This window comes from Telmatherina bonti (assembly GCF_933228915.1).
Source record: "Telmatherina bonti genome assembly, chromosome: 4".
Classification (NCBI taxonomy): Eukaryota; Metazoa; Chordata; class Actinopteri; order Atheriniformes; family Telmatherinidae; genus Telmatherina; species Telmatherina bonti.
In genome coordinates, this window is record NC_136622.1 from 7147589 (window position 1) to 7291767 (window position 144179).

The window sequence follows — 144179 nt, forward strand, 5'->3', positions numbered from 1 at the left end:
TATTTCTTGAAAGAGCTGAAAATAAAGATATAAAACATCCATGAAGTGATGATGCTTTTATCAAACTTTTCCTTATGGCGAGAAGCAGGAAGTCTTTACATACATAGCAAATCTCTGGATTGTTTATTTGCATGTGTTGACAACACTTTAAAGAAGTGGAACTAAAAAAATTCTCCCTGCATGAGAAATCAGGGCATCAAAAACTGGCTGTTATGAAAAAAGTGCTGCATATGAAAACAAGCCACTTTCTACACATTGGAGCAGGACAGTCAGCACACAGCAGACAGGAAAAACAACTTTAATGTTAAGCCATGATTTCCAATACACCACAGAGCTCCTGTGTGTCTGGTCAGATACACACACATTCCATCTGATGTCATCCGTTATGTCGTAGCAAGGAATGTTTCACCTTAAGTGGAGAATTAATCAGCAATAATTATGAAATTAAATGAAAAATACTTTATTAATCCCCAAAGGGAAATTCAATATTGTACTATATAATAATAATAACTACAGGAGGTCTTGTTCCGGAGGCTGATGGCTGCTGGCAGGAATGATCTTCTGTATCTTTCAGTCTTCCATCGGACCTGAAGATGATGCGGGAAACCCAGTTTTACTGTGTCTGTATCTCAGCACAAGCAGGGTGGGGGTCTCTCCATGTCCTGTCTGAGTCTGGCTCTGGTCAATGTTAGGACACCAGCAGCAAATAAGACCTTTAATCTCAACATCTCCTGCAGGGTTTGTGATTTTCTGTTCTTGACTGAAATACCGCTGAGTTAAACCCACTCTGAACTAATCTCTCCTGACTGTGTGTTTACAAGTTTCCATGTGGGAGGCACAAGCACACAGTTGATAAAAGATTTAAGTACATGTGCATGTAATTTCATGTTCATGTGAATTTTCAGACATATTTCACACATCTAGACTCCTCACAGTTCCAAAATTACACGGTGCGTTTAAGTGCTGTCATTTACTTCTGAGGTTCAGAGGGGCGGCACGGTGGAGTAGTGGTTCACACTTTGGCCTCACAGCAAGAAGGTTGCTGGTTCAAGGGGGAGGTTAGGAGTGGGTTTGAGCGGTGGCTTTTCTGTGTGGAGTTTATATGTTCTCCAGTACTCCGTCTTCTTCCCACCATCCAAAGACATGCATGTCTGTTTGTGTTGCCACTGTGATGTACTAGCAACCTGTCCAGGAGTGTCCCGCCTCTCACCAGCAACCACTGATTGGAACTAGCAGTTAAGAAAGTAGAAAGTGCTTTAAATCTCCTTTCTTTCTTCTGCAAGTCGTCTTCTTCACATCTTCCTTACTAAATATGTTGCTGCCATGTGATTGGCTGGTTAGACTATGTGTTAACAAGCAGCTGAGGACCTGAAAGTGACCAGTGAGTGTGTGTTTGTGACCAGTTTGGTAAATTGTAGCTGGTTTCTCATCAGGATAATGCACATGTTCTGTGTAAGAAATAAGGTTCATAAATACACAAACTACTTTGCATTTTTCGTAGGGGTGGGTAAATCTGTGTGTGTGTGTGTGTGTGTGTGTGTGTGTGTGTTGGGGGGGGTGAAGATTATTCTTACTTCACAGACTGGAGTCCTTTTATGCAAATTTGTTATTTGTTTTCCTGGTATGTAAATAAATCTCGTTTGAATTGTTTTGACTTCGCGGCACAAATCAGGCTGAACATGTTGAAGTACTTTGCATGTTTGTTTTGCATGTGCACAGTCTAAGTAAGATAAATTACTTCAGCAGGTTTATTTATGTGCAGTCAGACGTGGACGAAGGAACACAGAGAAGGATGGAGAAGTTTCTACTGTTCATCATCGCTGCATCAGGTGGGTGGTTTAATATGTCGTGTATCTTTTAACATATCAATTTTATTTGTGTATCTAGATGCATAAATATTCCATGTTCAGTCTAGTACAGGGTTTCAGCATGTGTAGATGTACTTTTTACCATTTTCCAGTTTAAAGACTTCCACAGAGGATGGATCATTGTGACCCTCTGATGCAGGAATTATTTTATAAAATGAATGACAGTGTTAGTTTTTTTAATATACATGTACAATCATGCTTTGTTTCTAATATTCTCTTTTGACTTTTTAGTATTTTATTTATTTTATAAAACACATACACTACTGGTCAAATGTTTGGACACACATTCCCATTAAATCCAGTATGTGTCTAAACTTTGGACTGGTAGTGTAAAAAAGTTGACTGATACTGTAAATAAATAACAAATATTTTAAATACAGTATGTTGATGTATACGTATAAACTTTAACAGTTTTACATAAATCTCATTTATAGCATCACATTAACTTTATTATATATATTAAATAAATTTTATTAGCAGTGTTACAATAATTCTATGTGTTCTTCCTTCTCAGTTATATTTGATTAAGTTACATAAATTTTATTTTTTGGTTAAGGTTATAGAAACATATTTCAATTGGTTGAAAATTGTCATCTGATGTAAGTAGATAAACTTTTGTCGTTGGACCAGATTAATTTTTCAGTGAGTTTTCCTCCAAGTGGCTGAATAACTAAATAAATACATAAAATAAAACCCAGAATAGGTGAAGATAAATCTTATATGACTAAATGTCATGTCTGCAGAAAGTTTAATCTAAAGAAATTCTCTTCAGAATAATGAAATGTTATACTAAAAAAAAAAAAAAAAAAATTTAAACGACAATATGTTCACATCATCTATGTAATTTCAGTTATATACATACATATATATATATATATATATATATATATGTGTGTGTGTGTGTGTGTGTGTGTGTGTGTGTGTGTACAGTTTTTTTTAACAAACTTATTTATATTGTATATCACATCTTTAATGTGCATTGTATATAGTATTTTGCTCGTTTTGCTTGTTCTTTAGATATTTTTATTTTTATTCTTATTATTTACTACCTATTTGCACTATCTACTTTGTTTGCACCTTTCATTACTATTTGCACCCTCCTTGTTGTTTCTGAGAGCCTATGTAACAGTGAATTTCTCCACTGTGAGATAAATAAAGTCTTATCTTATCTTATCTTATCTTATTTAGAAGGCCTGATAAACATATTGCTGCAATTGCACCTAAAACAAATTCATATTTTTTGACGTAAAAGACTTATGAGGTAAAAGGCGGATTAAAAAAAAAAAAAAGACCTTGGATTAGGTTCACAGTAAACATGACAAGGCAATCATTTGTTATTTGTTAGAGATACTTTTCTGGATGTGTAATAAAGCCCCTGTAGCGGAATGGCCTCTACAAATTATGAATTTATTAATTACCTCGGAGCACCACCTTTAATTAACTTAAAATTCAGGCGGATGAGACACCTGAAATAAACCCAATTCAATAAACACAGTCTCACTTCAAAGGAGTAAATCCTAATAACGAATGAACCAGAAATCGTGCATTCAGAAATTATGACAAGAACGGATGAATTGATTATACATATTTATTTACAATGATGGTAAACATACAGCAGTGAAAATGAGCAATGATGGAGAGATGTTATTGGTGAGATGGTATGATGAATTTGTCAACATGGAATTTCATTTATAACATTAATAAAGAACGCTGAGATTAATTAAATGAGATGGAGGCAGGAAGAAACTGGTTGGAATTAAGCAAATAAATCGGGATGATTATCTTACTTAAATCTTTGACAAGAACGTGTTCAATAATTCTAAATTTGGATAAGAATTCGAATTTAATTATTTAATTAGAATTTGATGTACTGGTTTGGGACATCACAAATGTCAGAGCGCTATCAGATCCTACTTTGACCGCTGAATCCGGAGTGTGGGTCGAAGCGGGTGGTTGGTCCCCTATTCGGCGCGTTTCCGGGGGAATTGGATCCCTGGAGCGTCAGAAGATGTAGGTCTACGCAGCTACTCTGGCCTTCTGGATCCGTTCAGCGGAGTTCCAGAGCGGTGTGATGATGATCCAGATTGTCCCAAAAATAGATAGTTCCAGATTTTACGTGTAAAGACGTAATGGAAAAAGTTGGAGCTACGGTTCTAGTTAATTACTGATCTCGGGAAAAATACTGGTTACAAATAAACACTTGTTGTACTTTCTCCCGTTCGGAAGAACGGAGAGGTAAAAACTTATAATGAAATAACAAAAAGAAAAGAAGACGAAAGGCTAAAGAAACTAAACAGAAGACAAAAGCTTAGACGAAGACAAAAAGCTCAGGAGGAGACAAAAAGCTGAGGAAGTTGATCTGCCAGTCTAATTTAAACAGACCCGCCTTTCGAACTTCCAGCCAATCATGAGTTGCTTCTGTCAGAGGCTGACCGACCTTATCCAATCAGGTCAGCTCTAGTTCCTTCTCTCTGCATCTCATTAATGTGAACAGGATACTTTCAACTCCTTGCTTTGTCTGCCGCAATACGCATCAAATCACATTCTTTCAGAGTTATGCAGATTCCTCGTTTGCTGGCGAAGGAAAGCATTTTATAGTATTACTTTCACACATGAAAAGATTGGCTACATGTATTTTTATTAAAGGTGGATTAAATAATTGTCATGACTCGTCCTCATCGGGTAATCCTAAAAAGAAAACTCACATTTTATCCATTCACATTAGTAGCTTAAGAGAAGTCTGAAGCTTGGAAAACATAATCAACAATTATTTAATGCAATGTTAATGATTAATGTGTGTGTGTGATCAGTTCAAAGAATTAAATCACATATCAAGATAAAATAATGGAAAAGAAGAAATTCAGCCAAAACAATTAACCACAGTCCTTTAGATTAAGTTAAATCGGTTCCTTCCATTGGGGAAAGAAGTTTGGATTCCTTTCCAGTCTCCTTTTCCATCAAGTTATTGGTCTGGCTGGCGCCATGGAGTCTCTTCTTTGGCTTAAAGGTGTCATTTCTGACAAGAACCAGGGTTTGGTCAGATGTGACTATCGGCATTTCCCCGACCTGCAACCATAAATTGTTAGATGTGCTTTAATCCTTCGTGTTGACACAGCCGCATTCTGTAGGGAGTAAAGGTGTAAATCTCTGAGTGTCACCCCGCCTCTTGGGTCAAATGGTCACCCCTCTTTGTCCTGTGTGGACCAGTCTTACTGTAGAGAAAGAAATAACAATTATTGTTTAATCCAGTTGAATGTTTTTAATCCTGGGAGGCCAAGATCACTACACCCCGGTGTGTGAGAATTACTCCCGCCTAGCGGTGCGCTCGACGCCTCACCATTTAATTACCACTACTGAAGGAGGAGGGAGTCATAAATGTAAAAGTATCAACATCATGCACAAGTTGAAATGTGTTCGGTAAGGTGATGAAGTACAGAACAATACAAAATTCTGTTTTTTTTTCATGGTTTTAAGTTACAAGATTGCCCTCTGTATTTGGTACCAAGCTACTGCTAACAGCTAATAGCCGCTAAAAGCCCCTTGACAAATCAGCTGAAATAAATGATGAAACATGACCAAAAACACTCTTGGAAAAGGTTGTTGAAACAAGTGACAGAAGTGCTGGCATGACCTCTGTGAAGAGCAACTGTTGCAACAGAGCTTTTCCTCTGCAGGCTAACAAGTTAGCGTCTCTTCTGTTTTATACAGTGAGTAACAGTAAATGATCTTACTCTAAGTGGAGGACAAAGTAGCTGCTGGACTACCTTTCTGGTTTCTAACATAACACCAAAATAAACTTCACTGTTAGATTAAAGGCACAATCACATCAGCCTTTTTGATGCGAACTGGAAAGTCTGCCTTGTTTGGGGAAATGTGAACGCACCATTCAGATTCTGATTCCGCCTACAAATGCATGTCTCGGTGCGTGTCAAGCAGCTCAAATACAGGAAGAGGAGTACAATAAAACTCACTTCCTGCATGTGGCATAGCGTTGCATTGTGGGTAAATCCATAGCGATGGCGTTAAGGGTCCTCTGCCTCATCTGGTGTTCATACTGCATCCATTGTTGCAGTGGATTTCTGCAGTATACTTGTATAAGACACAATAAAAAAATCCAATAAAGTATTCAGCATATTCCATACTATGAGTCGCAAAGCCAAGTTAAATAGGATACGTGTTGATGTTACAATATCACGTGTGTGTGCACCGAGACGTTTTTTGTTTGTTTTTTTATCATGTACAAATAAACGGAGTGAGTTCTTAGACGAGATGGAGACATGGAGGTCTGACCTTTTCTCCCATGAATACAAACTGTTGCAGAAATGTCTAACGTTACAGATAGATTCGTCTCCATGTTTTACTCACAAGTGGAGGAAACAGTTTTCTTCTTCATGCGGGTCTTCTCTCTTTTGCTAAATACTAGTGGTTTGGTGGGAATGGGGATGTAATGGTTTGGCAAAAGTACTGCTTGAACACGATCTCGGTCCACATGGATACACCCCCCTACAACTGAGCCGAGTCCCCAGCCGGACTGTCCTGATGTGAAAGCACCCTAAATGAACTAACCTGTCCAGCAGAAAGCTGCAACCTCCACCTCACTTCTAAAGTTCCTCATTAACTGTCTCTATCTGGTAAACGCTACACCCATGTCTATTGCTACCAAGGCTTTATAGAAGATTATAGATGAAAACAGCAAGTTGAATGATCTATGGTCATCTTTGTTTGAATTTTATAAATATTTTCAGAGTTTAAAGGAAAAAGAAGGTAAATTGTAACAGAATCGGCCCCGAACAGCACAGTAATAAAAAAGTCTCTCAGCAGTTTTTCTTTCCCCTTCAATTCTGCTGACAGCTGAGTAGAAAAACAGTGTTTGAACATTTTTATGTTTTTTACGTGTCATAAAAAAAAATTGACGAGACCACCCTTGTTAACCAAAATGTCATGTTTAATTAATGCCTGCTACAACTAAAGGTGCATTTGTTTGAAAAACAAGGGTGGTCTAGTCAAATTTTCCTGTTTGTTTACAGGAAGAATCATGGTTATAGATAAATGTCAATAAAACATCACCTGAATTAAAATTTTCACTTAGTTTTAATCCTGAAACTCTCATGTGTCTCTGCAGCGCTGCTCGGCATCTTTCCTCCTGCTGAATGTAACTTTCATTTTGTTTATGAGCCGAAGACCTGGAGCGAAGCTCAGCAATACTGCACAGAAAACTTCAATGGCATGGTCGCTGTCAACAACATGGAGGACGTGGAGATCCTGAACAACATGGCAGATTTAAGCAAAATGCTCACAGTGGACGGCAAATACGTAAATCCTCTTTTATCTAAAACCACTTTCATTATTATATAAGTCATCCATCCATCCATTTTCTACACCTGCCGCAGGCTGAACAATGCACCACTATGCAGCTCATATACAGTTGCAAGAGAGTATGTGAACTCTCTATATATGTGAAATTTCTGCACCTTCATTTGAGTTGGTGTTTCTCAATTCCAGTCCACATGACCCCCTGCCCTGCATGTTTTATAGGCAACCCTGTACACCTGAATGGAATACAGGGCTCATTATCAGGCTGCATCTCAGTTGCAACAACAGACAAACACACTATTCTAAAACTAATTCCGTGAAATTTCATGTTTCCGTGTTTTATTGAGTCCATGAAAATATTCACTGTCCCAGTTGGGAAAGTATGTGAACCCATGGATTCATCAACTGGCTAACCTTCCTTTGGCAGAAACAACGCCAACCTAACGTTTTCCAGTAGATGCAGATCAGACTTGAACAAGTCAGGAGAACTTTTGGAATCATTTCTCTATACAAAGCTGTTTGAGTTCAGAGAAACTGTTGCGTTGTCTGAAATGATTCGCTCTCGCGAGGTCATGTCCCAACATCTCCATCATGTAGAGATCAGGGTTCGTATTCATCAAGTGTCTCAGAGTGCCATTTCAGTCCTGAGTGCTGAGAATTTGTGCCTATTATCAAACTTATGTATGAAAGCTATTTATTAACATGCTCGAGTGTAAGAATCACGACTCCTCCTCTAAATACTTAAGAGACCTCCAGAAGTGTCCTCAGTAGAGAGGCGTTGCCTGTAGAGGACGGCACTGAGGCCAGAGAGACGTGCGTGGACTCGAATGATCTTTCAGGAAGTTTGTTCCACTTTAATAAAGCCAAATGCAGCAAACCAAAGCAGAAGAGGGTGAGAAATTTCTCAGAATTCCCAGCCTAACTGAGGCAAGTCTCCTGGACTATCCTGGTCTGATGTGTTGTAAAGCTTGTTACATCCTCCATGAAAAGCAAGAACTTTGTTTTTCTTGTTCTTGCAGGTCCACAAAAACCTTAATCTGCAGCGAGGAGGGATCCCTGTGGGTGCTAATGTCTGCTTTTATATGCAATTAACCCCCTTGTTTCATATTCAACGAGCAGCTTTGTCCACGGCAGGGCAGATTGTGCTACATGTTGTAAAAATGTTGGTACTTTCTCACCACCTTGATCAGCTGATTTATTAAAACAATCCGTTTTACCTGCAACAGTAAAAACGCGGAAGCAGCAACTCCGCTTCATGCTTTCTCCATGTTAACCACGCCCACCTCAAATGTCCGACCAATCACACGATACTTCTCTGAGCCCCACAAGAGAAAACTTCTGCCAGCCCGATGTGTCGAGAACTGTCTTCAAACACGTCCACAAGAACAAAATGACGTCATTTTTTCTCTGGGCCTCGAGAACAAGAAAAAAGTTGTCGCTCCTTGTGGAGGATGTAACAAGCTTAAGAAACTCCTGTATCGCCAGCGAATGGGCTTGTTTACGTCAGACATGGTGGACTTGTCTCACCTAAAGCTGTATATGTCAGTAAAAGGGTGATGAGTGTGGTTCTGTCATAGATAATCAGTGTTAAAGAATAGTGAAGGAAAAAGCCTCCAAGAAGTCAAACACACAAATGCTTCTCAACGGGTCGGGCAGTGATGGACTGGCAGAAAATGGAAGGCAGGAGGCAGGCTGGAAACTGGGAGGCAGGCTGGAAACTGGGAGGCACGCTGGCAAGCAGACAAACTGGCAATGGCTGGAGAGCAGTCCTCAGTTTTATCAGCCAGGCTGGAACGAGGAACAGCTGCAGCCAAATCAGTCAGGATTCACCTGAGGAAACATCACATCCCGCCAGGCCCAACAATCAGAAATAACGCATACTTCAGGAGTAATGAAAAAAGCAGGGAATTTAAAGAAAATGGTTTCAGTGTTTTTGAACTACGACTGGGGAATAAGCACCCTTCACTAGAAAAATTACCTGGATTCCCTCTGAGATGCTGAGGGGTCTGCATGTTTAGAAGCTCTTTGGATGTCAACCATAGACTGTATATAAAGAGATGGACGGAGTCTCCGTGATGTCACCCGTAGGTTTCTGAAGAGCTGAATTGAAGCTCGGTGGGCGGTTCCTACCGTCGCCATGTTGGCAGCGTCATGTGCGTCGTCTAACCCAGAAAATACAAACATGGGCAAATAGGTGGAGCTGAGAGGGCAGCCCTGAGCGTCATGGCGGATGATTGACATCGAGCAAACTCTGAGCTTTCTGTAGCTAAGAGCTAACCGAGCTACCCCCGAGATAATGGGAGCTACCCAGCTAACGGAGGTAAGCGGGCTAAAGCTAAGTCACGTTGTTCACCGACTAAAAACCGCGGTTGTTCTACGTTCTTCTGAGTTGAAGCGGGAGATTGGTACCTGTCAATTAAAAGGACACGCCCCTAAATTTGCCGAACTTCGAGATTAAATTACTTTAAAACGGGCAAGTTAGAAAAAAATTCACTCCCCCCACAGTTGTTATGAAGGTAAACCTGACCTATAAACCAAAAATGGATTTTTGAACCAGACTGTAAACATGTTTATTTCTGCTGTAAACATGTTTATTTCTGCCGTGAAGTTGGCCTTTTTAACATGGGAGTCTATGGGGATTTGCTCTGTTTTGGAGCCCCTAGCGGATGAAGGGGGAACTGCAGTTTTATGCACTTCCACATAGGCTTCACCTTTAACCGCCGGAGGTTGCCGCTTGATGTCAACATTATAATGTTGAATTCATCAGTGTGGTGGCCAATATTTTCCTGAAGGGGGGCCATAGAGAGTCTTCCACCTACTGGAGGATTAAACTACGTGGCATTCCAGAGAAAGTTTACTGCAGGATGTTGGTTCCAGACCTCATATTCAAGAGGACCAGTGTGGGTTCCATCAGGTCATGGAACAGTGAACCAGATCTTTACCATTGCAGACTTGCTGAGGGGGTCACGAGTGTTCAACTTCCCAGTTGATATGTATTATACGGGCTTCAGGAAGGGTTTATGAACGTGTCCATGTGGGATCCTGTGGGGGTGCTGAAGTCACTGTTTTGGACTATTATGTCCCTGTATGGCCGAATTTATGTGTCCATATTATCGGCACAAAGTTGCACTTTTTAGATCCACTTAGACTTAAAACCCTGCTGTTTGCAGATGATGTGGTTCTGTTGGTGTCCTCAAACAAAGCTCCTCAGCGTGTTGTGGGAAGGATCGCAGCTGAGTGTGAACCAGTTGAGATGAACGTCGGCCCCACTTGGTCTTAACTGGAAAAGGGTGGAGTGTTTTGTCTGGATTAAGGGCACAATTTTTACCTCAAACAGAGGAGTTTGATTGTCTCAGGATTGTAGGATTGATAGCTTGTGTGTGATGGTAGGCTGGAGCAAGGGATGAACACATGGACCTCAGTAATAGGACGATGCACAGATCTGTTATGGTGGAGCAAAAACTGATCTGAAAGGCAGAATTTTCAGTTTACTGTCTATCTGTGTTGATACTGTATCTGAGATCACCAGATTTAGGTCATGGCTGAAAAAAGTGGATTGTGGTACAAGCAGCGGTTATGAGCTTCAGAGGTACGGCTGTCTAGGTCACCCTGAGAAATCAGGTGAGCTCACACCTCCACAGGGAGCTTGGTGTGTATCAGCGCAGCTTAGTTAAAGGGTGTCGGTTGTCTGATTAGGATGCTTCCTGCTTGTCTTCCTTGGGAAATTTTCCAGACACATTTTATTGGAAGGAGACCCCGGGACAGTCCCAGGACTCACTGGAGGGGTTATATATAGACCTCTGGCATGGTAACATCTCAGCGCCATCCATGAGGAGCTGGAGAAATTGATAACTGGGTCTCCGCACTTTTCTATACCCGACCTCTGGTAAGAGGAAGCAAATGGATTGATGAATGGATGGATGGATGGAAGGATGGATGAGTGGATGGATGGATGGAGAGATGGATGATGGATGGATGGAAGGATGGATGGACATGGTCTGATAAACTTTTCCATCTTTCCTGTTAACATAAAGAATTTAGATGAAACAGAATGTAAATATTTTTACATCTAACTTGAGAATAACGTCACACAATTGTTGATTTCAGCTGGCCTGGATTGGGTTGCACAAAAAAGTGACGGACTTCAGCTGGTCCGACAGGGATTTCTATGAAGATGTTCAGACTAGGTTCAGAAACTGGGGGGATGGAGAACCAAATGACCACAATGGTAAAGAACACTGTATAGTAATACGTGATGATGGACGCTGGAATGATTTTCATTGTGACGCTTCAATGAAATCAGTCTGCTATGAGAGAGGTGAGCATTACTGAGGTAGAGGAGCATCACTACATTTACACAAAAACTAAATGAATAATTACTGTAATGAGTCACTGTGGTTTAGTTTCAGGGTCTCCTGTGAGATTTGTTTTCATCAACCAATTTCTGAACTATACGGAGGCTCAGACCCACTGCAGAGAACAATACACAGACCTGGCCAGCATCCCAAATTGGTCTGAAAACGAGGAGATAAAGAAACTGTTACCTGGAGGTACCTGGGCCTGGATTGGACTTTTCAGAGGCTCCTGGGAGCTGCTGAACGGATCCAAGTCAACATTCATGTACTGGTCAGAGTGGGGACCTAACCGTGAGGAAGAGTGTGCAGCAGCCAACTTTAATAACTCTGGAAAATGGGAACACTCGAGCTGTGACAGCAGAATGCCTTTCATTTGCCACTACAGTAAGTCATGACTCTGTTGAGTCTCAACACGAACCAGATTAATCAGAATTCAGTGTTTTTCTAAGCTAAATGCTGATATGAGTTGGGGTTTTTTTTTTACACGATTGGGAATTTTTTTCACAAAATGTCACTTTTATGAATCTTTCAATTATCTGTAAACTACAGTCCAGGGATCTCTGGTTCTGGTCCTCAAGGACTGCTGTCCTGCAGGTTTTAGATGTTTCCTGCTTCAACACATAACTTTAAGCTTTATTTCAAGACCAGTGAGGGTTCTAGGAGGTGCAACACCTCTGACTCCTGAAAAGGAAACAAAGCTCCTCTTCAGTTTTTTACTTTTTCCTTCAGATATTTTTGCGAAAGAGAAAACTTACTGGGAGTCCTGAATTATCAGCAAGTGGCATTTCTAAAAAATATTACATCTGCAGTCATGGAACTAATAAGTCATGATGCTGTTGCTTTCATAGAGGCGCCTTTGTTTAAGCAAGTGGTGCGAGTGAAGTTGGCGAGAAGCTCCTCCCTGGATCTCAATGACCCTGCTGTGCTGGAAGACTTGCTGAAGAAGGTAAATCATGTCACAGAACATCTTAATGACACCGAGTTTCCAGTTGATGAAGAAGGATGAAAATAACAGCAGTGTTTAGTGAGGAGAAGCCTTCAGGACGATACATTTTATTCTCTCAGCTCAAACAGAAGCTGAAGGACCAGGGAGCGAATGACGACTTCAGACTGAGCTGGAGGGAGCAGCCACATGGGAAGGTTTTCTACAAGGAGGAGGAGGTGGAGGAGGATATGAAGAGGAAGACCAATGCAGAGCAAGAAGAGCTTTAAATGTAACGTTTCCAGTAAAGAATTTCTTCTCATAGAAACTAGATATATGCTTTAATTGTCGGGTTCTCTGAGTTTTAATTCTGTTTATTTTATTTTTTGTTCAGCTTAAGTCTCTAGACTTGTTTTATCTACTCAGTGTGTTTCGTTGTTTTCAGTTCGACTTTCTGTAGCTCAGACTGTGTTTTTTATGAACTCTGAGTAAAGATTGTGTTCTGGTCTAGTTAACATTGCTTAGTCTTGTGTTTGTCTTCCTCCGTGTACATTTAGAGTGGTAATCCATGGAGCAAGATCAACGGAAAGTTTTGCTTAATTTAATGTCTGGATCATCAAAGTCAGAGTTCCCTTTGAGTTACCATGGTAACCAACAATCTTATCTGAACCAGTTTTGTGTCATCTCAATTTTCAATGGTTTTAAAAAGGACTCCCAAAACAGCGCTCCTCCAGACAAATTCCCACTCACGCTGCTCATTTTATTTAATTTCATTTCATTTATTAAGATCCTCCTTACCAATTTTGGTATTTACATAATTTTGCACACCAAGCACACACACACACACACACACACATTGACACATACTGACACACAAAGAACACAGAAAACAACAGGTCAGTGTAAGAAAAATAAACACAACAAAATAAAAACACTATTTAGAATTATTTGCAAAACAATAGTTCCTTTAAACTTATTTCTAGACATACTTCAATATTATCTCTTTTCATTAATATATTTTTTGTGTAAACAAAAATAAGTTTAAGTTTCTTTTGAAAACATTTTCGATTATTTTCCAGTAACAGAATTTTTGGCCATCCACTCCATGCAATCATGGACGATAAAACACTGCTTGCTGGAACTGATTTATCTTATTATTCCCATACTGTGACTGTGTGTGATTATTATTTATCTGGCTGTTTTAACACATTTTACAGTCTACAATTACACCCAATAAATTCTTTAAATTATTTAAAGATTTTCTCTTATTGTTAGGCACAATGTTGGTAAGATAATATTTTGACCCAACCATCATACATTATGTTGTACCTCCACTAATAACTAATTTATTCCAAATTACATTATTTGCTGATAAACATAATGTGTCATCTGCATGCATTGCCATTGTTGCATGTTTCAATACAAGTTTAAATTTATTTGTGAAGACAACAAATAAAAGTGGACCTAAACAACTAGCCTGGGGCACCCCGCAACTAAGTTTTTCATCTCAAAATAGCTACCATTAAAACAGACTCTACTCATGATTACTAAAATAGCTTTCAATCCATTTAACAGCAGATAGTTCCAATCCCTAACATGCTAACATCAAAGGGTACACTTCAGTCCATAATGCTGCTCCTACCGGAGTCTTCTTACTAATCTCCTGTTGACAATGATCAGTTATCTGAGTAATCAGGTAAAATACATCTTATAAGCATGTTGATATATTGTATTTAACCCATTTATCTCAAAATAATCTGGTATTTGATCATGTACAATTTTTTCTGTAATTTTGCTCACTCCGTGTAACGAGCTTATTGGTCTGCTATTGCTACCTGAAAACTGCTCATGTTACATAATAAAATAATGTGAACATATATTAAAATCAGGTAACAGCCTTTTCATTTTTTTAAAATAAAAATAAAAACCCTGTTATTGCATATGAGGAAGCTACATCAATACTGGTCAGGAAGACAAGACTTATTCCTGAAAAGATGGAAAGCCTTTCAGGATTTCAGCCAATCTTCACAATTATTCTATTTAGTATGTCACGTACACATCAAATGTGCTCCAAATGTACATCAATTACACCTTTTGGAGGCATAATATTGTGACACCTGTTTTTAGTAAGCTGAAGAAGGCAATAAATGGGTTGGTTGGAGTCGGAGGTCATAGCTATTGAGACCCAAGAAGTCCTGGTCAGATCCTCCCCCACCATCTGACCCACCTTACCACCAGGTGGTGATCAGTTAGCAGCTCAGCCCCCCTCTTGACACGAGTGTTCAAAACATGCGGCCACAAGTTTGACGATATGACTACAATGTTCGATCATCGGACTGCGGCCCAGAGTCCTGATACCAAGTGCACATATGAACACTTATGTTTAAACACAATGTTTGTTATGGACAATCTGTGACGAGCACAGAGGCCCAATAACAAAACACCACTTGGATTCAGATTGAGGGGGCCATTCCTCCTAATCACACTCCTTCAGGTCTCATTGTCATTGCCAACATGACCATTGAAGTCTCCCAGCAGAACAAGGGAGTCCCCAGATAATGCACCTTCCAACACTCCCTCCAAGGACTCCAGAACAGGTAGGGTACTCTGAGCTGCTGTTTGGTGCATAAGCACAAAAAACTGTCAGCACCCTTTCCTCTACCTGAAGGTGGAGGGAGGCTACCTTCCGGTCCATTGGGGTAAACCCCAATGTACATGCACCAATGGGGCAATGAGTATGTCCACACCTGCTCAATGCATCTCACAAGAAACAACTAAGAGTGGAAAAAGTCCAGCTCCTTCTCAAGGGTACTGGTTCTAAAACCCAAGCCATGTGATGAAGTGATTCCAACTATCTAGCTGGATCCGCTCAACTTTTAACACCAGATGAGCTCCATCCCCGCCAGAGACGTGATGTTATACGTCTCTTGAGCTTGTTTCTGCAGATGAAGATTGGACCGCCAGAGTCCCAGTCTTCGGCCATTGCCCAGCTCACACTGCACCTGACCCCTACAGCCCCACCCACAGGTGGTAAGACCACAGGTGGGGGTCTCAAGTAACCCTTTTGGGTTGAGCCTGACTGGGCCACATGGGCAAAGGTCCAGACACTGTGGTGGAAATACTCTGGTCTTGAGAAGTTGTAATACATCTAAGAGTCAACTGTCTTCTTACAATGAGTATTTTATTATAAACTAATACAAGCACGGGCTGCACGGTGGCGCAGTGGTTAGCACTGTGGCCTCACAGCAAGAAGGTCACTGGTTCGATCCTTGGCTGGTTTGGTCAGTGGCCTTTCTGTGTGGAGTTTGCATGTTCTCCCCGTGTATGCGTGGGTTCTCTCTGGGTACTCCGGCTTCCTCCCACCTTCCAAAACACACACGATAGGTTAATTGGTCACTCTAAATTGCCCCTAGGATTGAGTGTGAGCATGAGTGGTTGTTCGTCTCTCTGTGTGTGGCCCTGCGATGGACTGGCGAGCTGTCCAGGGTGTACCCTGCCTGTCACCCAAAGCCAGCTGGGATAGGCTCCAGCTTCCCCTCGACCCTGAATTGGAATAAGCGGTTCGGAAAATGAATGAATGAATGAATAATACAAGCACGCACTGGAGCTTGGAGAGAGATCTCTCTGCAGATGCTGAAGTAACACCCGATTATAATGCTTAACTCCTCCTAGTTGCTGGGCAGATCACAGAAAACAATCATTATCTCTTATTCAAAGCTAAACTGAGCTCACTAAGCATCAATCACTGACTACATTACTTTATTACCTTTAACCTTTAAACAACTGGTCAACAAGCAGCTGACAGAAAGAGATGTGCTGCAGGGAACGCTCCCTGTCTCAGACATCATCAGCACATTCCAGTGAAAGATCATATATGAGTTAAATTAAGCTTTGTGCATAGATACAAAACACAGCAGGATCACAGCAAATCAATGCATATATGTCTAATACTTAATACAATACATAACAATTTTCCCACACAACACTCACCTTCATGGGGCACCCCAGGACTACCTCCAGGTGGGGAGCCCCAGTGACCTGCATCCAGGCAAGAAAACATTCATACCAATGTTCGTCCTCATCACAGGGGTCTTTAAGCGGTATTTGGTCTGGCCCCTCCCATAGACACCTGTTTGCCATTGGTGACCCTAGGACTTAAAGCCCCCAACAACATACTAGGATCTTCAGGATGGAACCTCCATCAAAAAGGTGGCAGCTCAGGAAAGGTTTTTTAAGAATATAAGAAGAAATATAAAACCCAAAAGACAGGCAGTAAATGGCATAAAAGAAAAAAAATTAACCATAATTAAAATATTGTTTACAACCACAATTTACAGTCATACACCGTTGAGTAAAAAATTACTTTATAAATTTAATGAATTCAGGAAAGTTTGGAGGTAATTTATTTTATAACTTGGTAAGAAGTTCATCTTTATTGATTAAATCAGATATCGCTCTTAAACTACACTTGCAGTGCACACACACTTTTCACAGCTCACAAATGAGTGATCAGCTTGCTCTCGCCCGGTGACTTGCAACAGGTGCATTCACCAACGGTAAAGTAATACCCTACCCTCTAAGAGACCAGCTACCAAAGGGCCTCCACCTCTGAATGGAACAAACAATGAGTCTAGAGTTCTGCCACCGTCACATGCCCCTCATCAACTTTTTTAAACCATCTGGATGTTCGCCAACCAACCTACCATTCGGACTCCATGGCCCACTTCTCCATTGTTGCCTTCCAGCCCTTGTCCACGCCGCCGGCCTCCCAGTCCTGGACCCGTCCGGTGCTGCAGACTCCCACGCCAGCGCCTCCCACGCCAGCGCCTCCCACGCCATTGCCCTGATCTTGTTTGGCGCTGCAGGCTCCCACACCAGCACCTCTCACCCCTGCACCTCCCACACCAGCACCTCCCACACCAGAGCCCAGGTCTACTCCGGCGCTGCAGGTTCCCATGCCAGTGCCTCCCCCGCCAGTACCTCCCACACCAGCACCTCACATGCCTGTGCCCAGATCCCATCTGGTGCTACAGGCTCCCACGCCAATGCCCAGATCCCATCAGATGCTACTGATCCTTGTCTCAAAGGTGGACATTCCTCCTCTGATCCCTGTGCCCGAGGAGGTCGCTCCTTTTCCACCAGCCCCTGCTCCTCCATTGCCTGAGGAGGTCGCTCATCCTCCACCTCCAGTGGTCAGTCTGCTCAGAGAGGTAAGTCCTCTTTTTTCACTACTCCTGCCTTCTCTTCGTTGGTTTTGTGGATGCCCTACCTTGAGGATGCGTCTTTGTTGGCCCATCTGAGGAATCCTGCCTCGCTGGCCCTCACTGTCTTGGCCTTCCGACCATCCTTCGGAGCCATCCCTGCCCCCGTCCTCCCGGCCATACTCCAGATCCGAGTCTGCCTCCCGGACGTCCTCCTGAGCCATGCCTGGCCCTGTCTTCTCGGGCTCCCAGCCATCTCCAACCAAGCCTGGTGTCTTTACGGCCTTTTGGCCATCATCCAGTGCCAAGGCTTCCCTGTTCGTCTCTGCCACCAGGCTGTCCTCCAGAGCCAGGCCTGCCCTTTTTGTCTCTGCCTCGGGCCGGTCGTCCAGACCTGCCCCGGTCGTCTCGGCCTTCGGGACATCCCTCAGTGCCTGGTCTGCCTCTGTGGTTTCTGCCTTTGGACCGTCCCCCTGAGCTGGTCCTTTTGGACTTTCCACCATGCCCAGTATCCCTGGTCCCTCCTCCATGACCCCTCTTCCCACCCGTTTCTTCCCACACTTGGGGGGGGGGGGTTACTGTCATGACGTGTGTTTTCACCTTTACGGACCCTCAGAAGGAATTACAGGGTCTAGCTCAAACTGTTGCTGCAATGCTGACTCTAATAGCTAAAAGTTGTCCAAAAGTAGAAAAACAATGTTTCAGCAGATCAGTGTTTATGATAAAACTACAGGGCAAAACCTGATAATGGTGGAGTCATTTAATTTCATTCAGGTGTGTTGAAGCAGGAATACATGGAAACCTGCTGGATTGAGGGCCCCCATAGGACTAAATGGAAAACCACTATTACACATTAATAGAAAAAAACTAAAAAATTAAATCCTTTTCTTTTTGTTTACCATGTTGATTATGTGTAATAACTGCACATAGACAAGGAATGTTCTCATGAACGTTTTGTAGAATAAAATGAAACCTTCCAGTTTAAACCCTTACAGAGAAGAAAAGACTAAATCTCATAACAAGTGAATATTTTAACAAAGAACCAAACATCTGAGCAGATGACAGTAAAACAGTAAGACTTTCACATATCACAAGGTAACAACATCTTCAAACACAAAATAATCCTAAACTAAGACGACAGTGATCAAAAAGAAGAAAATAAGGAGTTCCGGTGAGGCACGAGGCAAGATGGCAGCAAAGCGCTGAGCTCTGAACAAACCCCCGCATTCTTTTGAGTATTTTGCAAAACCCAGCAACTTTTGAACTGAACAAAGGCACGCTTGTCGTTATCTTTTACAATGACGTCAAGAAGAGACCAAGGTTCGGGGAAAAAACAAGATGCAAGTAGCAGCAAACAACCTCGAGCCACCGAGTTAACAGAAGAATTAGCTGCGCTAATCAAGCAAACACTGGCTGGCGACATGACAACCTTCAACGAAAACGTCACCATACTGATAAAAGATTCAATCAAGGAGTATCTTGCACCCATTGAGAAGACGTTGACCGAAAACAGTGGTATTTTGAGGTCACTAAAGGAACAGATGGACACTCATGCTAAGAAGTTCACTGCGGTTTTTAGCAAGGTGGATAGCATTCAACTTAGCCTAAAGAAGAACGAGACCGAGACGGCACATTGCATAAAAGAAATTGCTAAGCTACGTGTGGACTTGATTCAACAAGAAGACCGAAGCAGGAGAAACAATCTGCGGTTGATTAATTTACCAACGGGAGCAGAGGGTGACAATCCCCGAGGATATATTCAGAGGATGCTTCCAACCTGGATCCCATCGCTTGGTAACCCCCGTGGTCCTCCGGTTGAAATTGACAGAGCACATCGGGTCTACTCCAACAACACCTCGAGGCCCCAGACCATGATCTTCCGTCTCCTGCGCTATACTGACCGGCAAGCTATCCTGGAGGAAGCGAGAAAGGCTAAACCGATCCTTACTGATGGCACTCCGCTGTGGTTTTACCCAGACTACAGCACTGCAACAAGCAGCAAACGGCGCGGATACAACGACATTCGGGCCAAACTTCGGAATGGAGGAGTGGAGGCGTTCTTGATCTACCCAGCCATCCTGAAGGTGAAATACAATGGCAAGAAGATGTCCTTCGAAACACCCAAACAAGCGGAGGATGCCTTGGCTACCGTGCTGCGAGTGGGCGAGGCAGAAGATGAGAGCGAGGAACCGCACCATGTTGACTCTGACTCTGGGTGAATTGAGGTAACACGTAGAGCATCTATTTTTCAGACTCTATAAACTGCCTTTTGGGTCTCAGACAGATGGCCTGGTTTTAATTTTGAAGCGTGTAACTCTTTACTTTTATTTATATGGTTATTTTCCTACTATGTTCCAATGTCGTTATTTACAAAAGAATGACGTTTTTACAATTATACGTTACCATTAGGTTAAGATACTAGTTGACTGGGGGTTTAATTTTATACAATTAAGGAGAGGGAGTCGGAGTTTGGCGTTCGCATTACCAAATGACACTCACGGATGCAACAGGAGGGACGTAACAGCGGCGGGGAAGGGGGGAGACAGGGGGGAGGCGCAAGTAGTGGGATTGGGGTAGGGGGGGGGCACCACCAGAAATGTGAATAATGCTCAAAATCGCACTGATGCTGTTAGATCGGAAAGTCTCATCATAATGTCTCTTAATGTTCAAGGTTTAAATTCTCCTTATAAAAGATCCAAGATTTTAGATTTCCTTAGCAGGAAAAAAGTAGATATAGCAATGCTTCAGGAAACTCATTTGAGACCAAATGATGTAATGAGGATGCAGAATCGATTATTTAAACCAGTTTCATGGGCAGCTGATGGTACACGCACAAAAGGGGCTATGATTGTTATGAGTTGAAATTTGAATTTTTTCAATTGAAAAAACGGGTTCTGACGATGCAGGAAGAATGATATATTGTTGCCTATCTGCTCAGGGGAAGAAAATTGCTCTTGTTAGTTTGTATGCACCAAATACTTTTGAAAGTGACTTTTTTCCCTCTATTACAAAAAGACTTTTTCATGACAGATTTGACCATAAAGGATATATGGCGAATACACAATCCTTCGGGAAAAGACTACACCTTCTACTCAGCTAGACATAAACATTTTCGCGAATTGATTAGATTTTAGTATCCACTAGTCTTCTGCCTACAGTTAGCTCAATAGATATTTTGCCTAGATATATATCTGACCATAATCCAATATTATCAACATTTAACTACAGTATGATTAAGAACAAGAATAGTAGATGGAGGTTTAACACTACACTTTTAAAGTGTGATGAATTTTTGAAGCAATTACGGATACAGTTATCAGAGTTTATAGCTCTGAATAGGGGTACCATTGCAGATAAGACATTAATATGGGCATCAGTTAAGGGATGTATTCGTAACCTGGCAGTACAATTTAGCTCAAAGCTTCACAGACAACGATTACAAAAAATTTCAGATTTGGAAGATGAATGCAAAAATCTGGACCGGGAAATTAAAAAAGATGATAATATAGCCAAAGCAAACATTCTTAAATCCAGACAAGCAGAGCTGAATGATTTACTTAGAAATAGGGTGGAATATATGATGCAGGTGACAAAATCTAAATATTACTCTGAGGCCAATAAACCAAGTCATCTTCTTTAAACTTTATCATTGGGCTTATGTGCTGAAGAGTCTGACTTTTTGGTTGAATGATAACAAAAAATCAGCATGGAAGCCCATTGAAAGTAACCTAATTGAACCACTGAGGTTGAAGGACTTCCTGTTTCTAGGACTGCCAACAAAGAAATGCAGTTTACAGTATGGTCAAATTTTGTCTTATATGCTGGTAGTGTTCAGAGCAGTAGAAAGGTACCTAAAGTGTAAACCAAACTGGTATAAATCCTCACCATTGTGGAACAACAGTCATTTCCTCTCGGGAGGAAAACCTTTTATAAATAAAGGGTGGAATAACAAAGGCATTCAGGTATTACAAGACATTAATGGAGTAGACTCAATTCTTAACTTTCAGGATTTGGTATCTAAATACAGTATCGATAAACACTCATTGTTCTTTTATTTTAGGATAAGATCTTCATGTACAGCTTATGGAGTTCCCTGGGGATCAGAGCTGAAGGATCACCCCATCTCTAAATGGTTAAAGGAAGCTCCCAAAAAGATAGTGTCTTATATTTATGGTCAATTATTGAATCAAAATGCAATGAGCTCAGTAGGAATGAAAGCATGGGAGGAAGAAATTTCAACAGATACGTTTAAACCTGACTGGGAGTTAATTTGGCGCAATATTGAGAGAGCCTCAAAAAATTCTAACCACCGCTATATACATATGAAGTATTGCCATAGAGCATATCTAACACCAGTGGTGAGGCATAGAATGGGGGCAACACCTGATCCTTACTGCTCATTTTGTCCCCCGGGAACCATAGGCTCCTTCATTCATGTTGTGTGGGAATGCCCTGCAGTCCAGGAGCTTTGGGGAAAAGTGGTTGACTGCCTAAGCATGTTGACAGGAATCATTTTGCCACTGGACCCCACTGTACACCTTTTGAATGATGACTCACAAATATCACTGCAGGGAGAATCCCGCAAAATCTGGCTGGCAGGACTCACTGCAATCAAAAAGATTATAGCTCAAAGATGGAAAAGTAATGATGTGTCCTTTAATCATTGGCTTCATAGTTTTCTGGACATTGCATATATGGAACTATCTTCAGCAAGGATCCACAACGCAGCAAGTAATACTACTTGACTATGGACACAACTGATAGAGGACATTAAAAAAAGTACTTTCTAAGTGAACTGTTATGACGGCACACAGTGTGAGCATTACGTTGATGACAAGGGTGGTGGGGGTGGGAGGGTGAGAGTCTATGGGATGGGGTGGGGATGGGGTGGTATGGGGTGGGGTGGGGTGGGGAGGGAGGAGGAGGGGGGTATAAACAAAAAAGAACAAGGAGAACTGTTTGTTATTTGTTATTGTAAATGTAAAACGATAACCACTGTACACCGTGCCTCTTAATAAAAAAACCTTCATGATAAAAAAAAAAGAATAAACTCTCTTTAAGTTCAACGGTTTTACATATCAGGACATAACTTATCTGGTTTTTACCAGAAGTTAAACACAACCTGCGATGGACTGGCGAGCTGTCCAGGGTGTACCCTGCATTTCGCCCAAAGCCAGCTGGGATGGGCTCCAGCTCCCCCGTGACCCTGAATTGGATTAAGCAGTTAGGAAAATGACTGAATGAATGAATAAACACAACCTCAGATTAAACACAACATATTACACCATTTTATTCCTGATTTAATGAAAACTGAACTAAAGTACAGAAACATGGTGTGAAGTCGATCCTGATTACTTTTATGGGAAATAAGAGGGTCAGTAAAATCTGATTGATTGATCTTCATCAGTGTGATTTATACACCTCTATATTTTGTCTGTTTGCTGCTGTGCAGCATTCAGGTGCGTCAACACAATGCCAAGGAGGAAAGACATTAGCACTGATCATAGAGAAGCAACGGTTGCTGCACATCAATCCTATAAGATCCTTTCCAATCTATCTGAAGTCCATCATTCTGCAGAGAGAAAGATTATTGAGACATGGAAAACATTCCAAACACCAGTCAGTCTTCCCAGGCGTGGACGTCCCAGCAAGTTCAGTCCAAGATCAGACGTGTAACGTTCAGAGAAGCTGTAACAAACCCAGCAGCTACATCTCAGACTCTCAGGCCTCACTTAGCATGTAAACCTGTCAAAAGACTGAACCAGAGCTTGTTTGGAAGGGTTGCAGGAGAGATCGTCTCCTCTCTAAAAGAACATGGTAGCACGGTTTATGCTGGCAAAGCTGCATCTGAACAAACCACAAAACCTCTGCAACAATGTTCTTTAGACAGACCTGAACAAAGTACAGATGTTTGGTCAGAATGCAGGAACAACCCAAATACGGCATATCAGCACAAACACCTCATAAAAGCTGTCAGCACGGAGGTGGAGGCATGATGATCTGGGCTTGTTCTGCAGCTACATGCCTCCTCACCTTTCTATTCTATTCTACAGTCATTTAACAGACACTTTTATCCAAAGCGACTTACATATACGCTCATACCATGATAGGCACATCGGGGGGCAACTTAGGGTTCAGTGTCTTGCCCAAGGACACTTCGGCACCTTGCAATTTTTGACGAAAAAACAGTTTATTGTCATGTGTTGTTGTTGATCTGAGGTTGTGTTTTGTCATTTTGAGAGCAAATGAGTTTAATTATGTCTTGAAGTCCTTTTCACAAAACTTTTTTATGTTCTTAATGTTCTATTACTGAAACTGTTAAATAATTACAAAAATCAACAAAAATAATCAGAAATGGTTCACAAACATTTCAAAGCAACCATGTCAGAAAAAATAAACCTTTAAGGTAGAATTTGTTGCTCCAGGTTTTCATATTTGTAGCAGTTGTGACATTTTCAGGCTTTTTCGTCAAACTTACTGACGTTGTTTCCATTTTATACCGCCGTCATTAAACATTTTAAACACGTTGGAGTCAAAGTTTTCCTTCCTAAAGTACAAACATGCTGAAAGTTTGTGACATTTCCATGAATGAGGAAACTATCTTCTCCTGTACAAGATTCCCGAGGAAAAATCATGATTCTGACCTTTTCATTCTCTGTTTCTATCATTCTATCACAAGCCCTTACAGTCCATCATCTGGAGATCTATTTCTTTATTAAATCTTCTCTTTTCCTTCTCATTAATTTATCTTGCTTCCTGATTATCTTCATACATGAAACATTGGACACAAACAGAGAAAAAGGACATTCAGATCTTTCCTGGAAACATGTGACTCTTGTCATTTTTGCTCTTCCTTCTCCTTCCTGTGGAAGATCTTTCCATCCGCCTGCTTCCTCCAGCTCAGCTTGACGTCTCCATCCACCCCCTTCTCCTTCAGCTTCTGTTAGAGCTGAAACAAAACGGATTTAATCTCCTGAAGATCAACAGACAGAAACTCTACACTTTTAGCTTCAAACCATCAACAATGTTTCCAGTGAGTAAAGAACTCATCTCCAGTGGGATTTAACTGAGTTAACGGATCATTTGAATTATTTTAGAAGAAAATCTTCCTCAACGGTGGTTCATCATGAACGTTACCATCACATCACCCGAAGGCTTCTCTGCTGTTTTAATGCTTCATTAAAATCAGCATTTTCATTCATGTTAAAATGAAGTTTACCATCTTCATCAAGTCCTCCAGCACATCAGGATCATTCAGATCCACAGAGGAACTACTCAGCACCCTCAGTTTCACCACTTGCATTGAGCCAATGTCTGAAAACAAACCAATGAAATTTCATCAGTTTCAGACACAAACGACTGCTTCAGTGTTGATGGTATTATCTTAAATCTGATCACACACACATCTATGTTCAGTCAGACTGTTCACACATTTGTGAACAAAGTCAAGTACAGTGAAGCAAAAAGACTCGTAGCCTACCATCGTAGCAAACAAATGGCAGCCCGTCACTGCAGACAATGTCACCCCATTTTCCATCGTCTCCAAAGCTTATTCCTGCACAAGCTTCATTCCCACCATCAGGTTGATTCTCCAACCAGTAACTAAATGTAGAATTGTGTCCATCTGACCACTTCCAGGAGTCTCTGAAAAGACCGATCCAGACCGTTTCAGGCATCATCTCCTTTATCTTCTGGTTGTCCTCCATGTTCCTCACAGTGACCAGGTCTGTGTGATGCTCTCTGCAGTAGCTCTGAGCCTCGGTCCATGTCATAGTAGTGTTGATGTGGACAAATGTCTCATTCTGTCCTGAAATTACATCACATTGAAGAAATGTCCAGAAACTCTGAAACTTAGTGTTCACACTTCTGACAGTATTCAAAAACCACTTCACAATAAAAGCTGCAGGTAAAGTGAAGAAGGATGTAGCTTTGTTTTGTAACTGCTCATTTTCATGGCATCCTTCCATACCATACCATATTTATTTATAAAGCACTTTAAAAACAAGATACAGATGACCAAAGTGCTGTCCAAAAACAGCAAGTGAACAAAAACAACTTAAGAAACTAAAATAACAATAAAATGGTAAAATAAGAGATACATGAAAAAGAACAGTAAAAAATAAAATACAAGGACACAGATGACAACTCAGTCTTGCTAAAATGCCAAAGAATAAAAATGTGTTTTTAAACGGCTTTTAAAAACAGCGAGGGAGTTGGCCTGTCTAACCTGCAGAGGGAGGCTGTTCCAGATTTTTGGAGCTATAACTGAAAAGGCTCTGTCTCCTCTGGATTTAGGGACAGTAAAAAGCAACTGGTCCGCTGATCTAAGAGCACGCTGTGGCGTGTAGCGATGCAGCAGATCAGCCAGATAAGGAGGGGCAAAGCCGTTAATACACTTAAAAACAAATAAGAGAATCTTAAAATTGATCCTGAACTGAACAGGAAGCAAGTGAAGGGACACTAAAACCGGAGATATGTGCTCATGTTTTCTTGTGCCATTTAAAAATCTTGCAGCTGCATTCTGTACCAGCTGCAGGAAAGAAAGCGCGTTTTGACTGATTCCAATAAAAATTGAGTTACAGTAATCCAGTCTTGAGGTAATAAAAGCATGGATCACTGTCTCCAGATAGTGTCTCGACAAAAGGGGCCTCAGTCTAGACAGTCGTCTCAACTGGAAAAAGCAGGACTTCACCACAGTATTGACGTGTAAGTCCAACTTTAAACAGGAGTCCATTTTCACACTTAGATCTGTAATGCTAGCTTTTTCACATGATGCCTGAAATGACAGGTCCAAAGAGGCGGTACAACCAGGAGCAGTGGGATTAAAAAGCATGACCTCTGTCTTTTTTCATTAAAGTTGTTCAGGGCCAGAAGTTCAGGGCCATCCAACTTCTGATGTCACTGAGACAATCTAGGAGAGGCTTTTGTTTTAAGGGGAAGTAGACCTGACAGTCATCAGTGTACAAGTGAAATGGTACTCCATGCTTTCTAAAAATGGCACCAAGTAGCAGCAAATACAGGGAAAAGAGGAGAGGGCCAAGAGTTGGGCCCTGTGGTTCCCCCCAAGGAAGAGCAGTTGAGGCAGATGTGAAGTCATCTATCATGACACTAAAACTCTTTTCAGATAAATATGATCTGAAGCACTGCAAGGCGGGGCCAGTGATGCCAACACACTCTGGAACCAGTACCCTCGAGAAGGGCTGGACTTTCTTCCACTCTGGAGTTGCTCATGGTGGGAGGCGCCGAGCAGGTGTGGGCATTCTCATCAGCCCCCAGCTTGGTGCCTGACCGTTGGGGTTTACCCCGGTGGATGAAAGGGTAGTTTCCCTCCGCCTCCGGGTGGGGGGACGGGTCCTGACTGTTGTCTGTGTTTATGCGCCGAACAGCAGTTCAGAGTACCTAGCCTTTCTGGAGTCCTTGGAGGGAGTGCTGGAGGGTGCTCCTTCTGGGGACTCCATAGTTCTGCTGGGGGACTTCTGCTCACGTGGGCAATGACAGTGAGACCTGGAGGGGAGTGATTGGGAGGCATGGTCCCCCCCTCTGAACCCAAATGGTGTTTTGTTATTGGACTTCTGTGCTCATCATGGATTGTCCATAACGAACACCATGTTCCAACATAAGAGTGTCCATATTAACACCTGGCATCAGGATTCCCTGGGCCGCAGTTCAATGATCGATTTTGTAGTCGTATCGTTGGACCTGCGGCCACATGTCTTGGACACTCGGGTGAAGAGGGGGGCGGAGCTGTCAACTGATCACCACCTGGTGGTGAGTTGGCTCAGATGGTGGGGGAGGAAGCCGGTCAGATCTGGCAGGCCCAAATGTGTTGTGAGGGTCTGCTGGGAACGTCTGGCTGAGTTCCCTGTCAGAGCGAGCTTCAACTCCCACCTTCAGCAGAGCTTCAAACATGTCCCGAGTGAGGCGGGGGACATTGAGTCTGAATGGGCTGTGTTCCATGCCTCTATTGCTGAGGCGGCCAGCCGGAGCTGTGGCTGTAAGGTGCCTGTCGTGGCGGTAATCCCAGGACTCGTTGGTGGACACCAGCAGTGAGGGATGCCGTCAAGCTGAAGAAAGAGTCCTATCAGGCCTTCTTGGCCTGTGGGACTCTGGAGGCAGCTGATGGGTACCGACAGGCTAAGCGGAATGCGGCTTCGGCTGTCGCCAAGGCAAAAACCCGGGCATGGGAGGAGTTCGGCGAGGCCATGGAGAAAGACTTCCAGACAGCTTCGAGGAGATTCTGGTCCACTATCTGGCGGCTTAGGAGGGGTAAGCAGTGCTCCATCAACACTGTGTACAGTGGAGGTGGGGAGCTGCTGACCTCAACTCGGGATGTTGTGGGTCGGTAGAAGGAATACTTCAAAGACCTCCTCAATCCTACCAACACGTCTTCCGATAAGGAAGCAGAGCTGGGGTACTCAGGGGTGGACTCTCCTATCTCTGGGGCTGAAGTTGCTGAGGTGGTCAAAAAACTCCTTGGCGGCAAGGCCCCGGAGGTGGATGAGATCCGCCCGGAGTTCCTTAAGGCTCTGGATGCTGTGAGGCTGTCCTGGCTGACACGCCTCTGCAGCATCGCGTGGACATCGGGGGCAGTGCCGCTGGATTGGCAGGCTGGGGGGGTTGTCCCCCTTTTTAAGAAGGGGGACCGGAGGGTGTGTTCCAATTACAGGGGAATCACACTCCTCAGCCTCCCTGGGAAGGTCTATTCAGGGGTCCTGGAGAGGAGGGTCCGCCGGATAGTCGAATCTCGGATCAAGGAGGAGCAGTGTGGTTTTCATCCTGGTCGCGGAACAGTGGACCAGCTCTATACCCTCTTTGGGGTCCTGGAGGGGGCATGGGAGTTTGCCCAACCAGTCTACATGTGCTTTGTGGACCTGGAAAAGGCATTCGACCGTGTCCCCCCGGGGCTCCTGTGGGGGGTACTCCGGGAGTATGGGGTACCGGACCCCCTTGTGCGAGCTGTCCAGTCCCTGTACGACAGGTGTCAGACCTTGGTCCACATTGCCGGTAGTAAGTCGGATTCGTTTCCGGTGAGGGTTGAACTCCGCCAAGGCTGCCCTTTATCACCGATTCTGTTCATAACTTATATGGACAAAATTTCTAGGCGCAGCCGAGGTGTTGAGGGGATACGACTTGGTGGCGTCAGGATTAGGTCCCTGCTTTTTGCAGATGACGTGGTCCTGTTGGCTTCATCTGGTCGTGATCTCCAGCTCTCGCTTGAGCGATTCGCGGCCGAGTGTGAAGCAGCTGGGGTGAGAATCAGCACCTCCAAATCTGAGACCATGGTCCTCAGCCGGAATAGGGTGGATTGCCCTCTCTGGGTTGGGGGTGAAGTCCTGCCTTAAGTGGAGGAGTTTAAATATCTCGGGGTCTTGTTAACGAGTGAGGGAAGGATGGAGCGTAAGATCGACCGACGGATCGGTGCGGTGTCTGCAGTAATGCGGACTCTGCGCCAGTCTGTCGTGGTGAAGAAGGAGCTGAGCCAGAAGGCGAAGCTCTCGATTTACCAGTCGATCTACGTTCCTACCCTCACCTATGGTCATGAGCTGTGGGTCGTGACCGAAAGAACGACATCTTGTATACAGGCGGCTGAAATGGGTTTCCTCCGCAGGGCGGCCGGGCTCTCCCTTAGAGATAGGGTGAGAAGCTCAGTCATCCGGGAGGGGCTCAGAGTAGAGCCGCTGCTCCTCCGGTTTAAGAGGAACCAGTTGAGGTGGCTCGGGCATCTGGTCAGGATGCCTCCTGGACACCTCCCTGGTGAGGTGTTCCTGGCACGTCCCTCTGGGGGGAGACCCCGGGGAAGACCCAGGACACGCTGGAGGGATTGTATCTCTCGGCTGGCCTGGGAACGCCTCGGGATCCCCCCCGCAGAGTTGGCAAATGTGGCTGGGGAGAGGGAAGTCTGGGCTTCCCTGGTTAGGCTGCTGCCCCCGTGGCCCGACCCCGGATAAACGGCATGAAGATGAAGATGAAGATGAAGATGTTAAATTAGTCTGGTAAGAAGCTAAATAAGTCTAAATGTAGAAATTTTTATGTTTTTAACCCTTTCATGCATAGTGGCCCTGTAGTGAGCACCTATTTACAAGCTCTTTTCTTGCATATTCATGTATGAGGAGGGTATTTTTGTAAATAAACCACTTCAGTGTTTTTTTTGTTTGTTCTTTTTTTTTCCAAAAATGTGAAAAATATTGCATTGTTTTATTATCAATTCATGCATGAAAGAGTTACTGAACTTTAAGTTTATGTATTTACTTTTCAGTGTTATTTTTAATGTCCAGCAATGAGACTTGAAGTTCATAAAAGTGTCTCCATGGTACTTTGAATTTGGCAAATGTGGATTTGATTTAGAACCTGCTGTGTTTATTTTTTGTAATTTCTGTGCTATAACACTATTAATTTACAGATCAACTTATAGATCTACATATAAGTATCAGCCATGTTTTTGTCCCATATTTGCATGACAAACTGGCAGCAAGTCATTAAGGGAGGACCACCACTTATTTTGTTCCACTTAAAGCACTAGTTAACAACCATATCCAGGAAAAATTAAGAAACTTATCACATAATTCCATGGAAGCTTCCAGAGGGGCAGGCTTGTGAGCACTGAGCGTAGTATGTATTGTGTGATATAGAACACGGGGATTGTGTGGGTTTGTAGCTACTAAATTAGAGAAATATTTTGCACTTGCACATTTCACACTTCTTTGATAGCAGTACCAGCTCTCTCTCAGTATCATGAAAGAAACCACCAGTTTGTCCTTTTTCCACTTTCGTTCGTATCTCCTGCACTCCTGTCTAATGGCACGGGTATGATTACTTAACCAGGGGTCCCGTCTGGGCTTTAATCGCCTCATTTTTACCGGTGCCACTGAATTTAGTGCAGTAAGGAAAAACTGATTAAAACTGGCAAGAAGACCCTCAGTGCTCAAAGATACAGAAGTCTTCAAATCTGTGTCATTGAAAAAGGCGGAGAAAAGAGCAGCAGTAGACAAGTTAAAAACACGGCCGTGCCGCGGGCACGGGCGGGATCTTTTAAAAGCAGAAAAAGGAGTTTGTGGGGGTCAGTGGAGTGAAGACACACATGCAGGTTTACAGGCTGAACAACAAAAGTAAATAAAACTTTACCAGTAAACTTAATGGAAACTTAAAGGAAATGAAACAATAATAAAGTGAAACTATGAAAGACAACCAAATCAACCATCAGTCTGTGATCCAGCTGATGCAACATGGAGGTAAACTTTCGGTAATTCATTACTTCCTCACCTTGAACATCAGAGCAGGTTGGTGTACGTAGAAGAAAACATTCCATATCATTCCAGTTTCCACTTGGTTCCATCTGTACACAGTCCTGTCTGCCCATTTGGTTGTTTGGTTGTCCATTCTTCCAGTTTCTGAAGACGGCCTCTTCTGGTTTGTAGGAATCTGTGTCCGACATCGACCACCTCCAGCTGTTCACATCATTGTACAGACCGATCCAGGTCTGTTGATCGGAAAGATTGTTTAGATTGTATTTATAGGATTTGAGATGTGAATTTATAGACAATATTTCTACATATAATTATTTATTGTGTTGGCTCTGGCACAGTTTGATCCTCTCCTGTGAAGAAGTGTTCATAAAAACCTCACTGTCAACCATTTTGGGGGTTGTTGATTCCTTAGGCTGTTTTAGTTTGAGTTGATTAACTTGTCTGCACTAGCAGTTAAATAGCCAAGGAGTGTTCATCAGAGCAATCTCTAACTCTTTGGTTCCACTGAATGCTTCTAAGCTGATTCCAGTAACTCTACTCAGTAGGAGTGGTTCTACCAGTATTGCTGCGGTGCATTTCTGAGGCATCCCAGACATAGACTGTATATGAAAGACGGACAGAGCCTCCAGCGGTTAAAAGTGAAGCCTATGTGGAAGTGCATAAAATTGCAGTTCCCCCTTCATACACTAGGGGCTGGCCCCAAAAACAGAGCAAATCCCCATAGACCAGTGGTTCCCTAATGGTGTGGTGCCGTGAGTCAAGTGCAAATGTGCCCTGTGATATTGTAACAATTCATTGCAATTATTTTTTAATAACAGAAATATGATGTTTTTTAATATACTATATCACTGCCTAGCTTGCATTTAATTAATAATACAGGGGCAAACTACAAAAAAAAAAAAATAGCAGAAAAAAAATTATATCTTGAAGAGAACTACCTATTTGGCTGATCACGTATATGTGCAGGTGGGAATTATATGACTGTGACACATTCATCCTGAGCGCAAAAGGTGCGCTTTCTCGTACGGAGCAAACCATCAACCATCTGTGCCGACTCAGAGACGGGTGACAACCCTCCAAAATAAAAGAGAAAGAAGACTGTCTGCAGACAATACCATGACAGTTATCTGTCTTATGGGTTCAGTTGGACTGGGGATGTTAACGCCCCTCAGCCCGAGTGTGTCCTCTGTCGGGAGAAGTTAGCTAATGCTAACATGGTTCCCAGCAAGCTGAAAAGGCATATGGAAACCAAACATCCCTCCCATGTTGGGAGAAACCTGGCCTACTTCAAAAGAGCACGGGATCTGAAGCAAAGGCAGCAAGACTGTTTGTTGGATTGTGTGAAAGTGTCTGAAAAGGCTATGGAGGCTAGTTACATGTTAGCGGAGCTTATTGCAAAGCAAAAGAAACCTCACACAATAGCAGAGACACTCATTCTCCCCGCCTGCAAAATAATCACAGGTGTCATGTTAAGTCCAGATGTGGCAAACAAGCTATCCAAAGTGCTGTCGTCTGACAACACAATTAAAAGAAGAATAGACGACATGTCAGAAGACATTGAGCAACAGTTGGAGGAGAAACTGCGGATGTGCGGCAGATTTGCCCTCCAAATAGACGAGTCTACTGACATTAGTGGGGCTCCCAACTCCTGGCTAATGTCAGATATGTTGATGGGGACTCTATCAAATAGACTTTTTTCTTCTGCAAAGAAATGGAAAGGCATACAACGGGAGAAGAAATATTCAGGGTAACTAATGACTATTTAAAGGAGAACAATCTGACCTGGAATGTCTGCGTCAGTCTTTGCACAGATGGCGCAGCATGCATGACGGGGAGAGTCAAAGGATTTATCGCTAAGGTGACAGCACAGAACCCACATATTGTGACAAACCACTGCATTTTGCATCGAGAAGCATTAGTTGCCAAAACTATGCCCCCAGAGTTGACAGAGGTGCTGGATCAGGCCGTGGAAATGGTGAATTACATCAAATCAAGGCCCCTGAAATCTCGCCTCTTCTCCCAGCTGTGCACCGAGATGGAAGCTGACCGCACAAGCCTGATCCTCCACACAGAGGTATGTTGGTTGTCATGGGGGAAAGTTCTGTCTCGTCTTTATGAGCTTCGGGAAGAGCTTTTGGAATTTTCCCGTGAGCACGCTGTTCCACATAAGGACAAGCTTGCGGATGAGAGGTGGTGCGCCAGGCTGGCTTACCTTACAGACATATTTGGGCATCTCAACGAGCTAAATGCCAAGCTTCAGGGCAGGAATGAGAACATTTAATCATATACGGACAAGATTCGGGGATTTATGGGCAAACTTCACCTGTGGCACAAGACTTTGGAACAGGGCTCCATGGAGATGTTCCCGCTGGCATCAGCTGCGCCGCAGGCAGCCAGGGAACGCGCTTTATATGCCGAACAACTTCAGCGCTTAAAAGAGCGGTTTGTGCGCTATTTTCCTCGTGTGTCTGACATCGAGGAGTATGACTGGATCCGAGACCCATTCAACCAAGAATCCTCAACAGAAAAGCTCACCATGAAAGAGAGAGAAGAGTGCGCAGAGCTCTGTATGGACCGCACACTAAAACTCAAATTTAGTGAGCTCCCACTGGATCACTTTTGGTTGGCCGCTGCATCAGAGTACCCAAACATCACTCACCACACGACTGAGCAACTTCTTTATTTCCCCACTACTTACCTGTGTGAGTTGGCGTTCTCTTCTCTGGTTTACATGAAGAACAACAGGAGGTCACGGCTCTCTGCTGAACAGGACCTACGCCTGGCCCTGTCCTCAGTGCCACCGAGGATTAAAAAAATCTGTTCTCCCCGACAACCACACATGTCTCACTGATTTGTAAGCAGGCAAAATATTTACAATAGCACAAGTTTCAATGCTGATAGAAAGTACAAGAGGTGTAGTTAAGGACAATGGACAGTTCAGCCTCCCTGCATTGACAGTTCTTTCTGCTATATCTGCTCAGCTTTCCTCCCTTAATTTTGTGACCTCTCTGGTTCAAATGAGTTTTTTGCTGTTTTTATTAAGCATTTTTTGATGTATAAGTTTTAAAAAAATATGAAGTTTTGAATTATTTTTTTAAATATTGTGTTAATAAATATTTAATGAAAAATATAGTTGTGACATTTTATTTGGCATTAATAAATAATGATTACAGATATTTCACATGATACAAGTGATTATATGTGTTCTTAAGGGACTTTTTGACACAAAAGGTGTGCCTTGAGATTTTTATTTGTCACCTGGTGTGCCTTGAGTACAAAAAGTTTGGGAACCACTGCCATAGACTCCCTTGTTAAAAATCCATTTTCAGTTTAATAGGTCAGGTTTACCTTCATGACAACTGTGTGTGTGTGTGGGGGGGGGGGGGGGGAATTTTTTTCTAACTCGCCTGTTTAAAAGTAATTTAATCTCGAAATTCGGCATATTTAGGGGTGTGTCCTTTTGATTGACAGGTACCCGATCTCCCGCTTCAAGTCAGAAGAACATAGAACAACCGCAGTTTTTAGCCGGTTAACAACGTGACTTAGCTTTAGCCCGCTTACCTCCATTAGCTGGTTAGCTCCTGTTATCTCCAGGTTAGCTCGATTAGCTCTTAGCGACATGCAGCTCGGAGTTTGCATGATGTCAATCATCCACCATGACGCTCACAGCCCCCCTCTCAGCTCCACCTCTTTGCCCATATTTGTATTTTCCGAGCGAGACGACGCGCATGCCTCTGCCAAGATGCCAATTCCCTTCTGATAAGATTCCGACTAGATTTCTAAAGAGGACTTATCTTTTCCTTGAATCTATTATAGAGCTCAATAAGTATACTGTCTGGTCCTGGCCTTTTGCCACCATTAACAACTTGTATAGACAGAGTTGTTCTAGGTTTTGTCTATCTTTCTCTGTTCAATTTTGAAAAGTAAGAAGGTCAAGTAAATTTTACTGTTGTTGAGATTGCTGATTGCACTGTGACTGACGCAGGCATTCATAGTATTCCTGGAAACAACTAAAATGTCTTCTGTATGGTCTTTTATTTTGTTTATTGGTTTTTCTGATTATATTTTAGGCAGGCTAGACTCTGGAGGATGGCCCAGAGGCCGAGACGACAGGAGGCACGCGTGGTAACACCTGAGACATGGACCGTGGAGTTGGTGGCTTCATAGCAAGTCTGATTCCCAGGAAAGGTGACAGGACCATCCTCTCCACCAGCTCAAGTTCTGGATTCAACCCAAGTAGCATTCCCACCAGTTTGCTGGATTTAATGCTTACATGGTGCATATGCTTACAGTGCTTGGACGGTTCCCCTTTTCCTGGTACGTGAAGGGGAACACCTGGAGTCAGTCTCTTTAATGGTTGGGAGGTTCTTTGTAGCCTTGCTACTCAAGAACTCGAAGAGAGTTATCATCTTTCCTGCTAGTTCCGAGTGTGGATGGTTCATTCTGTGACGGATTGTGGAGGTGTGGACCCAAATGCAGCATTGAGAGGCAGGAAGGCCAAGGAAGTGCTGACAATATAGTTTTAGTAAATTGAAAAACTGAACGGCAAACACAATGAACCAGCAAAGGAAAACAGAAACCAAGGGGTATAAATACAGGGAAAACAACAAGAAACAGGTTTAATTGGTAAGATAAATGAATTCAGGTGAGAAAAAATGAGAATGAGAAAAAAGGCTAGCCAAAAATCACAACTACAAAATAAAACAGGAAACAGGAACAAAAGACACATAAAAGTCCAAACCATGACAGGTTTTGGAGTACAGTTATCGATGCAGAGTTCAAAGCCATCTTTTTCAACAGCATAATTGAACCCATCAAGCCATAGTGGACCCAGAATCTCCCAAAGCAACAAGTATATTTCAGCTGTAGTCCATTCATTCCTGGCGAGTGACCTCTATTGGTAAGTTTGATGGAGTTCTTGCAGCATGATGGCAGACTCAAAATATCCAATGTCAGTTGAGAAGAGATGGGAGATTTAATATTTGAAAAAAAAAACTGTCCAATTGAACTTAAGATAGGGAGGACTTTGTGATATTCAGTTTAGCAAACAATGACTTGAAAGCATCTGAAATCGCAGAAGGCGCTGTTACTACACTTCCCTTGTTTTGGGCTGCAAATCGCTGGGATGTTTCACTTGTTCTCCTGTTGTTTGAGTGTCAGTGCCAGAAGTCTGCCTAGTTTACTACTCTCCGAGTAGCACTTGTGTTTGGTAGTGTGCATAAAAAAGAGAGATTGGTGGCAGTAGCTCAGTGTGGAAAGACTATTATACAGCGTGCCTCACCAAAAGTCCTCCACTTCAAATTTTCCCAAATTAAACAGCAGCAAAACAGAAATTTTACTAATAGACACTAAATCCACCCATTCCAAATCTGACGGTCCCTGCATTCCTCGACAGTCTTTTACATCACACATCTATAGCATAACCTGGTCAACATATCACCTCTGCAACATCATATCGCCTGGCAAAAATCATTGAAGGAAATGGACAACCATGTAACCCTTTGATGCATCATGTCCACTGCAAGGGACACTTATATAAAGGCTTTTTTCTGGTATATTCATGTGAGGATGGTATATTTGCAATTTTTACCACTTCAGTGGACATCCAACACACGGCCACTCACTGAAGAATAAACAAATATAGTATGAAATTTCATATATACACATGAATTTAATAACCAACTTTCCCTCAGTGATAAACAGGACTTTGGGAATATGATTTTTGTTTGATTCCTTGGAATGATCAATATTAATTCTAGTTCTGTAAGAGTAATATAATCTTTAAACAGTGAAAGCCGAAATTAAATTAAAATAGAAATGGCAAAATATTTGAAGAAACTGTTTCTGCAAACAATTGTCACATGTAATTTGCATGATGATTTTAAAGAAAAGATAAATAGCAAAATGTATTTACATATTGAGATGCTGCAGGAGGAATTTTGTCCAAGTCTGCCATGCTGTTCAGGATGTCCACGTACTCTATGCTGCGTACAGAGGCCAGGTCTACGTAGTTTTCTCTGCAGTAACTCTGAGCTTCAGTCCAGTTCTTCAGCTCATAAATAAAATGGCAGCGACGTTCAGCGAGTGAGGAGACAGCACACAGAGCTGCAGAGACACACAGACATGATGACTGTTGTTGTAATAATGTTATAAATTGTAGAGAATTAAAATCCGCTTACCTGAAGCAGCGATGATGAACAGAACCTTCTCCATCCTCGGTTCTTCTCTGTTCTGATCCTTCAGTCTTTGAAGATATTATTCTTCCTACTCTCAACAACATGCAAATTATTTAAACTATTTACATTTTAGTCAAATGGTTTTTCTCCTAACATTTAGTCCATTAGTACAATTCAATCATGTTTTTATAAACAAATGACTGATTTGCCTCGGGGCCTCTGCACCGGTTAAGCTGATATCTTCCTCAGAGCTCAGGATCATCTGACTGACCTCCACCTTCATGTCTAAGAGTCTGTGTTCTCCCACCATGAAGACCACCACAGAACACCAACTGACCCACTGCAGTCACTGAGGAGGAAAATGTTGCTTGCTGATCTCTTTCTACCTGTAGGAAGCAGACACTGCTTCCAAGTTTCTGTCCCCTGCAGACACTTGCTGCTTTGCTGCCCCCTCTGCTTGCATTTTTCTTACCTTTTCTCTCCAAGAAATTTATAGACAGTAGCACCTGAATAGTTACTCATCACTTGGACTATTTTTTTTTATGGTAGATCTAGCTGGATACTATTAAATTTAAAGACTTTTACAGTCTTGTCAGTGTCATGTCAGCGTGGCCTACAAATAGCAGAGGCCCAATGTGCAGCTACACAGGAGCTAAAGCTAACTACCGCTAACTAGCCACAAGAGGCCTCCGCTATCTACAGATGACTAATAAAAACTTCTTAAGGAGATAACCATGCTGGAAACAAAGATTCAATGGCTAGAGGTGAATGTAAAAGGGAATGGTTTATGTGGAAATGACACAACTCTCCCTACTGACAGAAAACGGTGGAAAAGATCTTGCTAACATGCAGCTAATTAGCACAAACATGACTGGGATTAAACAGGAAAACATTAAAAAGAAAATTAATTGATAGTCAGCTCACAGGGAAGAGGTGGAGCCCAGTTTGCTGAGATTGATGACACAACCAGCTTGCCTGCTCTTCCATTTAGACCCAGTGTCTGCTTAACACCTGGCCTTAGCACGGCATGGACACTTGAAATGCTCTTAGCACACTGAAACTAGGTCTTCTGAATGTCATATCCTTGGCAGGAAAAACAGTCTTAATCAATTATTTTATTACAAAGTGGCAATTTTTATTGCAATTTTGTCACAAATTGCAATGGACACAGCTATGATCATTTATATGTGTAGGCAGATACTGAGTGCCTGCTCAATCTAACTAAATTAAGATTGTAAGACACCATTGTATAACTTGCAAAGCTTGCTAAATAATTAGCAGTCCCCAGACCATTCCAATTAATTTTATATGTCATAACAACCAGTAGTGTAACTATGTGTTTTTCCTCAAAAGAGAAAAGATGTTTCTTGTGAGGTCGTCCTGTCAGTGAGCCTTTCAGCTAGCTTCAGAGTGAAGCATCAATTCGCTAATTCTTTTGAACTTATGTAGACCATTGGTATAGTACAGTAACATCAAACTTAATGAGCAATGGGGGGGAGTGGCTGGACAGATTGGCAGTGGGAGCAGAGGAAAGAAATAGGAGACGGGGATGAGCGTTGGGAGGCTGGACAACCGTGTGGCTGTCTGTAGGCGTGTGACAAGCGATTGTCTGAGCTTAGCTGCTGCATGTGGTGGCACTCTGGTGGGTGGGTGCTGTTCGCCGCTTACAGTGCTGCCGGCAGAAACGACAGGTGAGGAGGGGAGCCGCATTAGATTAGGTAGGAAAGCTGGATGTCTCCTTTAGGTAGTCAGGGACCGGGAGTTAGCAAGTGCCTGGCCGGTGCATCTCCGAGCTCCTCTGTCTGTCTCGACAGCTGAATCCATGCAAGACATCCAACATATGGAGCGGATCAGCCCTGCCAGCACGTCCCTCGTGGCAGGAGCTGCAACACCCCTGGGTCCGGCAGACTTTAATCTTTCCGCACCACGGGAGGGTCTTGCCGTCAGACCGGGGCAGGATAAGTCCCCATTTTCTATTTTTATAACTTTTTGTATTTGTTTATCTTAGTGTATAACTTTTATGAACTGTTTTTGTTTATATAACTTTTATAAGTCTGGGAGCAGTTATTTAAGGCGGTCAGTCAGACAGGCAGCGCTTCACCTTTATGACGTCGGATGTGGGCGTGACCTACTTGTTGGTGCTGTGGTGCCTGAAGGGATGGTGTTTGGTGAATGCCCCTCGTGTGCTGTGTGGTGTTGCTGTGCAGTTGCTTTCGTGTGCCTTTTTGGATGTTTAATACCTCCTTTTTGTTTGCAGTGTTGGCACGCAGAACGTGGTGTAGCGCCCTGCCAACTGACGCCTCTTTTTCAGCTGCAGATTCCAGATATTTTTAGAGAATCAACATTTTTGAATAAAGTTTTTTTTTTATTTTATGTAACCTGTGGTGGTGGGTGCTCTCTTGCCTCTGACACCGAACCAGACCAGATAAACAAAGGTGGTGGCAGCGTGATAGAGAAAAAATATTACAATATCATCTTGAGCTTTATATTATATTATATTATATTATATTATATTATATTATATTATATTATATTATATTATATTATATTATATTATATTATATATTTATTCTCATAAATGCTCCATCAAATGACACCTCAGGAAAAAATAAGTGCATGTGTTGTATATTTTAGTGGCTTTGTATCTCAAATAAAATCAATTGATTAAAATGTGTTGTGGTTTCGGAGTGACTCCCAGGATCCAAGCGCACACACGGATCACGATTCAATAAAGCGTTTATTGATTTCCTGGGCAAGTGTAGCAGGTTGACAAGCAGGCAGGCAGGCAGACAGACATCGAAGCTGGCAGGCAGGCAAACAAAGAAGTCGGCAGGTAGGTTCCTCTGGTCAGAAACAGACAAACCGAGTTAGAGTCGCTGCTTCTCCACATTGAGAGGAGCCAGTTGAGGTGGCACGGGCATCTGGTCAGGATGCCTCCTGGACGCCTCCCTGGTGAGGTGTTCCAGGCACGTCCCTCTGGGAGGAGACCCTGGGGAAGACCCAGGACACGCTGGAGGGATTGTGTGTCTCGGCTGGCCTGGGAACGCCTTGGGTTCCCCCCAACAGAGTTGGCAAATGTGGCTGGGGAGAGGGAAGTCTGGGCTTCCCTGCTTGGGCTTCTGCCCCCGCAACCCTGCCCCGGATAAGCGGTAGAAGATGGATGGTAGGAAACAGCAGTTATATGTGGTAATTGGGGAAATTCCTGTTTAGCAGAGGGGCTCTGTGTTTATGAGACGCTCATTCAGAGCTGAATGAAGGAGAGAGTGAGGAGTTGCAAAGAGTAATGCAGTGTAAGAATTGTTTGGAGAAGTGTTTTCAGAGCTGGCAACAGTTAGGAATCCTTTGGATAAACCCTTTGTAAATATTGTACATACCTGTATCTTGTGGATCACTGTACATATCACTGCACCATGGAGGACTGGACTTGGGTTCACAATAAACACCCCTTAAAAGGAGCCACAAATTAGCCATGTTTCTGTACAGCACAAAACTCCGTCACAGTTAGCCAGTGGTGGACAGAGGATGGTTGGTCCTCCCCAAAGAGCAGGACTGGACCAGGCAGCCGCTGCAGCAGTATGAGAGGATGAGGAATGGAGGACCGAGGTGTCATCAGGAGGAGGAGGTCACGGATCAGTCAGTTCAGCCGGGGACAACAAGAGTGGATACTGACCTCGTTGCCGTAGTGAAGACCTTCCTGGAAGCCCAGCAGATAAGTGAGGAGGGCCTACTACTGGAACCATGTGATCTCCGGATGTCACTCCAACCATCTCCCCAGAAACAAGCGACTACTCCAGCAGCTCACACTGGACCGGTAGCAGCAACTCCCAGCACAGAAACAGCTAGTAGTCCGTAGCTGGTGCTGCCAACTCCTGCACCACGGCGGCATACTGCTATTACATCCACACCACCCAGTGAAACCAGTGAGCCAGATGATGCAGCAGACTGGCAATGAATGAACATGATCTATCACGCCCAGCCAAAAATTCCCCCATACCAGAGAGCACATTGAGAACTACTTATTATGGTTTGAGAGAATTGCGAGAACCTGGAGTGGCAAGAGACTGAGTGGGCCTGCAGACTCGTTCCACTCCTATCTGGGAAAGCTTTAGAGGTGTATACTGCGATGGATGAGGACAAAGCACATTCCTACAAAGAACTGAAAACAGGTTTATTGGCAAAGTTTCATATATATATAGGTATCACCAACACCGTGACTGATCAACCAGCAACCAGTAAGTGGCTGATTTGCTACTAGTGCCAGCAGGCAAATCACAAAGCTTCTGTGTGCCCACTGAAAAACACAAAAATCACCAGGGCATCTTACGTGCCTAGAAATGAGGTTGACCTGGCTGAAAATGAGGAATTTAGAAGAAAAGGATATAAAACTGTGACAGTGAATAATGACTCTGTGACTGCACTAATAGACAGTGGGAACTTCACATCACTAATTCATAGGAAACTGGTGCCAATCAGGAGTGTGGATTATAGCATGACCACAGACATTGTGTGCATACATGGCAATGATCATGCCTACCCTCAAACTGAAGTGACTGTGCACATTGATAAGCAGCCTTACCTGTTAACTGTTGGGGTGGTAGATAACCTGCCCGTGAACCTTTTGTTGGGCAGAGATCTCCCTGCGTTAACAGACTTATTACAAGGTGGGGACTCCAATAGCATCACTGGGACTGATGAGAACAATGTTGATGCTGGTGCAAATGCCAATGTCTGTGCCAATGTTAATGATCATGTTTGCATGCCTAGCTGTTACCCATGCCCAGACCAAGGCTGTCGTGATGCCTCTCTCTGAGTTAGACAGTAGTCTGTGTGAAGGCAGCATCAAGGTGTAGAGGTCACACCATGTTGAGGGGTTCTTGTGACAAAAAGTCCTCAAGAAACAGCTGATTTCCTGGATCTTACGCTCTGACTGGCCATTAGATTCAGGATGATAATCAGAGGTTAGGCTTACAGCGACCCTCAACTAACAGAGGAAGGCGTGCAAGAACCGAGAAACAAACTGGTGACCATTGTCAGAAGCCACACTGTCTGGTAACCCAAAGTTTCTGAAGACATTCTCAAAAATGCCACGGGCGGTGGCTGCAGCAGTGGGGATACCAGGGAAAGGGATCAGTTTACAAGCCTTTGAGAACCTATCCACCATCACCAATATGCAAGTGTTACCTTGCGACGAAGGTGTATCCATGAGAAAGTCGACCCCGAGATGTGACTAAGGCCTGTGCAGAATAAGCAGTGGTATCAATTTCCCCTCTGGAAGATGACGAGAGGTCTTTGCCTGTGCACATGCAGCACATTCAGAAAAAAATGTCTTTAACCCCTGACCACCAATATCGGGGTTGAAACAAGGATAAAGTAGCCTGTATTTCTGGATGACCCGTTCCTGGACTTTCGTGGACAGTTTGGATCAAAGGAAAGGTACGCCCGATCAAGGCGTCTCTTATCTTGTCATCCACATCCCATTGAATGGCCCAAACAACCACTTGGGACGGCAAGCTGACTCCAGCCAATGACACCATCCCTCTAGGGCAAGTTTGATGGCAAAGAGCTCCTAATTTCCCACATCATAGTTCTGTTCAACAGGGTTAAGTTTCCTGGAGAAGAAGGGACAAGGCGCAATCGTGACGGCCAGATCTTTGTGATAGCCCCTACACCGGCTGCAGAGGCTTTCACTTCCACACTAAAGGGCAAATTTGGATCGGGATGTTGGGAGAACAGGCGCTGACAGAAATTCACTCTTCAACTATTTGAAAGCTGCTTTAGATTCAAGAGTCCAGATCAGTGAACGAGGTTTATGTTGAAGCATAGAAGTCAGGGGAACCGCAAGAGTGCTATGGTTCTGGCGATAGAAGTTGGCAAACCCCAGAAAACGTTGAAGAGCTTTTAAGGTATCAGGCCTTAGCCAATCCAATACGGCTTGTACTTTCCTCTTATCCATTCTAACCCCTTTGGAACTCCCCACATACCCCAGGAAATCCATAGTTTGCTGAGGAAAGGAGCGTTTTTCTGGCTTGAGAAATAAATGATGCTCCTGAAGCCATTCCAGAACTTGGGTGACGTGCTGGACATGAGAGGAGAGGTCAGATGAATATATCAGGAGATCATCAATGTAAAGAATTAGGAATTGATGGAGCATATCACGGAAGACTTCATTCATGAAATTCTGGAACACAGAGGGAGCATTGAGCAACCCATAAGACATCACTCAGTATTTATAGTGAATCATAACCCGGTGATGGTGAATTGTTGGAGGGCAGACAGGCTGCACATTGTTGCTTGTTTCCAGATCCAGAGGGCTGCCAGTATTAGAAGATACCAAGTTGGTTGTTATGGTAGAAATGATCTCTCTGGAGATGATCACTGCTGGAAAAACACAGGGAGCTCAGAAGAATCCAGTTGGTAGATTTCTGGGAAAATACAGAGACTCTGTAAATTGGCACAATGATACAAGGTATTCTAAGAAAACATTGGAGAGCTTGGGTTTACCACTGGGCTCAATGCTCAAGCAAAAAAGTACTGGCAGCCACCTCCAGATATTGTACACTAATCCTCCACAGGGGTACAGGACAACACACCTGTGGAAATCACCCTCCAGAAAAAGATCCACTAGCGCCATCTGGTGGAACCTGAAAAACACCACTCCCACATAGATAACCCAGATTGCTGACAGTAGTAGCATGCAATAACAGCACATGGTTTAAAAAAGAAAATCCGCCGGTGGTGAAGACCGCTGCGGTGAAATTTGCTGTCACAACCCCACGACAAAGCAGCTTAGGGTCGGCAATTCATTACGAGGAGACTGGGTGTTGGAATATAGATGGAAGGTGTGAAGTTGAGAAGACCGTTGCATCGTGCATCTTAACCCCACGACGAGGTGGCTTCGGGTCGGGAGACTGGGTGTCCGAATATCTGTTGAATATCAAACATCAGACTAACTTTACCTCGGTTGCTGTTTATGTCACAATACAGCTTAGCAAACTGACTGTATTGATACCATTTACAAAGAAAAGCTTGAAGTTATATAGAGGTAAATTTAAATATATTATTCTTGTTCTTATTATTCTTATTATTCTTATTCTTACTCTTATTCTTCTTTTTCTTCTTCTTCTTCTTCTTCTTCTTCTTCTTATTATTAAGTTTATGTATCCTGTGAGTTTGGTGTCACTATAATATACCATACTTTCTGCTAATTTCACTATAATACTCACTGTCTGTATTAATAAAGTGGACCCATTTTGAGTATTGAATTTTTATTGATCGATTTGTTGATTTTTTTGTTTGTACAAATTAAATCCTACTTGCTGCAGACACGACAACTCTCCGTGTCTGCAACTTAATTCTCCCATTCCCAGCAGTAAACCAAGCTTTTATCATTTTAATTGTAGTTTTCGTAAGACAACAATACCATAGGCTTGATATTTGTAACGATAAGTAACACAGGCACCCAGACAGCACGCACTATCTCAGCGCTACTGGAGGGCTTTACTAACTGTCCCACATTCCTGTATGTGCAAAGTAACTCAGAACAATTAATCATTAATCGCAAGAGCTGTTTCCACTTGCGGTATTTCTTTGCATAAAATCTATTTTGCTCCAGTATTCTGTTTCGCAACATCTGCACAAAATGTTGTGTTTCATTCTGTCACAATTTCACGCCTTTACTATAAAACCATCCTGTTATAAGATGATCAGGTAACTTTATATATATATATATATATATATATATATATATATATATATATATATATATATATATATATATATATATATATATATATATATATATATATATATATATATAAAATGGACATATACATACGCTAGTTACACACATAGGTTACACATCAGTAGCTACAGCTCTTAAATGCAACATATACTCTGAGATCTTTCCATTTTTGTGCAGTTTTAAAAAATTAATTGAAAAATGTCCGAGGGTACGTGAAGGCGCCTTCACGGTTGTTACCACGGAAGCAGTTGTTACCATGGAAACGTGTTCAGTTATTGTGGGCGTTCGTAACCATTGGCTAGCGCTAGCGCTAGCTTCACAGAAAAGCGCAGAACATCCCACGAAAAGTCCCTTATTTTAATTACTCTGGGTGAGTGAAGTGTTGTGGTTTTCAGAGGAGAATTTAACACATTTATTAAGGACAATAACTAGTTTAATTATTTTAAGTTGAAGTTGTTTATAAGTTTAAAAACTGTTTTTAATTTAGCAAACATAGCATTTAGGCTTCTGCCTGGCGAACATCCATACCTGTAGCTACATGTTTTTGTAAAATTCACTCAACCAGAGAAACAAAAAATACTTCCAAACTTTACTGAATGCAGTCAGTTTTATAAAGTAATATCAACTAATTTTTTTTTTTGTTTGTTTGTTTTGTGTTCTACTATTTTCTGTCTTTTGTGTCTTAATCTTTTTTTCTTCTGTCAGCTTTAATGCTTCCTGATTCATTATTTTTAATCCAAGAAAAAGAAAAATCAAATTAACTGATCTGGAAAAAACTTATATAAAATGGTAAAAAAAAAAAAAAAAAAAAAAAGCAATGAATATACAGTTGTGCTCATATGTATTCATCCCTTTTCATTAAATAAAAGGCTGAATTTACAACAGTCACTCAAATAACTGGAGACTTAAAAAAAAGGAACAATAACTAAAAATGTGCAAAAATATCATTTAGTAATATAAGACACTGTTTTTTCATTTAATTGAGTTGAAGAAAGAAAAAACCAAACAAATGTGTCCTGGACAAATTAGAGACTTTTCTGTTGAACAGTGGGACAAAATACCTGTCAACAGGTGCAGAAGTCTGACTGAGAGGAACAGAAAACACCTGACTGGAGCAGAAACATTAAAGGATTGTTCAACTAAATATTAGTTTTGAGTTATGTAATATGTAATAAATTATCTTATTTGTTTGCTTTTTTAAAAAAAAATATTTCTATTGAACCAGGATTAGAAAATAATGTAATGATTTTCATAAAAGTTTTATTTATTATTACTGTAGTCAATTTCAGCTTATTTTACAGGCAGCTGTTTTTTTTTCCTTCTTTAATGAAAGGGTCTGAATAAATATGAGCACAACTGTATTGCTTTTAATCCACATACAGCCCATTAAAACAAATCCACTGAGTCATGTCAGACTAAGTTTCAGAATTTCAGATTTATGAGACTTTTTCTTTTTTTCTTTTTTGATAAAACTATGTTGAAACACAATTTTTGTGGCTGAATTAACAATAAATTTTACCTTAAATAACTAAAAATAGATTAGTTAGATTGAAGCAACTGAAGGCAAATGATGACAAATGTGAAGAGACAATGAGCTACCATCTGATGCTGCAACATTTCAGGAAAATTTTAAAAATAAAATTTTAATTGTTTTAATATAATTTATGATTTTATTGTGATTTTGCTTTTAATGTTTCATGTAAAGCACTTTGAACTGTCTTGTGCATGAAAGGTGCTGCACAAATAAACTTGTCTTGCTTAAAAGCAAATAAATATGTAAATTCACCCGTGAGACAGAAGCTACATTTCATCAGGATGAAGAATAACAGTCTCAGAAAGATAACTCGCCCATCCCAATGTTACATTATTATTTTATCTGAAAGCCTTTACACACCTGAAACTGTGTACACATTTTATTTAACAAGTGAAGATTTTGTCCTTTTTCTTCTTATTCATGTCTTCTTTCCTTGTGCTGACAAACTGGGACCAGCGGGCCGTTTATTTATATTCTGTATGAACTAAATTATTAAACCATTTTGACTGGTAAAAACAAATGTTTTTCTGTCTGTGTGTTTAATCTACAGACACCTGCAGACAGATTCAGTCCTTTGGTGAAGATGGAGATTAAGGTGGAGCGAGCTTCTTCTGAGCAAATGAGAAGTAAAGAAGAGGAGGAGGAGGAGGAGGAGGAGGAGGATGTCACAGAGCAGACAGAGCTGGAACAGTTTCTTAATAATATCAATATTTCAGAAGCTCAGGAGCTTTGGTAAGCGTCCACGAGTCACACAAACCACACACACTCACACTGAAGGTGAATAAAGGTTTAAACATGTTTCAGTGTGAAAACGTTTCTTATTAAGTAGATCCCCGATTCGATGAACTGATTGAGTTGTTTCACCTGAAGCTCTGCGATGGACCGACGGCTTGTAGCCAGACTGGGATAGACTCCTGATTTAATATGAAGCAGCTTAATCATAAACATCAGAAAGCTGATTTAACAGCGATAGTAAAGGTTACTCTCAGAGCTCAGACTCGGTTTTAAAGTGATCCAGATGGATGATCTCGTTGTGCTGCACCTTGTCATGAACTTTCATGGCTAAAAGCTGAAACGATTAAGTGCAGCTGTGTTAGATGTAGAAACTCTGACGGGTGTGCACCAAGTCTAAATAGATATTCAGGTTTTCAAGGTGACTTTTCTACCACCCAACATCATGCTCGTGTGATCTACGACCTCTCTTCAACCTCTTTACTAGATTTCCCACAAAGACAACAGGGTTTTTCTTTTTTCTGTTTATGGTTGCAAAATACTAATAAAAAAAAAAAAAAAAGAAAAACAATGTTGATATTTTGTCTGTGTTTTATCTTGTGATTTTATTTCATGTGCTAGACTTTGTGTTTCATCGTGATGTTTCTGTATGAGAGATGATGAAACTTTAGTAGTTTTAACTCTGAACAGAAACTGTTTCCTATCAGTCACATGATTCAGATGGGGTTGATTCATGAAACTTAACCTGATGAGCCACAAAATCAGCTTTTCTTCCTCTGTGCAAATAAAGAAAGACTTACTGGTTTATTATCTAACTTTTTATTTCGGTTCAGGAAACAAAAATTGCAATAAAACAAGTCATTTCTGGGTTTTTTTTGTTTGTTTATTTGTTGAAAATAAAACTGAAAGTATACAGAGACACTTTCAACCATCTTATTAACCTTGTAAGTTCTGTAGCAGCTGCCATCCAGTTGCTACTTACACAGTTGGGATTAGCTGAGGGAGCATGAGGGCATGAATGATTAGTGGAGACATAACGGATAAAAATAACTTGACTCAGACTTTCCTGTTGTTCCTCAGAGTAGAGATATGTGAAAAGTGACTCGTTTAAAATGAAAGATGTCATAAGAACACGACAGAAGGTGAGTGATGATGTAAAGCTGCGGTGTCTTTCCCGCAGCATCTCTGAGTCCTACAGGATGAACTCTCCCCATGAGACCCAGCTGTTGGCCATCGCAGACAGCTTCCAGCGTCAGTATTCGATCCTGTATCCGGACCGCAAGCCGCTGCTGCTCTCCCCTCTGAATGAATATGGAGTCAGGGTAACACTCTGCGAAGCTTTTCTATCATTTGTCTTCTGATGAGGAGAAAACCAGCAGCGCATGTTTATCCTTCTGATGTTTGTGTTTTATTTCTAATAATCAGAAGTTTGTATCGACAAGTCTTCGTCCCACCGCAACGAGCCACTGCGACCTTCTCACCTGGCAGGGCTGCGCCTCATTTGTGGCAGACTTCCTGTCCCTGGAACCTTTGGAGCCGCCTGGTGACCTGGTTAGACAAGTCTTTATAGTCCTTGTATGACACCTGATGTATTCACAAAAACAGTTTAAAAAGTACAACAGAGGCGAGAGTAGATTAACATGAATAAATAAGTGATTATAGTGATTTAGTTGTTGCACAGACTGAGTTGCCTACATGTTTTATTTGGTGAGTGATTGTGTTTAGAGCAGTGATGGCTGGAGGAGAAAGCTGCCTCTGAGTCCGTTTGGCCTGCAGAGGTATCGGGATTTTGCAATGTCAGCAAGAAGAGAGCAGCAGGCGGTCTTCTGGTTGGAGCTTATCACCTCAGATCTGTCCTGTCTGCTTCTGTGCACCCTGTGGACGCCACTGGGATGCACTACACATGACACAGTCGCTTCATCCACTGTTCCCAGTAACTGTCTCAAAGCATTTTCATTTCTGACCGTCTAAACGGAGGAAGATCACTGGATGAATGAAACTATCCTAAAGAAGCTGTTAGATGTCAGTAATATCTGAAAAACATCCCCAGACAGTTCCTGATGAGTGTTTGATGCACATCAGCTGCCTCTGAAAGACAGGCAGATGTATAATACCCGACTTATGTTCACGTTCTCGTCATTCTGCACAAACACACTGCTTATCTTCGCTGTGTGTGTGTGTGTGTGTGTCCTGTTGCAGCCCACGCAGCTGTTCTCGTCCACCCTGGTGCTGCAGAGACAGAGAGCTACCTGCTTTGAGTTCGCCAGCCTGCTGTGCAGCCTGCTCCTCGGCGTGAACTACGACGCGTACTGCGTCAGCGGCTACGCTGTCAGAGAGATGTGTCTGCTGGACCAGAGCCTGCAGCAGTGCCCTCTGCTGGAGGTTCAGGTAGGTGCTGCTCTGCTCAGCGGGAAACACACAAACTCACAGATTTACTCTTATTTGTGTTGAATCTGCAGAGTGAGACACCGGATCAGGAGGAGCTGGAAAATCAATCAACGAAGCCTCTGAGGGAGATGAAGAGTCGTTTTTTAACCCAGCAGGAGAAGAAGAAGCAGGAGGCTGAAGCTGCGTTGCTTCTGGAACAGAAACTAAAAGAAGTAACGTGACATTGACATATAGAAATATAGAAAATCTGCAGCTGGAGGTTTTATTGAAAGTAGAAGTAACTGGAGCTGTTTGTTGGACACAACTGTGTCTAATCAATGTGACTCGGATCAGGATGATTCTAATTAAACCCTGTTCTTACTGGATTCCCATTAGAAGCTCAAACCATAAAGCCTGAAATCAATATTCACCAGTTTATTAAAGCCAAAGTAGAAATTATGCCATTTTCCAACCCATCTACCTATTTCCATCCTTTTCTCCATCTGCAGGACCTTCCTGGAACTGGAGACTAAGACTGAACTCTTCTTGTTTATCTTCATTTGCAGGAGCGCGAGCAGCAGCCTGCCGACCCCCTGAGAGGGCTCCGGGTCCACTGCTGGGTGCTGGTGTTGTCAGGGAGACGCAGCGTCCAGGAGAACTTCTTCATCGACCCGCTGACCGGGAACAGCTACCCCACAGACAGCGAACACTTCCTGGGCATCGAGAGCGTCTGGAACAACTTCAACTATTACGCTAACTTGCAGGACTGCAGGAACAGCTGCACGGTGAGTCCACAACACCTCCACACACACAGAGGCAGCAAAAACAGCAAGAAGAGTCTGTCAGGACACACAGTCCTCTAAAAGCACGCCTGGATGTAATATGTGTGTTATCTTGTGTGTGTAGGGTTTGCTGTTTGACCTGGAAGATTTAAAGATGTGGGAGCCAGTGCTGCATGGTGCGATCTACAAAAAGCATCTGGTTCGTGATGTCCTGGAGAGAAAAGGCAGCAAGATGCTGAGCAAACTCATCCCCGAGGTGGTTCATATGTCTGTTCCTCTGTTTGTTTTCATGTCACAGTTCTGGTGATGGATGCTGAGACTCAGAAATAAGCTTCATCTTAATGTCTAAATATTGACAAGTGAAAAACTCTGAAACTGGTAATCTGAATACACACAAGTGTTGTGTGAGTGTGTAACCGAATCGTAAGACACAAACAAGGCGGGTTTATTCACACAGCAGCAATCTAATCTAATATAAATCTGTGTGTCGTCTGCGTAGCCATGGTAACTGAAATGGCCATTAAAGGTCATGAGACTGAATCTTCTTGAATGAATAAAATAAATGAGAAAGAAGGGAAATGATCATATCTGGACAGGATCTGTGATATCTTACTATTTATTTAGAAATCACCATAAAAAGCATTACTGGAATTTTATTATTGTTGTATTTTACACCACAAACGTATTTAACATTTTTAACGCCATAAAAGCTGACTTTAAATCGGATTCACCTACTCCTGGTTGGTGGATGATGTCTAATGTCTGCACTGCGAAGAAGGTGGTTCATTCTGAGCTCACCGTTTGTTTTGAAGGAGGAGCAGCCCAGAGTGTTTGAGATGCCGAGATCCTGGCTGACTTACGTCACCGTCTCAGAAAAAGGTAAAGTTAATGTCGTCATCAGCGGCAGAAAGTAAACATCTGGACGGAGAGACGGATGCTGGTTTGGATACGGAGCTCTGAAGTCAGCTGATGCTTCGCTGGCGGTGAGCCGGACCTGGTCCTGCTGGACGTTGGACCCGGCGGCTCTTTGAACTGGTGTGTTGTATGAAGAGAGAAGTGAGTCAGACATCTGTAGATTTTCTTCACCACTTGTCCAGTAAAGGGTGTTGGGAAAACTGGAGTCTATCCCAGTAATCACTGGGCAAGAGGCTGGTACACCTGGACAGGTCTCCAGTCCATCACAGGCCCAAGGATGTAGGTTTACCATCACCTCTGGTCCAGAGCTATGTGTGGTGACCAAGTTACAGGTCGTCCACATGAAAAGAGTCCAGTCTGCCCAGTAGAAGCCACACTGGGGAGGCATGTCAGAGCCATCTAACTCAGGGATCCCCAATCCTGGTCCACGACGACTGCTGTCCTGCAGGTTCTCCAAGTGTCCCCGCTGCAACGCACCTGATTCAAATCTATGTGTGTTTAGCAGACATGTGCAGAGCTGGTCTGAGTCTGGTGTGTTCCTGCAGGGACACCTGGAAAAACCTGCAGGACACCGGTCTTCCAGGACCAGGGTTGGGGATCCCTGGTCTAACTGGAACCAGGCAACGCAGCAGATCCCAGACCTGCAGGAGAAATGGTCTGTCAGGGTGGGAATGGAGGAGCTGGAGGATCGCCGGGGGGAGGAATGTGATGCCTCCACGGCCTGGACGTCAGCATAGATAGAATATTTCTGCCTGAACATGTTTAGATGATGCTTCTCTGAGACCTCGTCAGGAAAGAACAGTTTAAAAGTCGACTTCTCTGCAGCTCAGTTATCGAAGTACATGTTGAACACACACGATTACATAAAACCTCCAAGTTCTTCTGTCTGATTCAGACCTGGAGGCGCGCTGGCCGGGAAGAAAGAAGGTGATTGGCTACAGAAAAGCCAAGCTGGAGAGGTTTGCACCGTGTCTGAACCTAGACGGCCTCGTCACAAGACTGACCACATACAGAGACCTGGACTGTGAGTGCTTCTAATGCTTCTAATGGAACAGCTCAGCGTGGTCATCTGGACTAATGTCTGTGTGTCTGTGTGTGTGTGTTGAAGGTACTGAGGTTGCCGTGGTGACGGAGTGGTACAGATACAGAAGTGACAAACTGGAGGAACGACAGATCAACAAACTCCACAACTTCACTGCCGAACGCTTCAGCTACGGGAGAGATTTCCATCTTCTGTGTAAGTCTGCTCTCTGCTCACGTCCAGCTCATGTCCAGCTCACGTCCAGCTCACGTCCAGCTCATGTCCAGCTCATGTCCAGCTCACGTCCAGCTCACGTCCAGCTCATGTCCAGCTCACGTCCAGCTGATGTCCAGCTCATGTCCAGCTCACGTCCAGCTCACGTCCACCTGATGTCCAGCTGATGTCCAGCTCACGTCCAGCTCATGTCCAGCTGATGTCCAGCTCACGTCCAGCTGACGTCCAGCTCACGTCCAGCTGACGTCCAGCTCACGTCCAGCTCATGTCCAGCTGACGTCCAGCTCACGTCCAGCTCACGTCCAGCTCACGTCCAGCTGATGTCCAGCTCACGTCCAGCTCACGTCCAGCTCATGTCCAGCTCACGTCCAGCTCATGTCCAGCTGATGTCCAGCTCACGTCCAGCTCACGTCCAGCTCACGTCCAGCTGATGTCCAGCTCACGTCCAGCTGATGTCCAGCTCACGTCCAGCTCACGTCCAGCTGATGTCCAGCTCACGTCCAGCTCACGTCCAGCTCACGTCCAGCTGATGTCCAGCTCACGTCCAGCTCACGTCCAGCTCACGTCCAGCTGATGTCCAGCTCACGTCCAGCTCACGTCCAGCTCACGTCCAGCTGATGTCCAGCTCACGTCCAGCTGACGTCCAGCTCACGTCCAGCTCACGTCCAGCTCATGTCCAGCTGACGTCCAGCTCATGTCCAGATGATGTCCAGCTCACGTCCAGCTCATGTCCAGCTCACGTCCAGCTGATGTCCAGCTCACGTCCAGCTCATGTCCAGCTGACGTCCAGCTCACGTCCAGCTCATGTCCAGCTCACGTCCAGCTCATGTCCAGCTGACGTCCAGCTCATGTCCAGCCCACGTCCAGCTCATGTACAGCTCATGTCCAGCTGATGTCCAGCTCACGTGCAGCTGATGTCCAGCTCATGTCCAGCTGACGTCCAGCTCATGTCCAGCTGATGTCCAGCCCACGTCCAGCTCATGTACAGCTCATGTCCAGCTGATGTCCAGCTCACGTGCAGCTGATGTCCAGCTCATGTCCAGCTGACGTCCAGCTCATGTCCAGCCCACGTCCAGCTCACGTCCAGCTCATGTCCAGCTGACGTCCAGCTCATGTCCAGCCCACGTCCAGCTCATGTACAGCTCATGTCCAGCTGATGTCCAGCTCACGTGCAGCTGATGTCCAGCTCATGTCCAGCTGACGTCCAGCTCATGTCCAGCTGACGTCCAGCTCATGTCCAGCCCACGTCCAGCTCATGTACAGCTCATGTCCAGCTGATGTCCAGCTCACGTGCAGCTGACGTCCAGCTCACGTCCAGCTCATGTACAGCTCATGTCCAGCTGATGTCCAGCTCACGTGCAGCTCACGTCCAGCTCATGTCCAGCTCACGTCCAGCTGATGTCCAGCTCACGTCCAGCTCACGTCCAGCTGACGTCCAGCTCATGTCCAGCTGATGTCCAGCTCACGTCCAGCTCACGTCCAGCCCACGTCCAGCTCATGTACAGCTCATGTCCAGCTGATGTCCAGCTCACGTGCAGCTCACGTCCAGCTCATGTCCAGCTCACGTCCAGCTGATGTCCAGCTCACGTCCAGCTGACGTCCAGCTCATGTACAGCTCATGTCCAGCTGATGTCCAGCTGATGTCCAGCTCATGTACAGCTCATGTCCAGCTGATGTCCAGCTCATGTACAGCTCATGTCCAGCTGATGTCCAGCTCACGTCCAGCTCACGTCCAGCTGATGTCCAGCTCACGTCCAGCTCATGTCCAGCTCACGTCCAGCTGATGTCCAGCTCACGTCCAGCTCATGTCCAGCTGACGTCCAGCTGATGTCCAGCTCACGTCCAGCTCATGTCCAGCTGACGTCCAGCTGACGTCCAGCTGATGTCCAGCTCACGTCCAGCTCATGTCCAGCTGACGTCCAGCTGACGTCCAGCTGATGTCCAGCTCACGTCCAGCTCACGTCCAGCTCATGTCCAGCTGACGTCCAGCTGATGTCCAGCTCACGTCCAGCTCATGGCCAGCTCATGTCCAGCTCACGTCCAGCTCATGTCCAGCTCACGTCCAGCTGATGTCCAGCTCACGTCCAGCTCATGGCCAGCTCATGTCCAGCTCACGTCCAGCTGATGTCCAGCTCACGTCCAGCTCATGTCCAGCTGATGTCCAGCTCACGTCCAGCTCATGTCCAGCTCATGTCCAGCTCATGTCCAGCTGATGTCCAGCTCACGTCCAGCTCATGTCCAGCTCACGTCCAGCTGATGTCCAGCTCACGTCCAGCTCATGTCCAGCTGACGTCCAGCTCATGTCCAGCCCACGTCCAGCCCACGTCCAGCTGATGTCCAGCTCACGTCCAGCTCACGTCCAGCTCATGTCCAGCTCACGTCCAGCTGATGTCCAGCTCACGTCCAGCTCATGTCCAGCTGATGTCCAGCTCACGTCCAGCTCACGTCCAGCTCACGTCCAGCTGATGTCCAGCTCACGTCCAGCTCATGTCCAGCTGACGTCCAGCTCATGTCCAGCTCATGTCCAGCTGATGTCCAGCTCACGTCCAGCTCACGTCCAGCTGATGTCCAGCTCACGTCCAGCCCACGTCCAGCTCATGTACAGCTCATGTCCAGCTGATGTCCAGCTCACGTCCAGCTCACGTCCAGCTGATGTCCAGCTCACGTCCAGCTCATGTCCAGCTCACGTCCAGCTGATGTCCAGCTCACGTCCAGCTCATGTCCAGCTGACGTCCAGCTGATGTCCAGCTCACGTCCAGCTCATGTCCAGCTGACGTCCAGCTGACGTCCAGCTGATGTCCAGCTCACGTCCAGCTCATGTCCAGCTGACGTCCAGCTGATGTCCAGCTCACGTCCAGCTCATGTCCAGCTGACGTCCAGCTGACGTCCAGTTCATGTCCAGCTCACGTCCAGCTCATGTCCAGCTGATGTCCAGCTCACGTCCAGCTGATGTCCAGCTCACGTCCAGTTCATGTCCAGCTCATGTCCAGCTGATGTCCAGCTCACGTCCAGCTGATGTCCAGCTCATGTCCAGCTGATGTCCAGCCCACGTCCAGCTCATGTCCAGCTCATGTCCAGCTGATGTCCAGCTCACGTCCAGCTGATGTCCAGCTCACGTCCAGCTCATGTCCAGCTGACGTCCAGTTCATGTCCAGCTCATGTCCAGCTGACGTCCAGCTCACGTCCAGCTGATGTCCAGCTGACGTCCAGTTCATGTCCAGCTCACGTCCAGCTCACGTCCAGCTGATGTCCAGCTAACGTCCAGCTCACGTCCAGCTCATGTCCAGCTCACGTCCAGCTCATGTCCAGCTGACGTCCAGCTGACGTCCAGTTCATGTCCAGCTCATGTCCAGCTGATGTCCAGCTCATGTCCAGCTCACGTCCAGCTGACGTCCAGTTCATGTCCAGCTCACGTCCAGCTCACGTCCAGCTGATGTCCAGCTAACGTCCAGCTAACGTCCAGCTCACGTCCAGCTCATGTCCAGCTCACGTCCAGCTGATGTCCAGTTCATGTCCAGCTCACGTCCAGCTGATGTCCAGCTCACGTCCAGCTCATGTCCAGCTCACGTCCAGCTGATTTCCAGCTGACGTCCAGTTCATGTCCAGCTCACGTCCAGCTGATGTCCAGCTCACGTCCAGCTCATGTCCAGCTGACATCCAGCTGATGTCCAGCTCACGTCCAGCTCACGTCCAGCTGATGTCCAGCTCACGTCCAGCTCATGTCCAGCTGACATCCAGCTGATGTCCAGCTCACGTCCAGCTCATGTCCAGCTCACGTCCAGCTCATGTCCAGCTCATGTCCAGCTCACGTCCAGCTCATGTCCAGCTCACGTCCAGCTGATGTCCAGCTGACGTCCAGCTCACATCCAGCTGATGTCCAGCTCACGTCCAGCTCACGTCCAGCTGATGTCCAGCTCACGTCCAGCTCACGTCCAGCTCATGTCCAGCTCACGTCCAGCTCATGTCCAGCTGACGTCCAGCTGACGTCCAGTTCATGTCCAGCTCACGTCCAGCTCATGTCCAGCTCACGTCCAGCTGACGTCCAGCTGACGTCCAGCTCATGTCCAGCTGATGTCCAGCTGATGTCCAGCTCACGTCCAGCTCATGTCCAGCTCATGTCCAGCTCACGTCCAGTTCATGTCCAGCTCACGTCCAGCTCATGTCCAGCTCATGTCCAGCTCACGTCCAGCTGATGTCCAGCTCACGTCCAGCTCACGTCCAGCTCACGTCCAGCTCATGTCCAGCTCACGTCCAGCTGACATCCAGCTCATGTCCAGCTGATGTCCAGCTCATGTCCAGCTCACGTCCAGCTCATGTCCAGCTCACGTCCAGCTGATGTCCAGCTCACGTCCAGCTCACGTCCAGCTGACGTCCAGCTCACGTCCAGCTGATGTCCAGCTCACGTCCAGCTCATGTCCAGCTGATGTCCAGCTCACGTCCAGCTCATGTCCAGCTCACGTCCAGCTCATGTCCAGCTCACGTCCAGCTGATGTCCAGCTCACGTCCAGCTCACGTCCAGCTGACGTCCAGCTCACGTCCAGCTCACGTCCAGCTCATGTCCAGCTGACGTCCAGCTCATGTCCAGCTGACGTCCAGCTCATGTCCAGCCCACGTCCAGCTCATGTACAGCTCACGTCCAGCTGATGTCCAGCTCATGTCCAGCTGACGTCCAGCTCATGTCCAGCTGACGTCCAGCTCATGTCCAGCCCACGTCCAGCTCATGTACAGCCCACGTCCAGCTGATGTCCAGCTCACGTGCAGCTGACGTCCAGCTCATGTCCAGCTGACGTCCAGCTCATGTCCAGCCCACGTCCAGCTGATGTCCAGCTGATGTCCAGCTCACGTGCAGCTCACGTCCAGCTCATGTCCAGCTCACGTCCAGCTGATGTCCAGCTCACGTCCAGCTCACGTCCAGCTGACGTCCAGCTCATGTCCAGCTGATGTCCAGCTCACGTCCAGCTCACGTCCAGCTCACGTCCAGCTGATGTCCAGCCCACGTCCAGCTCATGTACAGCTCATGTCCAGCTGATGTCCAGCTCACGTGCAGCTCACGTCCAGCTCATGTCCAGCTCACGTCCAGCTGATGTCCAGCTCACGTCCAGCTGACGTCCAGCTCATGTACAGCTCATGTCCAGCTGATGTCCAGCTCATGTACAGCTCATGTCCAGCTGATGTCCAGCTCACGTCCAGCTCACGTCCAGCTGATGTCCAGCTCACGTCCAGCTCATGTCCAGCTCACGTCCAGCTGATGTCCAGCTCACGTCCAGCTCATGTCCAGCTGACGTCCAGCTGATGTCCAGCTCACGTCCAGCTCATGTCCAGCTGACGTCCAGCTGACGTCCAGCTCACGTCCAGCTGATGTCCAGCTGACGTCCAGTTCATGTCCAGCTCACGTCCAGCTCACGTCCAGCTGATGTCCAGCTAACGTCCAGCTCACGTCCAGCTCATGTCCAGCTCACGTCCAGCTCATGTCCAGCTGACGTCCAGCTGACGTCCAGTTCATGTCCAGCTCATGTCCAGCTGATGTCCAGTTCATGTCCAGCTCATGTCCAGCTCACGTCCAGCTGACGTCCAGTTCATGTCCAGCTCACGTCCAGCTCACGTCCAGCTGATGTCCAGCTAACGTCCAGCTAACGTCCAGCTCACGTCCAGCTCATGTCCAGCTCACGTCCAGCTGAGGTCCAGTTCATGTCCAGCTCACGTCCAGCTGATGTCCAGCTCACGTCCAGCTCATGTCCAGCTCACGTCCAGCTGATGTCCAGCTGACGTCCAGTTCATGTCCAGCTCACGTCCAGCTGATGTCCAGCTCACGTCCAGCTCATGTCCAGCTCACGTCCAGCTCATGTCCAGCTCACGTCCAGCTCACGTCCAGCTGATGTCCAGCTCACGTCCAGCTCATGTCCAGCTCACGTCCAGCTGACGTCCAGCTGACGTCCAGCTGACGTCCAGCTGATGTCCAGCTGACGTCCAGTTCATGTCCAGCTCACGTCCAGCTCACGTCCAGCTGATGTCCAGCTAACGTCCAGCTCACGTCCAGCTCATGTCCAGCTCACGTCCAGCTCATGTCCAGCTGACGTCCAGCTGACGTCCAGTTCATGTCCAGCTCATGTCCAGCTGATGTCCAGTTCATGTCCAGCTCATGTCCAGCTCACGTCCAGCTGACTTCCAGTTCATGTCCAGCTCACGTCCAGCTCACGTCCAGCTGATGTCCAGCTAACGTCCAGCTAACGTCCAGCTCACGTCCAGCTCATGTCCAGCTCACGTCCAGCTGATGTCCAGTTCATGTCCAGCTCACGTCCAGCTGATGTCCAGCTCACGTCCAGCTCATGTCCAGCTCACGTCCAGCTGATGTCCAGCTGACGTCCAGTTCATGTCCAGCTCACGTCCAGCTGATGTCCAGCTCACGTCCAGCTCATGTCCAGCTCACGTCCAGCTCATGTCCAGCTCATGTCCAGCTCACGTCCAGCTGATGTCCAGCTCACGTCCAGCTCATGTCCAGCTCACGTCCAGCTGATGTCCAGCTGACGTCCAGCTCACATCCAGCTGATGTCCAGCTCACGTCCAGCTCACGTCCAGCTGATGTCCAGCTCACGTCCAGCTCACGTCCAGCTCACGTCCAGCTCATGTCCAGCTCACGTCCAGCTCATGTCCAGCTGACGTCCAGCTGACGTCCAGTTCATGTCCAGCTCACGTCCAGCTCATGTCCAGCTCATGTCAAGCTGATGTCCAGTTCATGTCCAGCTCACGTCCAGCTGACGTCCAGCTGACATCCAGCTCATGTCCAGCTGATGTCCAGCTGATGTCCAGCTCACGTCCAGCTCATGTCCAGCTGACGTCCAGCTGACATCCAGCTCATGTCCAGCTCACGTCCAGCTCATGTCCAGCTCACGTCCAGCTCATGTCCAGCTCATGTCCAGCTCACGTCCAGCTGATGTCCAGCTCACGTCCAGCTCATGTCCAGCTGACATCCAGCTGATGTCCAGCTCACGTCCAGCTCACGTCCAGCTCATGTCCAGCTGACGTCCAGCTGACATCCAGCTCATGTCCAGCTGATGTCCAGCTCACGTCCAGCTCACGTCCAGCTGATGTCCAGCTCACGTCCAGCTCACGTCCAGCTCACGTCCAGCTGATGTCCAGCTCACGTCCAGCTGACGTCCAGCTCACGTCCAGCTGATGTCCAGCTCACGTCCAGCTCATGTCCAGCTGACGTCCAGCTCATGTCCAGCTGATGTCCAGCTCACGTCCAGCTCATGTCCAGCTGACGTCCAGCTCACGTCCAGCTCATGTCCAGCTCACGTCCAGCTCATGTCCAGCTCACGTCCAGCTCACGTCCAGCTCATGTCCAGCTGACGTCCAGCTCATGTCCAGCCCACGTCCAGCTCATGTACAGCTCATGTCCAGCTGATGTCCAGCTCACGTGCAGCTCATGTCCAGCTGACGTCCAGCTCATGTCCAGCTGATGTCCAGCTCACGTGCAGCTGATGTCCAGCTCATGTCCAGCTGACGTCCAGCTCATGTCCAGCTGACGTCCAGCTCATGTCCAGCCCACGTCCAGCTCATGTACAGCTCATGTCCAGCTGATGTCCAGCTCACGTGCAGCTGACGTCCAGCTCACGTCCAGCTCATGTACAGCTCATGTCCAGCTGATGTCCAGCTCACGTGCAGCTCATGTCCAGCTCATGTCCAGCTCACGTCCAGCTGATGTCCAGCTCACGTCCAGCTCACGTCCAGCTGACGTCCAGCTCATGTCCAGCTGATGTCCAGCTCACGTCCAGCTCACGTCCAGCTCACGTCCAGCTGATGTCCAGCCCACGTCCAGCTCATGTACAGCTCATGTCCAGCTGATGTCCAGCTCACGTGCAGCTCACGTCCAGCTCATGTCCAGCTCACGTCCAGCTGATGTCCAGCTCACGTCCAGCTGACGTCCAGCTCATGTACAGCTCATGTCCAGCTGATGTCCAGCTCATGTACAGCTCATGTCCAGCTGATGTCCAGCTCATGTACAGCTCATGTACAGCTCATGTCCAGCTTATGTCCAGCTCACGTCCAGCTCACGTCCAGCTGATGTCCAGCTCACGTCCAGCTCATGTCCAGCTGACGTCCAGCTGATGTCCAGCTCACGTCCAGCTCATGTCCAGCTGACGTCCAGCTCACGTCCAGCTGATGTCCAGCTCACGTCCAGCTCATGTCCAGCTGACGTCCAGCTGACGTCCAGCTGATGTCCAGCTCACGTCCAGCTCATGTCCAGCTGATGTCCAGCTCACATGCAGCTCACGTCCAGCTCATGTCCAGCTCACGTCCAGCTGATGTCCAGCTCACGTCCAGCTCATGGCCAGCTCATGTCCAGCTCACGTCCAGCTGATGTCCAGCTCACGTCCAGCTCATGTCCAGCTGATGTCCAGCTCACGTCCAGCTCATGTCCAGCTCATGTCCAGCTGATGTCCAGCTCACGTGCAGCTCACGTCCAGCTCATGTCCAGCTCATGTCCAGCTGATGTCCAGCTCACGTCCAGCTCATGTCCAGCTCACGTCCAGCTCACGTCCAGCTCATGTCCAGCTCACGTCCAGCTGATGTCCAGCTCACGTCCAGCTCATGTCCAGCTGATGTCCAGCTCACGTCCAGCTCACGTCCAGCTGATGTCCAGCTCACGTCCAGCTCACGTCCAGCTGACGTCCAGCTCATGTCCAGCTCATGTCCAGCTGATGTCCAGCTCACGTACAGCTCATGTCCAGCTGATGTCCAGCTCACGTCCAGCTGACGTCCAGCTGATGTCCAGCTCACGTCCAGCTCATGTCCAGCTCACGTCCAGCTGATGTCCAGCTCACGTCCAGCTCATGTCCAGCTGACGTCCAGCTCACGTCCAGCTCACGTCCAGCTCATGTCCAGCTGACGTCCAGCTGACGTCCAGCTGATGTCCAGCTCACGTCCAGCTCATGTCCAGCTGACGTCCAGCTGATGTCCAGCTCACGTCCAGCTCATGTCCAGCTGACGTCCAGCTGACGTCCAGTTCATGTCCAGCTCACGTCCAGCTCACGTCCAGCTCACGTCCAGCTCATGTCCAGCTCACGTCCAGCTGATGTCCAGCTCACGTCCAGTTCATGTCCAGCCCACGTCCAGCTCATGTCCAGCTCATGTCCAGCTGATGTCCAGCTCACGTCCAGCTCATGTCCAGCTGACGTCCAGTTCATGTCCAGCTCATGTCCAGCTGACGTCCAGCTCACGTTCAGCTGATGTCCAGCTGACGTCCAGTTCATGTCCAGCTCACGTCCAGCTCACGTCCAGCTGATGTCCAGCTAACGTCCAGCTCACGTCCAGCTCATGTCCAGCTCACGTCCAGCTCATGTCCAGCTGACGTCCAGCTGACGTCCAGTTCATGTCCAGCTCATGTCCAGCTGATGTCCAGTTCATGTCCAGCTCATGTCCAGCTCACGTCCAGCTCACGTCCAGCTGATGTCCAGCTAACGTCCAGCTAACGTCCAGCTCACGTCCAGCTCATGTCCAGCTCACGTCCAGCTCATGTCCAGTTCATGTCCAGCTCACGTCCAGCTGATGTCCAGCTCACGTCCAGCTGATGTCCAGCTCACGTCCAGCTCATGTCCAGCTCATGTCCAGCTCACGTCCAGCTGATGTCCAGCTCACGTCCAGCTCATGTCCAGCTCACGTCCAGCTGATGTCCAGCTGACGTCCAGCTCACATCCAGCTGATGTCCAGCTCACGTCCAGCTCACGTCCAGCTGATGTCCAGCTCACGTCCAGCTCACGTCCAGCTCACGTCCAGCTCATGTCCAGCTCACGTCCAGCTCATGTCCAGCTGACGTCCAGCTGACGTCCAGTTCATGTCCAGCTCACGTCCAGCTCATGTCCAGCTCATGTCCAGCTGATGTCCAGTTCATGTCCAGCTCACGTCCAGCTGACGTCCAGCTGACGTCCAGCTCATGTCCAGCTGATGTCCAGCTGATGTCCAGCTCATGTCCAGCTCATGTCCAGCTCACGTCCAGCTCACGTCCAGCTCATGTCCAGCTCACGTCCAGCTCACGTCCAGCTCATGTCCAGCTCACGTCCAGCTGATGTCCAGCTCACGTCCAGCTCATGTCCAGCTGACATCCAGCTGATGTCCAGCTCACGTCCAGCTCACGTCCAGCTCATGTCCAGCTGACGTCCAGCTGACATCCAGCTCATGTCCAGCTGATGTCCAGCTCATGTCCAGCTCACGTCCAGCTGATGTCCAGCTCACGTCCAGCTCACGTCCAGCTCATGTCCAGCTCACGTCCAGCTCACGTCCAGCTGATGTCCAGCTCACGCCCAGCTCATGTCCAGCTGACGTCCAGCTGATGTCCAGCTCACGTCCAGCTCACGTCCAGCTCATGTCCAGCTGACGTCCAGCTGACGTCCAGTTCATGTCCAGCTCATGTCCAGCTGATGTCCAGTTCATGTCCAGCTCATGTCCAGCTGACGTCCAGCTGATGTCCAGCTCACGTCCAGCTGACGTCCAGCTCATGTCCAGCTGACGTCCAGCTGACGTCCAGTTCATGTCCAGCTCATGTCCAGCTGACGTCCAGTTCATATCCAGCTCATGTCCAGCTGACGTCCAGCTGACGTCCAGCTCACGTCCAGCTCATGTCCAGCTGACGTCCAGCTGATGTCCAGTTCATGTCCAGCTCATGTCCAGCTGATGTCCAGTTCATGTCCAGCTCATGTCCAGCTGACGTCCAGCTGACGTCCAGTTCATGTCCAGCTCATGTCCAGCTGATGTCCAGCTCATGTCCAGCTCACGTCCAGCTCACGTCCAGCTCATGTCCAGCTGACGTCCAGCTGACGTCCAGCTCATGTCCAGCTCATGTCCAGCTGATGTCCAGCTCATGTCCAGCTCACGTCCAGCTCACGTCCAGCTCATGTCCAGCTGACGTCCAGCTGACGTCCAGTTCATGTCCAGCTCATGTCCAGCTGATGTCCAGTTGATGTCCAGCTGATGTCCAGCTCATGTCCAGCTCACGTCCAGCTGATGTCCAGCTGACGTCCAGCTGATGTCCAGCTGACGTCCAGCTCATGTCCAGCTGACGTCCAGCTCACGTCCAGCTCATGTCCAGCTGATGTCCAGTTCATGTCCAGCTGATGTCCAGTTCACGTCCAGCTGACGTCCAGTTCATGTCCAGCTCATGTCCAGCTGATGTCCAGCTGATGTCCAGCTCATGTCCAGCTCATGTCCAGCTGACGTCCAGCTCACGTCCAGCTGATGTCCAGTTGATGTCCAGTTGATGTCCAGCTGATGTCCAGCTCATGTCCAGCTCACGTCCAGCTGATGTCCAGCTGATGTCCAGCTGACGTCCAGCTGATGTCCAGCTCATGTCCAGCTCACGTCCAGCTGATGTCCAGCTGACGTCCAGCTGATGTCCAGCTCATGTCCAGCTCACGTCCAGCTCACGTCCAGCTCATGTCCAGCTCACGTCCAGCTGACGTCCAGCTGATGTCCAGCTCATGTCCAGCTGATGTCCAGCTGACGTCCAGCTCACGTCCAGCTGACGTCCAGCTGACGTCCAGGTCACGTCCAGCTCACGTCCAGCTGACGTCCAGCTCACGTCCAGCTGACGTCCAGCTGATGTCCAGCTGACGTCCAGCTGACGTCCAGCTCATGTCCAGCTGACGTCCAGATGATGTCCAGTTGATGTCCAGCTCATGTCCAGCTGATGTCCAGATGATGTCCAGTTGATGTCCAGCTCATGTCCAGCTGATGTCCAGCTGACGTCCAGCTCACGTCCAGCTGACGTCCAGCTGACGTCCAGCTCACGTCCAGCTGACGTCCAGCAGACGTCCAGCTCACGTCCAGCTGACGTCCAGCTGACGTCCAGCTGATGTCCAGCTCACGTCCAGCTCATGTCCAGCTGACGTCCAGCTGACCTGAAATCATCAGACACACCTGGAACACACCTTGACGTCTCATCCAGTAAGTCTTGCTGTTGTTTGGCTACAACTGGTGAGATCTGGAGGAGGGAAGAGATGACGGCACAGAGCCGATGGTTTATTTTGCTGTCTGAAGGACAGTAAACAAGATATTTATTCAGCAGACAGAAACAAACAGCAGCTGAGACACTGAAAGTCCCGTAAACACAATAAATCAACATGATTTATACAGAACCAACTTATAACGACGTTTTCTTGAAGCCGTTTTACAAATGTAGTTCAATTCATTCCAGTTTATTTTCATTATTCATTACATAATTCAGTCATTTTCTGAACTGCTTCGTCCAGTTCAGGGTCGCAGGGAAGCTGAGTCTAGAAGCAGGTACGCCTGGACAGTCGGTCGCAGGACCAAGTTATAAGTCAATGAAAACACAACCATTATATCAGCCACATCATAACAGTTGTGTTCATGTAAACCACTTCGTAAAACATAGCTACCGACCGCCTTTAGTTAAACAACAACTGCTGCACAAGTAAAATCCTGATCAGAACGAAAGCATCAGACATGAGAACAACTGAAAGCAACACAATAAAACAAATACATAAATAACAATAAAACATAAACGATCAATGAATTTCAACCAAGTGGAGTAATCTGCCCACTCAGGAAACTTTGTGTCTTCCATCCTGAGCTGCACAAAGAGACAGTGGAGAGAAAAGCTCCACCAGAACCAGAACCAGAACCAGAACTAGGAAGGAATCCGTCGGGGGGAAACTATGGTTTGTTTAAAGAGATGTCCATTTGGTTGAATAGTTGTTTTACATGGAGGAATATGTCCTGTAGCCTGGAGTATTCATTTTATTCACCACACTCCCACTTCTTACTCCACATTTCGGATCCAACCATCATTTCATGCCTTATTTATTTTCTGTATTCCCTCCGGTGTGCAGTGAAAGCTGGTCTCAGGATCTAACGTCGTCCAGCTGCTGCAGGACCTTCAAACAGGACCGGTTCAGTAAATGAATCACGTAAAATAGCATGTGTGTGTTTACGCTCCGCAGTTCACAGGTGGAGATCTCTGAGCGCTGGCACCGAGCGGGAGATGGAGTTCAGCAGCGGCCCGCATCTCCACGGTGTGGCGAGGAGGCTGCTGTCTCCAGACGAGATGAAGGAGCACTTCGAGGGGCGGAGCGACTTCCTCCAATACCGTCACGTCTTCTTCAGCCAGCATTGCACGCCTCAGAATCTGGTTAATATGAATCCTGATCTAAAGAGTCTACATGTGCTGGTAAGCAGAACTAATACACATGTGAAGTGTTTTACGTAAAGTGTACACATGTAAACATGTTCTAGCTGGGTTGGCAAACCGTACAAGTGCTGCTCTGTCGTTTTCTCTCCATCTCGTCCAGCCTGATGATGTCCTGTTGTGTTTCTTTACTCAAACAGACATGGCTGCGAGCACGTGACACGGTGCCTTTAAGCAAAACGTGGCTGTCATGTGATGCTCCAGGGCAGATTGTCAGTCTCAGGACGCTGCAGGGCAATGAGGGATGTACTTAATGAACTGTACTGTACCATAAAGACCAGTCAGAAACACAGATTGAAGGTCAGAAAGTTATGTAGTGTCATTTAGTTCTCACATACTCCGACTCCACAGAATAAACAGGCCTCATTTAAGGACAAAAAGCACGTTGCATGCAAACAAAACAAGACAGTAAAGCTGTCTCCAGTCTGTGCAGAATGACTTTCAGTTCCCCTGATGGGATTGAGTTGGTCAGCATCCAGAAGGAGCAGCTTCTTCTGAGCTCAGTACGAGCTGATGTAGCAGGTCGCAGGATTAATGTGCTCACAGCAGCCCAAGGATGGGTTGATAAGATATTCCAGTGCAGAAAGAGTGATGAGAGTGACAATGTGGAAAGGTGAGTTAAGGTTTATGCTCGGTTATGGATCTTAGTTCTCCGTGGAAAACATCTGTAGAGCGCTGGCAGAGGTGTCAGGGAGAAGACATCTCCATAGTTAACTGAGGTAAAAACGTCTTTCTGGCACTGAATGTAAACAGGATTTCATCACGAAAGTAGAATCATCGTTCTAATTTTAGTTTTCTTTTTCCAAAAGACAGAAACTCACCTATCAGGATGTACAGATGTTTAACAGATGTTCTGAATGGGAGCATACTGGTGTCTTTCAGCTTGTTTAACAGCAGAGACTGTCAAATGAAGACTGAGGACGTTTAAAGACCGGGAATGTTGTTTGCACGAGAATACTGTATCCTCAGCACAACGATGCCAGTGTGCATCAGTAACATTCTGACCCGCATCAGAACATAAAGAAGTGATGAAATATCATGAAAAAGCCTTTGGTTTGGGGACCAAGCCAAACATTCCCAGTAAAACCCCATTAAATGCTGGAGGAGCTGGTCCCACATCCTCCAGGCCACCTGATCCAGTTTCTACCGATGAAGGCTGGTAGTTCTTCATCCCTGCCAGCAGAAAGCTTCCTGACTTTGGACTCCTGAGCCGACCCAGACATACTTATATAAAAGTAGAGAGTCAGCTGATGGTTATTAGGACTGTAGAAGACTGATGACGTCTCATGAAGACGACTGATGTGGATCAAGTGTCTTCATACAAAATATTCCCCTTCATGTGTGTCAGAAAGTGGTGGAGCGTTTCAGAAGGAATAACTCCAAACCTGCCAACGAAGATGTGGCTGAGAGGGTGTTCCTGGTGCCTCAGAGGAGGTTTGAGGTGACCTATCACCTGATGGATCACCGGTTCATCCCGTCAAAGAGGAGCTTCATGAAGCCACAACCGGGCCACCAATTCACACAAGATATGGTCACCACCTTCCAGGCACAGACGCCAAAACACATCAAAACAAACGCAAATAGAGCGTCTTTCATGTGACCTTTCACCTCAATGACAATGTCTGTGTGTGTGTGTGTGTGTGTGTGTGTGTGTGTGTGTGTGTGTGCTCAGGTGGATCTGTCTGAGAAGCCTCTGTACACGCTTGCTCTCTATAGGATCCTGAAAAGCCTCATGAAGGACGAGGAAGAAGTGGCTTTCCAAGTCCAAGAGTCTCTGAAAGAGGTGAACATGACGTTTCCAGCTGTAACAGTTTTCCCGTTTACAAGCGTGTGCACGGCGATTTAAACCAGAACGGACTTAAAACCAGATCCTCATCAGTTTTACTGAAAGCACAAGTTTATAGACATTTGTTTAATCAGGTACACCTCCCAACACAGCAGGAGTTAAACTGGACTGACACCGGTTAGACATGACTTAGAGTCAGGAGTGTGATTGGTGCAGGAGCAGGTAGAGGAAGCAGTGCTGCACAGCGAGCCCTGACCGCAGCTGGCTGGACCGTAAGCCCACACAGCGAGGCCGACCGAGCTGTAGGGGCAAAAGAAAAAAATCAATTCACATAAAAATCTGGATTTTTTTCTTTAGCTATTTATAAATAATTTTAAAATATAAAATTATTTAAAATGTCTGTATGTTGGCCCTGCGATGGACTGGTGACCTGTCCAGGGTGTACACCGCCTCTTGCCCAAAGCCTGCTGGGATAGGCTCCAGCTTCCCACAACCCTCGAAGCGGTTTGGATGAATGGATGAATGAATGAACGTTTCCATGTTTTGATGCCATATGGAGAAGAAATTACAGCTTTTCTCCAACAGGGGGCGAAATGATTCTCCGACTTTCTGGTAACATGACGTTATATCAGTTTTTGAAAACACGTAAACAGAAGACGGAGAATGACGAACAACCTGTGGAAATGTGCAGAGATAAAACCTTTTTTTAATTTGGGAAATCTGCCTCGGGATTTAGTTTGTAAACTTGGTCATCATACAACTTTTTCACTGATCTGCTGTATAAAAAGCAAAATAAAACTGCAATACTTCAGCACTCCAAAGAAAAAAATTGTTAAAAATCTAAAAGAGAGAAAATTACATCATCCCTGCCAGTTGGTGTCACAGCACTCTGGCAGCCCCGGCGCTATGTCCTCACTGGTAATCAGGAATGCAGGTTTTCTGTTGTCATTAACGCAGCTCAGGAGCTGATAAATTCCCCCACTACTGCAGTTATTTTATGGGCAGCGTCAGCAGGTGTTTACCTCTGTAAACAGGCTTTAGTGTGTCTGCATGAGGGCCCACCTGCCTCTCAGCTACTAGTTCCTAGGCTGGACTCCAGCTCTCCCGTGACCCTGATGGTGAATCAGTGGGACAGAAAATGAATGAGAGAATATTTATTGGTCAGAAAGGTCAGTTCTGTTTTATTTCCATCTGTCAGAGGACGTCTCTGTGATACGGGTATGGGTACTTTGTTCATGTTATGTGGTAACAATTCAATGCGAGTCCAACAGGGATGAATTTAGACGCTGGAATTGAAGCGCAGACACCTGCTCCCTGTTCTGAACCTCTTTCTTCACTTCCACAGTAGAATTACAGCAGATGAGAAGCACCGCCTGTCCAGAAAGAAACTTTGAGCAGATTTCTTACAAGTAAACAGTAAGGTGTCCCTGCTGTAACCTGGAGACCTTTCTGTCATCAGGCCTCGTCCCAGCAGAGCAGGATGTTATTTAACATGTAGAGTTGACGAGACACTGGAAAAATAACAGGTACAGCAGAGACAGTAACCAAGCACATAAAGAGGCTGAAAGTCTGGTTCTGGCGTTGCCTTGCTGCCCTCTGGCGTCTTTTCTCTGTGTGTTTTATTCATTCCATTCTTCACAGTTTGTTTATTTATTTCTCCATTATGGCTGCAAGAATGGGACAAACTTTTATATTTGTCATGTTTTTAAATAAAGAAAACTGATGATCATAAAGTCCTAAAGTGAACAAAAACAGATGTGTTCCATTGTTTAAAAACATAAATTGCATTTGTGACATGAAGTCTGTTGTGTATCTGATCATATTCATGTAAGAACAGCAAACCGCTGTGTTTCATGTGATAAATCCCGACTTCCCGGTGTGACCAGGTCAGAGACATCGTGGTCTGCAGACAGGAGGAGGAGCAGGGGATTGAGCTTCAGACCAGAGTAGCAGCAGCTGCAAAGGTCTGGAGACAGAGGAAGAACAGGGTGAGACACATACTTGTGTATTTAAGCGTTAAACACCTGAGCCTGTCAGCAGCACCGGCGTTTACTGCGTCACAGTCAGTCCTGATGTCGCCACATCACTGCTCCTGCAGGAGACCATGGCTAAAGAGGAGGAGAAGACGCTGCAGCAGCAAGAGAAAGATGTCCTAGCTCCCTTCATGATCCGACTCGGCAACCCAAAGACTTTAAGTCGCGAGGAGGCCAAACAGCTGTACCAGAGCTGTTTGTCTGCGTTCAGAGACAAAGAGGCGGAGCACACCGGCTTCCTGCAGCAACGCTATGACAAGGTATAGCATGGCTTCACGTGCCACGTCACATTTCAGCTGTTTTTCAGGTTTAAGCAGCATGACTGTCGGATGTTTCACTAGTTACAGCACAATAACCAACAACAACAATAGCCACCAGTTTACCCCACAACAACAATAGCCACCAGTTTACCCCACAACAACAATAGCCACCAGTTTACCCCACAACAACGATAGCCACCAGTTTACCCCACAACAACGATAGCCACCAGTTTACCCCACAACAACAATAGCCACCAGTTTACCCCACAACAACAATAGCCACCAGTTTACCCCACAACAACAATAGCCACCAGTTTACCCCACAACAACGATAGCCACCAGTTTACCCCACAACAACAATAGCCACCAGTTTACCCCACAACAACGATAGCCACCAGTTTACCCCACAACAACGATAGCCACCAGTTTACCCCACAACAACGATAGCCACCAGTTTACCCCACAAAACGATAGCCACCAGTTTACCCCACAACGATAGCCACCAGTTTACCCCACAACAACGATAGCCACCAGTTTACCCCACAACAACGATAGCCACCAGTTTACCCCACAACAACGATAGCCACCAGTTTACCCCACAACAACAATAGCCACCAGTTTACCCCACAACAACAATAGCCACCAGTTTACCCCACAACAACGATAGCCACCAGTTTACCCGACAACGATAGCCACCAGTTTACCCCACAACAACGATAGCCACCAGTTTACCCCACAACAACGATAGCCACCAGTTTACCCCACAACAACAATAGCCACCAGTTTACCCGACAACGATAGCCACCAGTTTACCCCACAACAACGATAGCCACCAGTTTACCCCACAACAACGATAGCCACCAGTTTACCCCACAACAACAATAGCCACCAGTTTACCCCACAACAACGATAGCCACCAGTTTACCCCACAACAACGATAGCCACCAGTTTACCCCACAACAACGATAGCCACCCGTTTACCCCACAACAACGATAGCCACCAGTTTACCCCACAACAACGATAGCCACCAGTTTACCCCACAACAACGATAGCCACCAGTTTACCCCACAACAACGATAGCCACCAGTTTACCCCACAACAACGATAGCCACCAGTTTACCCCACAACGATAGCCACCAGTTTACCCCACAACAACGATAGCCACCAGTTTACCCCACAACAACGATAGCTACCAGTTTACCCCACAACAACGATAGCCACCAGTTTACCCCACAACAACGATAGCCACCAGTTTACCCCACAAAACGATAGCTACCAGTTTACCCCACAACAACGATAGCCACCAGTTTACCCCACAACAACGATAGCCACCAGTTTACCCCACAAAACGATAGCTACCAGTTTACCCCACAACAACGATAGCCACCAGTTTACCCCACAACAACGATAGCCACCAGTTTACCCCACAACAACGATAGCCACCAGTTTACCCCACAACAACGATAGCCACCAGTTTACCCCACAACAACGATAGCCACCAGTTTACCCCACAACAACGATAGCCACCAGTTTACCCCACAACAACGATAGCCACCAGTTTACCCCACAAAACGATAGCTACCAGTTTACCCCACAACAACGATAGCCACCAGTTTACCCCACAACAACGATAGCCACCAGTTTACCCCACAACAACGATAGCCACCAGTTTACCCCACAACAACGATAGCCACCAGTTTACCCCACAACAACGATAGCCACCAGTTTACCCCACAACAACGATAGCCACCAGTTTACCCCACAACAACGATAGCCACCAGTTTACCCCACAACAACGATAGCCACCAGTATACCCCACAACAACGATAGCCACCAGTTTACCCCACAACAACGATAGCCACCAGTTTACCCCACAACAACGATAGCTACCAGTTTACCCCACAACAACGATAGCCACCAGTTTACCCCACAACAACAATAGCCACCAGTTTACCCCACAACAACGATAGCTACCAGTTTACCCCACAACAACGATAGCCACCAGTTTACCCTAGCAGCTGGGGTGGAGAACAGACTGTAAACAGAGATAAATGCTGAAAGAGTCTCCTCCCAGAGTCAAGCCCTCCGCCAACTCCATGTGAGCTACTGTTAGCTAGCATAGACACACTGACAACTAGTTCAGTTTTTCTTGACGAGAGCCTGCTGTCCTGGAGCAGCATCAGATTCACTCCTGGAGATCTTTGCACGCACTATGAACAAGCTGATACGTATCATAGCAGCATGACAAGGAGGAACTCAGCTAAAAGACTCCACGAAGCCTCCACATCCAAACCAAACATAGTTAAAACACAAAGCAGTTCCATGGAAGTGTTACAAAAACATGAAAACAGCACAAACAAGTAGTCATATGAAAGCAAAGACTCTGCTGATGACAAAGACGTCTGTCTCATCAGAAACTCAGAAATTATGTCTCACTTCTCACTCTGCTAATGTGTCTCCTCCCACTGTGCCTTTGTTTGAAATGAATTATGCTAGTTTCCATGAAGATGAAGGTCCTGCTAGTTTCCATGGACATGAAGGTCCTGCTAGTTTCCATGGAGATGAAGGTCCTGCTAGTTTCCATGGAGATGATGGTCCTGCTAGTTTCCATGGAGATTAATGTCCTGCTAGTTTCCATGGAGATGATGGTCCTGCTAGTTTCCATGGAGATGATGGTCCTGCTAGTGTCATGGAGATGATGGTCCTGCTAGTTTCCATGGAGATGATGGTCCTGCTAGTTTCATGGAGATGATGGTCCTGCTAGTTTCCATGGAGATGATGGTCCTGCTAGTTTCATGGAGATGATGGTCCTGCTAGTTTCCATGGAGATGATGTTCCTGCTAGCAGAAAAAAAGTAATCCTCGTCAGTATGAGACCTGCAACCGCTTGTCCCCTATTATCAGTTCAGAGAAAACCAGCAGGACGCAAGCAGACACCTGACTTTGCAGCTGGTGGTCTAACGCGGTTCCATAACTGTGTGTTTAGGAGACGGAGGAGCTGCAGGTGAAGCAGAAATGGTACCAGCAGTCCCACCAGCAGCTGAGCCAGCAGCAGGTGGAGGATTACCAGAACTACTGCGCTCAGAAAACTCTGAAGATTTCTGCCATCCAGAAACGGCTCGACAGGTACGCAACACACACACACACACACGCGCACACACACACACACACACACACACACACACACACACAGCTTTAACAACTCAGTGACACTCTGTATGTCTGTTACAGGCAGAGGGAAATGTCTCAAAGTAAATACAATGCTCTGGATCAGAAGTTGCGGAAACACCATCAGCTTGCAGATCACCTAAGCCGCTGAGCCAGACCCACGCTTCCTTTCTACCTCTGAACTGCCTCCTTATCACTGGAGGATCATCCAGATCCCTGTTCGATGTTTACTCACCACCAAACATCAAATCCAGTAAAAGCAGGAATGTTTAAAAAATGTGATATGTGTTATGTCTTTTCTGTGTAAAACAGACATGATTGCACTGCAATGCCTTCTATCTGTAACAGGAACTGCTGAAATGGATCTAAATAAAAGTTTATGCAATTCTAAGTCAGTGGTGTGAGAGTGTGTGTGCGGGTGTACATACTGTACTTATGTTCAACATCTGAATATAACTCCAACTTAGATGAGACATCAGCTACACAGTGAAACATCTGTCTCTTATACCTGACCTAGGTGTTTACATTTGTTCTTACTAAACTTTGTCAATAGGATGTAAAACAGTATGTGCAGTTTGGAGCTACCAGGTAGTACAGTCATGTTTTGTTTTGTTTTTTTAATAATGCAGACAAATATTGTTAATCCATTAATTAATTTAAAATTAAATCAACAGTACTGCAAAAATATTAATAAAGTATATAAATATGTTGTAACTGAAAATGACAATCGAGCTTATTACAGCAACTTTAAAACTTCCATGCAGCGCATCTTCCTTGATTAGCAACTGATTAAAATATTATCAAATAAAGTATTGAGCCGCATAACCATTTTCAACAGATTAACCATTTTTCTTTTCATCTTAATAAAGTTTAAACGACTGTCCTCTGCAGTCTGCAGATGCTCCTCTACAGCAAATCTTCACTCAAAGACGGGACAGCTGAATTCATGGTTTCGCGCATGCGCACCGCAATCATCACAGTATGAGTGAAGCTCAGAAGTAGCTCCAGAGGTAAACAAGCTTTTACTTTACACATTTGCATTTATAACACTAATATGAACCTTTAAGTAGGGACGATAGCCCTATGAAGGATTCCCCTTCCAGAGTAGCTCCGTGGCCTTCATGAGGCGCGTGTTCGCCTGCAGCTGTCACTGACTTTTCAGACTGAGCTGAGGCTAACAGTTAGCTCTGCTAGCTTATCTATTCACAGTCAATGAAGATTCAACTCCATGCAGCTGCACAAGCTTAATGGGGACATTTCAAACACTTAGTTGTCTGCCTGTATGTGGAAATGGAGTAAACGGACCCGTGGCCGTGAAGTGTTTTGCGCTTTGTCTTGTGCTTCTGCTTGTTGCTTTTTTTCAAGCTAACACTATCAGACAGCATTAGCATGTTAGCTGCTGTCAAATATTTGAGCGGATCCCGAGGGGGTCGGGATATGCTTTTGATTGACAGCAGAGTCGTCCAATAAACAGGCGACTGGGTGTTTAGCGGACCAATCAGTTTCTGTCAAACAGGGGCCTGCCGCAAATGTCCAGAAATGTCAAACGTACGAGAGCAGTTTCTTTTATTTACTCGACAAGGTGTTTATTGGTTGTTGTTTTACAATCAATATGTGGAAATTTAGGAAAAATAAGCGAAAAAGTTTGACTGCAACAGTTAGTGGACACTTTCGGAGCGTAATTGTACAATATGGATGCTGTCATCACGTAACGGACGCAGCGACGTAACCGTGGACGTCATTACAACGACGACGTGGGGAAATGTTACGTTTTTTTATTTGTTGGGGTTTTTTTTTTTTTTAATGTTTTATTTAACTATTAAATATTGTACAATGTAGGGTACAAACATGCAACAACAAACAAAGTAACACTATTAGTGGAAGAGAGTGGCAGAGGTACAACGGTACTCATAAAAAAAAAAAAAAGAAGAGGCAAAAATAAAATTATGAAAAACAGGATAGCACAACTTACAGGGCATATTAAAACAGCAAGGACATACCAATACAAGTATACATTATATATATATATATATATATATATATATATATATATATATATATATATATATATATATATATATATATATATATATATATATAGCTTTTAGGTTCTTGTGGACCAGACATTGAAGTGATTTAAAGTAACAGGTGAAGCCATTCATAAACCCAGTGAATGATGGAATGCATTTTTTCTATTTACAGGTATGAATGTCATTGTTGTCAATGTTGTCAGTGTTATCTTTCATGGAGCAAGAGTTTAAGACTCCAAAAATCTTCTGTTTAATGACCAAACTTATCAATTTATTATGGAAATCTTACGTCTGGTTCGATAAGATTTCAATGGTGAAAAGAAAAATAAAACTGACGAGTTCTAAAGTGACTTTAAGGAAACTTATGGATGCCAACATTATTTATTGTGAACTTATTTTAAGTGAAAAAGAGCAGGTTTGTGTATGTTTCCATGGTGAAAAATAACTCTCAGTCAAGCTGTGTTGCCAGATCCTGCAACAGAAACAAGCAAACTGATCCCCAATCAAACAACTGGGTTTCAATGAAAATTCCACATCAAAACACAAGTGACCATATAGAGACAGGTCAACTGATCTGTGTGTTTAATATGAACATTTTAATAATTTCTGGACAACTTCTACAAATTTTAAACAAATATCTTATAAAAAATTCACCTAATTGTTTTTCAAAACAGCTGGAAGTTAACAAGGAATAAATATGCAGTTGTTAGAAAAGTATTAGTTTTCCGTCACTTTGTTGTGATGCACTGTTTAGTATACCTATTCGTGGCTGGAAATAACTGGTTGGTCAAATAAAGAGCAGAAATGTCACATATTTCTACAGTGTAAATGTTTTGTTGCATGTTCGTAAAGGAAATCTGTTATTCAGTCAAAGTAATGGAAAAAAAACAATATTTATCCCTTCATGGTAATTCAGTTTGACTATCTTCATGTAAAACCATTAAAACCAATAAATAAGCATAGAAAAATCAAAGTGTTGGTGCAGCAGCACGGTGCGACAGCTTGGACCTGCAAACCAGCAGCTTAAAATCTCAGGATCGGCTTTTCATTGCTGTTCTTTATTCTGCTTATGTGGTTAATTACTTATCTGTAAAATTTAAAAGACTTTCTCTTTTTTGGCAGATGAAGACTCCACCTGACCGGTCGGGGATTAAATTCGAGCTCGGAGCGTCACTAGAAGCCAGAGATCGACAAAAGAACTGGTCTGATTCAATTCAGATTAATTGTGTTTATTTTTTCAGATCTTGATATTCAACATCCTGGAAATCATTAATAATCTACTAGTTCACGTTTTTTTTAAATAGAAACTACAAGCTTGCCAGTGTGATAGTGAAGTGATTTGTTAGTCCGAAACACTTTCCATATACAGAAACTACAAAAGATGTCAAAAGCCCTCTTCAGTAGCCAATGAGTTTAATACTCTGATAGAACAGACTTGAATAGAATAGAATCTTTATTGTCCAGTGAAGTGGCTCACCATCACAATCTACACACCCCTCATGGTACTGCATAGGTACAACAAAAAATGCATCTAAAATATGAAGAATCCAGCAGATCAGGTCAAGCTCTGTGGGTTGGTCCCTTTGTTGAGCTGAGAACATGCTGTCTTGGTTTTATTATGTCTATGGCTAAATATGACCGTTTCCAGGAAGTTAGCAGTGAAACACGTAAAGTTCAGCAGAGCGGTGCTGTTGGATTACGTGTTTGTCTGAAGTTGTTTATTTAGATGGAAATGGTTGCGTCTCTAAAAGCAAAGCGCTTGTTGTCTCGTCAGGTACGCAGCCACCATCGAAAAGATCGACTACGACAAAGAGCGCATCCTCGTCCATTACCGTCAGTGGAGTCGTCGCCATGACGAGTGGTTTCACTGGAGCTCGCCGTACCTGCGGCCGCTGGAGCGTGTCAGCCTGAGGAGACGGGGCCGGACCCCGCCGCAGTCTGAGCCGGTACAGAAAGCACACGTACACAGCAGCACCGCAGCAGCGATGCTGTTCACTCTTTCAGTCAAGATAAAATATCTCAAACGTAATTCTTCTGTAGAGAATTTTTGTAAACAAAGCTTTGAAAGGTCATCAGGTTTTATACCTGGCCTTTTGTCTCAGTTACCTCAGGTTCAGCATCTGCATCGCCTTGTAAAATGTTCTCATCTTAACTGGGCTTCCCTCTGAAACAATAGTTTTACCTCAATATGCTAGGATGTCCTCACGGGGTTTCTTATGGGACCGTAGCGGATAAAACACTCAGCTTGTTTACCACCAACAGGAAGTTCTGGATTCCCAGGTTTTCCATGTTGTTGGCCGTGTGGAAGCCGGTCCGATGCAGCAGATAATTCCACATATATCGATGACTTCAAGCTTAAATCTGTGAACGATTTAATGTTTAAATCTTTCCTGGATCACCAACATGGGTCTGTGACATGACGTAGATCAGCTTTTATTCCTGCCGCTGAGCTCACATCCAAACAGTGGAAACACTCTGACTTCTTTGCCCAACTAGAATCTTATTGGTCGGTCTGTGAAGTCATGTGACTGAACGCTTTAATTTCCCTGATTTTTCCTCAAACTGCAGCAGAAACACAGAAGACAGTTTAGCTTCTGGGTGTTTTTGGTTTGTTGGCTGTAAACGATGCTCAAACATCCTCACAGCCTCCGTCTCTGTCTGCTGGACTGCATTTTCCCATCTTTTTGTTTCAGATGTTTGTTTCGGGTACGAAGGTTCTGGCTTGTTGGACTGACTGCCGCTTCTATCCAGCCAAAATCCTCCGGGTCAACAAAGACGGTGAGGCTCAGCTGTGTTTATCTTGCTGTACTACTGATCCGCAGCAAGTAAAATCTGTTTCATTCTCTTTAATGTCACCACAAGTGGAGTATTTTCCTGACTTTATTTATGTTTCATGAGGAGAAACCTCAAAGTTTGAAGCTCATCATGTGAAAGTTTTCCAGCAGTCACATTTAAACATGAAGCAACATGTTTTAAACTTCCCGCAGCCCTGAAGTGGACGAATATTAACCAATTAAATACAGATGACAAAACCACTGCCCAATAAAAGGAGTCTATAAAGGAACACAGAAAACTAGTAAATCACATTTTATCTTGATAAAGAAAACGGCTTGTAGTTATATTTAACTACTACTATATATATCTATATATATATATATATATATATATATATATATATATATATATATATATATATATATATGTGTATATATATATATATATATATATATATATATATATATGTGTATATATATATATATATATATATATATATATATATATATATATATATATGTGTATATATATATATATATATATATATATATATGTGTGTATATATATATATATATGTGTGTATATATATATATATATCTGTATATATATATATATAGATGCAGATAGATATATATAGATTTATATCTACATATATATATATATATATATATATATATATATATATATATATATATATATGTATATGTGTGTGTAGATATAAGTGTCTGTTCAGATTGGAGGATATTCATGTTCCTGACACCAGCTCACATGGACAGGCCTTCGTTTGGTCAGTGCGGATGCTGCAGTCAGTGCAGGATTGTAGAAAAAAACCTGGAAAATACTCCTTTAATAAAAAGGGTAGAAAATGACGTCATCATTTCAGACTAATTCTTTATACTCGTGTTTTACTGGGAATTTGAGTTGCGCTGTGTGAGAATCTTACCAGTCCGTCGCTCCCCTTCAGTGCTGATGTGACCATGTGTCCCGTTGTAAAGACTTCCTCATGTGTGTGTCTCAGGGTCCTACACGGTGCGTTTCTTTGATGGTGTGGTTCGAACTGTGAAGCCCACAAAGGTTAAACCCTTCCAGAAAGTAAGAAATGCTGCGAGCTGATTGGTCCTCATCTGCTTTGTCACATTACTGTGACTGCATTGCTAAGTGTGTGTGTGTGTGTGTGTGTGTGTGTCTGTGTGTGCGCGCGTGTGTGTGTCAGAAGTCCAAATCTGAGAAGAACGCTGTGGGAAGTGAAGGATGGGAGGAAGGGGAGAGCGAGGAAGAGGAGGAAGGAGGTGGACGAGTAAAAAAGGAGGAGGAAGAGAAAAGGGGAGACGAGAAGGTGGAAGAGAAGGTGTCATCAGAGGAGAAGGAAGGAGCTGAGGAGGAGGAGGAGGAGGAGAGGGAGATGAAGGCAGAGCCATCATCATCCCATTCACCAACGAAGAAGAAAGCAGAGGACAGTAAGTCAGGTGACCTCTGACCTCCACAGTTTAACAGAAGTTTTCTGTTTCATCTAAGTGCCGTCTTGTGTTTCAGGCAGAAGCAGTGGAGCCGAAAATCAGCCAATCACAGCTGACTCCGCCCCGTCAGCACTTCCTAACCCCACCCACATCGGCAAAGGTACGTTTTACACACCAGCGTCACCTGATCCACGATGGATAGATGGAGGATGGATGGATGGATGGATAGATGGATGGATGGATGATGGATGGATGATAGATGGATGATAGATGGATGGATGATAGATGGATGAATGATGGATGGATGATAGATGGATGGATGGATGATGGATGGATGTATGGTTGGATGATAGATGGATGGATGATGGATGGATGATAGATGGATGGATGATAGATGGATGAATGATGGATGGATGATAGATGGATGGATGGATGATGGATGGATGTATGGTTGGATGATAGATGGATGGATGGATGATGGATAGATGAATGAATAGATGGATAGATGGATGGATGGGTAGATGAAAGATGGATGGGTTAGACTTTCTTGCTAAATCTGGAGACTTCTTTTTGTTAAAAGCGACAAATCTAGCAGCTTTTACTGGAGTTATTAGAGACTTTTCTGGTGTTTTGGTGACTGACTTGAAGACACATATTGTTCTGCAGTTACTGTAAGGAAGGAGCAGCGGGAGCCTCTCCCGTCCTAAAGCACTCCCAGGCGGCCAGTCTCAGTCGGCTCCGGCTGCAGGTCAATGTAGAATAACTGCAGTAGGTTGTGGAAGTTCACCTAAACATAGTTTATACCATTGTCAGTGACAACTGGCGGCATTATTTTCCTATACATAGTTCGGCCAGTTAAACACTGTAATAGCCCTCCGTTACGGGGCGTTACCATAGCAACGCGTTAACCAGCTGGTTCAGATAAGCCGTCTTTTAACAGGTGAATGAGAGAAACGCGCTGCAGCCTGACAGCGGTTGTTTGGAATAAAACGTACATCCAGGCCGACGTAAAATAGTTCCTATATAAGCGGTAAAAGCAGATTAAACAACTCGGAACCGTCCATTAGACGGTTATAATGTACGACATGGAGTCTAGAACACCACGACGCGCAGCGTTGTTTATAAATACTGGATAATTCCGGTAAATAATTAAGGTCTCAATTTCAGTCAAAATAATCCTGATTATAATTTTTGTCATAATCGAGCAACCCTTGTCCAGGTCCAGGTCCAGGTCCAGGTCCAGGTCTAGGTCTAGGTCCAGGTCCAGGTCCAGGTCCAGGTCCAGGTCTAGGTCTAGGTCTAGGTCCAGGTCCAGGTCTAGGTCCAGGTCCAGGTCTAGGTATAGGTCCAGGTCCAGGTCTACGTTCAGATCCACGTTCAGGTCCAGGTCCAGGTCCAGGTCTAGGTCTAGGTCTAGGTCCAGGTCCAGGTCCAGGTCCAGGTCTAGGTCTAGGTCTAGGTCCAGGTCCAGGTCCAGGTCTAGGTATAGGTCCAGGTCCAGGTCTACGTTCAGGTCCAGGTCCAGGTCTAGGTCTAGGTCCAGGTCCAGGTCTAGGTATAGGTCCAGGTCCAGGTCCAGGTCTACGTTCAGGTCCAGGTCCAGGTCCAGGTCCAGGTCTAGGTATGGATGGTTACTGCAGTGTGCTCGGTCCAGGTCCAGGTCTAGGTATAGGTCCAGGTCCAGGTCCAGGTCCAGGTCTACGTTCAGGTCCAGGTCCAGGTCCAGGTCTAGGTATGGATGGTTACTGCAGTGTGCTCAGTCCAGGTCTAGGTCTAGGTCTACGTTCAGGTCCAGGTCCAGGATCTAGGTCTGGATGGTTACTGCAGTGTGCTCGGTCCAGGTCCAGGTCCAGGTCTAGGTCTAGGTCTAGGTCTAAGTCTAAGTCTAAGTCTAAGTCTAAGTCTAAGTCTAGGTCCAGGTCTAGGTCTGGATGGTTACTGCAGTGTGCTCGGTCCAGGTCCAGGTCTAGGTCTAGGTCTAGGTCTAGGTCTAGGTCTAAGTCTAGGTCCAGGTCCAGGTCCAGGTCTAGGTCTGGATGGTTGCTGCAGTGTGTTTGTAGCAGTTAAACTAACTGAGCCGCTCTGCGCTCCCCAGACGTCCTGCTGGAGCGTCAGGCCCACCTCCCCACCACACACCGCTTCAGCAGAGAGCCGCGTAAGCACCGCCACACGCCAACATTTACACACACGCAGCTTTCTCTACACTTGTTGACCCTTCCATGTTTTATTTCCTCTCAGTGTACCGGGTCATAAAGAACCAACCTCCCCCCATTCTCTCCATCGAGCTGGACCATAACCCCTTCAAGTGCCCGGCTCCTGGGTGCTCCAAGTCCTTCAGAAAGGCGAGTCTGCTGCACTACCACATCAAGTACTACCACTCCGACCAGCAGCTGGATGGCGGCGGCGAGCCGGAGGCGACGAGGTCTGTTCTGATCCCGCAGCAGGAGCGGCAGCTTCAGAGGACTCGCAACACTCACCGGTCTGCGTTGTCGTTGTAGGAGGAAGCGGTCTTCTTCCGAGGGGGCTGACTTCACGCCAGGCAAGAAGCCCGAGAACCAGCCCAGCGGCTGTCACCGTGACGACAGAGAGCAGAGCATCATGGGAGCAGGTGGGGCGGCGTTGGCGTGCACACGAGCTGATGTGAGCCTCTTCATTAGTAACACTGACTTCTGTCAGCAGAGGTGAAGAAGGACGGAGGGAAGGAGAAACGAGGAGGACACGACAGGAAGGACAGGAAGCACTTCCTGCGAGTCAAACTAAAGAAGAAGAAAAAGAAGAAGAAGAAGAAAAGTCAGACGGATAACAGTGAGTGTGAAAGCAAACCGTTCTGCTGTCTCTCTGCTTTCCGACGAGATCGACCTGATCAGATGTTCGCTGCTGAGCAAGACGAAGATGGTCTTCAGATCTCCTGCTTTACAGACGTTTACAGAGCGGTTTGAACCCCGCTGGTCGCCGTCCTTCCTGTCGTCACGCTGTCCGATTATCCGCTCGTCTTGTCGACGTGGAATCTCAGTCCAGCTTCGGGACAAACGGACTGAATCAGAAACTAACTACGGTGCTTCTTTCTTCCTGCAGGACTCTGCAGCAGCGATGATGAGAGTTCAGAGAGACCTCCCATCACTCTGAAGCTTTCACACCCACACGGTGAGGACACACACACACACACACACACACACACACACACACTGATATGAAACTACGTCAGAAAGAACCAGCGGGTCTCACGACAGACTTTAAGCTTTGGTACCACGGATGTGTCGAAGGATGCATTCACAGGATAGTCCGCTAGACTCGGTCCGCTTGGGGACTCGTTCCAGCTGTAGGGGGGTGTATCCATGCGAACCGAGATCATGCGAACTTTGGTCAAACCAGCCAAACCAGTAGAATAATACATCCCCATTCCCACCAGAGGTGGCGCTGCAGTAGTACAGTTGTGCTCAATTTTATTTCATTAAAGAAGGAAAAAAACAGCTGCCTGTAAAATAAGCTGACATTGACCAAAGTAATAATAGATAACAATTCTATGAAAATCATGACATTATTTTCTAATTCTGGTTCAATAGAAATATTTTTTTAAAAAGCAAACAAATAAGATAATTTATTCCATATTCCATCAGTCATAAAGTAATATTTAGTTGAAGAATCCTTTAATGTTTCCGCTCCAGTCAGGTGTTTTCTGTTCCTCTCAGTCAGACTTCTGCACCTGTTGACAGGTATTTTGTCCCACTGTTCAACAGAAAAGTCTCTCATTTGTCCAGGACACATTTGTTTCTTTGTTTTTTTTTTTTCTTTCTTCAACTCAATTAAATGAAAAAACAGTGTCTTATATTACTAAATTATATTCTTGCAAATTTTTGGTTCTTGTTCCTTTTTTAAGTCTCCAGTTATCTGAGTGACTGTTGTAAATTCAGCTTTTCTTTAATGAAAGGGAATGAAGACATATGAGCACAACTGTATTTAGCAAAGAGGACCCGCATGAAGAAGAAAACTCTGTTTCCTCCACCTGCCAGTTAAACATGGAGACCAAACTATGGCTGTTTGGGTTTTTATTGTGTCTTATGTAAGTATACTGCAGAACATGAACACCAGACGAGGCAGAGGACCCTTAACGCCATCACTATGGATTTACCCACAATGTAAATACATAACACAATGTTTAAATAACACAATAACAAATGACACAATGTAGTCCGCTTCCTGTATATGGTCCACTTGAAACGGACCGAGACCTGCGTTTGTAGGCGGACCGAGTCCACTTTGGTCCGTTTGGCGTGTTCACATTTCCCCAAACGAAGCGACTTTCCCAGCAAACGGACTTGGATAAAGAAGGCTGATGTGAACGTGTCCTAACTGTCTAATCTGGGTCCACCTGTTAAAACCCGAAGTGGACCCAGATGGAAACAGATTTTATTCATTTCATTTCCATCGCTACAGATTTACGTTGAGGGTTTTTTAAATTGAGTTGTTTAGAATATTTTCATTCATCTTTGAAAGGTGAAGGTTTCATTTAGTTTCTGAATGAAACTGAACCTCTGATGTGACTCATGGGGCTGTGCTGCTGCCTCCCGCTGCTGCATTTACACTCATCCATTTTTCCTCACAACGATCTATTTGGACGACCAGCTCCAGTTAGCAGATCTATTTTCCACATTTCTGGCTCCAGTTAGCAGATCTATTTTCCACATTTCTGGCCCCTGTTAGAAGATCTATTTTCCACATTTCTGGCCCCTGTTAGAAGATCTATTTTCCACATTTCTGGCCCCTGTTAGAAGATCTATTTTCCACATTTCTGGCCCCTGTTAGAAGATCTATTTTCCACATTTCTGGCCCCTGTTAGAAGATCTATTTTCCACATTTCTGGCTCCTGTTAGAAGATCTATTTTCCACATTTCTGGCCCCTGTTAGAAGATCTATTTTCCACATTTCTGGCCCCTGTTAGAAGATCTATTTTCCACATTTCTGGCCCCTGTTAGAAGATCTATTTTCCACATTTCTGGCCCCTGTTAGAAGATCTATTTTCCACATTTCTGGCCCCTGTTAGAAGATCTATTTTCCACATTTCTGGCCCCTGTTAGAAGATCTATTTTCCACATTTCTGGCTCCTGTTAGAAGATCTATTTTCCACATTTCTGGCCCCTGTTAGAAGATCTGTTTTCCACATTTCTGGCTCCTGTTAGAAGATCTATTTTCCACATTTCTGGCCCCTGTTAGAAGATCTATTTTCCACATTTCTGGCCCCTGTTAGAAGATCTATTTTCCACATTTCTGGCCCCTGTTAGAAGATCTATTTTCCACATTTCTGGCCCCTGTTAGAAGATCTATTTTCCACATTTCTGGCTCCTGTTAGAAGATCTATTTTCCACATTTCTGGCCCCTGTTAGAAGATCTATTTTCCACATTTCTGGCCCCTGTTAGAAGATCTATTTTCCACATTTCCGGCCCCTGTTAGAAGATCTATTTTCCACATTTCCGGCCCCTGTTAGAAGATCTATTTTCCACATTTCTGGCCCCTGTTAGAAGATCTATTTTCCACATTTCTGGCCCCTGTTAGAAGATCTGTTTTCCACATTTCTGGCCCCTGTTAGAAGATCTATTTTCCACATTTCTGGCTCCTGTTAGAAGATCTATTTTCCACATTTCTGGCCCCTGTTAGAAGATCTATTTTCCACATTTCTGGCCCCTGTTAGAAGATCTATTTTCCACATTTCTGGCTCCTGTTAGAAGATCTGTTTTCCACATTTCTGGCCCCTGTTAGAAGATCTGTTTTCCACATTTCTGGCCCCTGTTAGAAGATCTATTTTCCACATTTCTGGCCCCTGTTAGAAGATCTATTTTCCACATTTCTGGCCCCTGTTAGAAGATCTATTTTCCACATTTCTGGCCCCTGTTAGAAGATCTGTTTTCCACATTTCTGGCCCCTGTTAGAAGATCTGTTTTCCACATTTCTGGCCCCTGTTAGAAGATCTATTTTCCACATTTCTGGCCCCTGTTAGAAGATCTATTTTCCACATTTCTGGCTCCTGTTAGAAGATCTATTTTCCACATTTCTGGCCCCTGTTAGAAGATCTATTTTCCACATTTCTGGCCCCTGTTAGAAGATCTATTTTCCACATTTCTGGCTCCTGTTAGAAGATCTATTTTCCACATTTCTGGCCCCTGTTAGAAGATCTATTTTCCACATTTCTGGCCCCTGTTAGAAGATCTATTTTCCACATTTCTGGCTCCTGTTAGAAGATCTGTTTTCCACATTTCTGGCCCCTGTTAGAAGATCTGTTTTCCACATTTCTGGCCCCTGTTAGAAGATCTATTTTCCACATTTCTGGCTCCTGTTAGAAGATCTATTTTCCACATTTCTGGCCCCTGTTAGAAGATCTATTTTCCACATTTCTGGCCCCTGTTAGAAGATCTGTTTTCCACATTTCTGGCCCCTGTTAGAAGATCTGTTTTCCACATTTCTGGCCCCTGTTAGAAGATCTATTTTCCACATTTCTGGCCCCTGTTAGAAGATCTATTTTCCACATTTCTGGCTCCTGTTAGAAGATCTATTTTCCACATTTCTGGCCCCTGTTAGAAGATCTATTTTCCACATTTCTGGCCCCTGTTAGAAGATCTATTTTCCACATTTCTGGCTCCTGTTAGAAGATCTATTTTCCACATTTCTGGCCCCTGTTAGAAGATCTATTTTCCACATGTCTGGCTCCTGTTAGAAGATCTATTTTCCACATTTCTGGCCCCTGTTAGAAGATCTATTTTCCACATTTCTGGCCCCTGTTAGAAGATCTATTTTCCACATTTCTGGCTCCTGTTAGAAGATCTATTTTCCACATTTCTGGCCCCTGTTAGAAGATCTATTTTCCACATTTCTGGCCCCTGTTAGAAGATCTATTTTCCACATTTCTGGCCCCTGTTAGAAGATCTATTTTCCACATGTCTGGCCCCTGTTAGAAGATCTATTTTCCACATTTCTGGCCCCTGTTAGAAGATCTATTTTCCACATTTCTGGCCCCTGTTAGAAGATCTATTTTCCACATTTCTGGCCCCTGTTAGAAGATCTATTTTCCACATTTCTGGCCCCTGTTAGAAGATCTATTTTCCACATTTCTGGCCCCTGTTAGAAGATCTATTTTCCACATTTCTGGCTCCTGTTAGAAGATCTATTTTCCACATTTCTGGCCCCTGTTAGAAGATCTATTTTCCACATTTCTGGCCCCTGTTAGAAGATCTATTTTCCACATTTCTGGCCCCTGTTAGAAGATCTATTTTCCACATTTCTGGCCCCTGTTAGAAGATCTATTTTCCACATTTCTGGCTCCTGTTAGAAGATCTATTTTCCACATTTCTGGCAGCTGAACCTGGCTTTGTTAGTCGTTTTTAAGTCCACAACAGTTTCTCCTCGCGGAAGTTTTGTCTGATGGATATTTGGGGTGAATATAAAGGAGACTGCTCTTCTTTTCTGGCGATGCTCCTTCTTGATGATCATCCATCACTTGTCTGTCTGCTTGACCAGAAACAGATGCAGTTTTTTCATCTTTTCTGGAGCCGCGCAGCATCGGAGACCTGGAACGTCTCTATCAGCCTCTTATCCGTCTCTAAACCTCTGCTGGAGGTTTGAGCTCTCATTTCTGGTGATGTCACACCAGACATGTATAAAGTACTAGAAATCAAGACTCAAGTAAAAGTACAAGTACTCTGTGAATGAAGTTACTTGAATAGAAGCTGAAGTCTTCTTGAAGTGCCCTACTTAAGTACAAGTACTAAAGTATTCAACATTTTTTGTACTAAGTATTACAAGTAGTTTATTTTAAAACTTTTACTTAAGTACTGAAAGTAAAAGTATTTCATTGTGGTGTGTAGTTATTTAGGACAACATTAAACTTATTATATCATATTGTTTATGATTTCAAACTTTTATTCTGACATTCAGAAATCTTTCTGCTGGAGCAGTAGTACATGAACAGGAAGATACATGAAATAAACACATATCCAGTGTGTTCATTCCCCTCCATAGCTTTTTCTTCTTCTTAAACCAGTAAGTAGACTTTAAATGTTTTTATATAAAGACGTCTCTCTAGTTCTACTTCACTACTGTACATCTATGTGTCACACAGACATGGAGCTGTACAAAGTTCATCCACCTCTCATCTGGACTTTGTCTTCATTCGACTCAGGACGTTTGGAAAACTCTTAAACTGGTGGAGATAAAAGCTCATAACCTTGTTTCTTATCATTCAGCTGGATAATTAGCAGATTTTCATCCTCAGCGGCTCTGTCAGTTTTCTTTTAGACAGAGGAGTAAACAATGTTCATTTCGCAAACACATCGTTATGTTTAAATATATTTTTTACTGAAAATGTAAAAATTTCTGATCTATCTTCATCGTGCTGGAAGCCTGACGTTCGCCGTCACACTTCTAAGCCAGAACCAATCAGAGGAGAGGCACCTGTTTCTGGCTTTAACTGGCTTCTTCTCAGCATATCATGTCTGAGCTGCCAGGCCGGCATGCAGGGAGGGAAAAGTCCTCCATCTAGACCTGTGACATGTTACTGAGGAAAGTTCTGCCTCCACGTCGAGCCAAAGTCCAGAGTGGCGTTCCCGTGAAACGACACCCGACCTCTGATGCTGGGAAACTTTCGGATTAATTCGGGTTTAACTCTGCCTTCAGTTGACGACGGCAGCGACTGGTCGACGCTGACGGCCGAGAGCGGAGAGGACACGTCCTCCTGGCCGGTAGCCATGGAGACAGAGGAGTGCGAGGTGGTGAGGTGTGTGTGCGAGGTGGACGAGGAGAACGACTTCATGATCCAGGTGAGATCGGCAGCTGAGACAATGAAGCTCAGCAGGAGAAGCTTCAGTTTGATGCTTGTGGTTGACCAGGCGCTGCAGCAGAGTGTGTGTGAGGGTGTGTGTGAGTCTCATGATGACTGCAACCATGTGTGTTTGTTTCCCTGGGCTCTGTGTGACATCCAGCCTCTGTGTGTCTGCAGTGCGAGTCATGTCTCTGCTGGCAGCACGGCACCTGTATGGGTTTATACGAGGACAACGTCCCACACAACTACTCCTGCTACTACTGCAGACAGACTGCAGGTAGGACTCACGCCCCGTCTCCACCTCCAGGTCCGGGTTTCAGCATCTCAGCCACATGGACCACTGCTTCCTCCTGCAACCATTTTAATGCACAACTTTTAGTTTTATCGTCATTTCTTTAAAAAAAAAAACCCGAGGTTTTCATGACAAAACTGTACCTGTGGAAGCAGCTGCAGGGTTTGGCGTGGCGGTCCGGTCTGAAGATGCCTGACTCTCGCCGCGCCCGTCGCCTCTCTGACTCTCTTCTGTCTCCCTCAGGTTGGAGGCGGGCCCAGCGCTTCTTGTCTGATCCTGATTTGCTGATCTCCGGTCACATGTTTGGCCTGTCATGTGTGAAGGAAAACTACTCTGAGATTAACGCCTCGAAGATTTCACACACCAGCAGTCTGCTGGCACACACGCACGGCCTCAATCAGGTCCTCAGGGGTCTGCAGCTGAAAATCAGCCTGTTACAGTGAGTACGGTTCCGGCAGCAGCACGGCTCGTCTGTTCGTCTGCAGAGACGCGTCTTCAGTCTGTCTGTCCGTCCTTCTGCACAGCTCTCCATCCCACCCTGACCTACAGCTGTGGAGGTTGCCATGGAGACAGGAGGATGGACCGAGACTGACATCCAGTCCGAGAGGAGATCCTCCTGTTTGTTACGTGAGCAGCGAGCACTGCTACCAGAAGCCGGGGGGGTCGTGGGAAAAAACCGAGGAGACCCCGGTGGCTGCGGTGAAGCAGGAGGCGGACGCCGAGGAGAAGGTAGCGACTCGCCACTCAGACAGGAAGTGGATCGGCTGATGAGGTCTCTTCATGGGTCTGAATCCGTTATGAAGGATGTTCATCGTTCTGATGGTTTCACTGTTAAATGAATGAAGTTTCAGGTGTGATGTGAGGGCATTCAGATCCAAACGGCAGGTTGATTTTTACAGCTCAGCTCAGCGACAGGCATCCAGACGGCGCTGCAGACGCTCTGAGGAGCGTCGATTAAAACCAAAATTAGATTAAAAAGTACTGAAACATGATCCGGCTGTAGAGAAACAGGTCTGGACTTTTACATGAAAACTGATCTGAGGCTGTCTGGGAGTTTCTTCCAGACATGTGGAGCATAGAAGCTGCATGCAGCCTCTCCAGGTCTGGTCCTGATTCTGGGACTGATAAAAGACCTGATCCAGATGAGCTGAGGGGTCAGGTAGGTTCATACTGGGTCAAGAGGACTCTGATGTGTTCTGGTCCTGGACCAGAGCTTCGTAGACCAGCACCAGACGCTCCAGAACTTCTGCCATTTCCCTTCTGCCATCCCCCCCCCATCGACGGCTAACTCCGCCTCCTTCCTGCATCCTACCTGACCTGTCAGCTCTCTCCAGCCGCCAGAAGACCATCTCACCATGACTCTCGTTTTGTCTCTCTCTCTCTCTTCCTGCGTTTCTTTGCTGAATCAGCAACGTTGCGTGTTCTAAACAGCCAGTTCCTCATCATGCCGTGAAGCGAAACGCCGCGTCCCGTTCAGAACGTTGTGTGGTGTCGGTTTCTGAGCTGCGGGACGCCGCATGCCAGTGACGACTCCAGATCCACGCCTCCTGAATGTTGGTGCGGCATCAAAACGGGTCATAAATGCGTGTTTCAAAAGTGAAAAAGTTACGGCGTGTTTAAAGTCTCGGTCTAACAGGTAGCCAGTGTGAAGACCTCAGAACTGGACCGATGTGGTCCACCTTCCTGGTCTTGGTGAGAGGAGCGGTCTCATAGACGACTACTTTTATTTCTTGATTTTCAGCATTTGGAGGCTGTCGCTGTGACCTTACCACATGAAATCAGAGCGCGACTTAGTGCACGAGAAACGAGCCAGACAGAGGTCACTTCGTACACTTTAATGACCCCCCCCCCCCCTCCCACTGATGAGGTACTGAGGCTGCAGAATGGTTACATCACTTCCAGATGTTTCCTCCTGCAGTCATTCTCATAACAGACGGCTTGAAAACTGTCCGAATCGTCATGAATCAGGAGGGAAAAGTGGCTTTTTGTTCGGAGGTACCTTTATGTCTCAGATCTGCTTCTCTGGCTGAGACTAAACCAGGTTCAGCTTGACTTGTGGATGGAGAGGAGGTCCTGCAGAAATCTGGCTGAACCTCTGGGCTCTGGACCAGTTTTGGGGGGCAAAGTGAGTGGGGAACAAAACCAATCCGGATGAATTCAGCTTTATCTTCCCGGCCATGCAGAACGGGCCGTGTGACGAGCGTGCCCTGGGTGTCTGCAGGGCGTTCTGATGAGGACGCACGCCGGCCCTGCCGAGCTAACGATGAAGTAATCATGTCAGATTGATCTGAAAAGGATTTGGGGTTAAAGATCTGCACTACATGGACATGTTGTTGTAAACAGGTCTATCTTTTATCTGGAACAAACCTGCAGCGCGATGCTGCTGCTGTTGCTATGACAACGTTGGCAACCAGTTTGAGCTTCACTCTGCTGGATGTGGAGCTACTTTTGTTTCTGATGCTCCAAATGTGTGAGTTTTACTCTGAGAGCTGCATCATTAAACGCAGCTTTAAAAAGATAAATGACACCAGTCGGAAACATGTTAGAAATGTTGTAAAAACTGACTCATCGTGTCAGAAGGAGGAAAATATGTAGAACTGAGGAGTGACGTTCGCCTGTTGGAGCAAAGTTCATGTTCAGAAGGTTAAACTGTGCTTTTCCTCTTCAGGAGATCAAAGCTGAAAGTGATGACGGGCAGCCAGGCGATGCCACCGAGGACGCCAACGCTGCCACGCACGCAGACGCTCTCGGCGACCTGAGCGTGAAACGGGAGAACCACATACTCATGTACAGCAGCGAACACACACCGACACACACCGCATCTGTGGCTGTGTGTCAGCTGAACCTGCTGGACCACATCGAGTCTCTTCAGCACCAGATCTGCGCCAGGATGGACCTGATAGAGCGAGAGCTGGATGGTAACACACACACACACACACACACACACACACACACACACACACACACACACACACACACACACATACACACTCAGTTTCATTTTCATCCAAATATAAATAGAGGCAGTAAAAATAAAAACGTTGCTGATCCACAACAAGGTTTATAGGCTTGAGATGCTGTTTGTCTGTTTGGAGGAAGACTTAAAGCACATAATGAAGGGTAGAAACAAGCTGCTGAATCATGTCTGACTTGGTTAAAGATAAAAATGAACTAACATGAGCACATAGAAAGAGAAAATAACAGAAATAATTATCTATATTGATTCTAATAACAAAAAGTCATCAGCTGAACACATCTTAAATCATGTTGGGGAATAAATAAAACAAATACAAGGATAAAAAAATGTTTAAAAACAGTCTAAATAAATGAAAAGTTCGAATTAGATGGTAAAAATGTGGCACTAAATGGAAGGAAATGAGTATTTAGTGGATTTTTCCTCCTCTTGTACACCAGCTGGTGTTTTTTTATACATTGTTTGAAAGCCTGGTTAGTCGTTCTTACAGCGTGGTGCAAATTGTTAGGATGGAGATTCTGTGGAATGAGCAACATGGCTAAAAGGAGGGGAGCTGCTGGTCCCCAAAACTGGAGGGTCCCTCTATCCATCCATCCGTCCGTCCTGTAGGATGGACGGATGCATCCTGCTCCAACACACCTGATTAAAATGACGTGAATACAACTGCATGTGTTCCATCCATCCATCCATCCATCCATCCATCCATCCATCCATGTGTAAGGTTCCATCCATCCATCCATCCATCCATGTGTCAGGTTTCATCCATCCATCCTTCCATCCATCCATCCATGTGTAAGGTTCCATCCATCCATCCTTCCATCCATCCATCCATGTGTCAGGTTCCATCTATCTATCCATCCATCCATCCATGTGTCAGGTTCCATCCATCCATCCATCCATGTGTCAGGTTTCATCCATCCATCCTTCCATCCATCCATCCATGTGTAAGGTTCCATCCATCCATCCTTCCATCCATCCATCCATGTGTCAGGTTCCATCTATCTATCCATCCATCCATCCATGTGTCAGGTTTCATCCATCTATCCATCCATCCATCCATGTGTCAGGTTCCATCCATCCATCCTTCCATCCATCCATCCATCCATCCATGTGTAAGGTTCCATCCATCCATCCATCCATTCGTGTGTCAGGTTTCATCCATCCATCCATCCATTCGTGTGTCAGGTTTCATCCATCCATCCATCCATCCATCCATTCGTGTGTCAGGTTTCATCCATCCATCTATCCATCCATCTATCCATCCATCCATCCTTCCATCCATCTATCCTTCCATCTATCCATATGTCAGGTTTCATCCATCCATCTATCCATCCATCCATGTGTCAGGTTTCATCCATCCATCCTTCCATCCATCCATCCATGTGTCAGGTTCCATCCATCCATCCATCCATGTGTCAGGTTCCATCCATCCATCCATCCATGTGTCAGGTTCCATCCATCCATCCATGTGTCAGGTTTCATCCATCCATCCTTCCATCCATCCATCCATCCTTCCATCCATCCATCCATGTGTCAGGTTTCATCCATCCATCCATCCATCCATGTGTCAGGTTCCATCCATCCATCCATCCATGTGTCAGGTTCCATCCTTCCATCCATCCATCCATCCATGTGTCAGGTTCCATCCATCCATCCATCCATGTGTCAGGTTTCATCCATCCATCCTTCCATCCATGTGTCAGGTTCCATCCATCCATCCATCCATGTGTCAGGTTCCATCCTTCCATCCATCCTTCCATCCATGTGTCAGGTTCCATCCATCCATCCTTCCATCCATGTGTCAGGTTCCATCCATCCATCCTTCCATCCATCCATCCATGTGTCAGGTTCCATCCATCTATCCTTCCATCCATCCATCCATGTGTCAGGTTCCATCCATCCATCCATCCATGTGTCAGGTTTCATCCATCCATCCATCCATCCATGTGTCAGGTTCCATCCATCCATCCTTCCATCCATCCATCCATGTGTCAGGTTTCATCCATCCATCCATCCATCCATGTGTCAGGTTCCATCCATCCATCCATCCATGTGTCAGGTTCCATCCTTCCATCCATCCTTCCATCCATGTGTCAGGTTCCATCCATCCATCCTTCCATCCATCCATCCATGTGTCAGGTTCCATCCATCTATCCTTCCATCCATCCATCCATGTGTCAGGTTCCATCCATCCATCCATCCATGTGTCAGGTTTCATCCATCCATCCTTCCATCCATGTGTCAGGTTCCATCCATCCATCCTTCCATCCATCCATCCATGTGTCAGGTTCCATCCATCCATCCTTCCATCCATCCATCCATGTGTCAGGTTCCATCCATCCATGTGTCAGGTTCCATCCATCCATCCTTCCATCCATCCATCCATGTGTCAGGTTCCATCCATCCATGTGTCAGGTTCCATCCATCCATCCTTCCATCCATCCATCCATGTGTCAGGTTCCATCCATCTATCCATCCATGTGTCAGGTTCCATCCATCTATCCATCCATGTGTCAGGTTCCATCCATCCATCCATGTGTCAGGTTCCATCCATCCATCCATGTGTCAGGTTCCATCCATCCATCCTTCCATCCATCCATCCATGTGTCAGGTTCCATCCATCTATCCATCCATCTGGTTCTGAAACATGTAAACATGAGGTGTGATGGAGCAGGAAACATGTGAAACCTGCGGTACAGGAGGAGGCGTGTTCCTCTTTACTGTGTGGTGTTAAACGGCCTCTCCAACCGTGTTTAGTGCAACACATTTTGGTTTTGTCAAAGAAGAGAAATAACCCACCAAACACTGTTCTCTGAAAACAGTCTTTAGTTTGTTAAACTCAGTTTTATATTTCCTGAAAATCAAAATATTTTATTGTGTTCTTATTTATTTCTTCTCCAGAGTTGGAATCCTGGTTGGACCACTCAGGCGAGCTGGAGCCTCCGGACCCTTTGTCCCGCCTCCCGCAGCTCAAACAGCGAATCAGGAGGTTGCTAAGCGACCTGTGTATCGTGAGACACCTGTCGGTCTGCCGCTGACTCCTCCTGATCTGCGACGACTCACCAAAGTACTTGAGGAAGCAGCAAGTGTGGAGAGAAACTGGGTTGTTTCGGACAGCAGCGCCCTCTGCTGGGGAAACGTTGCCCTGCAACACTAAGAGGACAAGAACATTTTCACAAAACACACGACAAGCTTCCCAGACCTCCTCTGGGTGGTGACGACGGGGCTGATTATTGATCAGCTTTCTGTCCGGATGTGTGAATGCTGATTGACATGAGTACCTGAGCTTACAGAGGGGTCGTCTTACCGTTAGATTACAGCATCACATTGTAGCAAACGCACAAAAACAACTTGGATAGACTAAGTTAGTTTAGTTAAAACAGAAACAGAGTGATTGTTTTATATGGCAGAGATTTTGTAATTGCACTTATATTCGTTGTAAATGTAAATATGTCCCATTTTCTAAAGTTAAATCACAAAGACTGAATTTTAAGGTTTGTTCAGACCACAAAGTGTTTTGTAGAAACGGACAGCTGGAGCTAACCCTCATTAATCTTTTGGTTTCCAGCCTGATTTCATTCATCTAGGCTAGTGCGGACTGTGTGGAAAGATGAGCGCAGAGCTTATGTGCAGCACAGGATGGCATTCATCAGATCCAGCATGTTGTTGGTGGAGAACAGAAGAACGTAGATTCATTTCCACCAGCGGGGAAGTGTTTCCTGCTCTGTGGAAGCAATCGAGGCTGTGTTCGCATGTTCGTTTAGTTTACTTCCTCACATCCTCTGTAAACACCGTACACGGCGCCTGCAATGCGAACGTACCGCCGCCATGTGGCTGCTTGTGCCAAGGTGGTGCGTTCACTTACCGGAGGAAGCACAACATCTGAGAATCTGATTGATTATTTGTTTCTTTGCGGCTGTTCTGCAGCGGCAAGCCGTTCCTCATCCACAGAGTGATGAAGACTCAGATGATGTTTTTTAATGGAAGTCTGTTGAAGTCGGAGAGATTTTTGGTGAACGCGAGTTTATCAGTGTTACTGGAACCTAATGCGCTCCTGCAGCTGCTTTATGTCGGATGCAGGATGAATACTTCCTTCTTTTCCATCCAGTCTGGTGGAAATGGTAAAAAGTTTGAAGCAGAGTAGCAAGATCCTCATCTAGAAATGAAGCTGTTATCTTCATGTTGCTCTGAGAAGTTTGTTTCAGGTTTAAAAAGCTGAATTCTCCTCTATATTTATATATTCATCCTGGTATCCCTTCAGATTGATTTCAGTGCTCGCCACTGTTCGGGAGCAGTGATGGGACTAAATCTCCCGGTTTCAGCCTTTGTTCGCAGACAGAACCAGCCCCTGTATGTGTGTGCTTCTCTAGGTCAGCGTTGACACTGTTCAACCAGGCGGTCCTGGACATTTTCACTCTGCAGACTGCATGGCATTGTTAGCATTGTTAGCTTTAGCATGAGCCAAGCTCTGTCTGCTGTTACTCTAACAAACTTCCTGTGTACTTCTGTAACATAAGCGGCTTTAAAATGTACATATGTCTGAATATTTTATACACTTGTAACTGTCGTTACAAAGCTGTGGAGTTATTCTGATGGAGGTTAGTTTGGAGCTCTGAGAGTGGAAATAACGGACTTTTCTTGCCCTCCCAGTGGCCCCCTTTTTGCACGTTTAATGCTGACGTGTTCTCCAACATTACTGCTGTCATTTGGTTTCATTTTGCTGTTGTATCACCAGATCAGTCCAGACAGTCTTGACCAGCTCAGAATAGTATGTTACCGGATACGTAGCCCACAGCAGCATCTGCTTCACCTCCACCTGAGTCTGAACACGTGATCAGGTCAGGTTTTCGCTTTGCTTTCATGCTGTTTAAAGACTTTTTTTTTTTCCTCAGGAATTCCAGCTTTCAATAAAATTGGAAAAGTCCAGTTTGTGTTGGTGTCACACATTCAGCAGTCCAGATTTCTCTCCAGAAAACAGAGAAATTATAGACATAGGTTATAGAATGAGTTTGTGTGGACTACATGGTGGCGGAGTGGTGGGGAGGCTCAAACAGTTGTCTTTCTGTGTGGAGTTTGCATGTTCTCCCCATGGATGCACGAGTTCTCTCCTCCCACCGTCCAAAGACATGCATGTTAGGTTAATTTGAGTGAATGGTTGTTTGTCTCTTTGTGTTAACCCTGCAATGGACTGGCAACCTGTCCAGGGTGTACCCTGCCTCTCGTCTGAAGGCTGCTGAATTAAGTCGTTCAGATAATGAATGAGTGTGGGGTGGGGGGGGTTTGGGGGGGTTACCCTTGTCTACTCTAATGTAATCTAATCAGTGATGGACACTAGTGTTCGATGAGACTTTCATAAGTCTCAGTGACTAGTTCCTGGATCTGAAAACTGCAGCAGCTCTGTAGATGAAGATGATGACGCAGAACATTAAGCTGAAAATTTAAAAGCTGTGACTGGTGTTCTGCAGGTGGTTACCTTTACAAGCGGTTGATCACATTTTTGTTTAGCGAGCCACCTTTACATGCAGTTGGTCCACTTTACAAATGGTGGGTCACATGAAGTCATCCACCAATACAAGCAGTGAGTCACCTTTACAAGAAGTGGGTGAGTTATATGTGTGGTCGGTCACATGGAATCGGTCGTCTTTACAAGCAGTAGGTCTGCTTTACTTATGGTGGGTCACAAGCAGTGAGTCACCTTTACAAGTAGTAAATCGGCTATACAAGTAGTAGGTCAGCTTTACATGTGGTCGGTGAAATGAAGATTGTCACCTATGCAACCAGTAGGTCACCTTTACAAGCAACCGGTCACTTTTACATGCAGTAGGTCACCTTTATATCAGGTCGGTCACCTTTATAAGCAGTAGGTCAGCTTTACAAGCAGTAGGTCACCTTTATATCCAGTCGGTCAGCTTTATAAGCAGTAGGTCACCTTTATATCCAGTCGGTCAGCTTTACAAGCAGTAGGTCACCTTTATATCAGGTCGGTCACCTTTATATCCAGTCGGTCACCTTTATAAGCAGTAGGTCACCTTTATATCCAGTCGGTCACCTTTATAAGCAGTAGGTCAGCTTTACAAGCAGTAGGTCACCTTTATATCAGGTCGGTCACCTTTATATCCAGTCGGTCACCTTTATAAGCAGTAGGTCACCTTTATATCCAGTCGGTCACCTTTATAAGCAGTAGGTCAGCTTTACAAGCAGTAGGTCACCTTTATATCCAGTCGGTCACCTTTATAAGCAGTAGGTCAGCTTTACAAGCAGTAGGTCACCTTTATATCCAGTCGGTCAGCTTTACAAGCAGTAGGTCACCTTTATATCCAGTCGGTCAGCTTTATAAGCGGTAGGTCAGCTTTACAAGCAGTAGGTCACCTTTATATCCAGTCGGTCAGCTTTACAAGCAGTAGGTCACCTTTATATCCAGTCGGTCAGCTTTACAAGCAGTAGGTCACCTTTATATCCAGTCGGTCAGCTTTACAAGCAGTAGGTCACCTTTATATCCAGTCGGTCAGCTTTACAAGCAGTAGGTCACCTTTACATGTAGTAGGCCACCTTTATAAGCAGTAGGTCAGCTTTACAAGCAGTAGGTCACCTTTATATCCAGTCGGTCAGCTTTACAAGCAGTAGGTCACCTTTATATCCAGTCGGTCAGCTTTACAAGCAGTAGGTCACCTTTATATCCAGTCGGTCAGCTTTACAAGCAGTAGGTCACCTTTATATCCAGTCGGTCAGCTTTACAAGCAGTAGGTCACCTTTATATCCAGTCGGTCAGCTTTACAAGCAGTAGGTCACCTTTACATGTAGTAGGCCACCTTTATAAGCAGTCGGTCACCTTTACAAGTAGTAGGTCGCCATTACAAGCAGTAGGTCACCTTTATATCCGGTCAGTCGCCATTACAAGTAGTAGGTCACCTTTACATGTGGTTGGCCAAATGAAGAAGGTCACCTATGCAACCAGTAGGTGACCTTTACAAACAGCTGGTCACTTTTTTCAAGCAGTAGGTCACCTTTACATGTGGTCGGTAGACCAGGAAACATTTCGACTCTGCTATCTGGAATTGAAAGTTCTGTATTTAACATCGTAATCAGAGGAACTTGTCCATTTCTTGAAGTTATTTTATACGTAAATTTGTCTACATTTCCACATGTGAAGTGACCCTGACGTCCTGAACTGACTCGGCGCAGAATACAAACTGAAGTTGTGTTTATAAAGCAAGTTAGAAGGAACGAGTTAACCATCTTTGTTTACCTTCTCACTCCCCATTGTAGTGAGAAAGTAACTGCAAACAGAGAAACACCACCTTACAGTGCTGATAATGACTCAGGCAGGTGTAATATGTGTATGCGTGTGTGTTTGCCCTTTTTGACCATATCGATGCTGTAGACTAGGTCTGATATAATAAGACGGTGGTGTGGTTCAGAGGAGCAGATGGTCTTGCTGTGTGTTCACTGCTACGTTTCCTGCTGGCACAAAGTGTCAAACAGTCCGCTGAGCAACAACCTGACTGTTCCTGCAGTACGAAAGCCAAGTAGTGAGTTTAGGGGCCATCAGCAGCAAACGGACTGAAAGGTGGTTTATTTTTGTCAAATAAAACCAAGAATCTGCAGGTAAACAGTCTGATTGTGTTCTGCTACAGCGGGTTTCTTTATGAAAAAACATTTTAGTTTTTAACTGAGCAGACTGACACGTCTTTTTTTTTCTAACATCACAGCACAAAACAGAAACAGCACTATTTAGAAAACAGTGCAAACAGAGGGTGCAATAAGGAAAAGTTCAAACCTGAGCTGCTGATAAGCTGCAGCCTCTGTCAGAGTTCAGATACAGTTGAAGCCAGAAGTTAAGCAGAAACTGAAGCTTTTTTTCTGACAGTTAAGTTTCTTCAAAAAATATTTAATATTTATGCAAAACAAATGCATACAATTCACAGTGACATATATGGGACACCACATAAAAAGGGAATTAAAGCATTTTCATCCCCAAACATGAAGATATAATCAGACATTTCCTTTTAGCCAGATTTAACAGCTGCTCAAGTCACACTTGTGATAGTGATGCACACACACACATAGACAGGTTTCAGATGTAAACTTACTATCTTTTAATGTATCTGTCCAAAGTCAAACTCTGTGCTCAAGCGCCACTGTCCTGCAGGATTTCAAGGTATTCCTGCTCCAACACACCTGAGTCAAATAGCTCTAACAGCCTAACTTCTGCACAACGACTCATTCATTTGAGTCTGTTTTGAGCAGGGATACATCAAAAACCTGCAGGATTGTGGTCCTGGGGGACTGGAGCTGGACCCCCCCCCCTACCTAAAAGATCTAACAACTAAAATAACTATGTTTCTGTAGAGCAGGGGTCACAAGCTCCGGTCCTCAAGCGCTTCCTTCCTGCAGGTTTAGTGTTTTCAGCTGCAACACACTCAAACCAATGACTCTTTACCAGGCAGGTGCAGGAGATGAGAATGATGTTGGAGAACCTTTTTATCTGAAACAAGTGTGTTGTAGTAGGGAAACATTAAAACCTGCAGGATGGCAGCTCTCAGGACCGGAGTTGGAGACTTCAGCTGGAGATAAACACTGAATTTTTCAGTTTGATAAAATCCTTCTCTCAGCGACTAGAAAGGCTGATCCACCTGTCCTCCTCTCTAAGCTTGTTTGTCCTGAGACTAACGGACGGGCACGGAGCAACGCTGGCATTCAGGATCACTGAGATTAGTTTGTAGACTTTTGGGCAAAATAACATGACTTCTGGGCGGAGCCATAATGAATTATAAAAATTATCCACGAGTCACAAACAAAGGCGACGCACACAGGTCCCTTCTTTTTAAATCCCGACTTGGAGGGAGTGATGCATGTACTGTGATTCATGCTTTCTCACTCTGCAGAAGTAAATTCCTACAATCCACTTCCCATTGTGACTGTTTGGGTTTGGAGATAAATATAGAAACAACCTTTATAAACCCGAGACTGTTCCTCTGTTTGACAATAAAAGTCTTTTATATAAGTCTCATTAATAGGATCAAACTATTCTTTTGGAAATAACTGGCTTTAACTGAGAGTACTGTAACATCCATCGATCCATTTTCTTAATTGCTTGTTCCAATTCAGGGTTGCGGGAAGCTGGATCTATCCCAGCAACCACTGGGCGAGAGGCAGGTACACCTGGACAGGTCACCAGATCATCACAGAAAGACAAACAACCATTCTCACTCATGCTCACTCCTCGGAACAATTTAGTGTAATTATGCATGTCTTTCTATGTTTACCTAAAGAGAACCCACAAATACACGGGGAGAACATGCAAACTCCAAACAGAAAGGCCACTGTCCCGACCCCCAGCTGAGGATCGAACCAGTGACCTTACTGTAAGATGCTAACTACTACGCCATCATGCAGCCACTGTTTAGGACAGTAACACTGTATTGTAACAAATGTTTCATATTCACATGTCTTTCCTGAGTTCTTCAAAGGGCAGAATGTGTCCAGGGTTTGGGAAGTTTCTGTGATGTTGTTGTTTACTGTGCAGGCCAGTGGAGTCCCTGCAGCTGAAAAAGCATCGTCATTCCACTTCAGCGAGGAGCGAAGAGCTGAACTTACCAATGAAACATTAATAACATGACTGTCCATTTCTTCAGATGGAGCGGGGATGTGCCAGAGAGAAGACAGTGACATAGATCTGTTCGTTCCTCCAGCCAGTCCCGACCCCCTTGTCTCTGCTGTCATTTATAACCTCACAGTCTGAAGTTAGTTCAGGCTAAACTTCTCGTGTTTCATGTCTCTTAGAATGAACTGCTAGAATTATTTCTATTAGCTAAATTCCACAGAAACACCAGCGAGATTACTATGGAACAGTTTTTATTATTTTATTTTAACTCAGATGTTTACATACTATGTCTTTAAACCAGGTGGAAAAGCCCAGATGACGATGTCACGGCTTTGGAAGCTTCTGATTGGCTGACTGACAACATGTGAGACACGCCTGTGGGTGCATTTCAAGGTCACAGTAAATCCACTGTTTCCTTGTTTGACCTTATGGAAAACTTAAAGGAAAGCACATTTCAGGAAGAGAACCATGAAGCTCCACCAGTCTGGTCAATCCAGTTTCCACTATCATGCACTGGTATGTCTGTCTATCACACCACTCAGGAACGAGACGGGTTCTGTGTCCTGGACATGAACATATGTTGGTCCAAATGTGTGAGTCACCCTGAACAATACCTTTAGAAGCTGCTGGGTGAAGCTGGTACGAGTTTAACAAGTCCTGCACCAACATGGGCTGCAATGTTGTTCAGGAAGGAAGAAGCCATTGCTCCAAAAATAGGAGAGGAAACAGCCAGATTACAGTCTGCAAATGGACACCAGGACAAAGACCTTAACTTCTGCAGACATGTCCTGTAGTCTGGTGAAACTAAAGCAGAACTGTTTGCCATAATGAAGTATGGAGGTGGCTGCATCATGATGTGGGGATGTTACAGTGGAGGGAAATCTGGTGCGAGGAAATAAATTGCTGCATAACGTTTTATTTCTGTTACTGTTACAACTATTGTTATTACCATAAAAGTCCATAAAACCATTAACTCTGTAAAGAAGATGATGTAAATACTCAAGCAATCAAGACATTGGCCCAAATCAAGATCCCAAATCAAACCACCAAAGTTGTCACAAAGTGGCTTAAAAGACAACGAACACTGTTTTGAGTGGCCATAACCAAGACTGGATGTCAGTCCCAGAACATTTGGGAGCAGATCTGAAAAGGTGTGCGAGCAAGCTGGCCTACAAGCCCGACTGTTGTTTGTTGTGAATTGGTGCAAATAAAGCTGAGCTGAACTCATTTACACCAGTTCTATCTGGAAGAAAGAGAAAGTCCTACTAAATATGGTGAGAAGCTTGAGGAAGAAAATCAAAAATGTTCTACCCAAGTCATTCAGTTTAAAGGCAGTTTTGCCAAACACTAAAGGAAATGTATGGAAATTTCTCACTTTGAAGAGTCATAATAAAAAATCGCTGAAAGGCAAATAAAGTGATTTAATCCTGCCTGACTTAAAACCCGAGAAGTTCAGTCTGATTAAGTTTCAGGCAGTGAGAGAAAAAGCATGAAAACCTCTGGCTTCAAATGCCATTCCGACCTTCAGTCCAGCTTTCTGCATTCTGTCAGAGGGGGAAGGTCACACCCAGAGATCTGCAATGCAGAAAGCTTTGCTTTGTTCCACAGACATCCTACTACAGCAGTTAAACAACATCAGACCTGGCTGGACACACTCCATGTTTAATGATTAATCCTATCTAAATGTTTTTTGTCACATTCATGCATCAAATGCCAAATGCAGCTTTTCATGGACTTCATGTCTCCAGGTTCTCTGGCTTTCCCCTGTAGTGTAAAAACAAGCATGTAAGGTAATATGGGAATTTATATGAAATGCATGCGTGAGCATGTGAGCATGGGTGGTTGCTTGTCCTATTTATTGCTGTTTTGGCAGTAATGACCTGGCAACCTGTCCAGCACCTCATGGCTGACATCAGCTCTTGCAGACTGTGCTCTGTGTTCTGCCTCAAGACCACCAGATATTACTAAAAGCAGAAAATTCTTTGGTATGCTTGGGCATATTTCACCCATGTTAAGACTGCCCTATGATGTTTGAGCCTCATCTGACAATTAAATGCAAGCTATAATCCAAGGTACTGTATATACTAGTCATAGCCGTGGCCTTCATAACTCCTGCTAGTCCAAAAACACTCCCATAATTGATATATACAGGTCAACCCTGAAAAAGTCTGACATTATATTAACTTTTCTCACATTTTTAGACAAGACTCTGGAATACAAAATGACTTAATTTAATTTAATTTAATCTAATTTAATTTAATTTAACATATTAAACTGATTCACCTCTGCTTTGTAAACATGATAGAAGTGCACTGTGAAAGTGGTTAATTTTTCCTAACCACAAATAAACACAGAAAAAGAAATATAACAAATTTCTTTGAGAAATAAATATATGTAAAAAAAATAGCTGGAGAATGACCCTTCATTTTGTGTGACGAGGATCAGACTAAAAAATCTTCCAATTAATGAGCTGCTTTTACTAAATGAACCAAAACCATTTTTGCTACTTTAAACTGATAACTTTCTACAGCAGAAGCTGAATGACTAATTTTGATTTAAAAAAAAAAAAAAAAAAAAAATTAATTAGTTTCCTGTTCATTTGTTAAATAATTTGTTTTATAAATTTGTTGCAGACAATGTAGCATATACACATAATTATTTTGTTTCTAGCTGATTGTTTTCTCATAACTTTGACTAAAACACAAGTAAAATAAATAAAATGAAATAAAATAAAGTAAAATAAAACACAAATAAAATAAAGTAAAATAAAACACAAATAAAATAAAATAAAGTGAAATAAAAAATAAAGTAAAACAAAATCAAATAAAACAAAACCCAAATAAAATAAAGTAAAATAAAACACAAATAAAATAAAATAAAGTGACATAAAAAATAAAGTAAAACAAAATCAAATAAAACAAAACCAAAATAAAATAAAGTAAAATAAAACACAAATAAAATAAAATAAAATAAAATAAAATAGAATTTTAAAAAAGTAAAACAAAATCAAATCAAATCAAATAAAAAGGTCAGTTTGGTGGTTGACCTCGTGACCAGTTGTTTACGTTGACGTAGCTCCGCCCCGGACTGTCCGCGTGCTGCTGACAAATCTCAGTAGGAGGAGAAGAGCCTCGCGACCAGCTACACTCCGCGCCGCTCCGGTACTTTCACAACCTGCGCGTCAGTTTGGATTAAACGGATCATTTCATTCTGTTTGGAGCAGACGGCTGACAGTGAGTAGTACATAGCGGGCTGGATGTGGTTCCGTCCGGGTGAGCTGCGTAACGTAGCGCTACTAACCCGGTAATAGCTAGTTAGCTGGTTAAACCTCTGGTTAGCTAGCAGGCTAACTTGTCGCTTGACGCTAACTTAGATCAGAGAGCTTTGTCTCTTCATGGTCGCTGACATGGCGGTGGTGTATCTGCTGACAGGTGTGTGTGTGTGTGTGTGAGAGAGAGAGAGAGAGAGAGAGAGAGAGAGAGAGGGAGACGAGGTAATGCATCTCCCATAGCAACGGCTGGTTGCTAGGGCTGTCTGTCTGTCGGTCTGTCTGCGTGGAGGTTACGTCATCATTAAGCAGCGTTCAGCGTCACTTCTGCTTCTCTGTGAGCGCGCGCGCCCTGTAGCAGTGCGCGTGGGCGGACAGCTGGACCAGAAGCATCTGTACATCCAGTTTAACCAGTTTAAATCCGCTGCTGGGACTCTTACTGGACGTTTGATCCTGTTTTATGTACAAATAAAGCAGTTAAAAAGCTTTCCATGTTTACCTGCACAGGTACCAACACCTGTCCTAAATGCAGGGCAGGGTCAGGTGGAAAGAAAGATTAAAAATGTTTTAACTAGATTTGGTATCCCAACACTTGGTCAAAGACTATTTAATTTAATAAGTTAAATGCAGTCATACAAGTGAACATGAATTTAAAATAAAATAAAAAGTGTGTTTTGGCAATTTTTTTTCAGATCAAGTATAAATGCAACTTCTACACATGGAAAATGTTCATTTAACCTTTTTATTTTAAATAAAGTAGAGTAGTAGAACATACATATTGTTGTCATTTTTGCTATTTTTTTAGATTAGGCAGTGCAAAAACAAAAAGTTAATTTAACTTTTTTATTCAGTACAATAAAAAGGCTCAATAACTGAGCTAGTGGTAATTATTTAAAAAAATGAAAAGGGATGTTCAGGGAGAAAACTTTTCATTTGGATTTTTGAAACTTGCTCCTCAAATCCAGGTTTCCATGTCGGTGAGGTGAACTAGTTTTATGTCCTGAATCCTGGACTCTTAACGTGGTGTTCAGCGTGGCATCTTTAAGCACCTCGGAGCGCTATCACGCAGGAACGGTAATGTTTACTTTTGTGGGACAAATTTAGGTAATCTATAGACATTCTGTAGGCGTTTATATCCCATCCAGTAGGCTTACAATCCAGCAACATTATTCAGAGACTGCTGCAAATCCAGGATGAGAGATCTGTGATAAACACCATCATTCATCACATTTTTATCAGAAAAGATCCCTGCCATTTCCACGTTGCTGAAACTTCTAGTTTTACTCAATAAAGCCCCTTCCCGCCAAACCTTCCACCACTGAAGCTTGAGCTGATGGAAAAGTCCAATCAAGATCAGCCAAAGTTCTAAAAGTGGGCAGAAAGAAAGACTTGAGAGTTTGTCTACAGGAGAGAAAAATCTTGAGTATTTTGCTGTTTGTAGTAAATCCTGTTTTTCTTTCTGCTTGGTCTTTATGCTGCTGTTTCTATTGATATATTTATTTTACATAATTTTAGCCTCATAAACATGTCAGCTGCTGCTGTCCTGAAATAATAATACTGTGGATGGTGCTGGGTGGGATGAAAGCGCTGCGTTGTAGTTTTTACTTGTAAACTAACGCTGGTGTTTCGTCTCGTAGTCATTTAGTCATCCGTTAATAACCAGATCAGATCCGAGCCAGAATGCCACCAGGAAGCTCAACATCCATCCAAACCAGTCAGCTGAAATGGTGTTATCTAGCTCGCATGTCTGCCCACATACACACACACACACACACACACACACACACACACACACACACACACACACACACGTAACTGGATGGCATCCTGCCATTGAGAGATCAGTATTTCCATTAGACTGACACAGTTAGAAAACACAGTGTGAGCCACCCCACCCCCCCAAGTGAACGCAGGTTCAGTATTTTCATGTATAGAAAATATTTTCATCAGACTTGATGTGGAAGCAGCTAAAACTATTCCTAAAATGTATGTTACACTAATAAAAACCCCCATTTAACATTTCCTACCTGCAGGAGGCATGTTGTTAACTCCTTCACCAATGTGAGGGGAGGGATAGAAAAAAAGAAATAAAAAAATATAAAACTTGAGAGTAAAACACATTTCAGTAGGGGTGGGTAAATCGAATTAAAAAAATCGGATATCAGGAGTTTTTGCTTCACATTTTAAAACTGATTTTTTTTTTTAAATTAAAAAAATCGATTTTTTTGTTAAAAATTCTTTTTAAAAAAAATAATGAATTAAAAAAAATTAATAATAATAATAATAATAATAAATAATAAAAAAATAATCCATTATAGATTTTTAGTCATTTTCAGTGTTTTTATTGACGCTTTTACTTGTCTTCTTGGGCGTTATACCAGCAGAATGATGGTCTGGCTACTGGGTTGTTTTTTCTCATTGAAATCAAGAAAAATGACGAGAAAAAAAATATTTATACTGTTTTTTATCCACAAAAATCAGCAATATCGAAGAATTGTGAGAATTGCAATTTAAATCTAATCACCACCCAAAAAAGTTGGAAGCGAATGGCGACAAAAGCGTATGGTCACAGCTCCACATTTCAGTAAATCTTCCAAAAATAGAATCAGTGTTCTACTGTAGTAAAAATTGTCCGATAAACCCTCCTGTTTTCAGTCCAGCAGCCTGTGTTGAATCTGAACCTGTTGGATCTGCAGACTGAAGATGCTGCGCTGCTACCAGCTTTTAATCTGCCGTTAAAAACCATCAAAGTTTTACAATCAGGAACCGAGATGGGAGGAAGTTACGAGGAACGTGTTTACACCAGGAAGACCTGCGTCAGCCGATGTATTTAAGGTTTTCTGATCGTTTTGCCAGATGTGGCACCACCCAGTGAACATTCACAGGTGATTAATCTGGAAGCTCTGAGTTAATTTCTCATTTCCTGCATCATTTTATCCGTTATCCAGACCCAAACAGCTCTGTAAGTTAGACAGATATTGGTATGATAGAGGGCTGCAGCCACACTGAGCTCGTGCAGGATAAATCTGACAGGAGTGGATGGTTAAATGTTGCTGTGGGTGGAAGTGGGTGGTTTAGCAAAGAGAACCTGCACAGTGTGATGCTCACGCAGATATTTACAGGAGGTAGAAATGATGACATCAACGTTGAAGTTTAAAGGCAGATTAAAGTTTCATTTCTGGGTTTTATCCTTTCTTACAAACATGCCACCACATTCATTTGAAACTGGAAAAGATCATAAAATCTCTAGTTAATACTGACACACACCAGTAGACACATCTAATGAAGTAATTCTACTCTGTCTGATGGGATGGTGATGTCTTCACATTCCCACATTGCTTGGCTACGTCTGCAGGTGTCATGTCGAGCCGCGTCAGAGCGCAGAGATCGCTTTCCTTCCTACGCGCTGCAGGTCACAGAGCCGAGGTTGTGCTTTGTTACTACGGAGGAAGATGATGAATCATTCGGCTGAAAGACCAACAGCGTAGACTGACACGCTGAAATGTGAGCAAAGCTGCTCCATCAGGTCCACGCGGGCCTGAGCGTTGGGATGTAAAGTGCCGACACTGTCACAACATTTCACAGTGGGGGGCTTGTGGTCGTCAAACAAACATGGCGTAACCATAGACTGTATATAAAGAGAGACGGAGTCTCCGTGATGTCACCCGTAGGTTTCTGAAGAGCTGAATTGAAGCTCGGTGGGCGGTTCCTACCATCGCCATCTTGGCAGAAGCATGCGTGTCGTCTCACCCGGAAAATACAAATATGGGCAAAGAAGTGGAGCTGAGAGGGGGGCTGTGAGCGTCATGGTGGATGATTGACATCGAGCGAACTCTGAGCTGCCTGTAGCTAAAAGCTAACCGAGCTAACCCGGAGATAACAGGAGCTAACCAGCTAACGGAACGGGCTAAAGCTAAGTCACATTGTTAACCGGCTAAAAACCACGGTTGTTCTACGTTCTTCTTGAAGCGGGAGATCGGGTACCTGTCAATCAAAAGGACACGCCCCTAAATATGCCGAACTTCGAGATTAAATTACTTTTAAACGGGCGAGATAGAAAAAAATTCACTCCCCCCACAGTTGTCATGAAGGTAAACCTGACCTATTAAACTGAAAATGGATTTTTGAACCAGACTGTAAACATGTTTATTTCTGCTGTAAACATGTTTATTACTGCTGTAAACATGTTTATTTCTGCTGTAAACATGTTTATTTCTGCTGTGAAGTTGGTCTTTTTAACATGGGAGTCTATGGGGATTCGCTCTGTTTTGCAGTCCCTAGTGGATGAAGGTGGAACTGCAGTTTTATACACGTCCGCATTGGCTTTTACTTTTTACCGCTTTTATTTACGGTCTATGGTTGTAATTCAGGCTTTATCGGTGTTGCAGGAGGTATTGATCCTTTGCTCTGGATGTTCCACGTATAACTGATATATTGTTGGATAACTGTATTGATCTCAGAAAGAAAGCAGCGAAGAGCAACACAGTGTGAACAACTGACAGTACCAGAGACAAGAATGATAACTGAGCTGTGAAATATACTTCTTGTACATTCTCACATGAAGGAAAATATTGGTGAAAGAGGTTCTGGGTTTCCCGCCGAGCACTGATGCTGTACCCCCATTAGAACACAGCTGATCAGATCATAAGACATCCGTCCTAACACCTGTTTTTCACTTCGGCCTCGTCCCAGCTGTAAACTTCATGTCAACTGGTTTTTGATGTCAGTTCTGCTGTTATGCTGATGTTTGCATGAATCTTAGTGGATGTGTAGAAATGTAGTTTACTGTTGCTTTTATCTGCTTTGTATGAACTAAACCGTACTCTGTCCGTCATCAGGCTGATTGGCGCCAACACCGTCCCAGCATGGAGGAGCTTCATGACGTCCAGCTGACTGAGATCAAGCCCCTGCTGACGGGACAGGTGAGGGGGCGGGGGTCTCTACGGCCCATTTATGCTCGACGCAGAAGCTGGATGGACACTTTCATCCGTCTCCTGCGTCGTTTATGCACTTGATTTGATCAGTTTCCAGGGGCAGATCCAGCAACAAATGAAGCAATACCACTGGAAATCAAGGACACGGGACAAGCAAACAGACTAAACCAGAGCAAATGAAGATGACGACAGTAATGAAGACAACAACCGTACGGGAGCTTTAGGCGGCTGCAAACAACAGTAGAGGTTTATTAAAGTCCCAAACTGGAGTCTGAAGCTGACATCAGAACGTGGAAGTGAGTTCTGAGCTCAGCAGCGCCCACTAGTGGAGGCGTTGACGTAACAACCATGGCCGTAAAAAGGCTGCGTGGGAGTACGAAGGCAGCAGCATCTGAGAACATTAGAAACAGCACGTAAAGAAGCATGAATGGGTCTCTACACATGGTGCTGAGAACGTCCCGGCTCCACGACACGCAGTTTATTTCAGAGAGAACGATATGTTTTTTATCACTTGTTGATTATTTTATCTTCTGTGTCTGAACTCATGTCTCTGTGTTTGTCCAGAATGGCAGAAATCTCCAGGACTTTGACTGTCAGGTGAGTTCAGTACGTACACACAGCGGTCCTTTTCAGGTTGTACAGAAGAACTGGTGCAGTTGGCCGAGCCATGTCTTTAGCAGGCAGGCGCCCGTACAGACTAACAGCAGCACGGCAGGTCCGTCTGTTACTGAGATGCATCGTAACACCAGAAACCCTGCTTGATTACCGCTCAGGTTGAAGATGGAGTCAGAACAGTGACTTATCGCCGCGTATTGTTTATTCGCTTTGGTTCTGTCATTTTGTGATGTTTTATGGAAGGAGTTGCAGGAAGGAGGTGGAAGAGCAGGGGAAAGGAAAGAATCCAGGCTAAGAGAGACAATACAACACTGATTGGCTCTTCAGACGTTAAGACCTTCCACCTCACAGCCAATTAGGCTGCAGATTATTTCTCTTGATCCAGCCACGCCGCCTCCCATTCGCTCTTCTGTCTTTGTTCACTTGAGGAAGGCTAAAGGACAACAGACCTCTTTCTAGTTCTACTAAAGTCTTTTTCTCTCCAAAAGCTTGTTTCTCCTGCTGCCAGTAAAACCGTGAAGCTCTTACACTCCTCCTTGTTTTCTTGTCAGGATGAATGACTCTCTGGATTTGCACCAGATCTCCTGTTCTTTAGGAGTTGGGGTGGTGAGTTAGCCAGTTAGCTGTTCATTAAGCCCTCCTGAGTCATGCTTGCTTACAGGAGTCAACCTGGTAGTCACTGCTACGTAGACCGCTCGACTCTTTTCCCTTCACCTGCTGGAAGCCAGTCAGCTGTTTTTACACGCTGCTGCAGATGCTACAGGTTGTATCCCAAACTAGTTTTATGAATCACTTCACTTTTTACAAGTTATAGCGCTCTAAAACGGACAAATCTAATTAACCTTTTTGACAAATAATCATGTTTAAAACTAAGATCGTCTCCATCTCTAAAAGGCGCTTCTATCAGTAACTGTGGTGTCTTAGAAAACTGGCCATTTTCCTTCTGCTGATTAAGTCTCTTAATGTAATCCCAGACTGACCCCATGATGTCAAAGCCAAGGCTGTGGGGGGGGTCAGATCATCTGCAGGATTCCTCCTTATCTGGAGCGTTTCAATGACTTGGGATGGATCTTTCTGCTCATTTTGAATTCTAATGAATACGTTTAGGATGGTCACAACGCCATTTGTCTAATCTGTAACTTCAGTTGCAGAGATGAAACCTAAGAGCAGGAAGGAACCCAACGACTTTCAAGGGTTCAAGTAGTTTTCATGTGACAGAGGTCGTTATGTCACCTGGCTGAGCCTGATGTTGGTGCTCCACGGCTGTGCAGCCTGAGCAAAGTCTAAAGACAACAGAAAGAGATGAGATGAAGGCGCAGACAGTGGTAGAGTTTCAGATTAATGAGGTCTGTCAGATGTTTCCATGGCGATGTCATTAATGAGATTACCTGACAACATGGCACTCTGAATGTATAAATCCATCTGCAGGCGACAGACTGCACTGCTGGGATTTCTCTCTGACTCCTTCCTCTGCATGTTGACTGTAAACAAGCGTGGTGACAATGAAGCTTTTTATTCTAGGATACCTGACAACATGTGTTTGTTGTTGTGGATTCAGGTACTGGAAAACCTCACAGGTACACACCCTGTGTGTGTTCTCACCGCCTGCAGCTGCGTGTTGTTTACCTCCATGATTAAGTTAGAGATGCATCTCGTTTTCCCTCCAGGCTCCTGTTGTGGAAACTGACGGTGCGATGTTTGTTGTGTTTAGGAGCACGATGTGGAGACGGCCCACGGCGTGCTGCATGTTACCATGAGAGGGGTTGCTAAGGGCAACCGACCCACCATCCTCACCTACCATGACATTGGACTCAACCGTTAGTAAACATGCATGTTGACATTGTGTAGTTCAGACTGAAACATGGAACTAAAAGCTACCTTGTGTATTTTTGTGTGTGTGTGTGTGTGTGTGTGTGTGTGTGTGTGTGTGTGTGTGTGTGTGTGTGTGTGTGTGTGTGTGTGTGTGTGTGTACAGACAAATCTTGCTTCAATAGCCTGTTTAACTATGAAGACATGCAGGAAGTGACGCAGCACTTCTCGGTTATCCACGTTGACGCTCCTGGACAACAGGAAAATGCTCCCGTTTTTCCCAGCGGGTAATGCTCACACACTCACACACTCACACCACATCTTCCCCGGTAATGATGTCATTCACTTTTCTCCCAAATGGAACGAGTAACATGAGGAGAAAAGTCTGGCCTTCCTGCAACAGGACGCCTTGTCTTTACTTACCACCAGAAGAAAAGAAAGGAAATGTGTGGAAACGGTTTGCTGTCATGTTTCTGAGCTGAACTGCAGCTTTAGCAGAGCTCAGTGCAGAAGAATGACAGACGATACACTCCAGGCTGATGGGCAAACCCGAGCAGAGAAGTGCTTCATGCTGTGGACTTTTCATGTCAACAAGCATCAAGATGTCCCAGTTCGAGACGTTTTAATACAAATACTGTCATAGAAATAACAACAGTATCATAATTATCATACAGTAAATCATTTCACACTGTGAATGAAAACTCCTCTCAGGTTGTAAGTTTGTTTGTTGTGTCTGTTGATGCCGAGAGAACAAAACAATCTGGAAACAAACAAAGACATCTCATTCATTCATTCATTCATTCATTCATTCTCCTAACCATTTAGTCCGATGAAGGGTCGCGGGGAAGCTGGAGCCTATCCCAGCAGTCTTTGGGCGAAAGGCAGGGTACACCCTGGACAGCTCGCCAGTCCATCGCAGGACACAAAGACGTGTCATTCCAGCTAAATCCAGTCTTCTGTGTAGAAAACAAACTGGTTTCTCTCAGAGGTGACAGAACGTCTACCTGGAAACTAGCTTTGACTTCCAGCTGTCCTTCAGCAGATAAGCTGCTCTTTACCACAGATAGAACAGGAACGGCGTAAATAACAAAACAAGACCACATGTGCTGCAACCTGATGACAAAATACTTTTTTTTTTTTTTAAATTTACGACAGGTCAACATTATTTATATTCTACATACATATATGTATATCCTCTATCATGTATTCTGTTGACAGGTCTAAAAAGGGGTAGGAAGAAATATAACCTTTTTGCTCCAACCCCTACGCACATGATTAATGATTAAACCTAAAACTCATCCTGTTTTCCGAACCCAGTGTTTTCCACAGAGCATACATGTATATATATATATATATATATATATATATATATATATATATATATATATACATATACACATACATACTCATATGCATACCTACACACATTCATATTATACACACATATATACTCATACATTTACCTACATATACACACCCATACATAATGATACCTAGCCTTATATAGCTTATACATATTTACATTTCTACAAATATACACCTCTACACGTTCTCACACCCATGTATATACAGACATACACCCATGTATACCCCCACATAACCGCCTATACATACATGGACATTGACCTCATAGCAGTTTTAACGGAGAAGCTTTCAGTTGCTGTTTTTATCTCGTCCTTATGACGTAACGTTCAGTGATTTAAGGCTGTGTCCAACCCGAACCGAACACATTTCAGTTCAGTAAAACCCAGCTAGTGAGCGTTTCAACGTTTCTAGAGATTTCCTCCTTTCATTGCAGCTGCTTTCTGCCAACGCTGCGAGTCGTCGTCGTGCACAATTTACTCATTTTACCTGAAATCCCATAAAGGCGACTTCATCTTCCTCTGCTGCACGTTCCCACTCTGACACGGCGCTTCGGCGACTCACACAGAACGAAACAAAGCAGTAACACATGGATGTTGTGTAACTTCTTCTTTCTGTGTGCAAGCTGCGCTGATGGAACGGGAGGAAACTGATGGATGTTTATCATTAAGTCATCCAGCCATTTAATAATTCGATTGATTATGACGTAATAGTGACATCATAGGGATTGGAGCTACCATCCTGTCTGTAATGAGTAGTCTGATCATACTGGGATGTGATGCTGCATCATCCTTATTTAGTCAGCCATGTCTAAAAGGGCGACAGTCACATGACCTGCTGTCATTTCTACTGGATTAACCCTTTATTGTTATGGCTTCAGTTCAGGAAGAGTCAGATGAAATGTTATGATGCAAACAGAAACACCATGTGTGTGAGTTAAGATGATGTTCTGTGATGTCACGGCTGTAGGTACCAGTATCCCACCATGGATGAACTGGCGGAGATGCTTCCATCTGTCCTGACGCAGCTCCAGTAAGTCTGCAGTGAACGGTGGCCGTTTCATTGACCGCTGGTGTGAATTCAATCTTGTGTGTGTGTGTGTGGTCAGGGTGAAGAGTGTGATTGGTATCGGAGTTGGAGCTGGAGCCTACATCCTCACCAAACTGGCTGTAAGTAGACAACATGTCGCCGATTTCACAACAAACACAGAACCAGTTCTGGTCGTTCTGCTGCCCCTCCTGCTGCTGACCAGCAACATGACGGCTGTTCTTTCAGCTCAATGAGCCGTCTTTGGTGGAAGGGTTAGTCCTGATCAACGTTGACCCCTGCGCCAAGGGCTGGGTGGACTGGGCCGCCTCCAAGGTAACGCAGACTACTCACGCCTTTCTCTCACACAGTAGGAGGCATAAAGCTTGTTCCATCCTCCACGAGAAGCCAGAACGTTTTTCTTGTTCTCGAGGCTCCGACAAGAAAATGACGTCATTTTGTTCTCGCAGACGTGTATGAAGACACTCCTCGACACATCGGGCTGCAGAACTTTTTTCTTGCGGGGCTGCGAGAAGTATCGTGTAATTGGTTGGACATGTGAGGTGGGCGTGGTTAAAACGGAGAAAGCAGGAAGCGGTGTTGCTGCTTCCGCGGTTTTACTGTTGCAGGTAAAACTGATTGTTTTGATAAAACAGCTGATTGAGGTGGAGAGAAAGTACCAACATTTTTGCATTAAAACACTCGGACCCAGCCGCGTGCACGACCCGCCCAGCCGCGTGCACGACCCGCCCCGCCGCGTGCACGACCCGCCCCGCCGCGTGCACCACCCGTCCCGCCGCGTGCACGACCCGCCCCGCCGCGTGCACCACCCGTCCCGCCGCGTGCACGACCCGCCCAGCCGCGTGCACGACCCGCCCCGCCGCGGATGAAGCTGCTTGTTAAATATAAAACTAGAAACTCGGAGAGCAGAAACCTCCGCCAAGCACGATGTTAAAGAATCCTTTTAAAACATTCCTGGATCCAAACGGTGATCCGGATCACCACCAGGATTTAATCAGTTCTTCATTTTTACATTTCCTACAACTCTTGAAGTTTTTATAAAAATCCATCCGTAACCTTCTAAGTTATCTTGAACACAAAGACGGCGATAAAAACATGACCTCCTTGGTGGAGGTAACAACTGGGTTCATGGCACATAAAGCAGACATCGCCCCCCGCAGTGACCCCTCCCTGCTGCAGACCTGCTTCTACTGGAGGATGGATGGACCTGACGAAGAAGGAGTTTTTTCTTGTTCTTGCAGCCTCGAGAACAAGAACTCAGTTCTTGTTTCTCGTGGAGGATGGAACAAGCTTAAGTGTGACATTAAAGGTTAATCCATGATTTTACCCAGAGCATCCTGACAGAATAGTCTTCAGGTGGGTTTCTTACCGTTTTTACGTCATGTCCACGATGGGTGACGGGAGTTTGCAGTGTGTTAAAGAGCAGCTTCAGCTGTCATCACGTCGTCTTTCAGAGAGGAACTAAAATGTCCGTTCAGCCTTAGCGACGGTTGCTTAAAGATGAAGCTGTTTGTGAACTGATCCAGCCGCTGAGAGAAGAACGAGTGATCGATAAGAGAAATGTGAAACAAACGGATGTTGCTCTTTGCAGCTGAGCGGCTGGACGAGCAACATGGTGGACATCATCATGGGACACCACTTCAGCACGGTAAGGAGGACGGAGACGATTATTACCTCTGTCTGATCCAAATTCCACATCCTCTGAAGGTTTTACCGTCTTCTGTGAGCAGGATGAGCTAACGGAGAATAAGGAGATCATCCAGACGTACAGACTCCACATCTCTCAGGACATACCGCAGGAGAACCTGGCCATGTTCTTCAGCAGCTACGACAGGTGAGGAAGACTCTGCCAGTACCGCTGGTTATCAGTGCAGCTCCGGATGAACATCCTGATACACACTCTGCATGGTTCACACACACTGCATGGTTCACACACTCTTCAGTCAGAAGGAAAACTCTGAGATACCAGGCTGGTTAGAGATCTAGGACAGCTGAGTCTCATGTTGACTAGCTACAGATAAACTAAACGTAGGTTTTCCAGGCTGTTACCATGGCAACTGCGCTTCAAGTTGGTGATGCAGAAAGACTTTTGAAGCTTGTCCTGATAACATCAGTCTGACAACAAATCTAACGCAGACAGAGAGATGACTTATTATCTCTGTGTAATATTTCATATATATGAGAAAACATCAGAGAATCATAAATCAATAAAACTCTTTGATTGGCTCAGACTTCAGTCTCTGTTGGAGCAAAATGTTTCTTCTCAAGTTGGGATTTTCTGCTCCTAATTACTTCTGTGTGATGGGGTTTAGATATCTGCTGATGGCTCAGAACGGATCTGTGTTCTTTTATTATATTAAACAGTTAATTAAATCTGTATTTTATATAAATTATGTGAATGATAGACTCAATGTGTGGTATTATTATCTTTCAGGTTAGTCTGTAAAATATGAATCAAGACATGAAATGATCATCATGAGAAGATAAAGATTTTACCGCCAGTGTTTCCGTAGCAGTTTCTGATCATCCACGGCAATAAACTCTACAACTTCGTCTGTTATTGTGGCCGTCGGCATTTCTTTGTCTTATTTAACAAAAAAAAACATTTGTAAGTGTGTGTTTTCCCTTTAATGCCACAAACTGGTTGTTAGCTTGTCAACAAGTTTTGTCCGTTGTGTCGTGAAGTCTGAGGAGATCCTGGTTAACCAACACGTAGTTCCTGTTATGTCTGTAGACAGGTAGGATCTGTTGATACAGAAAACACACACACACACACACACACACACACACACACACAGCCTGGCTGTTCTCTAACTATAAGTCTACAACATGTTGCAGGACTTTTAGCTGTTTTTGCTCACACGTCATTAATAGGCAGTAATATCTGTAAGCCGGGGGCGGGATCAGCCGGCTGCAGCTCGGCACAGTGATCCTCTCCGGCTCTGACTGAAGCTGGGAAGCGCTTGTGGAGTCGGTAGGACCCGCTGCTCATCGAGCTGCGATGAACTAAAGACTTCTTTGGAATAAAGTTGCGAGATGAGTCTGGGGACTCACTAAGCCGCTAGCTGAGCTGCACCGCGTGCGTCGCTGGAGTCGGTGCACCATGAAAACATGCACTCCCAAATGTTCCGCGTTGCTTGGAACGCCAGCTGCCTTTAAATCTGGGAACTTTTTAACCTGTTTGTTTTATTCTGATGAATTCATTGTAAATTTTTTACGTGTGTGTGTGTGTGTGTGGTGTGTGTGTGTGTGGTGTGTGTGTGTGTGTGTGTGTGTGTGTGTGGTAGTCGTGCTGAGTTGCAGATGGAGCGGCCCATCCCTGGCCTGAATGAAAACACAGTCAGCACGCTGAGGTATTAAATTCCCAATGTTTTATGAATCCCTGAATAGAAAACGTGTCCTGAATGTGTCTGCTGGTCATGTGACTCTCAGGTGTCCCGCCCTGCTGGTGGTCGGAGATACGTCGCCTGCTGTTGATGCTGTGGTGAGTGTCTGCACTGTTTCCATGACTACAGCAAGCCTATGGGGTCATATGGTAACCGTGGTGTGTGTGTGTGTTCTGGTCTGCAGGTGGAGTGTAACTCCAGACTGAATCCCACCAAAACCACCCTGCTCAAGGTAACTGCCTCCTCACCTGATGTTCTCATGTTTCATGGAAAGAAAACGATTCTGTTTCATGTTTTTTTTATTCTTCTTTCGTCTTCTTTCTTCTTTCTTTATTTTATAAACTTTAAATTCTACAGAATAAAGATTAATATAAAGGAATAAAGTCAACAAGCAGACATGCTAACCTGCTAATAAAAACCAGGCTTACTTTTAGCATTTGTACTGGATAAACACCTGATGCCTCACACACACTCATACCGCTAAGTCTATACACAGTGCTCGTTATCTGTCGTACACACACACACACACACACACACACACACACACACACACACACACATATGAATGTCTGAGTCAGTGTCAGCTGTCAGGAATCGACCCGCCGACCTTCCAGTTGATAGAAAACTGCAGTCAGATGAAGTTAAACTAATTAAAAGACTCTTGTTGTCTTGTCTCATGTCTGTCTGTGGAGATTTATCCAAACAACAATAATCACAGGAGAAAACACACATTTAATGAAAACAATAAAGACGTGAGGATGCAGGATGCAGGTGTTTCCGTAGCTGCCTGTACGGTCGGCGCGGGCGTTCAGTTAATAAATCTTTATTTTCAGTAGCCTGGATGGTAAACGTCAGCGTTACTGAAGATAAAGGCTTGAGCCGACAGCTCTGCTAGTTTCCATCCAGATGAGCACGAGGAGCAGGCTTTTCCTAACAGACGCCAAAGTGTGAAGCGGATGCCATGTTAGAGGTTTTTCCACATGGGAACAGTTTGTCTTGAATGTTTATTCTTTCCTGTGAGAGCCATAAACCTCATATATACATAGACGCCTCATTGAGTGCTGGACAGTGAACCAGCGTCGCCGCCATATTGGATGGGTCTCCGCTTTCGAGTCTCGCTGCAGAGTCAACGTAGTTTATTGACAGATTTTTATGAAATATTTTAGGACTCGTTGGAAACGTGAAAAGGAAGAACTGATTTAATCTTGGTGGTGATCCAGATCACCGTTTGGATCCAGGAACTTTTTAAAGGCCTTGGCGGAGGTTTACGTTCGTAAAGTGTTTTTCTGGGAAACTTCTGAATACAAGTTTTGATACAATACTTTATTTTCAGACTTTGAACAACTGTATCTCTGAACTGATAAATTAATAAATGTAAATAAAAGAAAGAGTAAACCGTAGTTAAGAGAAAGCATCAACTATTCCTGTATTTTGTTCAGCATATGGTAGCAATAACTGGTGAAATATTGAAAGCAGATTGTGTGGAATTACATTTCACAAGGTTGAATAATAATTTATTTGACCAGATAAAAATAGATAGATAAATCCTCATGCATCGTTAAACAATCAGACATGTTAGTCAACTTCATTTATACATTTATTATTATTGTAACTACCTTATGTATCAGTTAAATAGCATTATAAGAGATATTTTAGCATAAAAGCATGTTGTTTTTAATGTCATACAGTGATCTGTATTATAACAATGTCTCTGTCCTTTGTAACAAACCAAACTGAGAGAAAAATCAGGTAAAAGTTGGTGAAGTTATTGTTTTGGTTGGACCTACACCTTACAAATAAATGTATTGGAGGCGCATGGAGACCCATCCAAGATGGCAGCGCAATGAGACATCAGCTCGTATAGGCAGAGTGCAGCGTCTATCTACATGATGTCTTTGGTGAGACTCACTGCACACGGTCACTCATGATGTCATAAAGGAGACGTTACACATCTGTAAACCAGCTGGGCTGGTTGTAGACGTAAATCATCCACCAAGAAGCTCTTTAGCTCATATTTTTAGACTTTAATTATCACAACAACAAGAAGCTATAATATCTAACAGAGATCACAAACTGGGGGACTTTAAACTGGTCCAGATCCAGACCCAGAAGCCGTCTCATGTGGACCTCCAGCCAGAACAGAGTTCTGATCAACGTTTTACATCCCAGCAGTCAGAGATACAGGTTCAGCTCTTTGTTACGCTAAATAAATATTATCTACTGTTTTTATTACATGCAGTATGACGTCCATCTGATGACAGTCGGGTATTGATTACATGCAGAACCAGAAACAACGAGGAGAACTGAACATAAATCACACCAGATAGACGTTGTGAAGTCTGACCTACTTCTGCTCCTGTCCACCTAAGAAAAATGGGTGCTGCTTGCTAAAGCCAGTACTTTACTGGTTCTCCTTCACTGCTTCTGGTTTCGACCAAAAGACTCTAGTCAGAGTTGCGTCATCACGTCGTTTACACACCTGGACACGCCTCCTGAAGAGAAAGGAGGTTATCTGGTAGAAAACGTAGACGATGGAGGAGTGTGTGGTCTTGGGCCTCCAAATGCGTGTCGAATTTCCCAGAGTCATTAAGTTAATGGCTGTCCGTAGGAAACCCCGCCCCAGCTGCTGATGCATCACCAAGCGGTTCTCAGCTCTGCCCAGCAAAGAACTGGTGCTTAGCCCGGCTCTGAACCAGCAGCACTGGGACCAGCTGGGTGGAGATGGGGCCAGCCAGATAACTGGGAAAAAGTTGATCTAAATGTACAGAAACTAAACTGAAGTGAAAAATAATTAACGGTTCAGTTTTAAATCCCAAACTACTGTAAAGTCTGACTTTTCTTCTTTGTCTCTGCTAGATGGCGGACTGCGGAGGACTTCCTCAGGTGGTCCAGGTAGGTCTCAGACACGACTCGGTGTGTGTGTGTGTGTGTGTGTGTGTGTGTGTGTGTGTGTTTGGAAGAACTGTGAATGTTGAAGTTGTTCTGGAAGTAAAGTTTGTCTGAAGCCATTCTGAACTTCTCTGTCTGCAGCCGGGAAAACTCGCAGAGGCCTTCAAGTACTTTGTGCAAGGGATGGGCTACAGTAAGTCATCTGTGTGTGTGTTTGTAAATGCACGTCTCACACACACTCCTGTAGGTCTTAGAATACTGGTTTTAATGGTTCCAGACTAACTTTGTGTTCATTCTGAATGTTCATTGTTGATGTTTGGATCTTGTGTGTTTCTGCTCCGACGTGTCAACATTAACATTTAATATCCGAACATCTAAAGTCTGTCTTACTGAGATTAATTCATCCTTCTGTTTATATTTAATGGCCTTCAGATGCACATGTAACTACCTGAGACGTAACTACCTAAAACGTAACTACCTAAAGCGTAACTACCTAAAACGTAACTACCTGAAACGTAACTACCTGAAACGTAACTACCTGAGACGTAACTACCTAAAACGTAACTACCTAAAGCGTAACTACCTGAAACGTAACTACCTGAAACGTAACTACCTGAAACGTAACTACCTGAGACGTAACTACCTAAAACGTAACTACCTGAAACGTAACTAGCTGAGACGTGACTAGCTGAGACGTGACTAGCTGAGACGTAACTACCTGAGACGTAACTACCTGAGACGTAACTACCTGAAACGTAACTACCTGAAACGTAACTACCTGAAACATAACTACCTAACACGTAACTACCTGAGACGTAAATACCTGAGACGTAACTACATGAAACGTAACTACCTGAGACGTAACTACCTGAGACGTAACTACCTAAAATGTAACTCCCTGAGAAGTAACTCCCTGAGACGTAGCTCCCTGAGACGTAGCTCCCTGAAACGTAGCTACCTGAAACGTAGCTACCTGAGACGTGACTACCTGAGACGTAACTCCCTGAGACGTAACTCCCTGAGACGTAACTACCTGAGACGTAGCTACCTGAAACGTAGCTACCTGAGACGTAACTACCTGAGACGTAACTACCTGAGACGTAACTCCCTGAGACGTAACTCCCTGAGACGTAACTACCTGGGACGTAACTCCCTGGGACGTAACTCCCTGAGACGTAACTCCCTGAGACGTAACTCCCTGGGACGTAACTCCCTGGGACGTAACTACCTGGGACGTAACTACCTGGGACGTAACTCCCTGGGACGTATCTCCCTGAGACGTAACTACCTGAGACGTAACAACCTGAGACGTAACTCCTAAAACGTAACTACATGAAACCTAGCTACCTGAGACGTAAATACCTAAAACGTAGCTACCTGAGACGTAACTACCTAAAACGTAGCTACCTGAGACGTAACTACCTAAAACGTAACTACCTAAAACGTAACTACCTGAGACGTAACTACCTGAGACGTAACTACCTGAGACGTAACTACCTGGGACGTAACTACCTGGGACGTAACTCCCTGAGACGTAACTCCCTGAGACGTAACTCCCTGAGACGTAACTCCCTGAGACGTAACTCCCTGGGACGTAACTCCCTGAGACGTAACTCCCTGGGACGTAACTACCTGGGACGTAGCTACCTGAGACGTAACTACCTGAGACGTAACTACCTAAAACGTAGCTACCTGAGACGTAACTACCTGAGACGTAACTACCTGAGACGTAACTACCTGAGACGTAACTACCTAAAACGTAACTACCTAAAACGTAACTACCTGAAACGTAACTACCTGAGACGTAACTACCTGAGACGTAACTACCTAAAGCGTAACTACCTAAAGCGTAACTACCTAAAGCGTAACTACCTAAAACGTAACTACCTGAGACGTAACTACCTAAAACGTAACTACCTAAAGTGTAACTACCTAAAGTGTAACTACCTAAAACGTAACTACCTGAAACGTAACTACCTGAGACGTAACTACCTGAGACGTAACTACCTGAGACGTAACTACCTAAAACGTAACTACCTAAAACGTACCTAAAACGTAACTACCTGAGACGTAACTACCTGAGACGTAACTACCTGAGACATAACTACCTAACACGTAACTACCTGAGACGTAAATACCTGAGACGTAAATACCTGAGACGTAACTACCTGAGACGTAACTCCCTGAGACATAACTCCCTGAGACGTAGCTCCCTGAAACGTAGCTACCTGAGACGTAGCTACCTGAGACGTAGCTACCTGAGACGTAGCTACCTGAAACGTAGCTACCTGAGACGTAACTCCCTGAGACGTAACTACCTGGGACGTAACTCCCTGGGACGTAACTCCCTGAGACGTAACTCCCTGAGACGTAACTCCCTGGGACGTAACTACCTGGGACGTAACTCCCTGGGACGTAACTCCCTGAGACGTAACTACCTAAAACGTAACTACCTAAAACGTAACTACATGAAACCTAGCTACCTGAGACGTAAATACCTAAAACGTAGCTACCTGAGACGTAACTCCCTGAGACGTAACTCCCTGAGACGTAACAACCTGAGACGTAACTCCCTGAGACGTAACTACCTGGGACGTAACTCCCTGAGACGTAACTCCCTGAGACGTAACTCCCTGGGACGTAACTACCTGGGACGTAGCTACCTGAGACGTAACTACCTAAAACGTAGCTACCTGAGACGTAACTACCTAAAACGTAACTACCTGAGACGTAACTACCTGAAACGTAGCTACCTGAGACGTAACTATCTAAAACGTAACTACCTGAGACGTAACTACCTGGGACGTAACTACCTGGGACGTAACTACCTGGGACGTAGCTACCTGGGACGTAGCTACCTGGGACGTAGCTACCTGAGACGTAGCTACCTGAGACGTAACTACCTGAGACGTAACAACCTGAGACGTAACAACCTGAGACGTAACAACCTGAAAGGCTGCAGGCGGGTCGGAGCGTCAGATCAGGTGTGATACTTCAACATTAAGGCTTGTTGTCATCATCAGTGTTGGCAGAAAGATCTGTCGTTTAATTAATTTCAATCCAAAGAGCTACTTTTAAGTCTTAAACCTTCTTTTGACCTTTAAACAGAAGGTAGAAAAACATGTATTAATGCGACTGTGGAATGTTAAAATGATTATATCGTCACTGTATCCACCAGGGGGCAGCAGACAACAGTCACTTTGTTTCAACGGGATTTTAGGTTCAATATAAAGTGATTCAGAAGGTCTCAGTCTGCCTGTGTCATATATGCAGCGTATTGCATTATAGGGTTAACTAGCAGACACACACTGACCTCTGGCAAAGACACGCAGATGGAGAGGCAGCGGGATCAACAACAGCCCAGTGGATATGCTGATATTTTTACAGAACTGAAACCAGGGCAGGACTTCCTGCTGCGGGTTTCACTCCTTCATAACTGATCTGCTGCCGAAACGATAAAAATAGCATCATGGCTAACAGCGTTTAGCTCAACATGCAGTGTTTCTGCAGAACTTTGTAAATCTCAGAGCGTCGTTCCCATCAAGATTCAGGAAGACTTTTTAAGCTCATAAACTCCCATCAACTTCCTGTTCCAGATGTACGAGCAGCTTGTAATATGGAATAAATATGTAACAATGTTTACAGCTCTGGTTTTTACTTTGTTAGTTTTCCACATCAGCATGGAAAGCTTGAGAGTTGACGGTCTGTACTGGACCGGACCGAGACCAGACCCCCCAGCCGGTGGTCTTTTTATTAAAAAGTTTAGAAGATTAAAGTTGATCTGTGTTTAAAACTTGAACCATAATCAATCCGACGCTGCATATGTGTGTTTGTTGTCTGTTTATAGTCCTGCTGCACTAGCTACTGTGTGACTGTAAGTACCAGTCTGCAGGTTTATCCACCACACACAGCATGATCTGCCTCAGGATGTCCTACACACACCTCTACGGCTGTGTGTGTGTGTGTGTGTTTGATGTTTGTCAACCTGTCCTCCCTCCTTCCTGTTTTCTCTGTCTCCTGTCGTCCCCTACAGTCCCTCACGTTGTAATAAACCATCTGAGCAGCCAATCAGGTATCAGGATCATTACCAACCCCTCTGCTCACGTCGGTCCACCTCCATCCTTGTTTCCTTTCTGCTCCTCCCCTCCCTCCGCTCTTCCTCGGTGTGCCGTCTGCATGTAGTCTGTCTGGCTGGTGTGGTTTTTCCCCGGCGGTGGCGTGAGCAGCAGATTGTCCTGCATGCGAGGACTCTCTCAGGTTGCTCTCCCCGTTTTAAACTGCTGCAGGAAGCCACCAGAAGAGCAACATCAGCTGCTCAAACCTGGTCGGTTTGCGTTCCTAGTCTTCAGTTCTTCTGAAGCGTGTGAACACATCCTGATGTCTTCACTCCGACCAGTAGAGACCAACCAGCTGGGCTCGCTGCTGGGAGGTCCAAATGTTCGGCTCTGAGCAACCTAACATGAAACGATCTGCATCCCGCCGTCGACACAAACAGCCACTTTCACATTTTTCTGTTTTTCCTGTTAAAAATGTGAGTCGGTGCAGCTGTCTGTCCGGAAACGTTTGGAGCGTTAATGCCAACAGAAGCTCGCCTTCATCAGCTGCTCATCACCACGTGCATGATTCCCATCGGTGCACACTCCCGGCGCGTCCGTGTGACCTGACCCATCCCTGTGTGTTGCCCCGCAGTGCCCACAGCGGGAATGACCCGGCTGGTCCGCTCCAGGACTCACTCGGCCTCCAGCGTGGGCTCCGCCGACGGCGTCCGCAGCCGCAGTACCACCAGCACCCTGCCAGAGGGCGCCGCCTGCACCGTCGCCGAGCACACCGCCGTGCAGACCATCGAGATGACGGCGTAGGACTTCCGCCTGCTCTGTTTTCATCTTTTCCTCACATCCTCTCTCCACTCTCTGCTGTCCCCGTCCCAGACTAACAGTTCCGTCCACGTTCCGCCTGGAGACCTGGAATGTTCCAGACCATCCTGGAACATAGAACTGGAGGTCTGAGGCTCCCAGACAGCAGTGTCATAGATGTTCAGCTGACGGCTCCTGTAGATGCTGATGTTGGTTTTTACTCTACTCCCGTCTCCATGGAGCCTTGCTGTTGCCATGGTGACCCTTTTAGATGTAACCATATATGGAGCTGTTTCATATTTATAAGCAGTGGTGTTGTTTTGTTCTCCAGATGTTTTCACACTGTCTCTTCTCCCTTCTTATTGATTACTTCTATTATTATTGTTGTTATTTTCAGACTGTTATTGACGGTTGATGAGGAACAAACTCGTTTTTCAGCCAATAAAATACATTTAAAGGAATGTTTGACCAGATGTAAAAGTGCTTGACTGAGACCGTCAGAAAGCCCTTCCTCCTCTTTAACAGTTGCCTCGGTGTCAGCCTGACTTCTAATCCCAGTCCAGCTTGTTTTTGTCCCGAGAAATCTTCCCTCTGCAGGAATTCTGTCCATGTGATCCGTCCATCACATGCCAGGCAAGGAAACAGATAGTTTAGGGCTGTTTGAATGTTTTTTTTCCAAACACACACTGCTGATGCTGATATCTTGTGGCTCGAACAGAAAAGACCTGGAACTCCAGGTGTTTTTATTTACTGCACGCGTGAAAAATAGATGAATACGTTATTATTATTATTATTATCATTCCGTTAATGCAGGACGTCACGTTTAAGGGTCAGACCTTGATGAGTGTTGCTTTCAGGAGCCAAGGGTTTAAAACGAATGACTGCACCAAACAGAACCCAGTTCAGCCCATCAGAAGGACTGGTGTCGCCGTTTACGGCCCTGAAGCTCGCCGACTGGCTTCCAGTAGAACGTGATGCTGAAACAGACGCCACCGCGTTTAGTTTTTCCCTCCTGCGATGGAGATCCTGAGCGAGACCCTCGTCTGTTGCCGTAGTTGCGACGCAGCATGCTTGTCGTAGGTTTATGGCGTGTGAACCGTGCAGTGGTTAGTGTGGTTAGTCGCTGATGTCCAGCTGGGAAGGTCAGCTCGACGCATCGCTGAAGCTCAGACTTCCTCCACCTTGTGGTCATGACATCCGACTATGGTGACTTGTACTGAAGCTCTGGTGCCTGTTAACACTGAAGTTTGTATTTACTGGATGTTAAGATTTATTTAGAGTGTAAACAAAGTTTGTAATGAAATAAAGCAGATTAACCAGAAAGATGCTTTGATTTGACGTGAATATTTGCAGGTTTTAGTGGCTGAAAGTCACAAATCTAACATGAAATCTGTTCAGTCGGCTGCTCGTTGGAGGGAAATACGCTGCAGCCAGACAGAATGAGTCCAAACGGGGCTCAAAGGGGAGTGTTTACCTGACTCAGGTGAGTCAGGGTGCGCCGCTCCGTTCCCTCCTGCAGCTTTACACCTTTAAGATCTTAAACTACCGTCAACAGTATCTTTTCCCACACCAGGAAGCAGCAGTGCTAACATGTAGCACAGCGAAGTCCTGAGGAGAAACCCCAAACGATTCCCTGAAACACATCCATCTCGTCACTGTGGGAGGAAAAGTCCTAAATCACGTCTTACATTACCGTATTCAGGCAGAAAGTTTTCTGCGAGTTCATTTGTTTGAAAGGAACCGTGAAGGTCCTGCTGGTTTCCATGGCGATGAAGGTGGTTTTACAGTAAAGTATTTTCTCTTCCAATTATCAACGGTCTCGGTCTTCACATCTTTCTGAACCCTCATGGTGTTTCTAAGGTGAATTTAGGGTCTATCCCTGGATTCTGCTGACTATTGATAGAGGTGTCCATCATCATCATCATCATCATCATCGGTGGCTTCCTGAGATATATACCTGGGTAACACCTCCATTACAATGAGAATCAGCACCTCCAAATCTGAGACCATGGTCCTCAGTCGGAATAGGGTGGATTCTCCTCTCCAGGTCGGGAGTGAGGTCCTGCCTCAAGTGGAGGAGTTTAAATATCTCGGGGTCTTGTTCACGAGTGGGGGAAGGATGGAGTGTGAGATCGACAGATGGATCGGGTGAGGAGCTCGGTCATCCTGGAGGAGATCAGAGTAGAGCCTCTGCTCCTCCACATCGAGAGGAACCAGTTGAGGTGGAACGGGCATCTGGTCAGGATGCTTCCTGGACCTCCCTGGTGAGGTGTTCCGGGCACGTCCCTCTGGGAGGAGACCCCGGGGAAGACCCAGGACACGCTGGAGGGATTATATCTCTCTGCTGGCCTGGGAACGCCTCGGGATCCCCCCGCAGAGTTGGCAAATGTTGCTGGGGAGAGGGAAGTCTGGGCTTCCCTGCTTAGGCTGCTGCCCCCGCGGCATGAAGATGGATGGATGAAACACCTCTATTAAACAGCTGGAACAGGGATCCTCAGTCCTGGTCCTGCAGGTCTCCTAGTGTCTCTGCTGGACCAGACTCAGACCAGCTCTGCACCGTCTGCTCAACACACATTGGTTTGAATCAGGTGTGTTGCAGCGGGGACACATGGAAAACCTGGAGGACTCTGGTCCTCAAGGACCTGGATCGAGGATCCCTGAACTGGAAAACTTTCACGTTACTTTACTCATTTCTAGTCGACAATTGTCTGGTTTTTACTGAACCTGGTTTTCTATGAGGAGATAAACAGTTTCTACTGATCATTTTACAACATGGTGACGCATTTCTTCATCCTGACACTCGTGCACTAATCTCCCGTTTCAGCTTCCTGGATGGAGGAACGTTGTAGTTTGGGCGTTTTGTCAGACAGGAGGCAGAAAAATCCACCTTGTGAGGAAATGCTTCTTGTTTTTTGAGCTTTGGATACTCTGCTGTCAGCGAAAACTCGACACAGTAACGTTTATCCAACAGAAATAAAAACATTCACACCGTTGGGTCGTCACGGATTCATTTCAACAAGATCCTGCACACAAAGCGGAGAGGAGCCTCCAGGGAGAACCGCAGATGGACCAGAAGAACGTCTCGCTTCCAGCTGGGAAATAAAAACCCAAACATGGCCGTTCTGATCTGGGAACGTTTATTCCAGAAGGTCCATGGATCTGGATCAGAACCGAGTCCAGGACCACAGATGAGGCGGGAAACACTGACAGTCTGCTACTTCTGCATGGTGTGGGGGGGGGGTTTAAGCTTCAGCTTGCAGCGGGGGCCGCCGTCTTGCTGCAGAGGCGTCCCAGCAAACCGGCCATCTGCAGCAGGGAGTTGACGCCTTCAGCCACACGCATGTGAGTGTATCCGATCTCCTGCAGGGAGCATCCGGAAACACAAGGTGAGGCGGGAAAACGGGACTTTGTCAGACACACACACGCACACACACACACACTGAATCTGAACACACTGATCTTCATCATCGTCTCAGCGTGAAGCCGGTTTCTCCTTTGTTGGTGTTCATGACAAGTCGGCTCCTAAAATCAGCCTGGGACAAATAAAACCAGTCTATCAGATGGTCCAGTCTGGTCCAGTTTGATCTAGTCTGGTCCAGTTTGATCCAGTTTGGTCCAGTCTGGTCCAGTTTGGTCCAGTCTGATCCAGTTTGGTCGAGTCTGATCTAGTCTGATCCAGTTTGATCTAGTCTGGTCCAATCTGATCCAATTTGGTCCAGTCTGATCCAATTTGGTCCAGTCTGCTCCAGTTTGGTCCAGTCTGTACCAGTCTGATCCACTTTGGTCCAGTCTGATCCACTTTGGTCCAGTCTGATCCAGTCTGGACCAGTTTGATCCAGATTGGTCCATTCTGATCCAGTCTGTTCCAGTCTGATCCAGTCTGGTCCCGTTTGGTCCAATCTGATCTAGTCTGATCCAGTTTGATCTGGTCTGGTCCAGGTTGGTACAGTTTGATCCACTTTGGTCCAGTCTGATCCAGTTATGTCCAGGTTGGTACAGTTTGATCTAGTTTGGTCCAGTCTGATCCAGTTTGATCTAGTCTGGTCCAGTTTGGTCCGGTCTGGTCCAGTTTGATCTAGTCTGGTCCAGTTTGATCCAGTCTGATCTAGTCTGATCCAGTCTGATCTAGTCTGGTCCAGTTTGATCTAGTCTGATCCAGTTTGGTCCAGTCTGATCCAGTTTGGTCCGGTCTGATCTAGTCTGATCCAGTTTGATCTAGTCTGGTCCAGTGTGGTCCAGTCTGATCCACTTTGGTACAGTCTGATCTAGTCTGATCCAGTCTGGACCAGTTTGATCCAGATTGGTCCATTCTGATCCAGTCTGTTCCAGTTTGATCTAGTCTGGTCCAGGTTGGTACAGTTTGATCCAGTCTGATCCACTTTGGTCCAGTCTGATCCAGTTATGTCCAAGTAGGTACAGTTTGATCTAGTTTGGTCCAGTCTGATCCAGTTTGATCTAGTCTGGTCCAGTTTGGTCCGGTCTGGTCCAGTTTGGTCCGGTCTGGTCCAGTTTGATCTAGTCTGGTCCAGTTTGGTCCAGTCTGATCTAGTCTGGTCCAGTTTGATCTAGTCTGGTCCAGTCCGATCCAGTTTGGTCCAGTCTGATCCACTTTGGTCCAGTCTGATCTAGTCTGATCCAGTCTGATCCAATTTGGTCCAGTCTGATCCAGTTTGGTCCAGTCTGATCCAGTCTGATCCACTTTGGTCCAGTCTGATCTAGTCTGGTCCAGTCTGGTCGAGTCTGATCCAGTTTGGTCCAGTCTGATCCAGTTTGGTACAGTCTGATCTAGTCTGATCCAGTCTGGACCAGTTTGATCCAGATTGGTCCATTCTGATCCAGTCTGTTCCAGTCTGATCTAGTCTGATCCAGTCTGGTCCAGTTTGGTCCAATCTGATCCAGTTTGATCTAGTCTGGTCCAGGTTGGTACAGTTTGATCCAGTCTGATCCACTTTGGTCCAGTCTGATCCAGTTATGTCCAGGTTGGTACAGTTTGATCTAGTTTGGTCCAGTCTGATCCAGTTTGATCTAGTCTGGTCCAGTTTGGTCCAGTCTGGTCCAGTTTGATCTAGTCTGGTCCAGTTTGATCCAGTTTGGTCCAGTCTGATCTAGTCTGATCCAGTCTGATCTAGTCTGGTCCAGTCTGATCTAGTCTGGTCCAGTTTGATCTAGTCTGGTCCAGTCTGATCCACTTTGGTCCAGTCTGATCTAGTCTGATCCAGTTTGATCCAGTCTGATCCAATTTGGTCCAGTCTGATCCAATTTGGTCCAGTCTGATCCAGTTTGGTCCAGTCTGATCCACTTTGGTCCAGTCTGATCCACTTTGGTCCAGTCTGATCCACTTTGGTCCAGTTTGGTCTAGTCTGATCCAGTTTGGTCCAGTCTGATCTAGTCTGATCCAGTTTGATCTAGTCTGGTCCAGTGTGGTCCAGTCTGATCCACTTTGGTACAGTCTGATCTAGTCTGATCCAGTCTGGACCAGTTTGATCCAGATTGGTCCATTCTGATCCAGTCTGATCCAGTCTGGTCCAGTTTGGTCCAATCTGATCCAGTTTGATCTAGTCTGGTCCAGGTTGGTACAGTTTGATCTAGTCTGGTCCAGTTTGATCCAGTTTGGTCCAGTCTGGTCCAGTTTGATCTAGTCTGGTCCAGTCCGATCCAGTTTGGTCCAGTCTGATCCACTTTGGTCCAGTCTGATCTAGTCTGATCCAGTCTGATCCAGTTTAGTCTAGTCTGATCTAGTCTGGTCGAGTCTGGTCCAGTTTGGTCCAGTCTGATCCAGTTTGGTCCAGTCTGATCCAGTTTGGTACAGTCTGATCCAGTCTGGACCAGTTTGATCCAGATTGGTCCATTCTGATCCAGTCTGATCCAGTTTGATCTAGTCTGGTCCAGTCTGGTCCAAGTTGGTACAGTTTGATCCAGTCTGATCCACTTTGGTCCAGTCTGATCCAGTTATGTCCAGGTTGGTACAGTTTGATCTAGTTTGGTCCAGTCTGATCCAGTTTGATCTAGTCTGGTCCAGTTTGGTCCAGTCTGGTCCAGTTTGATCTAGTCTGGTCCAGTTTGATCTAGTCTGGTCCAGTTTGATCCAGTTTGGTCCAGTCTGATCTAGTCTGGTCCAGTTTGATCTAGTCTGGTCCAGTCTGATCCACTTTGGTCCAGTCTGATCTAGTCTGATCCAGTCTGATCCAGTTTAGTCTAGTCTGATCTAGTCTGGTCGAGTCTGGTCCAGTTTGGTCCAGTCTGTTCCAGTTTGGTCCAGTCTGATCCAGTTTGGTACAGTCTGATCCAGTCTGGACCAGTTTGATCCAGATTGGTCCATTCTGATCCAGTCTGATCTAGTCTGATCCAGTCTGGTCCAGTTTGGTCCAATCTGATCCAGTCTGATCCAGTTTGATCTAGTCTGGTCCAGTCTGGTCCAAGTTGGTACAGTTTGATCCAGTCTGATCCACTTTGGTCCAGTCTGATCCAGTTATGTCCAGGTTGGTACAGTTTGATCTAGTTTGGTCCAGTCTGATCCAGTTTGATCTAGTCTGGTCCAGTTTGGTCCAGTCTGGTCCAGTTTGATCTAGTCTGGTCCAGTTTGATCTAGTCTGGTCCAGTTTGATCCAGTTTGGTCCAGTCTGATCTAGTCTGGTCCAGTTTGATCTAGTCTGGTCCAGTCTGATCCACTTTGGTCCAGTCTGATCTAGTCTGATCCAGTTTGATCCAGTCTGATCCAATTTGGTCCAGTCTGATCCAGTTTGGTCCAGTCTGATCCACTTTGGTCCAGTCTGATCTAGTCTGGTCCAGTTTGGTCCAGTCTGATACAGTTTGGTCCAGTCTGATCTAGTCTGATCCAGTTTGATCTAGTCTGGTCCAGTGTGGTCCAGTCTGATCCACTTTGGTCCAGTCTGATCCAGTCTGGACCAGTTTGATCCAGATTGGTCCATTATGATCCAGTCTGTTCCAGTCTGATCTAGTCTGTTCCAGTCTGGTCCAGTTTGGTCCAATCTGATCCAGTTTGATCTAGTCTGGTCCAGTCTGGTCCACGTTGGTACAGTTTGATCCAGTTTGATCCAGTTTGGTCCAGTCTGATCCAGTCTGATCCAGTCTGATCAAATTTGGTCCAGTCTGATCCAGTTTGGTCCAGTCTGATCTAGTCTGGTCCAGTTTGATCTAGTCTCGTCCAGTTTGATCTAGTCTGGTCCAGTTTGGTCCAGTCTGGTCCAGTCTGAGCCACTTTGGTACAGTCTGATCTAGTCTGATCCAGTCTGGCCCAGGTTGGTACAGTTTGGTCCATTCTGATCCAGTCTGTTCCAGTCTGATCTAGTCTGATCCAGTCTGGTCCAGTTTGGTCCAATCTGATCCAGTCTGATCCAGTTTGATCTAGTCTGGTCCAGTCTGGTCCAGGTTGGTACAGTTTGATCCAGTCTGATCCAGTTTGATCCAGTCTGGTCCAGTTTGATCTAGTCTGGTCCAGTCTGGTCCAGTTTCATCTAGTCTGGTCCAGTTTGATCTAGTCTGGTCCAGTTTGATCTAGTCTGGTCCAGTTTGATCCAGTTTGGTCCAGTCTGATCTAGTCTGATCCAGTCTGATCTAGTCTGGTCCAGTTTGATCTAGTCTGGTCCAGTTTGGTCCAGATTGGTCCATTCTGATCCAGTTTGATCTAGTCTGGTCCAGTTTGATCTAGTCTGGTCCAGTTTGATCCAGTCTGATCCAGTTTGATCCAGTCTGATCCAGTTTGGTCCAGTCTGATCCAGTTTGGTCCAGTCTGATCCACTTTGGTCCAGTCTGATCTAGTCTGGTCAAGTTTGGTCTAGTCTGATCCAGTTTGGTCCAGTCTGATCCAGTTTGGTCCAGTCTGATCCAGTTTGATCTAGTCTGGTCCAGTGTGGTCCAGTCTGATCCACTTTGGTACAGTCTGATCTAGTTTGATCCAGTCTGGACCAGTTTGATCCAGATTGGTCCATTCTGATCCAGTCTTTTCCAGTCTGATCTAGTCTGATCCAGTCTGGTCCAGTTTGGTCCAATCTGATCCAGTTTGATCTAGTCTGGTCCAGTCTGGTCCAGGTTGGTACAGTTTGATCTAGTCTGATCCAGTTTAGTCTAGTCTGATCCAGTCTGATCCACTTTGGTCCAGTCTGATCCACTTTGGTCCAGTCTGATCTAGTCTGGTCCAGTCTGGTCCAGTTTGGTCCACTCTGATCCAGTCTGATCCAGTTTGGTACAGTCTGATCCAGTCTGGACCAGTTTGATCCAGATTGGTCCATTCTGATCCAGTCTGATCTAGTCTGATCCAGTCTGGTCCAGTTTGGTCCAATCTGATCCAGTCTGATCCAGTTTGATCTAGTCTGGTCCAGTCTGGTCCAAGTTGGTACAGTTTGATCCAGTCTGATCCACTTTGGTCCAGTCTGATCCAGTTATGTCCAGGTTGGTACAGTTTGATCTAGTTTGGTCCAGTCTGATCCAGTTTGATCTAGTCTGGTCCAGTTTGGTCCAGTCTGGTCCAGTTTGATCTAGTCTGGTCCAGTTTGATCTAGTCTGGTCCAGTCTGATCTAGTCTGATCCAGTCTGATATAGTCTGGTCCAGTTTGATCTAGTCTGGTCCAGTCTGATCCACTTTGGTCCAGTCTGATCTAGTCTGATCCAGTTTGATCCAGTCTGATCCAATTTGGTCCAGTCTGATCCAATTTGGTCCAGTCTGATCCAGTCTGATCCACTTTGGTCCAGTCTGATCCACTTTGGTCCAGTCTGATCTAGTCTGGTCCAGTTTGGTCTAGTCTGATCCAGTTTGGTCCAGTCTGATACAGTTTGGTCCAGTCTGATCTAGTCTGATCCAGTTTGATCTAGTGTGGTCCAGTGTGGTCCAGTCTGATCCACTTTGGTACAGTCTGATCCAGTCTGGACCAGTTTGATCCAGATTGGTCCATTCTGATCCAGTCTGTTCCAGTCTGATCTAGTCTGATCCAGTCTGGTCCAGTTTGGTCCAATCTGATCCAGTTTGATCTAGTCTGGTCCAGGTTGGTACAGTTTGATCCAGTTTGGTCCAGTCTGATCCAGTCTGGTCCAGTCTGATCCAGTCTGATCAAATTTGGTCCAGTCTGATCTAGTCTGGTCCAGTTTGATCTAGTCTGGTCCAGTTTGGTCCAGTCTGGTCCAGTTTGATCTAGTCTGGTCCAATTTGATCTAGTCTGGTCCAGTTTGATCTAGTCTGGTCCAGTCTGATCTAGTCTAGTCCAGTCTGATCTAGTCTGGTCCAGTCTGATCTAGTCTGGTCCAGTCTGATCCAGTTTGGACCAGATTGGTCCAGTTTGGTCCAGATTGGTCCAGTTTGGTCCAGTCTGATCCAGTCTGATCTAGTCTGGTCCAGTTTGATCTAGTCTGGTCCAGTCCGATCCAGTTTGGTCCAGTCTGATCCACTTTGGTCCAGTCTGATCTAGTCTGATCCAGTTTGATCCAGTCTGATCCAATTTGGTCCAGTCTGTTCCACTTTGGTCCAGTCTGATCCACTTTGGTCCAGTCTGATCTAGTCTGGTCCAGTCTGATCTAGTCTGGTCCAGTCTGCTCCAGTTTGGTCCAGTCTGATCCACTTTGGTCCAGTCTGATCCAGTCTGGACCAGTTAGATCCAGATTGGTCCATTCTGATCCAGTCTGTTCCAGTCTGGTCCCGTTTGGTCCAATCTTATCTAGTCTGATCCAGTTTGATCTAGTCTGGTCCAGGTTGGTACAGTTTGATCCAGTCTGATCCACTTTCGTCCAGTCTGATCCAGTTATGTCCAGGTTGGTACAGTTTGATCTAGTTTGGTCCAGTCTGATCCAGTTTGATCTAGTCTGGTCCAGTTTGGTCCGGTCTGGTCCAGTTTGATCTAGTCTGGTCCAGTTTGGTCCAGTCTGATCTAGTCTGATCCAGTTTGGTCCAGTCTGATCCAGTTTGGTCCGGTCTGATCTAGTCTGATCCAGTTTGATCTAGTCTGGTCCAGTGTGGTCCAGTCTGATCCACTTTGGTACAGTCTGATCTAGTCTGATCCAGTCTGGACCAGTTTGATCCAGATTGGTCCATTCTGATCCAGTCTGTTCCAGTTTGATCCAGTCTGGTCCAGGTTGGTACAGTTTGATCCAGTCTGATCCACTTTGGTCCAGTCTGATCCAGTTATGTCCAAGTTGGTACAGTTTGATCTAGTTTGGTCCAGTCTGATCCAGTTTGATCTAGTCTGGTCCAGTTTGGTCCGGTCTGGTCCAGTTTGATCTAGTCTGGTCCAGTTTGATCCAGTTTGGTCCAGTCTGATCTAGTCTGATCCAGTCTGATCTAGTCTGGTCCAGTTTGATCTAGTCTGGTCCAGTCCGATCCAGTTTGGTCCAGTCTGATCCACTTTGGTCCAGTCTGATCTAGTCTGATCCAGTCTGATCCAATTTGGTCCAGTCTGATCCAGTTTGGTCCAGTCTGATCCAGTCTGATCCACTTTGGTCCAGTCTGATCCACTTTGGTCCAGTCTGATCTAGTCTGGTCCAGTCTGGTCAAGTCTGATCCAGTTTGGTCCAGTCTGATCCAGTCTGGTCCAGTCTGATCCAGTTTGGTCCAATCTGATCCAGTTTGATCTAGTCTGGTCCAGTCTGGTCCAGGTTGGTACAGTTTGATCCAGTCTGATCCACTTTGGTCCAGTCTGATCCAGTTATGTCCAGGTTGGTACAGTTTGATCTAGTTTGGTCCAGTCTGATCCAGTTTGATCTAGTCTGGTCCAGTTTGGTCCAGTCTGGTCCAGTTTGATCTAGTCTGGTCCAGTTTGATCTAGTCTGGTCCAGTTTGATCCAGTTTGGTCCAGTCTGATCTAGTCTGATCCAGTCTGATCTAGTCTGGTCCAGTTTGATCTAGTCTGGTCTAGTCCGATCCAGTTTGGTCCAGTCTGATCCACTTTGGTCCAGTCTGATCCAGTCTGATCCAGTTTGATCCAGTCTGATCCAATTTGGTCCAGTCTGATCCAGTTTGGTCCAGTCTGATCCACTTTGGTCCAGTCTGATCCACTTTGGTCCAGTCTGATCTAGTCTGGTCCAGTTTGGTCTAGTCTGATCCAGTTTGATCTAGTCTGGTCCAGTTTGATCTAGTCTGGTCCAGTTTGATCTAGTCTGGTCCAGTTTGATCTAGTCTGGTCCAGTTTGATCCAGTTTGGTCCAGTTTGATCCAGTCTGATCTAGTCTGATCCAGTCTGATCTAGTCTGGTCCAGTTTGATCTAGTCTTGTCCAGTCTGATCTAGTCTGATCCAGTTTGATCCAGTCTGATCCAATTTGGTCCAGTCTGATCCAGTTTGGTCCAGTCTGATCCAGTCTGATCCACTTTGGTCCAGTCTGATCTAGTCTGGTCCAGTCTGATCTAGTCTGGTCCAGTTTGGTCCAGTCTGATACAGTTTGGTCCAGTCTCATCTAGTCTGATCCAGTTTGATCTAGTCTGGTCCAGTGTGGTCCAGTCTGGTCCAGTCTGATCCAGTCTGGACCAGTTTGATCCAGATTGGTCCATTCTGATCCAGTCTGTTCCAGTCTGATCTAGTCTGATCCAGTCTGGTCCAGTTTGGTCCAATCTGATCCAGTTTGATCTAGTCTGGTCCAGTCTGGTCCAGGTTGGTACAGTTTGGTACAGTTTGGTCCAGTCTGATCCAGTCTGGTCCAGTCTGATCCAGTCTGATCAAATTTGGTCCAGTCTGATCCAGTTTGGTCCAATCTGATCTAGTCTGGTCCAGTTTGATCTAGTCTCGTCCAGTTTGATCTAGTCTCGTCCAGTTTGATCTAGTCTGGTCCAGTTTGGTCCAGTCTGATCCAGTTTAGTCCAGTCTGATCCAGTTTGGTACAGTCTGATCCAGTCTGGACCAGTTTGATCCAGATTGGTCCATTCTGATCCAGTCTGATCTAGTCTGATCCAGTCTGGTCCAGTTTGGTCCAATCTGATCCAGTCTGATCCAGTTTGATCTAGTCTGGTCCAGTCTGGTCCAAGTTGGTACAGTTTGATCCAGTCTGATCCACTTTGGTCCAGTCTGATCCAGTTATGTCCAGGTTGGTCCAGTTTGATCTAGTTTGGTCCAGTCTGATCCAGTTTGATCTAGTCTGGTCCAGTTTGGTCCAGTCTGGTCCAGTTTGATCTAGTCTGGTCCAGTTTGATCTAGTCTGGTCCAGTCTGATCTAGTCTGGTCCAGTCTGATCTAGTCTGGTCCAGTTTGATCTAGTCTGGTCCAGTCTGATCCAGTCTGATCTAGTCTGATCCAGTTTGATCCAGTCTGATCCAATTTGGTCCAGTCTGATCCAGTTTGGTCCAGTCTGATCCACTTTGGTCCAGTCTGATCCACTTTGGTCCAGTCTGATCTAGTCTGGTCCAGTTTGGTCTAGTCTGATCCACTTTGGTCCAGTCTGATCCACTTTGGTCCAGTCTGATCTAGTCTGGTCCAGTTTGGTCCAGTCTGATACAGTTTGGTCCAGTCTGATCTAGTCTGATCCAGTTTGATCTAGTCTGGTCCAGTGTGGTCCAGTCTGATCCAGTCTGATCTAGTCTGATCCAGTCTGGTCCAGTTTGGTCCAATCTGATCCAGTTTGATCTAGTCTGGTCCAGTCTGGTCCAGGTTGGTACAGTTTGATCCAGTTTGGTCCAGTCTGATCCAGTCTGGTCCAGTCTGATCCAGTCTGATCCAGTCTGATCAAATTTGGTCCAGTCTGATCCAGTTTGGTCCAGTCTGATCTAGTCTCGTCCAGTTTGGTCCAGTCTGATCCACTTTGGTCCAGTCTGATCTAGTCTGGTCTAGTCTGATCCAGTTTGGTCCAGTTTGGTCCAGTCTGATCCAGTTTGATCTAGTCTGGTCCAGTGTGGTCCAGTCTGATCCACTTTGGTACAGTCTGATCTAGTTTGATCCAGTCTGGACCAGTTTGATCCAGATTGGTCCAGTCTGATCTAGTCTGATCCAGTCTGGTCCAGTTTGGTCCAATCTGATCCAGTCTGATCTAGTCTGGTCCAGTCTGGTCCAGGTTGGTACAGTTTGATCCAGTCTGGTCCAGTCTGATCTACTTTGGTCCAGTCTGATCCAGTTTGGTCCAGTCTGATCTAGTCTGATCCAGTCTGATCTAGTCTGGTCCAGTTTGATCTAGTCTGGTCCACTTTGGTCCAGTCTGATCTAGTCTGATCCAGTCTGGACGAGGTTCATCCAGTTTGATCCAGATTGGTCCAGTCTGGTCAAGTCTGATCTAGTCTGATCCAGTCTGGTCCAGGTTGGTACAGTTTGATCCAGTCTGATCCAGTTATATTCAGGTTGGTACAGTTTGATCTAGTTTGGCCCAGTCTGATCCAGTTTGATCCAGTCTGGTCCAGTTTGATCTAGTCTGGTCCAGTTTCATCTAGTCTGGTCCAGTTTGATCTAGTCTGGTCCAGTTTGATCTAGTCTGGTCCAGTTTGATCCAGTTTGGTCCAGTCTGATCTAGTCTGATCCAGTCTGATCTAGTCTGGTCCAGTTTGATCTAGTCTGGTCCAGTTTGGTCCAGATTGGTCCATTCTGATCCAGTCTGTTCCAGTCTGATCTAGTCTGATCCAGTCTGGTCCAGTTTGGTCTAGTCTGGTCCAGTTTGATCTAGTCTGGTCCAGTTTGATCCATTCTGATCCAGTCTGTTCCAGTTTGATCTAGTCTGATCCAGTCTGGTCCAGTTTGGTCCAATCTGATCCAGTTTGATCTAGTTTGGTCCAGTCTGGTCCAGGTTGGTACAGTTTGATCCAGTCTGGTCCAGGTTGGTACAGTTTGATCCAGTCTGGTCCAGTTTGATCTAGTCTGGTCCAGTTTGATCTAGTCTAGTCCAGTCTGATCCAGTTTGGTCCAGTCTGATCCAGTCTGATCTAGTCTGATCCAGTTTGATCTAGTCTAGTCCAGTTTGATCTAGTCTGGTCCAGTCTGATCCAGTCTGATCTAGTCTGGTCCAGTTTGATCTAGTCTGGTCCAGTTTGATCCAGTCTGGTCCAGTTTGATCCAGTCTGGTCCAGTTTGGTCCAGTTTGATCTAGTCTGATCCAGTCTGGTCCAGGTTGGTACAGTTTGATCCAGTCTGATCCACTTTGGTACAGTCTGATCTAGTCTGATCCAGTCTGGACCAGTTTGATCCAGATTGGTCCATTCTGATCCAGTCTGTTCCAGTCTGATCTAGTCTGATCCAGTCTGGTCCAGTTTGGTCCAATCTGATCCAGTTTGATCTAGTCTGGTCCAGGTTGGTACAGTTTGATCCAGTCTGATCCACTTTGGTCCAGTCTGATCCAGTTATGTCCAGGTTGGTACAGTTTGATCCAGTTTGATCCAGTCTGGTCCAGTTTGATCTAGTCTGGTCCAGTCTGGTCCAGTTTCATCTAGTCTGGTCCAGTTTGATCTAGTCTGGTCCAGTTTGATCTAGTCTGGTCCAGTTTGATCCAGTTTGGTCCAGTCTGATCTAGTCTGATCCAGTCTGATCTAGTCTGGTCCAGTTTGATCAAGTCTGGTCCAGTCCGATCCAGTCTGATCCACTTTGGTCCAGTCTGATCTAGTCTGATCCAGTTTGATCCAGTCTGATCCACTTTGGTCCAGTCTGATCCACTTTGGTCCAGTCTGATCCACTTTGGTCCAGTCTGATCTAGTCTGGTCCAATTTGATCTAGTCTGGTCCAGTTTGGTCGATTCTGATCCAGTTTGGTCCAGTCTGATCCAGTTTGGTCCAGTCTGATCTAGTCTGATCCAGTTTGATCTAGTCTGGTCCAGTGTGGTCCAGTCTGATCCACTTTGGTACAGTCAGATCTAGTCTGATCCAGTCTGGACCAGTTTGATCCAGATTGGTCCATTCTGATCCAGTCTGTTCCAGTTTGATCTAGTCTGATCCAGTCTGGTCCAGTTAGGTCCAATCTGATCCAGTTTGATCTAGTTTGGTCCAGTCTGGTCCAGGTTGGTACAGTTTGATCCAGTCTGGTCCAGTCTGATCAAATTTGGTCCAGTCTGATCCAGTTTGGTCCAGTCTGATCTAGTCTGATCCAGTTTGATCTAGTCTGGTCCAGTTTGATCTAGTCTGGTCCAGTCTGGTCCAGTCTGATCCACTTTGGTACAGTCTGATCTAGTCTGATCCAGTCTGGACCAGGTTCGTCCAGTTTGATCCAGATTGGTCCAGTCTGGTCAAGTCTGATCTAGTCTGATCCAGTCTGGTCCAGGTTGGTACAGTTTGATCCAGTCTGGTCCAGTTTGGTCGAGTCTGATCCAGTTTGGTCCAGTCTGATCCAGTTTGGTCCAGTCTGATCTAGTCTGATCCAGTTTGATCTAGTCTGGTCCAGTGTGGTCCAGTCTGATCCACTTTGGTACAGTCAGATCTAGTCTGATCCAGTCTGGACCAGTTTGATCCAGATTGGTCCATTCTGATCCAGTCTGTTCCAGTTTGATCTAGTCTGATCCAGTCTGGTCCAGTTTGGTCCAATCTGATCCAGTTTGATCTAGTTTGGTCCAGTCTGGTCCAGGTTGGTACAGTTTGATCTAGTCTGGTCCAGTTTGGTCCAGTCTGGTCCAGTCTGATCCACTTTGGTACAGTCTGATCTAGTCTGATCCAGTCTGGACCAGGTTCGTCCAGTTTGATCCAGATTGGTCCAGTCTGGTCAAGTCTGATCTAGTCTGATCCAGTCTGGTCCAGGTTGGTACAGTTTGATCCAGTCTGGTCCAGTTTGGTCGAGTCTGATCCAGTTTGGTCCAGTCTGATCCAGTTTGGTCCAGTCTGATCTAGTCTGATCCAGTTTGATCTAGTCTGGTCCATTGTGGTCCAGTCTGATCCACTTTGGTACAGTCAGATCTAGTCTGATCCAGTCTGGACCAGTTTGATCCAGATTGGTCCATTCTGATCCAGTCTGTTCCAGTTTGATCTAGTCTGATCCAGTCTGGTCCAGTTTGGTCCAATCTGATCCAGTTTGATCTAGTTTGGTCCAGTCTGGTCCAGGTTGGTACAGTTTGATCCAGTTTGGTCCAGTCTGATCCAGTCTGGTCCAGTCTGATCCAGTCTGATCAAATTTGGTCCAGTCTGATCCAGTTTGATCCAGTCTGATCTAGTCTGATCCAGTTTGATCTAGTCTGGTCCAGTTTGATCTAGTCTGGTCCAGTTTGGTCCAGTCTGATCCACTTTGGTCCAGTCTGATCCACTTTGGTCCAGTCTGATCTAGTCTGGTCCAGTTTGGTCCAGTCTGATACAGTTTGGTCCAGTCTGATCTAGTCTGATCCAGTTTGATCTAGTCTGGTCCAGTGTGGTCCAGTCTGATCCAGTCTGATCTAGTCTGATCCAGTCTGGTCCAGTTTGGTCCAATCTGATCCAGTTTGATCTAGTCTGGTCCAGGTTGGTACAGTTTGATCCAGTTTGGTCCAGTCTGATCCAGTCTGGTCCAGTCTGATCCAGTCTGATCCAGTCTGATCAAATTTGGTCCAGTCTGATCCAGTTTGGTCCAGTCTGATCTAGTCTCGTCCAGTTTGGTCCAGTCTGATCCACTTTGGTCCAGTCTGATCTAGTCTGGTCTAGTCTGATCCAGTTTGGTCCAGTTTGGTCCAGTCTGATCCAGTTTGATCTAGTCTGGTCCAGTGTGGTCCAGTCTGATCCACTTTGGTACAGTCTGATCTAGTTTGATCCAGTCTGGACCAGTTTGATCCAGATTGGTCCAGTCTGATCTAGTCTGATCCAGTCTGGTCCAGTTTGGTCCAATCTGATCCAGTCTGATCTAGTCTGGTCCAGTCTGGTCCAGGTTGGTACAGTTTGATCCAGTCTGGTCCAGTCTGATCTACTTTGGTCCAGTCTGATCCAGTTTGGTCCAGTCTGATCTAGTCTGATCCAGTCTGATCTAGTCTGGTCCAGTTTGATCTAGTCTGGTCCACTTTGGTCCAGTCTGATCTAGTCTGATCCAGTCTGGACGAGGTTCATCCAGTTTGATCCAGATTGGTCCAGTCTGGTCAAGTCTGATCTAGTCTGATCCAGTCTGGTCCAGGTTGGTACAGTTTGATCCAGTCTGATCCAGTTATATTCAGGTTGGTACAGTTTGATCTAGTTTGGCCCAGTCTGATCCAGTTTGATCCAGTCTGGTCCAGTTTGATCTAGTCTGGTCCAGTCTGGTCCAGTTTCATCTAGTCTGGTCCAGTTTGATCTAGTCTGGTCCAGTTTGATCTAGTCTGGTCCAGTTTGATCCAGTTTGGTCCAGTCTGATCTAGTCTGATCCAGTCTGATCTAGTCTGGTCCAGTTTGATCTAGTCTGGTCCAGTTTGGTCCAGATTGGTCCATTCTGATCCAGTCTGTTCCAGTCTGATCTAGTCTGATCCAGTCTGGTCCAGTTTGGTCTAGTCTGGTCCAGTTTGATCTAGTCTGGTCCAGTTTGATCCATTCTGATCCAGTCTGTTCCAGTTTGATCTAGTCTGATCCAGTCTGGTCCAGTTTGGTCCAATCTGATCCAGTTTGATCTAGTTTGGTCCAGTCTGGTCCAGGTTGGTACAGTTTGATCCAGTCTGGTCCAGGTTGGTACAGTTTGATCCAGTCTGGTCCAGTTTGATCTAGTCTGGTCCAGTTTGATCTAGTCTAGTCCAGTCTGATCCAGTTTGGTCCAGTCTGATCCAGTCTGATCTAGTCTGATCCAGTTTGATCTAGTCTAGTCCAGTTTGATCTAGTCTGGTCCAGTCTGATCCAGTCTGATCTAGTCTGGTCCAGTTTGATCTAGTCTGGTCCAGTTTGATCCAGTCTGGTCCAGTTTGATCCAGTCTGGTCCAGTTTGGTCCAGTTTGATCTAGTCTGATCCAGTCTGGTCCAGGTTGGTACAGTTTGATCCAGTCTGATCCACTTTGGTACAGTCTGATCTAGTCTGATCCAGTCTGGACCAGTTTGATCCAGATTGGTCCATTCTGATCCAGTCTGTTCCAGTCTGATCTAGTCTGATCCAGTCTGGTCCAGTTTGGTCCAATCTGATCCAGTTTGATCTAGTCTGGTCCAGGTTGGTACAGTTTGATCCAGTCTGATCCACTTTGGTCCAGTCTGATCCAGTTATGTCCAGGTTGGTACAGTTTGATCCAGTTTGATCCAGTCTGGTCCAGTTTGATCTAGTCTGGTCCAGTCTGGTCCAGTTTCATCTAGTCTGGTCCAGTTTGATCTAGTCTGGTCCAGTTTGATCTAGTCTGGTCCAGTTTGATCCAGTTTGGTCCAGTCTGATCTAGTCTGATCCAGTCTGATCTAGTCTGGTCCAGTTTGATCAAGTCTGGTCCAGTCCGATCCAGTCTGATCCACTTTGGTCCAGTCTGATCTAGTCTGATCCAGTTTGATCCAGTCTGATCCACTTTGGTCCAGTCTGATCCACTTTGGTCCAGTCTGATCCACTTTGGTCCAGTCTGATCTAGTCTGGTCCAATTTGATCTAGTCTGGTCCAGTTTGGTCGATTCTGATCCAGTTTGGTCCAGTCTGATCCAGTTTGGTCCAGTCTGATCTAGTCTGATCCAGTTTGATCTAGTCTGGTCCAGTGTGGTCCAGTCTGATCCACTTTGGTACAGTCAGATCTAGTCTGATCCAGTCTGGACCAGTTTGATCCAGATTGGTCCATTCTGATCCAGTCTGTTCCAGTTTGATCTAGTCTGATCCAGTCTGGTCCAGTTAGGTCCAATCTGATCCAGTTTGATCTAGTTTGGTCCAGTCTGGTCCAGGTTGGTACAGTTTGATCCAGTCTGGTCCAGTCTGATCAAATTTGGTCCAGTCTGATCCACTTTGGTACAGTCTGATCTAGTCTGATCCAGTCTGGACCAGGTTCGTCCAGTTTGATCCAGATTGGTCCAGTCTGGTCAAGTCTGATCTAGTCTGATCCAGTCTGGTCCAGGTTGGTACAGTTTGATCCAGTCTGGTCCAGTTTGGTCGAGTCTGATCCAGTTTGGTCCAGTCTGATCCAGTTTGGTCCAGTCTGATCTAGTCTGATCCAGTTTGATCTAGTCTGGTCCAGTGTGGTCCAGTCTGATCCACTTTGGTACAGTCAGATCTAGTCTGATCCAGTCTGGTCCAGTCTGATCAAATTTGGTCCAGTCTGATCCAGTTTGGTCCAGTCTGATCTAGTCTGATCCAGTTTGATCTAGTCTGGTCCAGTTTGATCTAGTCTGGTCCAGTTTGGTCCAGTCTGGTCCAGTCTGATCCACTTTGGTACAGTCTGATCTAGTCTGATCCAGTCTGGACCAGGTTCGTCCAGTTTGATCCAGATTGGTCCAGTCTGGTCAAGTCTGATCTAGTC

General features: G+C 45.2%; 4 protein-coding genes across 4 annotated transcripts in view; 3 read left to right on the plus strand and 1 right to left on the minus strand.

Annotated features, from left to right (window-relative positions):
- Window positions 1-38628: 38628 nt before the first annotated feature.
- On the plus strand, window positions 38629-73007 carry ccdc135 (coiled-coil domain containing 135; the record flags this gene model as incomplete). The annotated part of the gene is made up of 19 exons (XM_079239634.1): window positions 38629-38770; window positions 38894-39021; window positions 46905-47086; window positions 48267-48408; window positions 48512-48637; window positions 49286-49474; window positions 49546-49686; window positions 50020-50307; window positions 50360-50491; window positions 51048-51114; window positions 52046-52174; window positions 52259-52387; window positions 65365-65591; window positions 66958-67155; window positions 67282-67392; window positions 69282-69383; window positions 69494-69688; window positions 72675-72814; window positions 72920-73007. 19 exons carry the CDS (start codon window positions 38629-38631, stop codon window positions 73005-73007), a joined length of 2856 nt encoding a protein of 951 aa, XP_079095760.1.
- An 814-nt stretch (window positions 73008-73821) lies between these two features.
- Window positions 73822-96117, plus strand: LOC306754602 (PHD finger protein 20-like). Its single transcript, XM_079238619.1, has 18 exons — window positions 73822-73866; window positions 76009-76088; window positions 76661-76832; window positions 77580-77664; window positions 78680-78753; window positions 78875-79118; window positions 79195-79278; window positions 81214-81273; window positions 81357-81540; window positions 81617-81726; window positions 81798-81923; window positions 82194-82262; window positions 87781-87923; window positions 88103-88202; window positions 88461-88656; window positions 88742-88946; window positions 90886-91135; window positions 94093-96117. Exons 2-18 carry the CDS (start codon window positions 76009-76011, stop codon window positions 94227-94229), a joined length of 2319 nt encoding a protein of 772 aa, XP_079094745.1. The 5' UTR covers window positions 73822-73866; the 3' UTR covers window positions 94230-96117.
- Window positions 96118-103911: 7794 nt separating this feature from the next.
- On the plus strand, window positions 103912-126275 carry LOC306755244 (protein NDRG3-like). The gene is made up of 16 exons (XM_079239562.1): window positions 103912-104028; window positions 108902-108985; window positions 109562-109594; window positions 111324-111429; window positions 111588-111708; window positions 113753-113815; window positions 113892-113952; window positions 114059-114145; window positions 115422-115478; window positions 115561-115664; window positions 117118-117183; window positions 117263-117314; window positions 117401-117448; window positions 120073-120108; window positions 120247-120298; window positions 124795-126275. Exons 2-16 carry the CDS (start codon window positions 108929-108931, stop codon window positions 124962-124964), a joined length of 1113 nt encoding a protein of 370 aa, XP_079095688.1. The 5' UTR covers window positions 103912-104028; window positions 108902-108928; the 3' UTR covers window positions 124965-126275.
- A 1708-nt stretch (window positions 126276-127983) lies between these two features.
- rfc2 (replication factor C (activator 1) 2) overlaps window positions 127984-144179 on the minus strand; it is a 22205-nt gene continuing 6009 nt past the window's right edge. The window contains exon 6 of the mRNA XM_079239779.1: window positions 127984-128318. Within this exon, the coding sequence (XP_079095905.1) occupies window positions 128208-128318 (111 nt within the window). The 3' untranslated portion in view covers window positions 127984-128207. The remainder of the gene's footprint in view (window positions 128319-144179) is intronic.

Bases quoted from the DNA above. Each gene is read 5' to 3' on its own strand.
- LOC306755244 (XM_079239562.1), top strand. From the start codon at position 108,929: ATGGAGGAGCTTCATGACGTCCAGCTGACTGAGATCAAGCCCCTGCTG. The intron at 111,709-113,752 runs GTAATGCTCACA...TCACGGCTGTAG, and splicing joins GCTCCCGTTTTTCCCAGCGG to GTACCAGTATCCCACCATGG. The intron at 115,479-115,560 runs GTAAGGAGGACG...TTCTGTGAGCAG, and splicing joins TGGGACACCACTTCAGCACG to GATGAGCTAACGGAGAATAA.
- LOC306754602 (XM_079238619.1), top strand. From the start codon at position 76,009: ATGAAGACTCCACCTGACCGGTCGGGGATTAAATTCGAGCTCGGAGCG. The intron at 78,754-78,874 runs GTAAGAAATGCT...TGTGTGTGTCAG, and splicing joins AGGTTAAACCCTTCCAGAAA to AAGTCCAAATCTGAGAAGAA. The intron at 79,119-79,194 runs GTAAGTCAGGTG...CTTGTGTTTCAG, and splicing joins GAAGAAGAAAGCAGAGGACA to GCAGAAGCAGTGGAGCCGAA.